The 142,568-nt window shown below is 44.7% G+C and overlaps 10 protein-coding genes across 15 annotated transcripts in view; 4 read left to right on the forward strand and 6 right to left on the reverse strand.

The window, feature by feature from the left end:
- LOC307077604 (uncharacterized protein) overlaps positions 1–5,159 on the forward strand; it is a gene marked incomplete at its 5' end in the record, with an annotated part of 18,966 nt that extends 13,807 nt beyond the window's left edge. Inside the window, 6 exons of the mRNA XM_079739034.1 lie at positions 149–371; positions 1,137–1,411; positions 1,592–1,658; positions 2,066–2,331; positions 2,514–2,577; positions 2,999–5,159. Coding sequence (XP_079595160.1) covers positions 149–371; positions 1,137–1,411; positions 1,592–1,658; positions 2,066–2,331; positions 2,514–2,577; positions 2,999–4,227 — 2,124 coding nt within the window. The 3' untranslated portion in view covers positions 4,228–5,159. The remainder of the gene's footprint in view (positions 1–148; positions 372–1,136; positions 1,412–1,591; positions 1,659–2,065; positions 2,332–2,513; positions 2,578–2,998) is intronic.
- A 933-nt stretch (positions 5,160–6,092) lies between these two features.
- Positions 6,093–12,495, forward strand: LOC307077028 (uncharacterized protein). Of its 2 annotated transcripts, none has more exons than XM_079738276.1 (4): positions 6,093–6,886; positions 7,577–7,854; positions 8,035–8,101; positions 10,360–12,495. In XM_079738276.1, the coding sequence occupies exons 1-4, from the start codon at positions 6,580–6,582 to the stop codon at positions 11,502–11,504; spliced, it is 1,797 nt and encodes a 598-aa protein (XP_079594402.1). In that variant the 5' UTR covers positions 6,093–6,579; the 3' UTR covers positions 11,505–12,495. The 2 variants fall into 2 exon arrangements, with proteins under 2 accessions (XP_079594402.1, XP_079594403.1); XM_079738277.1 differs by having other exon boundaries at positions 8,038–8,101.
- Positions 12,496–18,420: 5,925 nt separating this feature from the next.
- Positions 18,421–35,769, reverse strand: acss2 (acyl-CoA synthetase short chain family member 2). Of its 3 annotated transcripts, none has more exons than XM_079738332.1 (19): positions 35,013–35,769; positions 34,326–34,521; positions 30,714–30,805; positions 30,280–30,383; positions 30,101–30,173; positions 29,354–29,429; positions 28,701–28,812; positions 28,381–28,425; positions 26,549–26,686; positions 26,048–26,218; positions 25,503–25,636; positions 24,445–24,577; positions 23,651–23,707; positions 22,436–22,516; positions 22,046–22,154; positions 21,749–21,817; positions 20,947–21,123; positions 20,361–20,435; positions 18,421–19,795 (listed from the first exon to the last, which is right to left on the reverse strand). In XM_079738332.1, exons 1-19 carry the CDS (start codon positions 35,137–35,139, stop codon positions 19,674–19,676), a joined length of 2,091 nt encoding a protein of 696 aa, XP_079594458.1. In that variant the 5' UTR covers positions 35,140–35,769; the 3' UTR covers positions 18,421–19,673. The 3 variants fall into 3 exon arrangements, with proteins under 3 accessions (XP_079594458.1, XP_079594457.1, XP_079594459.1); XM_079738331.1 differs by having other exon boundaries at positions 28,381–28,428; XM_079738333.1 differs by lacking the exon at positions 28,381–28,425.
- A 3,172-nt stretch (positions 35,770–38,941) lies between these two features.
- Positions 38,942–42,723, reverse strand: LOC307076556 (uncharacterized protein). Its single transcript, XM_079737596.1, has 4 exons — positions 41,912–42,723; positions 40,900–41,159; positions 40,653–40,716; positions 38,942–40,343 (listed from the first exon to the last, which is right to left on the reverse strand). The coding sequence occupies exons 1-4, from the start codon at positions 42,216–42,218 to the stop codon at positions 39,535–39,537; spliced, it is 1,440 nt and encodes a 479-aa protein (XP_079593722.1). The 5' UTR covers positions 42,219–42,723; the 3' UTR covers positions 38,942–39,534.
- Positions 42,724–51,883: 9,160 nt separating this feature from the next.
- LOC307077519 (uncharacterized protein) lies at positions 51,884–55,768 on the reverse strand. The gene is made up of 4 exons (XM_079738951.1): positions 55,267–55,768; positions 54,382–54,641; positions 54,138–54,201; positions 51,884–53,731 (listed from the first exon to the last, which is right to left on the reverse strand). The coding sequence occupies exons 1-4, from the start codon at positions 55,571–55,573 to the stop codon at positions 52,671–52,673; spliced, it is 1,692 nt and encodes a 563-aa protein (XP_079595077.1). The 5' UTR covers positions 55,574–55,768; the 3' UTR covers positions 51,884–52,670.
- A 7,927-nt stretch (positions 55,769–63,695) lies between these two features.
- Positions 63,696–72,393, reverse strand: mapre1b (microtubule-associated protein, RP/EB family, member 1b). Its single transcript, XM_079738498.1, has 7 exons — positions 72,252–72,393; positions 70,662–70,792; positions 69,378–69,523; positions 68,476–68,674; positions 67,698–67,807; positions 67,398–67,550; positions 63,696–65,361 (listed from the first exon to the last, which is right to left on the reverse strand). Exons 2-7 carry the CDS (start codon positions 70,780–70,782, stop codon positions 65,299–65,301), a joined length of 792 nt encoding a protein of 263 aa, XP_079594624.1. The 5' UTR covers positions 70,783–70,792; positions 72,252–72,393; the 3' UTR covers positions 63,696–65,298.
- Positions 72,394–73,237: 844 nt separating this feature from the next.
- Positions 73,238–84,023, reverse strand: LOC307077605 (DNA (cytosine-5)-methyltransferase 3C-like; the record flags this gene model as incomplete). Its single annotated transcript, XM_079739035.1, has 21 exons — positions 73,238–74,288; positions 74,521–74,639; positions 75,313–75,382; positions 75,760–75,845; positions 76,019–76,167; positions 76,438–76,528; positions 77,063–77,208; positions 77,670–77,754; positions 78,174–78,357; positions 78,452–78,564; positions 78,711–78,790; positions 78,944–78,988; positions 79,194–79,472; positions 79,885–80,023; positions 80,626–80,733; positions 81,717–81,869; positions 82,088–82,221; positions 82,460–82,525; positions 82,618–82,680; positions 82,766–82,940; positions 83,721–84,023. The coding sequence occupies 21 exons, from the start codon at positions 84,021–84,023 to the stop codon at positions 74,099–74,101; spliced, it is 2,778 nt and encodes a 925-aa protein (XP_079595161.1). The 3' UTR covers positions 73,238–74,098.
- A 7,254-nt stretch (positions 84,024–91,277) lies between these two features.
- Positions 91,278–112,790, reverse strand: LOC307077217 (DNA (cytosine-5)-methyltransferase 3B-like). Of its 3 annotated transcripts, XM_079738557.1 has the most exons (24): positions 112,740–112,790; positions 112,350–112,386; positions 110,847–110,934; positions 108,510–108,615; positions 104,026–104,176; positions 103,559–103,641; positions 103,191–103,349; positions 102,790–102,927; positions 101,628–101,786; positions 100,889–100,996; positions 100,476–100,617; positions 100,038–100,160; positions 99,801–99,845; positions 99,564–99,643; positions 99,248–99,360; positions 98,482–98,665; positions 97,651–97,735; positions 96,957–97,102; positions 95,167–95,257; positions 94,891–95,039; positions 94,334–94,419; positions 93,985–94,054; positions 93,536–93,654; positions 91,278–93,112 (listed from the first exon to the last, which is right to left on the reverse strand). In XM_079738557.1, exons 4-24 carry the CDS (start codon positions 108,564–108,566, stop codon positions 92,971–92,973), a joined length of 2,430 nt encoding a protein of 809 aa, XP_079594683.1. In that variant the 5' UTR covers positions 108,567–108,615; positions 110,847–110,934; positions 112,350–112,386; positions 112,740–112,790; the 3' UTR covers positions 91,278–92,970. The 3 variants fall into 3 exon arrangements, with proteins under 3 accessions (XP_079594683.1, XP_079594682.1, XP_079594684.1); XM_079738556.1 differs by lacking the exons at positions 112,350–112,386; positions 112,740–112,790 and adding an exon at positions 112,139–112,341; XM_079738558.1 differs by lacking the exons at positions 110,847–110,934; positions 112,350–112,386; positions 112,740–112,790 and adding an exon at positions 112,139–112,341.
- Positions 112,791–112,846: 56 nt separating this feature from the next.
- On the forward strand, positions 112,847–117,993 carry commd7 (COMM domain containing 7). Its single transcript, XM_079737789.1, has 9 exons — positions 112,847–112,980; positions 113,347–113,400; positions 113,512–113,614; positions 114,384–114,440; positions 115,138–115,175; positions 115,489–115,579; positions 116,936–116,985; positions 117,169–117,217; positions 117,727–117,993. Exons 1-9 carry the CDS (start codon positions 112,897–112,899, stop codon positions 117,801–117,803), a joined length of 603 nt encoding a protein of 200 aa, XP_079593915.1. The 5' UTR covers positions 112,847–112,896; the 3' UTR covers positions 117,804–117,993.
- A 21,889-nt stretch (positions 117,994–139,882) lies between these two features.
- Positions 139,883–142,568, forward strand: part of LOC307076575 (nucleolar protein 4-like) — a 62,582-nt gene continuing 59,896 nt past the window's right edge. Inside the window, 1 exon segment of the mRNA XM_079737617.1 lies at positions 139,883–140,715. Coding sequence (XP_079593743.1) covers positions 140,329–140,715 — 387 coding nt within the window. The 5' untranslated portion in view covers positions 139,883–140,328.

Genomic DNA, 142,568 nt, shown 5'->3' on the forward strand with positions numbered 1-142,568 from the left:
TATTTTGTTTTGTTTTGTTTTGTTTGTTTTTTCTCTGAATTTATTTTTATGATTGAAAGTATCATTTGCCAACGTCCTTGTTACACACCCCTGTGAAGTAGTCCAGTAGGTGGCGGTAAATAGTGAAAAACTATGATCCGCCATTAAGGAGAAGGAGAAGAAGAAGGAGAAGAAGAAGGAGAAGAAGAAGGAGAAGAAGAAGGAGAAGGAGAAGAAGGAGAAGAAGAAGAACAAGAAGAAGAAGAAGAAGAAGATTAGTAAGCAGTTTTCTTTGCGGCTTCAAACGAGATCAAATGCTTCGTGTGCGGCAAGACGTTTTGCCCTGGCTCGAGCCAACATCTGCAAACCACAGACTAATCCACAGGGAGACGGTGAGTTGTGTCCCGGCTGTGATAGGCGGAAAACAAGACGGTTCAAGTTTTCAGGCCAGGGTCACTATTAGTTGTTACATTGGAGTAATTAAAAAATGTTGTATTAATAATCATGATTCAAAATGAACAATGAATAATGACGTTAATCCCATTTCCCGCCCTTTGAATGGTCTTGGATGTAATGTATTCCTCATCATCGTCATCGGGTCTAAAGCACAGGGTGGTTGGAGATTCCACTCGTCTTACAGCACCCATAGATTCTGGGCTGACTGCTAGATTTTGCCTGGTACACTTTTGAAAAGCATCAAGACCAAAGCGTTGATGAAACACGAGTCAAACTTGGTAGTTGCATTTCAAAGATGGAAACAGTCAAGAGCCCAAAATGGTTTCCAGACAGATGCCACATGAGCTGGTTTATAATCTCAAACATCAATTCATTCAAAACGTATAAATGTTAGCTGATCAGCTTACAGGGAATGACACGTTGTCGCTTGTTATTGCCAGAATAGAATAATTGTGCTTGTCTTGCATGTTGTGCTCATATCATTTTGCGCTGGTGTTCGTTCAGTGTCCTCAACCTGGTCAACCGCTTGACCTTTTAGTTGACGGAGGGGGGGTTCCAATCTCTAAATCTGTGTCTACACTATTACACATTTTTAACCCTCTGCATCAATGTTACATACATACATTTAAATAGTTTCTTTCACGTGTACAAATGCACACTGTCTGTTTTTATGCAAACGATCACTTTGTCTTTTTTTCCAGACTGCGATGACTTTGGAGATTGCAGCACACAGCGCGACGCCACCTCAGAGAGTCTTTACGCCCCTGGCTCTTCCCACATGTCCAGTCACAGCCAGGAGCTGAGGATTCTGAGCGTCTATGGAAAAGGGGAGGGACCACTGGTGCTGGACGGCCATGACACACTCTTCACGGCGTCCAAACGGGAGGCCTTGAACTCGCTGTCTGCAGACCACAGCGTGGCCAAGAGCCTGGAGTGCGGCGAGCGGCTGGCCCCCAGCGAGGAGCTAACTGTGCAGGTTGGAAATCATCTTCTCATTCACCATCCAAAAGAGAGGCTTCCTCTGCTACAACTCTAGCACACACCCATAGAAAGCACACACCTTCATGATTCAATGTGTCGTTAGCGGGGATTGACGAACTATTTTGTGCTAATGAAAGATTATGTCTTGTGTGTGTTTCCTTCTTTGTGTGGAAAGCAGCAGACCCCAGACACCATTTTAATCAAGGAAGAAGAGGATATTGGTGGAGGAATGGCTGCTGTAGGTTAGTAATACACATTGCATGCAAGAAAGCAAGAAAACAACCTGGATCAACTGAGAATGTACTCGATTCAACCTGCACTAAAAAGCCTTGTCCTCTTTTGAAAGCGCATCATGACCATGCTAAAACACAAAGACCACTTATACAGTTTATAGTAGAATGATTGACAACTTCTTCATGGCAGACAGGTGTCAGGAATGTTGAGATCAGCTCTGATTCCCAATATAACTACAGTATTGGTAAAACAGGTGATAGGAAACAACGGATAGCCTGGGTTGTGTCTTTATGACCTCCCCACATCTTTAAAAGGGGGAGACGTAGCAGTGGTATGTCTCAAAGGGATACATACTGTATCCCTTTATGCAAATAATGAATTAACACAATTACATTATCTTTTTTTCCCTCTGCAGAAGACTGCGATTACTTTGGAGACCACAGCACACAATACGGCGCCACCTTGGATAGTCTGCATGGGGACGCTCCTGGCTCCTCCCACATGTCCAGTCACAACAGGGAGCTGCGGATCCTGAGCGTCTATGGAAAAGGGGAGGGCCCACTGGCGCTGCACGGCCATGACGCCCTCTTCACTGCGTCCAAACAGGAGGCGCTGAACTCACTGTCTGCAGACCACAGCGTGGTCAAGAGCCTGGAGCGCGGTGAGCAGCTGACTGTGCAGGTTGGAAATCATCTTCTCATTCACCATCCAAAAGAGAGGCTTCCTCTGCTACAACTCCAGCACACACCCATAGAAAGCACACACCTTTGTGATTCAATGTGTCATTAGCGGGGATTGACAACTATTCTTTCCAAATGAAAGAATATGTCTTGTGTGTGTTTCCTTCTTTATGTGGAAAGCAGCAGACCCCAGACACCATTTTAATCAAGGCTGAAAAGGATATTGATGGAGGCATGCCCGCTGTAGGTTAGTAATACACATTGCATGTAAGAAAGCAGGAAAACGACCTGGATCAACTGGGAATGTTCTCGATTCTACCTGCGCTAAAAAGCCTGGTCCTCTTTTAAAAGCGCATCATGACCAGAGCCCTGCTAAAACACAAGGACTACTTACACAGTTATACAGTTTATAGTAGAATGATTAACATCTTCCTCATGACATGCAGGTGTCAGGAATGCTCAGATCAGCTCTGATTCCCAATATAACTACAGTATTGGTAAAACAGGTGATAGGAAATGACAGATCGCCTGGGTTGGGTCTTTATGACTTCCCTATATCTTTAAAAGGGGGAGACGTAGCAGTGGTATGTCTCAAAGTGATACATACTGTATCCCTTTTATGCAAATAATGAATTAACACAATTACATTATCTTTTTTCCCTCTGCAGAGGACTGCGATTACTTTGGAGACTGCAGTACACAGCATAGCGCCACCTTGGATAGGCTGCATGCGGACGCTCCTGGCTCCTCCCACATGTCAATTCACAACGGGGAGCTGCGGATCCTGAGGGTCTATGGAAATGGGGAGGGCCCACTGGCGGTGGATGGCCATGACAACCTCTTCACCGTGTTCAAACCTGAGGCTCTGAGCTCGCTGTCCACGGAACACAGCGTGGCAAAGAACCTGGAGCGCGGCGAGCAGCTGGTCCACCGTGAGGAGCTGACTGGGCATCGGGGCGGCGGCAAGGACCAGCCCGGTGTGTTGTCTGGCGAGGGTTTTCCCGAAAATACCAATACGACCAACCACATGCGTACCCACACCGGCGAGAAGCCGTACGGGTGCGACCAATGCCAGAAGAGCTTCAGTATGAGCACCAACCTGAAGGTCCATATGAGGACTCACTCCGGGGAGAAGCCCTACAGGTGTGATCAATGCGTGAAGCGCTTCAGTTATAGCTCCTCCCTGAAGATCCACATGAGGACTCACTCCGGGGAGAAGCCCTACAGGTGTGACCAATGCGTGAAGCGCTTCAATAAGAGCTCCGACCTGAAGGTCCATATGAGGACTCACTCCGGGGAGAAGCCCTACAAGTGTGAACAATGCATGAAGTGCTTCGGACAGAGCGGTCACCTGAAGAGCCACATGAAGACTCACTCCGGGGAGAAGCCCTACAGGTGTAACCAATGCATGAAGTGCTTCAGTTATAGCTCCCTCTTGAAGATCCACATGACGACTCACTCCGGGGAGAAGCCCTACAGGTGTGACCAATGCGTGAAAAGCTTCAGTCATAGCTCCGACCTGAAAGTCCACATGAATACTCACTCTGGGGAGAAGCCCTACAGGTGTGACCAATGCATGAAGTGCTTCGGACAGAGCAGTCAACTGAAGAGCCACATGACGACTCACTCCGGGGTGAAGCCCTACAGGTGTGACCAATGCGTGAAGCGGTTCAGTTACAGCTCTCAACTGAAGATCCACATGATAACTCATTCCGGGGAGAAGCCCTACAGGTGTAACCAATGCATGAAGTGCTTCGGACAGAGCGCTCACCTGAAGATCCACATGAGGATTCACTCCGGAGAGAAGCCCTACAAGTGTAATCAATGCGTGAAGCGCTTCGGACGGAGCGCTCACCTGAAGAGCCACATGAGGATTCACTCCGGGGATAAGCCCTGAAGGTGCAACGCCAGCCTCAGTGACCCTAGCAAATTGCGTTGGCACCTGCTCAAGCACAGAGGCAATGGGGTGCTATGACACGTGCAACGGGACGTTTTTATTGACACCTCTATCCTGTATTCGTTGAAAAGTCTGCTGTAGGTTTTTTTTCTTCATGATTTACGCTTTCCAACTTTTCATTTGTTTTCTGTATTTATTGTTGTAAATAATGGATGTCTGTGTGATGAATCACTTACTTTTTGGACACAACCAAATATTTTATTTACATTTGGAGCATGATCATTGGAAAATACAGGCATCAAAGATTGTTACCGAGCATACATTCAATGAGACAATGGGTGTACATGATTCTTATAGGCAATTTTGCATCGTGGGTTAATACAAATGATACAAAAGTGAGGGGGAGTGACCATTGTGGAGATTTTAGGATTGGCCAGAGGAGAGACCAAGTTAAATTGCAAAACACGGTGGGTGAAGTGGACTTGGCTGCAAGACAGTTAAAGGAACCTACACAACAAAGAAGTCAGTCGATTGGCGTCAGTATCAGACTTGGTGGCTACAGTTGCAATGCAAATGCAAACTATAACACTTTTCAATAAGAGTGGACGGGAGGTATCTCTAGGTCCAAAGAGAATGTATAGAAACCCCTTTTAATTGTCTACATACAGTATACAATTGTATATTATAGTTAGGTCATGCATGCAACGCTCAACCTTTGTCTTTCTTAAGTTTTATTCTTTATTATCCTCCACAAACTTTGGGATCCTGCTCCTTCCACAATTTTTCCCTGAGACTACATTCCAATTTTAAAATCTTAAGATTAGCTTGGAATCGCACGCTTTTATTCAGATTGTTCTTCTCTGACACTTCAATTACTTCAGACTTCGTCACTTGGACAATTTTAACTGTTAATATTCGGTCAACCATTGAACAAATTAATACCCTTGTATCTTCAAAAATATATGAACAATACAATAATAAAAAATATATATAAAGAAATATATGATTTATCCGTTTTTCGGAATCACGGTTTAACAGTTCAATTTCATACAAATCTCGTATATTTTCAGTTGGTCTCATTTGACTTCCATTGAGGCTCGAGCTTGAGGAAGCTAGATGACACTCGAGCCAAAGGTTACTGTCATAAAAGCTAACTATTGTGGACATCGTAGAGCCTTAACAATATCAATATTTAACCTAGAATCACAAGGTCAAGCTTAAACGGTTACGTTATTTCTTGTTAAACTGGCACTAAACTGATTGATTGGAGATAGGATGGTTATTTATCGGGTGTGTGTCTGGGGAACGCCTTTCATTCAGACATCGCGCCACTCCGACATTGACGTCTAATTGTCGTAGTGGCTGCACTTCCATTGTTTTCAAACGTCCCACCACTCCGACAATTTCTGTTTCCATTGTCCGAGTGGCGGTAGGGGAGACCGGGTATGCTAATCTTAAATCGCACTGTGGTGTGGCAGGTCGGCTTTTTTGGGCTTTTTTCAACGTTTTGCGTAACAGTCGCCCCCTAGCTGCCCCAGTCGAGTTTTCAACGTTAATATTTCTTGTTAAATTTCAATAAGATAATAATTAAACGAATTAAAAAATATGTTTTTCAACGGGTTTTTTTGTGATAATTTGTATATACATTATTATACATATATACATTACATTATTATTATTCCTGTTCCCCACTTGTATTGGAGTGAACAGAGTTAACTACTTCTGGGCCGCTTGAATCGAGGGACCCGTCCACAGCCCGCTTAAACAGCTGCAATAGCAGGCTTGGCCGCTGAGCACTGGTGGATTGCGGAAGTATGCACTGTTCCCGGGGGTTGGGTTTACCGGATGACGCGCTGAAACAAAGATGGCTAAGCCCGTAGTAAATGAGTTGAGTTGTATTTTGTTTGCATTGGTACCACATTGGTCGTTAATGTCGATAACCCTAACCCTTTAAATGCTCCTAAACACTTAATTACATTTCTGCTTTAATCCGGTCACCAATTTATGCATTGCATGGTAGTGTTGGGCATGCAACTCAATGTAAATGTTTGTTTTCAAGCCGGTTTGCTAAAGAGGCTAATGTAGCAAACAAGAAATGACAGCCTGCTCCTGCCCTTCGTGGCACGGGAAAAACAGCACTTTTTGAAATAGGCGAAAATAGCAAAATATTATTTAAATGTAAACGGAGTTACTATAAAAGTTGATAACTGATGGATGTTCAGGAGTTCTTTGCAAACCATTTCAGGTTTCGTTCTTACCTTATGCAAGTGGTAATAAAGCCTTAATCGTTCAAACCTAGTCCTTCTCGGCCTCTCGTATTTTGTTGTGGTTTTATCCACAACAGAGTAAAGTATGTTAATAAATATGTCATCGTGCGGACCAACTTTGGAAGAACAGCTTTCGTCCATAATGGACGTACTTGCGAAAGCTGCCGTATCTGAAATAAGCCAACTGTTCTTGGAAGGCTCGGCAACCCTTCGATTACAAATAACTCAGAGCCTGAAAGAAAACCAAGCGCTGAGGATGAGGATGAAGGTGATGAGGAGTGAGCTGTTTTCTTTGCGGCTTCAAACGAGATCAAATGCATCGTGTGCGGCAAGTCGTTTTACCCTGGCTCGAGCCAACATCTGCAAACCACAGACTAAACCACTGGGAGATGGTGAGTTGTGTCTCGGCTTTGTTGGGTGGTTAACTAGAGGGCTGTGTTCAGGGGGCACTATTAGTTGTTACATTTGATGTCATTGGAAAAAGTTGATGATTAGAAAAATGAACAATGAATAATGACGTTAATCCCATTTCCTGCTCTTTGAATGGTCTTGGATGTGATTCTAGGCTGAATGCTAGATTCTACCTGGTGCTCTTTTGAAAAGCATCAAGAACAGAGCCTTTATGAAACACGAGTCAAACTTGGTAGTTGCATTTCAAAGATGGAAACAGTCCAGCCCAGAATGGTTTCCAGACAGATGCCACATGAGCTGGTTTATAATCTCAAACATCAATTCTTTCAAAACGTATAAATGTTAGCTGATCATCTTACAGGGAATGACACGTTGTCACTTGTTATTGCCAGAATAGAACAATTGTGCTTGTCTTGCATGTTGAGCTCATATCATTTTGTGCTGGTGTTCGTTCAGCGTCCTCAAACTGGTCAACCGCTTGAGCTTTTACCCGAGGGAGGGGGGCTCCCAAACTCTGAATCTGTGTCTGCACTAGTACACATTTTGAACACTAGTACACATTGACACCCTGTGTCAATGTTACATACATTTACATAGTTTCTTTCTTGTCTCCTTTTCTGCAAAAATCTATCAAAACAGTCACTTTCTGTCATTTTTTCCCCTCTCTGCAGAACACTGCGATGTCTTTGGAGACCGCAGCACACAGCGCGACACCACCTCAGAGAGTCTTTACACCCCTGGCTCCTCCCACATGTCCAGTCACAGCGAGGAGCTGAGGATCCTGAGCGTCTATGGAAAAGGGGAGGGCCCACTGGCGCTGGACGGCCATGACACACTCTCCACAGCGTCCAAACGGGAGGCCTTGAACTCGCTGTCTGCAGACCACAGCGTGGTCAAGAGCCTGGAGCGCGGTGAGCAGCTGGTCCGCCGCGAGGAGCTGACTGTGCAGGTTGGAAATCATCTTCTCATTCACCATCCAAAAGAGAGGCTTCCTCTGCTACAGCTCCAGCACACACCCATAGAAAGCACACACCTTTATGATTCAATGTGTCGTTAGCGGGGATTGACAAACTTTTCTGTGCTAATGAAAGATTATGTCTTGTGTGTGTTTCCTTCTTTATGTGAAAAGCAGCAGAACCCAGACACCATTTTAATCAAGAATGAAGAGGATATTGGTGGAGGCATCCCCACTGTAGGTTAGTAATACATATTGCATTTATGCAAACAAGCAAGAAAACGACCTGGATCAACTGAGAATGTACTCGTGTCTACCTGCGCTAAAAAGCCTTGTCCTCTTTTGAAAGCGCATCATGACCAGATCCCTGCTAAAACAAAAGGAGTACTTATATAGTTTATAGTAGAATGATTGACATGGGTGTAACGATACATGTATTCGTATTGAACCAGAATCGCATTTCCGTGAGACGGGGATAATAATCAAACACATTATCCGCAAGGTATTTCTGGACAACAGCGAAAGCTTTGTTTATTGAAGAAAATGTCGCACAAAAGTTTACCATCCTCCTTGGGCGTCCTACATTGTTGATCTTTGTTCATTGTGCGCTTTCTTCTTTTTCCTTGGATTTATTAGCAGGCTACACTGTGTCGGGCAGCTATGAGGTCACAATGCTAACATAGTTGCCGCGGCTACGTTAGCATTGTGACCTCATAGCTGCCCCCCCCCCCCTACAATAAGGGTACTGTCGGCGGTGGAAACGCGAGCCGTAACCGAGCTGCGAAGAAGCTACTCCACCAAGCCGCACCGAACCGACCCACAACCCCCGGTGGAAATGCGCAAATTCTGTGTACTTTGCACCTTCATGAATAAGACTGAATAAGAATTTTCCGATTTTATAACTGAATGTGTTATTTTTTTTACAAGTTACGGATGGAGTCTGGAGGTGATGTGGGGTACTTATTGTTTACTTTTTACATCTTAGTTTACACAGTTCATGCTGTTGCAGCTAGCTCAGGGGAGAGACTGTATGACACTAGGGGCCCTATTTTAACGGTCTATGGCAATGTTGCTATTTTACCGGCGCATAAATGACTCTTGCACCCGGCGCGAATCTGAAAAGGGTTGGTCTGATGTAGCCAAATTACCCATAGGTGTGGTTTGGGCGTAACGTGCAATAAACCAAGGAGAGTGCCATCTCTCATCCCCTTTAAGAGCCATGAGCGTATTTGAATCTGATGAGTTGATATTTTGACAGCGCGTTTGCAGTCTCCGATGAGACAGAATCATTACCACATGAATTTCAAACTTCAAATGGCTCAGTTTATGGCCAAAGAATATGGCCTAATTCACACATGGAATAGCGTTTTCTTCCACAACTTCAGAAACACTGAGTCCTCAAATAACTTTGGCAAAGTATGAGCTAACTGTGGTTCTATTTAATGATGTACGCAATACATTAACAAACATCGTTTCTTACCAGTATTGTATGCATTATCGTTATCGACTTGTGTTCCTAATATGCATGTGTCCCCCCCGTTAATATACATTGCCATGGACTGTATTATGCGTTACGTGTTTAGTTTGTGTGTGTTTAAACAGATGGACGCACACACGTGCGCCCGCTTTCCTTATTTCTTTTACACATACACACACGTGCCCACAATCCTAAAAGCTATGGGCTTGTACACGATGACTGTGTCAAGAAAATATGTGTTTGCTGTACGGTGTTTGCAGATGCATTGATTTAAAAGTACTACTTATTACCGCTGTATCAGCTGTTCTTTCCCAAATAATTTTCCAAGAATGTGTGGCTAGGTAGATGAGAGAAGCAAAGTGTATGCACGAGGTGCACAAGCAACATTATGCATGCGCCCTTAAAATAGCATCTGAACCACGCGCCACTGACTTCAAACCAGGTATTTCCTGGTTTGTGGCGCAATTGTTTTCTGAAACTGCAAAATAGCACCAGGGAACGTTTGCGCCAGAACACGCATCCTCCTTTCGCCGAACCGCCCCTTGGGGCACAAGATCATTCCCTAATTTACAGGTGCGTGGCGGTGGAGGGAAAAGAATGCTCTGTTGCCAGTTGCAAACTAGCAACGACACATGCGTCAGTGTAGAAAGTCAATTGCGCTGGATGCAAGATAGGGCCCTAGGTGGTACAACCTGAGACAATGAAAAAGAATTGCCTTCTGCATTTTTGTTTTTTCTGTTCCCTTCATTGTACCGAACTCGTACCGAACCGTGATGTCTGAACCGAGGTATGAACCGAACCGTGAATACAGTGTACCGTTACACTCCTAATTCCCAATATAACTACAGTTTTGATAAAACTGGTGATAGAAAAACAGATAGCATGGGTTATGTCTTTATGACCTCCCCACATCTTTAAAAGCGGGAGACGTAGCAGTGCTATGTCTCAAAGGGATACATACTGTATCCTTTTGTGCAAATAATGAATTAACACAATTACATTGTCTTTTTTTCCCTCTGCAGAAGACTGCGATGACTTTGCAGACTGCAGCACACAACATGACGCCACCTTGGATAATCTGCATGTGGACGCCCCTGGCTCTTCCCACATGTCAAGTCACAACAGGGAGCTGCGGATCCTGAGCGTCTATGGAAAAGGGGAGGACCCACTGGCGGTTGATGGCCATGACAACCTCTTCACAGCATTCGAACCGGAGGCTCTGAGCTCGCTGTCCACAGAACACAGCGTGGCAAAGAGCCTGGAGCGCGGAGAGCAGCTGGTCCACCGTGAGGAGCTGACTGGGCATCGGGGAGGCGGAAAGGACCGGCCGGGTGTGTTGTCTGGAGAGGGTTTTACAGAAAATACCAATATGACCAACCATATGCGTGCCCACACCGGCGAGAAGCCGTACGGGTGCGATCAATGCATGAAGCGCTTCCAACTGAAAGGCAGCCTGAAGATACACATGAGGACTCACTCCGGGGAGAAGCCCTACAGTTGTGACCAATGCGTGAAGCGCTTCAGTCAGAGCTCCGACCTGAAGGTTCACATGTGGACTCACTCCAGGGAGAAGCCCTACAGGTGTGACCAATGCGTGAAGAGCTTCACTAAGAGCTCCAACCTGAAGATCCACATGAGGACTCACTCCGGGGAGAAGCCCTACAGGTGTGACCAATGCATGAAGAGCTTCGGGAGGTGCTCCAGCCTGAAGAGCCACATGAGGACTCACTCAAGGGAGAAGCCCTACAGGTGTGACCATTGCGTGAAGCGCTTCAGTCATAGCTCCGACCTGAAGATCCACATGAGGACTCACTCCGGGAAGAAGCCCTACAAGTGTGACCAATGCATGAAGTGCTTCGGACAGAGCTCTCACCTGAAGAACCACATGAGGATACACTCCGGGGAGAAGCCTTACAGGTGTGACCAATGCGTGAAGAGCTTCACTCAGAGCTCCAGCCTGAAGAGCCACATGAGGACTCACTCCGGGGAGAAGCCCTACAGGTGTAACCAATGCGTGAAGCGCTTCAGTCATAGCTCCGACCTGAAGATCCACATGAGGACTCACTCCGGGGAGAAGCCCTACAGGTGTGTCCAGTGCATGAAGTGCTTCGGACAGAGCTCTCACCTGAAGAGCCACATGAGGACTCACTCCGGTGAGAAGCCCTGAAGGTGCAACGCCAGCCTCAGCGACCCTAGAAATTTGCGTTGGCACATGCTGAAGCACAGAGGCAATGGGTTGCTTCGACACGGGCAACGGGACGTTTTAAATCACACTTCTATCCTGTATTCTTTGAAATTACTGTTTTCTTTTTCTTCATAATTCTAGACAACGCTTTCCAACTTTTCATTCTGTTACTGTTTTTATTGTTGTAAATAATTGATATCTGTGTGATGAAGAATCACTTCTTTTTTGGACACTTCGGACAACCAAATACTGAATATAAATTTAAAGCATAAAGATCATGGGAAGATACAGACAGCAAAGTTACAGAGCATACATTCAATGAGACAATGGGTTTGCATGATTCTTATAGGAAATTTCACATTGTGGGTTAATACGAAGGAAACAAAGTTGAGGGGGAGTGAACATCATGGAGATTTATAGGATTGTCCAGAGGAGAGACCAACTTAAATTGCAATAAACTGTAGGTGAAGTGGACTTGGCTGCAAGACAATTAATGGAATCTACAGTACACAACAAAGAAGTCAGTCGATTGGTCTCAGTATCAGACTTTGTGGCTACAGTTTCATTGCAAATTCGAACTATAACAACACCTTTCAATTAGAGAAGACGTGGGGTATCTCTAGGTCCAAGGATAATGTATAGAAATCCCTTTCAATTGGCTACATACAATATACAATTGTATATTATAGTTAGGTCATGCATACAACGCTCAACCGTTGTCTTTCTTAAGTTTTGTTCTTTCTTTCTTATTCTCCACAAACTTTGGGATCCTGCTCCTTCCACAATTGTTCCCTGAGAGACTACATTCCAGTTTTAAAATGTTAAGATTAGCTTGGAATCGCACGCTTCTATTCAGATTGTTCTTCTCTGACACTTCAACTACTTCAGACTTCGTAACTTGGTCAATTTAAACCGTTCATCTTTGTTCAACCATTGAACAAATGAACACACTTGTATCTTCAAAAATATACAATACAATAATAAATATTATATAACATTTTTATATAATTTATACGTTTTTCAGAATCAATCAACAGTTTAATTTCATACCAGCCTAATAAATTTTCAGTTGGTCTCATTGATTTCCGTTGTGGCTCGAGTTTGAGGACGCTAGATCAGTGGTTCCCAATCTGAGGGGGCGTGAAGCCTCTGAAGGCTAGAGGCAAATTGACATGTGAAAAAAAAAGTTTGTCTCAATTTCAGAATGTAGCAAATGCACCAGCAGTGCGCCCGCTCGATTAAAAATAGACCTGTCGCTAAGTCACGCCCCCCGTCGTTACCATGACGAACTCGGACAAACAAACCAGACTCGATAACAAACATGGAAAAATGTCAGCTGACAGGATATCAAAACAGGTTTTGGAGAGGTTTTGGGCGAAAAAGGATTTAATTTCTTCCAGGATCAATCGAAAGGGACTACATTACGCTATGGAGGGGTATACTCCAAACTTTTAAACAAACGCGATTAACTATTTACATGTTGAGTTCAAAGCGTGAGCTGCTTTTACTCCTTCGCCACCTAGAGTTTATGTACGATCATTGAAAAACCCCATGTGATTTCCCATAGACATTTGACCATGGAACCAGGAGCCTCGGAGGCGGGACTTATTCTTCAGAGGTCTATATTTTTCAGCAGAAGAGGTGTGATCAACTAACCTGACTGTCTCACCCGATGAATTTCGTTCCACCTAGCTCCACTCATCCACCTGGGATCAATCAATAGACCTCTGAAGAATAAGTCCCGCCTCCGAGGCTCTTGGCTCCATGTTTAAATGTCTATCGAAAATAACATGGGGGGTTTGAATGATCGTACGTGACAAACTCTGTAGGTGGTAAAAGCTGCTCACGTTTTGAACTACACTTTTTCCATCTAGATTCCACTTGGGTTTTGGATTGTCGGGGCCATTAAAGTAGTTAACTATTATGAAGAACCATTATGCTGTAGTGGACATTATGGAAACAATTCCCCATACTGTGTGTTACATTTATTTCCCTTGATATATATTCCCTTATTATCCTTGTTATGCTTATCATCAGTCGTGCGTTCTGCACGACATGTTATTGTGTTCCAATATAAGGGACGCTGTCTCTTTAAGGAAGCGGACCTGTTTTGGTTGTGATGACAACGGCGCGGTTTGTTTATTCCGGTTTGGTGAGCAACAATAAATGACACGCCGTTGCGTTGTCAACGTGAGAAATCGCTTCTTTTATCAAATCACGATTTCCACACTGGTGACCCCGACGTTTGTCTGCTGGACGCATTCCAGTGACACACCGAACAACTATGTCGACGAATGCTGTTTCATTGAAACTCCCGGAGTTCTGGGAGTCGTCGGCTTCTGCTTGGTTCGCGCAGACTGAGGCACGGTTCGCGTTGCGTGAAATTACCGCGGACATCACCAAATACTACTATGTAGTGTCGGCCCTCGGCAGTTCAACAGCAACAAGAGTGGTTAGTCTCCTGAAACATCCCCCTGCAGAGAATAAGTATACAGCACTCAAGGCTCACCTGCTGAAGACTTTTGAACTTTCTGATGCTGAGAGGGCTAGCCGGCTATTTTCTCTGCAAGGCTTGGGCGACAGCAAACCGTCTGAACTTATGGACAGGATGTTGGATCTGCTTGGAGAGCACAGGCCTGATTTCCTCTTCGTCCAGCTCTTCCTGCGTCAACTCCCGTCTCAGGTACGGGCTGCTTTGGCCAACACTGCCATCACTGATTGCCGCGCGCTGGCAGAGGAGGCTGACAGGTTTTTTCTGGCTGTTCAACACCCTGGCATGACTGCTGCTGCGCTCCATCCTGCGTACGCCATTGCAACCAACTCGGCCCAAGTCCATCACACCGCCGCCCCGCTCCCTGGTGACTCAGCGCTCACTGCAGTGGCTACAGTTTCGCACCGGCAACGTTCTGACACAAGCCTGTGTTTTTACCACGCTAAATTCGGCTCCAGGGCCAAGAAATGCCTACCACCTTGCAGCTTCAGGGGGACGGGAAACGCCAGGGCCGGCGCTCAGTAGTGGCTTTGAGTGTCGGCCGCACTGGCAGGCTGCTGTTCATCCAGGACACCATCTCCGGGCGCCGTTTCCTGTGTGACACCGGCGCACAGAGGAGCATTCTGCCTGCATTACCACTGGACATCCTGGCGGATGGATTTGGCCCCCCCCTGGAGGCTGCTAATGGTAGCCCCATACGCACTTATGGCACTCGACACGTTGCACTATGTTTTGGCGGTCAGCGGTTTAGCTGGGACTTTATCACAGCCAAAGTGGCTGTCCCCCTCCTGGGTGCGGACTTTCTATGCGCTTATGGGCTGCTGGTGGATGTCAAAAACCGTCGTTTGATTGACGCTACCACGTTTTTCTTCATACACCTGCGCTCTCAGTGGTTTGGACTCCATCAGACTGTCTAGCGTGCTCTCGCAGGCCGACGAGTTTCATCGCCTGCTCGCAGAGTTTCCAGTGCTCACACAGCCCACCTTTTCTTCATCTACGGCCAAGCATGGAGTGGAGCACCACATCGCCACTAATGGCCCGCCTGTCTACGCCCGGGCACGACGACTAGACCCAGCCAAGCTGGCCATTGCCAGGGCTGAGTTTGACAGCATGGAACGCCTTGGCATCATCCGCCGCTCCAGCAGCCCGTGGGCTTCGCCTCTCCACATGGTTCCAAAGCCCGCCGGCGGGTGGCGCCCCTGCGGCGATTACCGCAGGCTTAACGACGCTACAACGCCAGATCGCTATCCAGTGCCTCATATCCAGGATTTTTCAGCACACCTGGCTGGCAAAGTTCTTTTTTCGAAGGTGGACCTCGTCCGTGGATACCACCAGGTTCCTGTCCAACAGCTCGATGTGCCCAAAACAGCAGTGATCACCCCTTTTGGACTGTTTGAGTTCTTGAGGATGCCTTTCGGCCTGAAAAACGCCGCCCAGTCATTCCAGCGCCTCATGGACTCTGTACTACGTGATCTGCCTTTCCTGTTTGTGTACCTGGACGACATCCTCGTGGCCAGTACCTCCAAAACCGAACACCTGGCCCACCTGCGGATCCTCTTCGAGCGTCTCAGCCAGCACGGACTTATCATCAACCCAGCTAAGTGCCAGTTTGGGTTGACCACCATCGACTTCCTGGGACATCGAGTCACCAAGGGCGGGGCCGTGCCACTCCCATCTAAGGTTGACGCGATCTCGAACTTCCCACGGCCCGTCACAGTGAGGTCCCTGCAGGAGTTCCTGGGAATGGTGAACTTTTACCACCGCTTCATTCCCAGAGCTGCTGCAATCATGTGCCCCCTGCATGAGGCCTTGAGGGGGAAAATACCAAAACATCTGGTGGATTGGTCCTCGGAGAGAGACAAAGCGTTCATGGATGCAAAGGCCGCGTTGGCCAAAGCGACGATGCTGGCACACCCATCACCTGATGCGCCCATTGCCATCACAACAGACGCTTCGGACTATGCAGTGGGCGGTGTGCACGAGCAGTGGGTGGATGGTGCCTGGCAACCGCTTGCTTTCTTTAGCCGCCAGCTACGCCCGCCTGAACGCAAGTACAGCACGTTTGACCGGGAGCTGCTTGCACTTCACCTTGCCATCCGACATTTCCGTTCACTGCTAGAGGGTCGACAGTTTACAGCTTTTGTCGACCACAAACCCCTAACGTTCGCCATGGCTAAGGTGTCTGAGCCGTGGTCTGCCCGCCAACAGCGACAACTCTCTTACATCTCAGAGTTCACCACAGACGTTCAACACGTTGCAGGCAAAGCCAACCTTGTCGCAGACTGCCTCTCTCGCACCGTTGTGGGGGCCGTCCACCTGGGGCTTGACTACGCCCACATGGCAGCCGATCAGGCCACGGACCTGGATGTACAGGCACTCAAGACTGCTGCCACTGGACTGCAGTTGTCGGAGATCGCTTTTGGCAATGGCGGCACCATGCTGCTTTGTGACGTCTCCACTGGACAGCCACGGCCCGTCGTTCCCTCGGCATGGAGACGACGTGTTTTTGACGCTGTGCACAGCCTTTCCCACCCGGGTAGGAAACCATCTCAGAGGTTGGTGGCGGCCAAGTTTGTCTGGCATGGCCTCAAGAAGGATGTGCGTGACTGGGCAGACTCTTGTGTGGAGTGTCAGCGATCAAAAATTCACCGCCACACCAAGGCTCCGCTGGCGCATTTCCCGGTGCCGGAGCGAAGATTCGACCACGTCAACGTGGATCTCGTGGGTCCTCTTCCTTCCTCCCTGGGTTTCACTTACCTCCTCACCATGGTGGATAGGACCACTCGATGGCCGGAGGCTGTCCCATTGACATCAGGGACGACTGCTGAGATGGCGCGGGCGTTCATCGGTACCTGGGTTGCCCGGTTTGGCACCCCATCTGACTTGTCTTCGGACCGGGGCTCACAGTTTACCTCTGAGCTCTGGAACGCCATTGCGGACAGCCTGGGTGTGAAACTTCACCGCACCACTGCATATCACCCCCAGGCTAACGGACTTTGCGAGCGTTTTCATCGTGCTATGAAGGCCTCTCTTCGAGCCAGCCTCAAGGACAGTGGCTGGGTTGACAGGCTCCCTTGGGTCATGCTGGGCCTGAGGACTGCCCCTAAGGAGGACCTACAGTCCTCATCAGCGGAGCTGGTGTATGGCCAGCCATTGCGGGTTCCAGGGGATTTCGTTCCTGACTCTACAATTCCCTGGTCCTCAGCCCATCAGCGGACAGTGCTTCAGGATAGGGCTAGGCTTTTCGCGCCTGTGCCTACTTCACGCCACAGCCTCCCACAATCCTACACGCCCCCACGTCTTTCGTCAGCGGAGTACGTCTTCATCCGTCATGACGCACACCGGGGGCCGCTGCAGCCTCCTTACGACGGCCCGTTCCGTGTTTTGGAGACGGGGGTAAAGCACTTTGTGGTGGACATTGGCGGTAGGGCAGAGCGCATTTCTGTGGACCGCCTTAAGCCAGCTCATCTGGATGTGGACAAGCCTGTTGGGCTTGCCCAGCCTCCAAAGCGTGGGCGCCCTCCGGTGCGGCCCAAGTCCCTGAGGGTGGAGCCTAGGTTTTCCTCACACCGCCATTCTCCCTCCCGCCCCAATGCCTCAGAGGCGCCGCCGCCGTGCGCAGGGGCCTCGACCCACGCCCAAGTGCAGAGGAGTCGTTGTGGCCGAATTGTTCGCCCTCCTCCTCGCTGACTTTGGATTGTTTTTGTTATGGTGAATTCTTGGGGGACGTATGTAGTGGACATTATGGAAACAATTCCCCATACTGTGTGTTACATTTATTTCCCTTGATATATATTCCCTTATTATCCTTGTTATGCTTATCATCAGTCGTGCGTTCTGCACGACATGTTATTGTGTTCCAATATAAGGGACGCTGTCTCTTTAAGGAAGCGGACCTGTTTTGGTTGTGATGACAACGGCGCGGTTTGTTTATTCCGGTTTGGTGAGCAACAATAAATGACACGCCGTTGCGTTGTCAACGTGAGAAATCGCTTCTTTTATCAAATCACGATTTCCACAATGCTAACGCGGAATGGGCTGGGGGTACCCAGTCTACTTCTCTTCCATGTTGGTCAGAACCTTGCAGATTTTGCCTTCTCTCCATTTCTAGTTCCATGTTGATATCGCTGCATTGTCTCTGTTGTAGTCAACTCGCGAGATCCTCGGGTTCCCACGCTGTTTAAAACTCCTTTCACTTCAATATCCCTCTCCATCAGTTCGGAGAACACTGTCCTCTGGTGGAGGTTTATTAGTATTGTAGGGCTGTTTTTATTCATAAAGCAGGTTTAGTTGTATCTGTGTAGATGTGAATAATCCTTAATTTCCCCTATTCGTAAAATATCAGACAACAGATATTACCGACCTACAATCGGTATTCTTATTAAGAAAATAATGCATTCATATATCAGCAGTCGTATACATTTACTGTTGCATACACATCGACATTAAGAACACACATACCACAAACAATTGTTTAGTCAAGCTCCTGATTTCTCTCATACAAACATAAATGTGCCTTTTGAATAGCAGTAGTACAATTGACACACCAGACAAAAAAATACACACACACACTGCCCTGTTCTATAGCTGCATCCGTTGGCACTTTTAGACACATATACAAAGCAAACAAACGTTAAATGATATAGCTCTACACGGTTCTAAATCTGGTTCATCAACAATCAATGACTGTACAATCTATTCTCCCGTAGCCTGTACAAATCATGGATCCAGGGTAGCCCAACGCGTGAGGCTAGAGAGTTTCAGACCCCTTCCCCTTCAGCACAGCTCTGCGTCGGCGCCGGTTGAAGTTCTTTTGAGGTTGTGGACCGGCCGAGTCGGCGAGGCACACCAGGGGAGAGAAGCTCCACTTTGTGAAATAGGATACGGCTAGGAAAAGGAAGTGTATTTTTTGTTTTCTTTCTTTTTTCCTTGCAGAACAGATTCCGTTTCACTGCTCATCCTTTGCCCCCTTGAACACATTGAGCAAGTTAAAAATGGATAGTGTTTACGGTGAACAAACCAATGTAATAAACTGAGATACTGGGTGAGTATTTGGTAAAAGTATGGCAGGAAATGGACTCGCTTAGTTCTTAGCTTTCAGTGAACAAACATATTAAGTCAGTGATGGAAATAAAACCAAACATCCTACGTCAAAGTAAAATCCCCTTATATCCACAAAGCCCACAACAAAAAGCATTTGAAAAAATGAGAAGTGTTTCAGTGAAATGGACAAAAAAAAAAAAGAGCAAAAAGCCTATAGCCCTCTCTGAGGGCTATAGGAGCAAGATGACCTGGAAGAAGGCATACCGTTTTCATGACAGTTAGGTTCATCCGGCCTGTTGAAGGAGCAAGGGAACAGTCCACACCTTAACGGAGCAATCAATCCCCCGTTTCATGAGATTTACATAAAGAAGTCGAAAGTGGAAACCCCTGTAAGCGACCCAAGAGTACTCAAAAACACTGCGGAGGTGCTACTGGAAACACAAGAATTTGTCTAGGAGCTAATTCTACTCTAGAAGCGGCCAATGGTGGAATTCCTCTTCCATCGTCCTCCCCTTTGGTTCCTGCCCTGATGACTTGTGCCCTCGATGGCCGGGCTGAGGGTCGGGGCTGCCTGGAGGACCCTGGAGGCTCATGGGTGCCCCCTGGAGGACAGGAGGTCAGACGCTGCAGCGGTTGTCAAAAAGCTGCTCCACGACGGAGGAGTCGGCCAGGGTGGAGATGTCGCCCAGGTCTCGCTCGTTGCAGGCGATCTTACGGAGCACCCTCCTCATTATCTTCCCTGGGGAGGGAGGGAGAGAGAGAGGGAGGGAGAGAGAGAGATGCATATTTACACTTTTGTACGACGCAGAGTGAATTTGTGTTCCATGTCATTGAAGCACTTTGAATCGAGAGAGTATAGCGGGACGATGAAAGGAAAGAGAAAGAACGAGAGGAAGGTAGAAGATAGACCAGGGATGTAGTCAACCATCTCATCTGTCTCCCTGCAGTGATTGTGGACCACCTATAGCCCTCTTATCATGTGCACAGTTATGTCCACGCCAATACAGAGGAAACCATATTTGTTCGGACATTTAACAATGGCTTCACCATGTTTTGGTTATCAATATTCATGTGAAACGGGCAATATCAGGATAATTTCAAGTATTATATAATCCCATCGTTGTAACACTCCTTACAGCCATATAACCTGAGTGTTACTTGATTGACTACGTGTAGTACAGAATGTAGGAGTCCTTGTCGTACATCCCTCATCCATCTAGCTCATTATAATAAAAGCAGTCCAACCATCACCACCATATCTATTAGCATCACACTCGTGTTAAGGATCATTGCTGTTGTGTTACCAGATCTGGTCTTGGGGAGACCTGGAGCGTTCTGAATGAAGTCTGGAGTGGCGATCGCTCCTATCTTGTCCCGAACTGTTGAGAGAGACCCAAAGAATATTCAAATTGGGTTACCTATCGTTGATTTACTGGGATAACATGATATAGATCTAAAATAATATAAATCTTTTTTTTTTGGGGTATTTTCCGTAAATTTGTGCTTACTTCAGGTATACAGCTGTATTATGTAGTTATGACACATGCCTGCATTGGTGATAAAACTGACGCCTTTTTCAGCTGATTACATTGCATCATCTTCAACTGTAACTCAAAGCATGGTGATTGATAGCTAGCTTTGGCTTTTGATGGTTTATCGCGGCAAAGCTGTACCCTGGCCTGCGCGATAAAACCCGCCCCCTTTTTGAAGAGCTATGTCCCGCCCCTACCTCTGGTTTTATGCTAACGCCTCACGAACGATCTTACACACACACACACACACACACACACACACACACACACACACACACACACACACACACACACACACACACACACACACACACACACACACACACACACACACACACACACACACACACACACACACCTTGCTTCCTGAGCTGGGCCTCCAGCGCGGCGTTGTACGTCACCCCCTGGTTGAGTGTCACAAAGCAGTACAGGCTCTCTCCCTTGACGGGGTGGGGGCGCCCCACCACGGCAGCCTCCGCCACCGCCTCGTGCTCCACCAGGGAGGACTCCACCTCAGCCGTGCTCAGCAGGTGACCTGGGGACAGGAAGGCACGTCGAGGGGGTTCACGAGGTCTGATTTACGTTCCACGGTGAAGAGCCGTCGTTGGGAGTGTTCAATCGTTAGACATGGCCGTCCTTCAGCTCATGGGGAGTGAAATGCCCCGTTAATAATACAAGTAAGGTACACTCTTCAGGGTGAAGGTTCTGGAGAACAATTTTGCTTTGTCAATCCCATACGCGCACACACCGAGATAATAGTCCACCACAGGATGTGTGTCAATGTCCTGGTATCTTATAATCCTGTTTGCTTTCCGGTAGCTATAAACGATATGACAAAATTTCATATGGATAAACTTGTTGTGTACGACCTCTGTGACCCATTCAACATTTCCGATAAGGACAGAAGAATGCTGTCGGACCAACAGTTGAATCTGTATTGTTATTCTGTTCGTATATCTTTTTTTTGTTGCAAAAAATGCTTAATAAAAACAAAAAACAAAAACAAAAGATAATAGTCCACCACAGGTGAATGAAGGAGGGAGCAGAGAGGGTGGATTTTTTTTTTGGGTTGTTCATTTTCTTAATTGCCCTTTCCTACTTCTCCCAAATTTAACATCTTACCTACAGTAGCTTTGCGATCAAACACACAACACACTAACCTGAGACATTTAACATGTCGTCTATTCGCCCAGTGATCCAGTAGTAGCCATCCTTGTCTCTACGGCAACCTACAGGACAAAACAAAGCCACATCACAATACTGTTCACCATGTGCTTCAACCGTCCCGAACGTCAGAACATAGTTGTCACATGATCACCTGGACCCTCTCTATACTGACATGCCTCTCTATTGATAAGATTGTTTATGTTAAAAAGAGTGTGTGTTTGAGTTTGTAGACAAGCGCTATATAAATCAAAACGTATGAATGAGATCTAGTCAGTTTATTGTTGTCCTACCGTCTCCGGTGACATAGTACCCGGGGAACTTGTTGAAGTAGATGCTTTCAAAGCGCTGGTGGTTGCCGTAGACGGTCCTCATCAAACCTGGCCAGGGCTGCTTGAAAACCTGGAAGGGGGACACAGTCCACGGTCACCAGGCTGAAATCGTCCCTTTCGTTTACATGAACTGACATTTGAATACCAGGTTAACAAAATAACTAAATGTTTTCAGGACTTGATCCAACTTTGTTCATATTATGTTATCTTGTACATTTTTCTGGGAAGATTGTTTGATTCTTAACATATAGAATCCAAGAGGATTTCAAGTCTGCATGAAACGGCTAGCTGCCAGGACTTTTAATTTGAAAAGTGAACAGTATAAACATTTATTTTGAAAGGCCGGCTGACCAGGTATCCTTCGCTGGGGCCCTCCAGTTCCTCTCCGGACTCGTTCAAAACGGCCGGCACCACGCCGAAGAACGGAAAAGTCTGGTGGAGACACAACAACACAGACCCTTCAGACATACTACCTGTGCTTATGTGTCAAAGTGATATTGATCTTTCTTAAACGGCCTATATTCCTATACGAATTGTATCATTAAAACACAGATCCCGAAACGTATGATTAAAAAATGTGGGTCAATCCATCACGTCTAGTGGGATTCCCAGCCCTGAACCCGTCCCCACTGGAAATCAGAAACAACGGGCGGTATTCAGTGGGTGTTCCTTTCCGGCCACTCTCTCCATGTTCATCGTTCTTTCTGGATGAGCGATGTATGCTTTCTTATTTTCGGTAGCGACACAACGATGGGACTACGGAGAAACCCGGCAGGTGTCGGATTCCAAGTTTCCACTGTCTTAAATATTCCCCAATGAACCCTTTAAGGAAAAGTCGTAATTGTACACTGGCGCCCCTCTCAGTGGTATTAACAGGGATGCAAACACATGTATGACAAAAAAAGAGAGCGCTACCCAAAGTCAGAAAAAATATGACGGCGTAATATCCTATTAACATGAGAAGGCCTATGCTATATGCTTTAATAAATAGGAAATTCAATTTAGTATACACTGCTTCATAAGAGACAGACGGACAGACAGCACCAGCTAATCTTAAGCAAAAAGATTGTGTCTTAACTTTATTTATGTGGCAGTGATCTCATCCCGTGGTTTAGCCTACCACATCCACTTAGTTAAACAAGTTATCGAAGTTATCTGAAAACTAGTAGGTACTTGTCCACAGCGTCCCCAGTGAACCGACTCCTACGGGAGACCCTGTCGGAGACCCTCTCCGTAGCTCTACGTGCGCATGCACATCCAATATTTAACTATCTGTCGATGCGACGGCAAGGGCTGTGATTGGTCCCCTAACAAAATCATTTCCGGAATCACTTTTCTTTACTTAGAAGGCTCGAGGGGTCTCAGTCAGATTACGGATTATTGACACCTGCACGCGCGCACCGATCGACGCGCACACGCCCCCCCTCAAAAAAAACTCTTCGGATCTGCACGAACCACACAGGTCCCCAAAATCAATGATAAAAAAGCGACTCGCGCCAAAAAGCACGCCGTTTGCATGTCTGTATTAAAGGCATGTGGAGGAGAGGCGGTGTGAGTTGTACTTACGGCTGAGCCAGGTTTCATGGGTGTGGCAGCAGGCAGAGGAGTCAACACATGTCCACCCTAAGAGACGATCACACCACATGGTTTATAGATCGTTAAAGTACACTGAACACAAAAGACTAGACGACATGGCTTGAGAAGTTACATTTGTTTGACCAACAGCTGTCCAGATACTTCATTACTAGAAAAGGATCTAGGCAAGTCTCAGGCTGCATCTGAATACTCATACTTGACTGCTATACAGTAGGCTTTTTTGTAGTACGTCACAGCGCATCGGAATGCTCAGCACACATTGTGTAGTAGGGAAAAAGCTTCCGAATGCATACTACCACCACAGTATACAACGGTAGGTCGCTACGCTATGCCACAATTCAGCCGGAGTCTGGTAACCGAAGAAGAAGAATGCCGGGGTGAAAAATAATTTTTAAAAAAATCGGTAAATTATCGCAGGTGACTTTAATTTTGCCGGCATAAACCTCCAAACGTCCGGTGGCTTTTCGGTGGTGTTCGGAAGTGGTCAGAAGCGTTCTACGCATAGCTGTAGAACGTACTACATCAACGGTCAAGTAGTAGACGCTGCACAGAAATAGTATATACTTAGTGTTCGGACGCATCCTTAGTCTGCCAGGACCGGATCTATGTATAGTAATACTGCAGTACGAACAGTAGAGTACTGCAGTACTAACAGTAGACTACTGCAGTAATACCACCGTCTCCGTCTGCCAGAAGGTGATCTTTATATAGTATAGTATAGTTATACTGCAGTACTAACAGTAGACTACTGCAGTAGTACCCACCGTCTCTGTCTGCCAGAAGGTGTCCACGATGGGGCATCTCTTCTCCCCTACCACGGTGTAGTACCACTGCCAGGCCTCCGGGTTGATGGGCTCTCCAACCGTCCCCAGGACCTTCAGGGACGCACGGCTGCGCCTGCGCGCGCACACACACACACACACACACACACACACACACAATGCTTAGAGAGCTCCTGCACACACACATTATGGTTAGAGAGCGCCTGTACGCCAAAACACACACACAGTATGGTTAGAGAGCGCCTGTACACACCAACACACACACACAGTATGGTTAGAGAGCGCCTGTACACACCAACACACACACACACAGAGTATGGTTAGAGAGCGTCTGTACACACACACACACACACAGTATGGTTATAGAGTGTGTGTACAAGCGCGTGCACGCACACACACACACACACACACACACACACACACAATAGCCCTTGTACCTGGACATAGAGGCCCTCGTTACCCAGGAGAAATAGGAAATATAACCATTGTACGACCGTATTTGGATTTCGAATGTTTCCTTTTACATGAAAGGCACAACGCACTCAGCAGTCTGAATGCTAACACGTATTGGACGTTTGCGAGGGATCCCTGCTTGATATGTACACCAACTGATTCAGGTTACAGGTTTGTACCACAGCCATGTTCTTCACAACCTTTTGTGATGGATCACGTTCAATAATAGAAAGGCAGAGTTGTCTACATTTCTTATGCAACCCTTCCTCCTCGTTGAGACAGCGGAAATTGTGTCCTGGACACATACAGTGAGACTAAGAGCAGTCTGGTTGTAAAGCACTTGGTCACAGGGACAGTATTGCAAAGGTTTTATAATACAATACAATGCATCAATACAATTGATACTTTAGCCAAGAGATATTTCACTAATAATAACAATCGTGTTCGGATAAACCTGAAGTGGCCACTGTGGTGCTTTGGTGTGGTTACACTTTAAGACCTGAATAACTGAACACCAGCTCAGAACTCCAGACAGACAGACACTCAGAGACAGGCAGGCAGACAGACAGACAGGTGAAGAGACGTACTCCTGCACCGGTTCGCTGCCGTACTTCATCAGCAGGCGGATGGCGGTGGGGGCGGTGTAGAACTTGCTCACGTGATACTTGTCCACGATGTCCCACATGCGGCCCACGTCAGGATAGGTGGGCAGGCCCTCAAACTGACACACACACACACACACACACACACACACACACACACACACACACACACACACACACACACAGTTAGGGTCGGTCAGAAGTTTCATCGCAGTCTGGATTATACGATTCATAAAAAACATAAAAAATATAAAAATCTGCATATCCTCAGCAGCAGGTTAGGTTTGAATTCCAACAAGTTAATATCGATTATCTATATAATATTCTTTACTTATGAATTCAATTGACCCAATATATTGTCAACAATACAACTGAGGGTATTCAGTGTACGTGATGTATGGTAACGGACTATCCCTAGTTCATATTATACATTTTCCCATTGTAATCCACGTCGACTACCAAACACCTCCACTGGACGAATCCAACCCGAGGGCACTCAGACGGTCAACAGCGCCGCCGCCATGACTCACCAGAACACTGGTGGCCCCGTTGGCCAGCGGCCCGTAGGTGATGTAGGAGTGACCCGTGATCCAGCCGATGTCGGCGGTGCACCAGTAGACGTCGTCGGGCTGGTAGTCAAACACCAGCTTGAAGGTGGTGGCGGCGTACAGCATGTACCCGCCCACCGTGTGGAGGACACCCTGCAGTGGGCAGAGGGGTCGGGGGGGGAGCGCAGTGGTGGGATGGAGACGCCTCATGCAACGTGGCGTGCTTCGAGTGCCACGCAAGGCTCCTCAAAGTGTCTTTGTGGTGGTCTTTGTTGGGGTAGTGTGTTTGTGTGTGTATGGCTGTGTCTTTGTGTGTGTGTGTGTGTGTGTGTGTGTGTGTGTGTGTGTGTGTGTGTGTGTGTGTGTGTGTGTGTGTGTGTGTGTGTGTCTTTGCTTGTTTTTTGTTTTGCACTTGCGTTCGTGTGTCTTTCCGCGTGTGTGTGCGCCTTTGCGTGTTTTGCCCGTGCGTGTGAGTGCACGTACCTTTGGTTTGCCCGTGGAGCCGCTGGTGTAGAGGATGAAGAGGGGGTCCTCCGAGTCGCACCACTCTGGTTCACACTCGTCAGACGCGCCGCGCAGCAGAGCGTGCCAACACGCATCCACATCCGGGTTCCAGGGAACCTGGGACGAGACACACAGAGCCGGACACACAGGGACACACACACACGCAGAGACACACAAAAGCAGGCACATACAGAGACACACACATCCAGAGACACACACGCAGACACGTACCCAATCACACATGCAGAAAAACACAGACACACGAGCAGAAACACACGTAAACACAAATGAATGCAGAAAACCATACGCACACACAACAATGATCAATCATTGTTAATCAGTTGCAGAGCATATAAAGCAGCACTGAAGAGTCAAACACTTCCACGTCCTTGAACAAACAGAGGAGAGTTAGTTCAGCACAGACGATGTTATCAAAGCTAGCTAGAAGGACACAAGGGCACAAACAGTGTTCAGAACAAGGGGAGGCGGTATGATGATGGTGGTGAGCGGTGGACGACAGATGAAACGTTACAGATGGGATGCGACCCTGTGTGTGACCTGATCAGCACTGGGCGAGGATTTAAAGAATAGCAAGGGTATCAAAGAACGAAAACATATATATGGGTAATCCACACATAGCCTAGTTAGAATGATGAGCTATCCAATAGAGGACAAGGTCCATTTCTGACTGTGAAAAGGTGATAATGTCCCAGGATTATTGTCACTCACATCTAAGACCAACAGGTAGATTCCAGGCCAATGCAGTTCTCCACAATAGTGGCATAAGGGTACAAACAACCTGTATCCTTATACAAGTCCATCTACCAATTTGAAGACGGCATTTATTTTCGGTCAGCATTGTTTAGAAATGGATATCGGCATTGTGAGAACCAGCCGCTAGTTACAGCTGTGAGTAGCTACGTCCCGGAGCTGTCTCGTATGTTAATACACACTAGAGATATGCACCACCAACATTACAACACCAGCCTGCTATCTTCTTGTGGTGAACATGACGAGAATCAGTGTTCCCAGCGTTTGTTAACTCAAGAGAAAATAACAGATTAAGATTTGATTTTAAACGTAGCTAATGTGTATTTATCATACAAGGACGCAGTGTGCTGTTGTAGCTACAGCACAACAGTCCGCAATTCTACTCCAGTGACAGCATGTGAGGCTACGTCTTTGAACGTGTGTGTGGCTGTGCATGCGCAAACACACCATCTCAAGCACGTAGTGCACGTGGAAGGGCCTATATTGGATCATGAATCTCAAGCACCTATGAGGTGCTTGAACTCCCTGGCCGGGACTTTAGAGAGACAGCGACGTGTTAAGAAAGACCACACGCATAGTGAACAGCTGGGACACGTGTGGAACTGAAGACAGGAAGACAAGCACGCACACGCGCGCACACACACACACACACACACACACACACACACACACACACACACACAGATACATCTGCCGTGCTCCTGCACTTTGACAAGAGAACGACCATAATCAAATGTGAAATTGTACCCCTCCCCTTCACACAAAATCCCCAGGTTATTTTCGTTCTATGGATTACTGTCAAAATGTACAGTTTTTATTGTTGAGCAGGCAATTATTTAGTATTAGCTCCATTCATATCTTACTCTTTATTGTGAATTAGGAGCGGTATACTGATAGATTGAATCCTATAACCTATATGCCCTTAAACCCTGAGGTTGAGCTGCTGAGGGCGAACCTCAGGGCCCTGAGGATTCAGTCAAGAGGTACAATCTGCCATGCAGGAGCGTCGGAGGGGGAGGGCGCGGTGGTGTATAAAATACCTGGGGCACGGGGCGCGTTTTCCTAACTTTGTCTGTCTGTTTGTTCTGCTGGAGAGGAGATGGGAGAGGGGGGGGGGGGGGGGGGGGTTACGATGGAGAAGGGTTACAAAAAGGAAAGAATAAAAACATATGCACAATAAAACGGTACAACTGAAGCCCAAGAGACCCAAGAGGACACAGAGTTACATGAGAGTTAAGAGGCAGGTAAATAATACAGGATGTGCAGGCAGAACTGGTGGACGGTAATCTTAGCGCACTGAATGATTGTCCTTCAAGGAAGTCACCCACTCACTCACTCACTCTTTCTCTCTCTCTCTCACCTGTAGGTCAGGACAGGGGCGTTTGGCGGGGGGAGACTGGCAGCCCGGCGGCGCCTGCTCTGTCTCTTTGGACAGGTGCTTCAGCGTGATACACCTGCGAACAGGGAACTCCCTGCGGGGACACAAGCAAACAGGGCCAGGGTTATCATGGCCCCCTCGTCCAACGCTTCCACACAGCCACACTGAAGATGTCCCCTTCATTTAGACGGGTTAGGGCAAGTTTAGAAGGGATAGGGTTAGTATGGGTTAGTAATAGATGAGTTAGGGTTAGTTTACAAGGGATAGGGTTGGGTTAGTACAGATGAGATAGGGTTAGTTTAGAAGGGTCAGGGTGTGTATAGATGGGTAAGTGTTAGTATAGATGAGTTAGGGTTAGTTTAGAAGGGTTGGGGTAGGTATAGATGTATGGGTTAGTACAGATGAGTAAGGGTTAGTATAGATGGGTTAGTGCTAGTATAGATGAGACAGGGTTAGTGAAGATGAGCTAGGGTTAGCTTATATGGATTAGGGTTAATATGGATGGGTTAGGACTAGTAAAGATGGGTTAGCTGTACCGCACTATTTCAATTAAAGTTCTTATCATTATGTAGCGCGCAGTAAGCTATAGACGTGTTGTCCTATATTCTGTGTGTGCGAGTGCAGGCTGAGCTTACTTGTCTCTGCATTTCTGTAGCGCTTCGTCAGCAATGAGCTTGAGGTTGATCAGCTTATCTCCCCGGTAGAAGCCGTCTGAGAGCCAGGGAGAGAACAATGGTAATTATTTATGAAGTTGGGGAGATACTTCCTGCTGCGACCATGTGTGCATACAGTATACAATTCAAGTAGACTCCTGCAGTATCTGATGGCTATAGCGCAGGACAACAGTCCACAGATAAACAGGTCGGCGTCACTGAAGTCCTACCAGCGGGGAATAGAGGCCGTTCCGACTTTGATGCGTCTATGTATTACACGACAATTAAACAGCCTTTATGGGTTCCCAACAACACTAATAAAACTATCATCATGAGTTGAAAAAAAAACCAAACCAAGTGACGTTGCAGTCTGGAGAGATAAAATGTGTATGTGGACATTTGTGCATTATGTTTGTGTACAGTTAACCGGTGAAGCATAGAGGGGTATTTGGGTGATTGTTTGTGCGCGTGGGTGTGTGTGTGTGCGTGCGTGTATGTCCAGCCTAGACATCCATCCATTGTAATCCATCCTGTTCAGCTAAACAATATGAATGGTTCAGTTTCTACCTTCTACATTGGTAGAACAAAGCTAATTTCAATGAGCAAACTCTTGACCTCTTGAACAATCTTGCAGTACCTTTCTGAAAGTGAACTCCCAACGGTAGCCGTACAAATGGGTGTGTTTTTAATTATTATTTTTGTCGTGCACCACTCTACCACTCTACTCACCGGCGGTTATAAGCAACGAACACTGGGAATCAAGGATCCTCTCACACAGCGCATCCGCCGAGAAACCAGCAAACTGCAGAACACACGCAACATGAGTAAAAGGCAGAAGACCACCGGCGGGAGCCCATATCACTACTGGGGCAGTGTTCAGTGTCCACCTAGTCGCGCAGAACACTCACAACGATGGAATGCACCGCTCCGATGCGGACACAAGCCAACATGGCCACCACCAGCTCCACCACCATGGGCATGTAAATGGAGACCCGGTCACCCTTCTTCACACCTTGAGTTGACAATAAAGAAGAGCCATCATCATCAACCATCCAGATGATCAATATATAGAGACATGAAATAGGCATTAAGCGGGTTCATTTTGTGAATAGTAATCGAATCATGTTTCACGTGTAATGATCATTCTTGGGTGGCGTTCTGATTTACAGCACTCGTCATCGCCACCTACTGGCCTGGAATGCCGACGTGAGAGCTGACATGAAAGCATTTTTGTGTTTTGTGTGGATGATCAGAGGCTATCTAGAACTCTTTGGGCGTGGAGGGTCATTGTCATGTAAACAGCGGGGGGGGGCTTTCCGGACATGGCCTCACCGCGACCCACCTTGTGACTTGAGGACGTTGGAGAAGCGGCAGACCCTCTGGAGCAGCTCTCGGTAGGTCACCGTCATCTCATCCCCGGGCTCATTGCCTTCCCTGGAACCGACAACCACAAACAAACCTCGGAATGAGCACAACAAACAACGGCTTCACAATGCCATTGCTTGCCCTGTTCACCTCAGATTACCGTACTTGGGGGAGAGAGACACGCACACACACACACACACACACACACACACACACACACACACACACACACACACACACACACACACACACACACACACACACACACACACACACACACACACGGGGTCCAGTGTCACCGTTCAACTAACTTTCAGATGAGGAATGCTATGTGGCCATTTTCACCACAGAAGTCTTCCTCGGGTTTGTCATGTTGTGGCCCTGCAGCGATGGTGACCCTTTAGTCCTGGTGCACACAGCGGCTCCGGTTATAGACTGGGCCGACCCCCAACGTCTAAAGAGCAGCTTGTGCGATAGCTTCTGACAACGGTGCCATGTTACATTAATACATACAGCTGAGTTCTAAGCCTGCCTGGCTCTGAGCTGAGCTACTTTAGTACAGAGAGACGAGGGAGAGGACAAAAGGAGTGGACATGTTCTAAATGGCGGTATGACCTCATTGGCAACGGGAGCCAGTTTAGATAACATAGACGACTTGGAGGATATTAAGACTGTAAAAGAAGCAGTTCAGATTAGATGGTACTTTGTGCAACTTAGATTTTTTGACACTTTTGTACGACAGAAAGAAAGCAACAAAATTGTCTATAGGGCAGAGAAGTTAGTGTAAGTATAGATGGGTTAGGGTTATTATAGACGGGATAGGGTTAGTTTAAAATGGTGAGGGTTAGTATGGATGGTTAAGAGTTGGTTTAGATGGGTTGCACTTGGTTCAGATGGGTTAGTACATATGAGTTAGGGTTAGTACAGATGAGTTACAGTTTGTATAGTGGGGGGTTGTTTAGATGGTTTAGGACTAGTAAAGATGAGTTAGGGTTAGTATAGATGAGTTAGAACTACTAGAGATGAGTTAGAGTTAGGGTAAGGGGGTTTGCGCATGAAAGGGAAATGGCTTGGTGTGATGCAGAGACCGTACAATACATGACCTCATTGCTTGTCTGCTTACATACTCCTTTCACTATGACCCAAGCCCTGGAGTGTCAGCACGTCTGTCTGTCTGTTCTATGCCAGTCGCTCTCCCAACCTCCTCCTTCTTTCCATGTCCTCAAAGTCCCCCTACCACTGTGGTAATAGTAAGCCATCAAACCTTTTGATACTATTCAATTCAATTTTATTTGTAAAGCCCTTAATCACCATTACAGTCACAACGGGCTCAATAGGTCAAATATTTATGACACCCCCCTTTACCCAAGGAAAAATCGAATAAGTCAGCAAGGAAGAAATCTTGAGAAGAAACACACGCATAGTAGGGGATCCCTTCTTCCATCCCTGGAAGAAGGGATCTCCTACTATGCATTTCTTCAAGATTTCTTCCTTGCTGATTCTCAAATCAACCATTACAATGCAATCAATATGGCGATGCTTTTCTTCCGAGCATCTCACAGTCAGTGCAGACATAGGTTACGCTGGTGGAAGAAGGGATGAGGTAAACCAATGGCCTGGCCTATAAACCGTCCGGCCTCCTGTCTGTGGCCAAACAGTAGTGTTACAAGACTGACTATACAAATGAGCTTGCCAGGCACGCTCGCATGCACACAGACACACAAGACATTCAAATAAGTGGCAGGCCGGTACATTGCATTTTTTGAGTTGAACACGTTTGCTTCCCCCGGGACCAGCAGAGGAGCAGCTACTCACAAAAGGAGAAGTGAAGTAAAGTAAGAAGTGAGTTACATAACACGCTCAGGCCCTATGTAAACTACGCTCTTCACTGTTGAACCAAGGTAGAAATATGACTAATTTAAAGATGCATATTGACTCTTAAAAGAGAGTAAATTAGAGTGAAATATTCCAACTACCACCAAGAGCATCCAAACTATTTCCGTCTGCCTATTCGACTGGTTCAAGTCACTCACAGCAAGACGGACAGGTTGTTTAGAACAATGCATGCATTGATCATCCTTTTCTTTGGCAGCTTTCAATCCTAGTGTGCACACACACACACACACACACACACACACACACACAGACTTTGTGGATTACAGAGAAATCTCAATGACAGAAATCTATGGAGATTGACACACTGAGAGCAGAGCCATGTAGTACAACAATGTACCATTGTTGTAACTTAATTCTGTAGCCACCACTGGAGAGATACTTAAGGTTTAAGGTTACAACAATGCAACATGTTTTATAACAATGCAACGTGTTGTCACCTTATTCTGTATCAACCAAGGTGATTGATACTAATGGTTTAAGTTTACAACAATGCAACATGCTTTATAACAAGGAGGTTAACTGAAGGGGACATTTCTAAAACTGACCCATGGGCTTGCGGCGTGCTGGGTTCAGGCATAAAATCATACCTCTAAACGCACACGCAAGCACACATATGAAATAGACCATACACACACATGACCGGCCCAAAGTCGCAACAGGCATACTAAACTGGTGGCCCCGGGGCCAATTCTTTTATGAAAATAAATGCTCTGAATCAATATTCTCTGAATAAAAAGCTCATTCTGAAGAATGAGAGTCAGTTCAATTTCATCAATTAGAACACCGTTTTATCAGATTTGTCCCGTCCATGACCTTTTGAGAGGTATCGCGTTGTCCACATTGTAAAGGCCAGAGCTACACAATGAAAATTTAAAAAATGTCATTGAGCCAACAATTGAATGAGTCGTGGACTGTGAAATATATATTGGGTAAAGTGGGACCGAAGCCCATGGGTCATCGGGCAATCGCTGTAAACAACAAACACACTCTGAGAAGACGGACGCTGTACGGCGCATCACAAGACTGTGGATGAGTCAACAGACCGCAGTGATGGAACAGAGTTCGTGCCCTGCTGCTGTAATAGAATAACTCATACGTGGGTTCTATCTAATCATTTAAGCCTGGTTTTCTATTCCTTGTATTATCTAACCATACCATTGTTTAACTAGTGTTATAAAGCCCCTTTTTGGATTAACCTTTGCCTGAGGCAAACTGGTCAAAAGAAAACAGTGACCTCTCATAAAGATATCTGCTTGGCGGGAACGCAGGGTGCAGAGATAGATCCCCCCTTGATTAACGGAGAAAATGACAGAAAGCTTTACACAGCCTTACAGAGCGAAAGGCTCTGTAAAACTGTGTTTGAGGCTGCTAGAGAGGAGACTATTGACAATAGTCCTAGACGCAATATCTCACAAAGAAACTGCCATGACACTGCACAATGAGAATAACACCAATTCCAATACAATTTTACTTTTCAACTCGTACCTACATGGAAGCTGCAGTGTAGAATCTCAAGGGACCCGTTACGCTGATATAACCATCACGTCTCAGTCTGAGATGCGCACTCTCCATCCAATGAGCTAATTAAAAAATGTTCTACATAAAGTCAACAGTGTTTTGTGATTGGATAGGTACGACTCTAATTCATATTGCACTAGAGGTATATGGTTCAGCCCTTCAGATGCCTACTGACCAATAGAAGGCGACCTTGTTGCCGAGCTTGCGATGGTGCACGTTGCGGTCCAGTAGGTTGTAGCAGATGTTGGTGGAGGCGCCTTCCATGCATTTGATGAAGATTTTCCCTTTGGTCACATCAAAGTTGTAGTCCATGAAGGGGCCCGTATGCTTGGTCTTCCAGAAGAAGTCTTTGGAAATATCTCCCCAGAACTCTGGAGGACAACAAGGGAGATACATGAAGAGGTATTACAGAGCTAAATCAACCGTAGGAAATAAAACACATCAATGATGTTCATCTAAACCGATATCAAACCGGACCAATCTAAATAGAGCTATTTTACGTTAAACATATACAACTAAATAAAAGGAAGAGAAAAATTGAATTAGAGTGTTGCGGTAGATGAGATGTAAAGCCTTCATTGCCTATCAATGGAATCACAGAAAGATGTGTGAATCTTCTGGCAGGTGTTCTTGGCAGGTGTATGGTGGTGTACTTAATGCCTCGTATTTATGCCTTTGTATAATTGACAGGTAAGTGCTTGATCATTGAAACACGTTGAATAGTCTGCAAGGTTATATCTTATATAATTGGGTTTCATCCATACATTTTCCCTGTCGTCTTCACTTTTCCCCTGTATTTATTTTCCTCCCCCAATGCATTGGTGGTGGTGGTGGTGGACATGTCAAAAGCACCCCTGCTTACCATCTGGGTTCTCTATGGATTTCTCATAGAGCTCCTTGTATTTCTCGAAGCTCGGGACGTGAGCCTTCTCCTTCAGATCCTCCGCTGCATGGAAGACATCGTCCTTCGGAGCTTTGTCGGGAATCATTTTTTTTTAAACTTTACACTAGCCACTACGGTAATTGTGGTACACTGAGCCGTTTACTATTCAAGCTTGGACGGCCCAAGTATCGATACAATGCACTCACAACCTATTAAATTGGGGGCTGGGCTGAACGACCACCTCAGCTGCAGCCACAATATACAAATTGCAATAGCTATTCGGCTAGCTAATAGCTAGCTAATAAGGAAGCTATAGAGTTAATCAAGACTTCCTTGTTCTAACTCGTTTCCATGTACCCTCTTAAAAAGGTAGAATTTATGCAAAAAAGTCGCGCTTGGAAAGTCCTTCTGCAGTAGCGCTTGCAAAGCAATGCACGATTTCTGTTCGCCCCAATTCGACTCTATTCCCAAGTATGAGTAGTGGTCTTGAAGCGTACCAGCACCGTTTAAAAAGCGTGCTGGCTAAAAGCTAGCTCATCCAGTAGTAGAGGAATAAGTCGAGCTGGATTCAGTTGCGCAATGATATGAGGCCGCTAAGGTACAACGTCTGCGGCCCGCATTCAATAGAATCGCTTCTTTTCACTCAGAAAGTCGCATTAATTCCGCAAAGAACATGCCAAGAAATCCACTTGTCCCCAGCGGTGACATTCAGAGAAGATCTCCTCTATTGCTTTCTTGTGTGTGGTGGAGAGGGTACGAGACGAGCTGATGATGGGGGCGGAGCTTGATCTCTGGCTGTCTACCGGCCAATCACAGCTCAGCAAGTCGTCGACGTCATCCACGAGGACAACTTGACAACAGCAAGTTCCAAAACAAGCGGACTGGCCCACAAACTCTGAAGAGGTTTTTAAAAATAGTGCTGGGATCCGGCTGATGGAGTTTTTAAATCTCGTTTTGACATGCTTAAATTGGTTGGTGGAAAATCATTTTTGACATCTGCATGCCTCTAAATATATATTAGTGTAGAAACCAAATTAGCGAGGGGCAGCTACCTGGGAGCGGTGTGTCAAGGAGTAAAATGCTGTCTATTTAGTAGGTTGGCTGTTTGTGTAACACATTTGGCGAGAATGTCCCAACCGCTCACCAGGCAGGAGTGACAGCCACTCACCACCTGGGGGAGACAGTGGATCAGGTAGAGAGGATTGTCATGGTGTCCTATCAGAAGTAGAACAATGACCCTACAAGTAGTTATTGTCCTTCAACGCCGGCGATTCCTCATAACATTTCTATGATGGGTTTTGCTGTACAAATCAGGTCATGCTGTATCGTCCAATACTTAAACAACAGCCTTTTCCTCGGTTTTTTTTTTTTTATCTTCAAACAAAGTGAAACTTTAAACAGTGGATATTACTTACGCTGTATTATATTTAACCATAGGGTGCCACCTGTTCAAGTTTGGCTTGTGAAGAGCAGCACACAGAGGCATCTCATGGGGGATGTTTGGACTGTGGACAACATAATCCACATAGACATGAAGATGGGCAGACAGACAAACAAGCAAAAAGAAAGGGAGGCCGACATACAGGAAGACAGACAGGCAGATAAGGCAGGCTTTTTCTGACGTAGACAGGCATACAGGAAGGCTAACAGACAAGACAGATTTATATCAGCTAGACGGAAAATGGTCTGGATCCTTCGGAGCGGTTCACTCTGGGCCTCGATGGGCCTTCCTAGTCCCGTCTGCAAGCTCCTGCATTCAAATCAAACGCACCCAAGCCACCCCCTGTCTGCAGGTTGATGAGTGCATTCCTGGACCCCACACTGAGTTGCCTAAAGGAAAGAGTCTTTTATATGTTGACTGCTTCCAATGTTGTGTTGGCCATACTACAGAATGATTTATTGCTTGTTTAGTGAATAATACAGAACATGAGAAAATTTTAAAAGAAAAAAATCACAATCGCAATATTATAATATATATTATATATTATGAACGTATAAATGATTATAAAAATGTATATATTATTTATTATTGTATTGTTTATATATTTTTGAAGTTACAAATGTGTTAATTTGTTCAATGTTTGAAAGAAGATTAACAGTTAAAATTGACCAAGTTATCAAGTCTGAAGAAGTTGAAGCGTCAGAGAAGAATAATCTGAATAGACGCGCGCGATTCCAAGTGGATTTTACCATTTAAAAATTGGAATGTAATCTCTCAGGGAAAAATTGTAGAAGGAGCTGGATCCCAAAATTTGTGGAGAATAAGTAAGAAAGAATAAAACTTAGAAAGACAAACACAAACTATAATATACAATTATATATTGTATGTAGACAATTGAAGGGGATTTCTATACATTCTCCTTGGACCTAGAGATACCTCCCGTCCTCTCTAATTGAAAGGCCTTGTTATAGTTTTCATTTGCATTGCAACTGTAGCCACAAAGTCTGATACTGACGCCAATCAACTGACTCCTGTGTTGTGTAGATTCCTTTAACTGTCTTGCAGCCAAGTCCACTTCACCCACAGTGTATTGCAATTTAACTTGGTCTCTCCTCTGGCCAATCCTAAAATCTCCACGATGGTCACCCTCCCTCACCTGTTTCCTTTGTATTAATCCACAATGTGAAATTGCCGATAAGAATCATGTACACCCATTGTCTCGTTGAATGTATGCTTAACTTCCAAAGCAAAGTTACAAAAATGTAACTTTGCTTCCTGTATCTTCCCATGATCATGCTCTTAATTTAACTCAGATTTGGTAGTATTTGGTAGTCCGAAGTGTCCAAAAAACAAGTGACTCTGCATCACACATACATAATTTATTTAAAACAATAAAAACAGAAGCCGAATGAAAAGTTGGAAAGAGTCTTTAAAGGTCCCATGGCATGAAAATGTCACTTTATGAGGTTTTCTAACATTAATATAAGTTCCGCTAGCCTGCCTATGGTCCCCCAGTAGCTAGAAATGGCGTTAGGTGTAAAACAAGGACTAGCTATCCTGCTCTGCCTTTGAAAAAAGACGCGCCAGTTTGGAATTTTCCTCCCCTTTCTCTGCTTTGCCCGCCAAGAGAATTTGGCCCGCCAATGACACAATGAGCTACGACCATGCGAGCACCACGTGTGTGTGTGTGTGTGTGTGTGTGTGTGTGTGTGTGTGTGTGTGTGTGTGTGTGTGTGTGTGTGTGTGTGTGTGTGTGTGAATACACACACTGTAACGCAAGTGTTGTACACTTCTTTGTTATTTGGATAATCGTTCTACTCCTGTTGTTATGGCACATAACACGTCTGGTTCTCTGACGTCTCTGGTATTAAGTCTCGTAGTGGGGGTTATATCATCCATGGTTGAGAAGGAATTGGGGGAAAGGAACTTTGGCTTTGACTCCCAGAAGAACATAAATCGCGACATGGAGGAGAAAAGGATTGTTGCCCGAGATTGTCTCCCGCCGGAGCCCCACTGCCCACTACTTGCAACCGAGGCACCACGCCTCGCGTTGCCCGCTGCCAAGGCGGTGGTGCCTCGGCAGCGGGGCTCCGGCGGGAGTCAATCGCGGGCAACAATCCCTTTCTCCTCCATGTCACGGTTCAGTCTACTTCAGATTGATGTGGAAGAACCAGAGACGTCAGAGAACCCGACACAGCCGTTTGAGATTCATAATATCGTATGGAGGCGCACACAGCTTTTGTCCGTGATAATATATATTATATGATAGATATCTATGTATAATGTATTATCTAGATATAGAGCTCCAGGACTCCCGCCGGAGTACCCGGAGTGTTTTAGAATATTTACAGGACACGAACAAAAGCTGTGTGCGCCTCGCAATTGCGATACATCCACTGTAAACACATCACTTTTTCCCTCTTGGCACACTATTGGCCTTGGGGTGCTCGTGTCTGATGGTCCAGCACTCCCATTAGTTCATTTCTCTTCATCAAAGTTCTTCGTATTTGTAATATGTCCATACCGAATATCCTTTCTAGTTTTTTACGGATGGTATTGGGCAATCTCCGATCAAATAGCACCATTTTGTTTTGTAAATTTAAGTTTTCTAGACAACATACGTGCCCCGTGTATTTGAGCTGTTGTATGTAACAAAAATCACGCATTGGACGGGTCTTAGTGAGGTTACGTAGTCTCTGGTTTGAGAGCTTGTAACTCCAGTCCACGAGAGCATGGTAGCGTGGCCACTAGCTGCTCAGGGCCACACCCCCGGTCTCCACCTTGACCTACCTCTAAGAAACGGCACGTTTGTGGAAAGCAAATTGTGGGACTGCCTCGTAGTGGCTGTTATTCTGCACAAAGGCTGAATTTCTTGAACGTCTTCAAGTTCTTTATTAGGGGCCCACTAACAACTATACAAAAGCATCCATAAAGTAACATGCCATGGTAGTACCTTTAATAAAGCAAAAAAATAATGGTGACGATCAAAGCGTCCCGTTGCCCCGGGTCGAAGCTCCCAATTGCCTCTTTGTTTGGGATGCTGAAGCTGGCGTTGCACCTTCAGGGCTTCTCCCCGGAGTGAGTCCTCATGTGGTACTTCAGAGTGGAGCTCTGACTGAAGCGCCTCGAGCATTGGTCACAACTGTAGGGCTTCTCCCCGGAGTGAGTCCTCATGTGGCTCTTCAGAGTGGAAAGCCGTCCGAAGCTCTTCATGCATTGAACACACCTGTAGGGCTTCTCCCCAGAGTGAGTCCTCATGTGGATCTTCATGTTGGAGCTCTTACTGAAGCCTTTACCGCATTGGTCACACCTGTAGGGCTTCTCCCCGGAGTGAGTCCACATGTGAACCTTCAGGTCGGAGCTCTGACTGAAGCGCTTCACGCATTGGTCACAACTGTAGGGCTTCTCCCCGGAGTGAGTCATCATGTGGATCCTCAGGCTGCCTTTCAGTTGGAAGCGCTTCGTGCATTGGTCGCACCCGTACGGCTTCTCGCCGTTGTGGGTACGCATGTGGGTGGTCATATTGATATTTTCGTGAAAACCCTCTCCAGACAACACACAAGGCCGGCCATTGCCGCCGCCCCGATGCCCAGTCAGCTCCTCACGGTGGACCAGCTGCCCTCCGCGCTCCAGGCTCTTTGCCACGTTGTGTTCCGCGGACAACGAGCTCAGAGCCTCCGGTTCAAACGCGGTGAAGAGGTTGTCATGGTTGCCCACCGCCAGTGGGTCCTCCCCTTTTCCATAGACGTTCAGGATCCGCAGCTCCCCGTTGTGACTTGACATGTGGGAGGAGCCAGAATCGTCCACACGCAGACAATCCATGGAGGCGCCATGTTGTGTGCTGCAGTCTCCAAATTCATCGCAGTCTTCTGTAGAGGGAAAAATAGTGTTAATTTATTATTTGCACAAAGGGATACAGTATGTATCCCTTTACAGTATGTATCTGTGCTATGTCTCAAAGGGATACAGTATGTATCCCTTTGAGACATAGCACTGCTACGTCTCCCCCTTTTAAAGATGTGGGGAGGTCATAACGACACAACCCATGCAATGTGTTGTTTCCTATCACCTGTTTTACCAATACTATAGCTTTTCAGCACAGGTAGAATCGAGTACATTCTCAGTTGATCCAGGTCATTTTATTGCTTGCTTGCATTTATGCAATGTGTATTACTAACCTACAGTGGGCATGCTTCCACCAATATCCTCTTCATCTTTGATCAAAATGGTGTCTGGGGCCTGCTGCTTTCCACACAAAGAAGGAAACACACGCAAGACATATTCTTTCATTAGCACAGAATAGTTGTCAATCCCCGCTAACGTCACATTGAATCACAAACGTGTGTGCTTTCTTATGGGTGTGTGCTGGAGTTGTAGCAGAGGAAGCTTCTCTTTTGGATGGTGAATGAGAAGATGATTTCCAACCTGCACAGTCAGCTCCTCGACGCACTCCAGGCTCTTGACCACTCTGTGGTCTGCAGACAGCGAGTTCAGGGCCTCCAGTTCGGACACGGTGAAGAGTGTGTCATGGCCGTCCAGCGCCAGTGGGCCCTCCCCTTTTCCGTGGACGCTCAGGATCCTCAGCTCTTCGCTGTGACTGGACATGTGGGAGGAGCAAGGGGCGTAAAGACTCTCTGAGATGGCGTCGCGCTGTGTGCTGCGGTCTCCAAAGTCATCACAGTCTTCTGCAGAGAGGGAAAAAAAGGAAAGGAAGTTATTGTTTCGATACATTATTTGCACAAAAGGAGACAGTGTGCATTTGTACAGGTGAAAGAAACTTTCAAAATGTTTGTATATGTAACATTGACGCAGAGGTTTCAAAATGTGTACTAGTGCAGACACGGATTCAGAGTTTTGGAGCCCTCGACTCAAAGCTCAAGAGGTTGACCAGGTTGAGGACACAAAACGAAAACCAGCGCAAAATGATGTGAGCACAACATGACATGGAAGTCAAGCGCAATTATTCTATTTTTGAAATAACAAGCAACAAGGTGTCGTTCCCTGTGAGCTGATCAGCTAACATTTATGAATAACATTAACATTAATGAATTTAGGTTTGAGAATGATAAACCAGCTCATGTGGCATCTGTCTTGAAACCATTCTGGGCACTTGACTGTTTCCATCTTTGAAATGCAACTACCAAGTTTGACTGAAATGCAACTACAAAGTTTGACTCATCTTACAGCACCAAGTTTGGTGCTGTAAGATGAGTGGAATTTCCAACCGCCTTGTGCTTTAGGGTTGATGACGATGATGAGAAATACATTACACCCAAGACCATTCAAAGAGCAGGAAATGGGATTAACGTCATTATTCATTGTTTATTTTGAGTCATGATTATTATTAAAACTTTTTCCAATTACTACAAATGTAACAACTAATAGTGCCCCCTGAACCGTCTTGTTTTCCACCCACCACAGCCGGGACACAACTCACCATCTCCCTGTGGATTAGTCTGTGGTTTGCAGATGTTGGCTCGAGCCAGGGCCAAACGACTTGCCGCACACGATGCATTTGATCTCGTTTGAAGCCGCAAAGAAAACAGCTCACTCCTCATCACCTTCATCCTCATCCTCAGCGCTTGGTTTTCTTTCAGGCTCCGAGTTATTTGTAAGCGAAGAGTAGCCGAACCTTCCGAGAACAGTTGGCTAATTTCAGATACAGCAGCTTTCGCAAGTACGTCCATTATGGACGAAAGCTGTTCTTCCAAAGTTGGGCCGCACAGTGACATAGTTGTTAACATATTTTACTCTATTGTCGATAAAAACCCAGAATCGAATATTCGAAAAAAAAAAGGTCGAGAAAGTCTAGGTTTGAAAGATTAAGGCTTTATAACCACTTGCATAAGGTAACAAAACCTGAAATGGTTTGCAAAGATTTCCTGAACATTCATCAGGTATCAACTTAACACTTCAAGTAACTCCGATCACTTATAAATAATATTTAGCTATTTTCGCCTATTTCAATTCCAAAAAGTGTTTTCGAAAAAAGTGCTTTCGCTGTTTCTCTGAGGCAGGAAGGGCAGTACCAGGCTGTAAATATTGTTTGCTACATTAGCCTTTATAGCAAACCGGCTTGAAAACAAACATTTACATTGAATTGCATGCCCAACAAGACCGTGCAATGCATAGTTCGGTGACCGGATTAAAGCAGAAATGCATTCAAGTGTATAAGAGCATTTCAAATCGACATTAAAATAAACAACGTGGTATAAATGCTGAGAAAATAAATCTCAACTCAATCACTATGGGCGCAGCCATCTTTGTTTATCGCGTCATCCGGTAAACCTCACTGCACTCAATCTACTCATCCTAAACATTTATTTCATCATGGGCGAAAATACTAGCATAGCCATTTGCATTAAGATTTTTATCGTTAGAAAGCCAGTCATATTTTTGAATGGTCTTGCATCATTCCCTCATTTTCCCCTGAGACGGGAGTGATCAGTATCTACTGGTGCGTTCCTGAGTCCTCGGACGCCAGCCTTCCGAGTTTCATTTCATTCACTTCCGGTCTCGGAGCATTTATAGCGTTCCCGTTCGACTTTGTGATTGTGTTATGGAATTGGCTAGTCATTGTTTTTGTTAGCTACATTAGCCTCTTTAGCAAACCAGCTCGAAAACAAACAACCCAACTTTACATTGTATTGCACGCACAGCAAGACCGTGCAATGCCTAAATTGGTGACCGGAATAAAGTAGCAATGTATTCAGATGTGTAAGAGCATTTAAAAACGACATTAAAATTACCAACGTGGCACAAATACAAAGAAAATAAAACTTCAAGGGCGCAGCCATTTTTTTGACAGCGTCATCAATGCTCTCGGTCTACTCTCAGAATTCCAAGAGGTGAAGACAAAAAGGGGGCGTGCCTCCAAAAAATGCTGCAAGAAAGCTGGGAGATTTCCGACTCCGAAGGCTGACGTCTGAGGATTCAGGAACACACCATACTTACCTCTAACACTTCCTGCTTTAAATTGCGTCATTTAAAGCAGGAAGTGTAGTTCGAGGATTTAGGAACACATCATTATAGTGTGTTCCTGAATCCTCGGACGCCAGCCTTCCGAGTCGAAAGTCTGGAGATCTCCCAGCTTTCTTGAGGCATTTCTTGGAGGCACGCCCCCTTTTTGTCTTCATCTCACGGAATTCTGAGAGTAGACCAAGCCCCCAGGAACAGTGCACACTTCCGCAATCCACCAGTGCTCAGCGGCCAAGCCTGGTATTGGTAGCTGTTTAAGCGGGGTGTTGACGGGTCCCTCGATTCAAGGGGCCCAGATACAGGGTTCGAGTTAGGTGGGAGCCAGTGGGAGCTGAGCTCCCATAGAGAAAGGCTTCAATACAAATAAAGCTATTTTCCCTTCCACATACAGAGTAATATTGACGTTAAGCAAGGGATAATGTATAGAACGCTGGTCATTATCCGGAAAATAAGCCGCAGGGTAAACCGGACTCCGACGCTTTGCAGAGGTGTCTTGCTTCGACCAGAAGCATTATCCCGCTTATTACAGCTACTTGCCAAAACGAAATAATAACTTCACATATTGTGTCTTTTTACAATTTATTTGTTACCAGGGGTAGTGTTGATCAGCAGAGAAATAGTCCGCCAAAGACGTGGACGTCGCTTAGCAACCGAATACGCTGGTGTTGATTGGTTACCGGGCTGCTTGCCGAGTGATTCAGTGGCGGGCTGGGTGGTCCTGCGTTCTGACGGTCGCCGGGGGGCCGTGGGCTCTCGTGGGCCGCTTGAGCCGGCCGGCCAATTATAGAGAAAATATCAGTATTTATACCAGAGATATGGGCTTCTATATCACAGTCATGGTTACCCTCAACTTTTACATTGGTCTACATGGTTTTTTAACCAAATTTCTTATACAGATGTTAAAAAATTTGCATGGTTTGAAAGAAAACAAATCTACCTGTATTTTCTTTATTTGATTATTTGTTTGCAAAAGTTTAAATGAAGCAATGACTTCTGGGAATTTGACCACCGAATTGAGTAGGCTAGACCGCGTCTGCGTGTTTGGGGTTGTTGGAAGTTGGAAGTTGGAAGCTATACTGTGGAATTTGGAAGCTATACTCTGTCGCCATCAGTGAGAGCGACAGAGAAAGAGGTCCTTATGAACTTGGATTCGGATGACAGGGTTGCGGAGAAGAGCAAGCTCCTTTGTAGGCTACTTTGTTAACTGGACGACGGTAAGACATGTTTGTATTATGGAGCGGATGGCTCTGATGATCTATCGTTTTTTTATTAATAAATCTTTTTATTGGAGGATCAAGCATATTACATTCTACAGGAAGTAAGAAAGTTCTCCATTTTCATTTTCTCTTAACCAAATAAAAACCATTTCAAAAGAAAAAAAAAGTAGCAAAAAGAACATTACTTAGTAATATCCCCCCTCCCAACAAAAGTATCCCACCCTTCCAACCCCCCATATTTTGACAAAATTCTGGGAAAACAGCTTTTTTTCCCACTCCGTTTGTTACACAGTTCGTCAACGGTTTAAGGATATACACACTGAAAACAAGCACACATCTGCATGCCAACATTTCTACACAAATGGTTTACAAGGCTTTAAACTCACGTTTTCACAATTGTCAGTCAGGCTACTCAGTTTCCACTGCAATATGGTAGATGATCATTTATTTGAATAAAAATACATAGAAAAATAAACAAAGGCAACAGAGAATAGAAGGGAGAATATAAAAGTGTCTCATTCTTCAGGCATTACTTTAAGAATCTCAAAATATGTCACAAAAGGTTGCCATCTTAAGTAAAATTTTTGGACTGAGCCTTTCACCGTGAATTTAGTTTTTTCTAGTTTAAGAAAAAATAAAACATCTCTTAACCATGCACCCACCGCTGGGGGAGTAGGGGAAGTCCAGACCAATAAGATTCTTTGACGGGCAAGAAGTGATGTAAAAGCAATAATGTCCGATTGGTTCCGGGTTAAGGTTAAACTCTCGCTTGGAATACCGAATATTGCATCAACGGGCAGGGCTGAATTTTAATTTTTTTTTTTTTTCAGATAAAGTTTGAAAAACGGATGACCAATATTGATTCAAACAGGGGCACAACCAAAACGTGTGTGTTAAATCAGCTGGAGAGAGGGAGAATCTCATACAGCTGCTGTCTGTTCCTGGATATATATCTGCTAACCTAGCCCTTCTGAAATGAGCCCTGTGCACTACTTTGAACTGAATGAGCCCCAAGCGTGCACATGATGAGGATGAGTTAATCCTTCGTAAAGCATCCTCCCAATGTCTGTCCAACAACTCAAACATCAACTCCCCCTCGCACCTGGTCCTAATTTTCGAGAGGTCATGGTTTTCTAGAGACATTAGTTGCAAATATAACAATGATATCAGTCCTTTTTTTGGACAGAGGAGGGTCATTTCTTCCCATGCTGCCTCAGTAGGGAGGACAGGGAAAGAAGGGAACAGTGTTTTGACACAGTGGCACATTTGGAGATACCTAAAAAAATTACTGCGTGATAGATCATATTTCTGGCATATATCTTCAAAACTATCGAACCCTTCTTTACAGTACAAGCTTTTAAAACATGAAAGCTGCTTCCTGCCCCACTGAGTAAATGTTAAGTCGAGAGAGGAGACTGGATATAAATGATTCTTACAAATAGGACTTAGAGGGGAGGGAGAGGTGAATTTATAATGATTTCGGAACTGGGCCCAGATTCTAAGGGTGGACAGTACTACGGGATTGGAGGTAAACCTGGACCACCTTCTGGGCAGGGAAGAGTACAGTAATGCAGGGAGGGATGACGAGTGGCAAGAGTGTGCCTCAAGTGTACACCAATCGGCGTCTGGCACCTGGAGCCAGATTAACATTTTCTGCAAATTGGCTGCCCAAAAGTAGTGAATAAAACTGGGGAGAGCTAGTCTCCCCACATCGCGTCCCCGCTGAAGTAAGCCTTTATTAACTCTTGGGACTTTATTATTCCAGATGAAGGAGGTAATGGATGTGTTAACTGATTGAAAAAAATATTTTGTCAGGAATAACGGTAGGCATTGGATCAAATACAAATACTTTGGGAGTACGTTCATCTTTGTACCCTTGTACCCTCCCTGCAATAGTCAGAGGAAGACTGCTCCACCTTTGAAAGTCAGCTTTCATTTGATTATTTAGGGGTGTAAAATTAGCTCCAAGAAGAGAGGTGAAGGAACGTGTAATGTTTATTCCAAGATATTTGAATCCAGAATGTGTTAAGTGGAAGGGGAATGACTCTTGTTTGATTTGCATTGCCAAATCATTAATGGGGAAGCATTCGCTTTTCTGATAATTAAGTCTGTAGCCAGAAAAAGACCCAAAATTGTTCAATAGTGATACAATTACAGGGGTGCTAGCTCCTGGATTGCTTACATAGATCAAGAGATCGTCCGTATACAGAGAGACGCGATGTTCCTCACTCCCACGACCCACCCTCGTAGCAACAACGATAACCTCAATGCAATTGAAAGAGGCTCAATTGCCTCTGCAAACAGGAGCGGGATGAAGGACATCCTTGACGTGTCCCACGTGACAGGGGGAAAAATTTGGAATGAGATTGATTGGTTTGAATACATGCTTGTGGGGACGAATAGAGCAGACGAATCTATGCCAGAAATATGTCACCAAACCCAAACCTTTCCAATACGGCAAATAAGTATTTCCACTCCACCCAATCAAAGGCCTTTTCCGCATCTAGAGAGATAACGGCTTCTGCAGTCGAGGAGGGACCGGGGGAGTAGATCACATTAGCAAGTCGGCGGATATTTGAAAAAGAGTGGCGACCCTTTATAAAGCCAGTCTGGTCCTCAGACATTACTTTAGGGAGAACGGATTCCAAACGATGTGCCATCACCTTGGCTAAAATTTTTATATCAACATTTAGGAGGGAGATAGGACGGTAAGAGCCACAGTTAGTAGGGTCCTTGTCCTTTTTGAGGCGTAGTGGGATCGTAGCTTGTGTGAGGGTTGGGGGCAAAGAACCCTTTCTCAATGATTCGTTAAATACTTCTAGCATAATGGGTGCAAGTTTATCTTTAACTCTTAAAAAATTCAGGGGGGTAACCGTCAGGTCCTGGAGATTTACCAGTTCGCACATCCCCGATGGCTGCAGTGATCTCTGACTGTGTAAGAGGCCGGTCTAACCCTACCCTGTCTCCAGGCTCAAGAGCAGGTATTTCCAAATTATCGAAGAAACGGTTCATATTTGTATCATCTGATGGGAATTCAGAAGCGTAAAGTGTAGAGTAAAATGTTGCAAAAGTATTATTAATTTCCTTTGGGTTGGTGACTATATTTTGATCCTGATCTCTCACTTGGGGTATGAGCCTTGACACAGCCTGACGTTTCAGCTGGTGAGCCAGCAATCTACTAGCTTTTTCTCCTTACTCATAATAAGTGCTCCGGGTCTGCAGTAACAAGTACTCAGCCTGGTTGGTGGATAGAAGATTAAGCTTAGACTGTAAAGCTATCCGTTCTTTATATAATTCTGGGGAGGGGCTTTCAGAGTAGCTGCGGTCTAAATTAAAAACTAAATCCGTCAAGTCTTGTATTTGTTTACGCCGTTCCTTATTGACATCTGCTACATAGGAGATAATTTGTCCTCTTAAGTACGCTTTTAGGGTTTCCCAAAGTAGGGAATATGATATACCTTCCTTCTTGTTTACTTCCAGAAAAGTATCTATATTAGTAGTCACATGTTCGCAAAATTTCTCATTTGAAAGGAGCAAAGAATTAAGTCTCCAGAAGGATTGCTCTCTAAGGTTCAAAGTAAAAGAAAGGTCTAAGATGAGTGGTGCATGATCTGAAATGATGATGGCCACATATTCAACAGATTCCAATGCAGGGATGAAAGAGCTATCTATAAAAAAGTAATCTATCCTTGAGAAAGAATGGTGAACATAAGAAAAGAAAGAAAATTGTTTGGAGGTCGGATTTTGAAACCTCCATGGGTCTACACAGCCATTTTGTCTAATAAAATCCGAGAAGACCCTTGACGTTACAGATGGTGAGGCAGATTTAGGGCTAGATTTATCGAGCAAAGGGTCAATTGTACAATTCAGATCTCCTGCAAGGATTAATCTAGGTGTATCTAAATTAGGGAGGGATGACAGAAGCTTATTGGCAAATTCAGCATCGCCCCAATTAGAGGCATACACGTTCACCAACAGAACAGGTGTTTGAAATAGGAGGCCCGAGACAATCATATCGACCACTGGGGTCTGCAATTATAGCAGTTAGTGAGAATTGAGTTTGTTTATTAATCAAAATTGCCTCCCCTCGTGATCTGTTATTAAATTTGGAATGAAAGATATGATTGACCCATGCTTTCCGAAGTCTGGTGTGATCGTCTAACCGTAAATGTGTCTCCTGTAAAAATAAAACATCAGTTTTCAATTGTTTAAGATGAGAAAAAATCCTAGACCGTTTCACAGGACTGTTCATCCCCTTTACATTCCAGGACACAAACCTAACTGCAACTCCCCCTATTGGGCTTGTACCGCCTGCATTATTTATCATAGCAGACATCCAAAATGGGTATGATTAGCCTGAACCACATGGTGTATAAGTGCATTTATGGTCATAAGTGATGTCCAGTTGTGTAGAAGTAAAACAAAAAAGTACCAATGATAAATACGTTTTACCAGAGCTGTGTGCATCCTTAGAAGATAAAGTGTTGCCATATGAATAAAATGTTCCCCAGTTTTCATGAAACTTAAGTTGGAAAACAAAAAATAAATAAACCCATTGAACACCCAAAACCTAGATCTTCTTCCTCAAACGAAGAAAACCGCAGGAATTCCCAGATGAAAGACTTCCAAGACATCCAGCATTGTCTAAAACTCCTATCCTAACCTGAGGGTGGCTCCCCTCTCAGTAAATGATTTATGTTCTACCTATATAAAATTATCTATCTAGCTCACCTTGAGAAAAAAGAAAAGACAGACCACCAGTGCTCACTATACAATTACAAAGGGCACGATTAGACTGGTAATGGTATTTCAAATAAATCAGAGTTGCTGTCCTGGTTAAAATAAAATGTATTCAGCCCTTTCAGGACAGATAATATCACTTATTTTACCCTCCTAAAATTGGCCATAGTCTATAAAATGGCCATATGCAGAGTTATGTGTGAAAGCCAAAACCAACTAAAACATAACTGTGCCATGCTAGAGAATACAACATAACTGTTGCATATTTAAATCACAGAGGCCCCAGCATTGTTATTATACCATAAACGTGTATGAACCACATTAGACCACAATAATGTCACGCTACGTCCTGCTACGCGGTCCAACACCCCCATCTAGTGGCCGCTGGTGGCTTCTGGTCCTCATCCCCTCGACGCACCTGCCGGTAATATGCTAAACACCGTACCCTACTTCAGTCGGGGATTTCCAGTCTGCCGGCGCCAGTTCGTCGTTTACTGCTACAAGTTAGTATCGCCCTACCAGCTCTGTTCCAGTCTTGCCCCGATTCCTTGCTCCCTTAGTAATCCCCTCTCCCCCTCTCTAGTTCTCCTTCTGCCTGCCTGCCTACCCGTTATCGGACCTTCGCCTGCCTGACTACCCATCCATCGTCGAGCCCTTGCCTATCCAATCGCCCGCCCGGCACCAGACCCCCCGCCTGCCTGTCTACCCGCCTTGCTTGTGTCAATAAATCCCGTATCCTTCGCCCTGTCTCCGCCTCCCTGTGTCCAGCACTTGGGTCACCGCGTTCTGTTCCTTAACAATTAACTTAAATATAATCGTGTCAGTAAGCATGTAGCTTAGTTGAACGTTTGTTTTTTTTGTTTTTTTACAATATATTAACCAAGCCATATAGCAAACAGTCCCAAAGAATCAAAGTGTCTAAGCCGAAAGCTAGGCTTAATTTCACCTTTTCAAAGATTGTTTCTGCTCCAGCATCGTTTACGCTCCCAAATGACGCTCGTAGAATGCCCTGGCCTTCTCCGGTGTCTCGAAGAACAGCGTCTGTCCGTCGTGAAGGACGCGGAGCCGGGCAGGATAAATAAGAGCGAACCTGACGCTCTTCTTGTACAGGAGGGATTTCACTTCTTTAAAGGCAGCTTGTTTCTTGCCGAGGTCCGCGCTGACATCCTCGTGGAAAAATACCTTGTGTCCCCTGAAGAACAGCTGCTCTCGTTTCCTAGTTATTATGCGGTGTTTGTTTTGGAAGGAGTGGAAAAGAACGAGGAATATCCTCGGCCGTTTGGGTCTGGGGCCGGAGTCGGCGGTCAGCTTGTCCAGTAGTCGGCGGTCCAAGTCCTCCACTTTGTTTTTCAGCCTCTCGTTCTCAGCTTGAAGTGCGGCGCATGCTGTTTCGATAGCCTCGATCCTGTCGCTGTGGTCGTTTAGCCCTTCTTCCATGTCATGGATGCGTTCTTCGTGGGAGTCGAGACGATTTTACCAGCTCCAGGGATGATCACTTCGTCCATTTCGGCAGTTTTTTGCCCTCGGCCGTGTTTCTTTGGACTCATTTAGTCGCGCAAAGATATTTCTTAAAGCACACGGAATCCAATCAAACCTCGCCAAACTTTATGCCGAAAAAATCAGGTAGAAAATAAAAAGTAATTCGGGAGCCACTTCTCATATGTCTGCTCGCTACATGCTCAAACCGGAAGCCCCATCTATCGTTTTTTTATTCATTGGGATTGTGCATTGATATGTCCATGTTTTGGTGCAGTTTTTTAACGCAATTAAGTTTAAGTTCACCATCACTGGGGCTATCAAATGTGCAGGTTTTTTCCGTGCGTGGAAAGTTGTAGGCTATCTACGAGTTGCGCGAGCGGGCACGCGCGCGGTCATTATATGCTTAGCATTGCTAAGCATATAATGACCGCTGTCAAGGAATGTGGATTTTTTTTGCCTCTGATTCACATCTTTCGTATCCCGTGACGGACTGGGATCAAAAAACGGCCCTGGCATTTGCACCCACCAGCGGCCCACGGGGCGCGCCCGTGCCCGCTCGCTCAACTCGCAGATAGCCTACAACTTTTCACGCACGGAAAAAACCCGCACATTTGATAGCCCCAGTGATGGTGAACTTTAACTTCATGGACATATCAATGCACAACCCCAATGCATAGAAAATCGATCAGAGCCAGCCGCTCCATAATACAAACATGTCTTACCGTCATGCAGTTAACAAAGTAGCCTACAAAGGAGCTTGCTCTTCTCCGCAACCCTGTCATCCGAATCCAAGTTCATAAGTACTTCTTTCTAGCCTACTCGATTCGGTGGTCAAATTCCCAAAAGTCAGTGCTTCATTTAAACTTTTGCAAACAAACAATCAAATAAAGAAAATACAGGTAGATTTGTTTTATTTCAAACCATGCCAATTTTTAAACATCTGAATAAGAAATTTGGCTAAAAAACAATGTAGACCAATGTTAAAGTTGAGGGTAACCATGACTGTAATATAGAGGCCCATATCTCTGGTATGAATACTGATATTTTCTCTCTAATTGGCCGGCCGGCTCATACGGCCCACGAGAGCCCACTGCCCCCCGGCGACCGCCAGAACGCAGGACCGCCCAGCCCGCCACTGAATCACTCGGCATGCAGCCCGGTAACCAATCAACAACAGCGTATTCGGTTGCTAAGCGACGACCACGTCTTTGGCGGACTATTTCTCTGCTGAACAACACTACCCCTGGTAACAAATAAATTGTAAAAAGACACAACGTGTGAAGTTATTTTTTCGTTTAGGCAAGTAGCTGTAATAAGCGGGATAATGATTCTGGTCGAAGCAAGACACCTCTGCTTCGCGTCGGTGTCCGGTTCACCCTGCGGCTTATTTTCCCGATAATGACCAGGGTTCTATACATTATCCCTTGCTTAACGTAAGCTTTATTTGTAATTAAAATATTATGCTGCTGTATTTTCAGAGACCCCACAGATATTTGAGTTTGCTGCTTTCATGGGAGCCAGGCCTCTCTCTATGGGAGCTCAGCTCCCACTGGCTCCCACCTAACTCAAACCCTACGTAGAAGCCATGAGACAAACCCCCCACCTCGGATAATTTCAGAGAATCAGTCATTTCAAAGAAGTCATTTTCAGTCATTTCAAAGAATACAGGATAGAGGTGTGAATCAAAACATCCCGTTGCCCGTGTCAAAGCAACCCATTGCCTATGTTCTTGAGCAGGTGCCAACGCAAATTGCTAGGGTCGCTGATGCTGGCGTTGCACCTTCAGGGCTTCTCCCCGGAGTGAATCCTCATGTGGCTCTTCAGGGTGGAGCTCTGACTGAAGCACTTCACACATTGGTCACACCTGTAGGGCTTCTCCCCAGAGTGAGTCCTCAGGTGGATCTTCAGGATTGAGCTCTGACTGAAGCACTTCATGCATTGGTCACACCTGTAGGGCTTCTCCCCGGAGTGAGTCCTCATGTGGATCTTCAGGACGGAGCTATGACTGAAGCGCTTCTCGCATTGGTCACACCTGTAGGGCTTCTCCTCGGAGTGAGTCCTCATGTGGCTCTTCAGGTAGGAGCTATGACTGAAGTGCTTCCCGCATTGGTCACAACTGTAGGGCTTTTCCCCGGAGTGAATCCTCATGTGGCTCTTCAGGATGGAGCTCCGTCTGAAGCGCTTCACGCATTGGTCACACCTGTAGGGCTTCTCCCCAGAGTGAGTACTCATGTGGTTCTTCAGGTGAGAGCTCTGTCCGAAGCACTTCATGCATTGGTCACACCTGTAGGGCTTCTCCCCGGAGTGAGTCCTCATGTGGACCTTCAGGTCGAAGCTATGACTGAAGCGCTTCAAGCATTGGTCACACCTGTAGGGCTTCTCCCCGGAGTGAGTCCTCATGTGGATCTTCAGGGTGCCTTTCTGTTCGAAGCGCTTCTTGCATTGGTTGCAGCCGTACGGCTTTTCACCGGTGTGGGTACGCATGTGGTTGGTCATATTGGTTTTGTCGGGAAAACCCTCTCCAGACAACCCACCGGGCCAGTCCTTTCCGCCGCCCCGATGCCCAGTCAGCTCCTCCCGGTGGACCAGCTGCTCGCCGCGCTCCAGGCTCTTTGCCACGCTGTGTTCCGCAGACAGCGAGCTCAGAGCCTCCGGTTTGAACACGGTGAAGTGGTTGTCATGGCCGCAAACCGCCAGTGGGTCCTCCCCCTTTCCGTGGACGCTCAGGATCCGCAGCTCCCCGTTGTGATTTGACACGTGGGAGGAGCCAGGAGCGTCCACATGCAGATTATCCAAGGTGGCGTCATGTTGTGTGCTGCAGTCTCCAAAGTCATCGCAGTCTTCTGCAGAGGGAAAAAAAGACGGAAAGTAATTATGTTAATTCATTATTTGCACAAAGGGATACAGTATGTATCCTTTTGAGATATAGCACCTCTACGTCTACGCCTTTTAAAGATGTAGGGAGGTCATAAAGACAAAACCCAGACTATCTGTTGTTTCCTATCCCATGTTTTACCAATACTTTAGTTATATTTGGAATCAGAGCTGATCATTCCTGACACCTCTCTGCCATTAAGAAGATGTAAATCAATCTACTATAAACTGTATAAGTAGTCCTTGTGTTTCAGCAGGGCTCTGGTAATGATGCACTTTCTAAAGAGGACCAGGCTGTTTAGCACAGTTAGAATTGAGTACGTTCTCATTTGATCCAGGTTGTTTTCTTGCATATATGCAATGTGTATTACTAACCTGCAGCGGGCATGCCTCCATCAATATCCTCTTCATCCTTGATTAAAATGGTGTCTGGGGTCTGCTGCTTTCCACATAAAGAAGGGAACACAAACAGACATATTCTTTCATTAACACAGAATAGTTGTCAATCCCCGCTAACGACACATGAATCATAAAGGTGTGTGTTTTCTTTGGATGTGTGCTGGAGTTGTAGCAGAGGAAGCCTCTCTTTTGGATGGTGAATGGGAAGATGATTTCCAACCTGCACAGTCAGCACCTCGCGGCAGACCAGTTCCTCGCCGCGCTCCAGGCTCTTGACCGCGCTGAGGTCTGCGGACAGCGAGTCCAAGGCCTCCAGTTCGGATTCGGTGAAGAGTGTGTCATGGCCGTCCAGCGCCAGTGGTCCCTCCCCTTTTCCGTGGACGCTCAGGATCCTCAGCTCCTCGCTGTGACTGGACATGTGGGAGGAGCCAGGGGCGTCCACATGCAGACTATCTGAGCTGGCGTCGCATTCATCACAGTCTGCAGAGAGGGAAAAAAAAGACAGAAAGTGAGAGTTTTCGATACATTATTTGCACAAAATGAGACAGAAAATAAGAAATTGTTTAAATGTATTTAACATTGACACAGAGGGTTCAATATGTGTACTAGTGTAGACACAGATTCAGAGTTTTGGAGCCCTCCTCCCTCGACTCAAAGCTCAAGCGGTTGACCAGGTTGAGGACACTGAACGATCAACAGCGCAAAATGATATGAGCACAACGTGACATGAGAGACAAGCGCAATTATTCTATTCTGGCAATAACAAGCGACAGCGTGTCATTCCCTGTAAGATGATCAAGTATCATGCATACGTTCTGAACGAATTGATGTTTGAGAATGATAAACCAGTAGATGTGGCATCTGGCTGGAAACCATTCTGGGCTCTTGACGGTTACCATCTTTGAAATGCAAGTACCAATGTGTTTGATCAGGGTTCTGATCACGATGCTTTTAAAAAGAGCATCAGGATTTTTGTCATTATTCATTTTGAATCATAATTATTAGTATAACTTTTTCCAATTACTTCAAATTTAAAAACTAAACGTGCCCCCTGATTACTTGGAACGTCCTGTTTTTCACCTTTCACAGCCGGGACACAACTCACCATTTCCCGGTGTTTTTTTCCGTGGTTTGGAGATGTTGGCTCGAGCCAGGGCACAACCAGTTGCCGCACACGATGCATTTGATCTCGTTTGAAGCCGCAAAGAAAACAGCTCACTCCTCATCACCTTCATCCTCATCCTCAGCGCTTGGTTTTCTTTCAGGCTCTGAGTTATTTGTAAGCGAAGGGTAGCCGAGCCTTCCGAGAACAGTTGGTTAATTTCAGATACGGCAGCTCTCGCCAGTACGTCCATTATGGAAGAAAGCTGTTTTTCCAAATTTGGGCCGCACGGTGACATGTTGATTGACATATTTTACTCTGTTGTTGATAAGAACCCACAATCGAATTCTCGAAAAAATACGAGAGGTCGAGAAGAACTGGGTTCGAAAGATTAAGGTTTAATTACCACTTGATTAAGGTAACAACAAAACTTTAAATGGTTTTCAAAGAACTCCTGAACCAGGTATTATGGTGACATCAATTTGTATGGTACGCCTGCTCGTCCGACCTGCTCTAGCGAGAACGTGATGTAATTTCCTGATCTCAACTATAAGTAATGGTGCCTTCAAAACAGTCTGAGTTGTCAGGAATTTCGGGGATTGGGATCGGAGGAAATCGCCTTGAACACTCAGTTAGGTCGGAGATTTCCCTCGGAACTTCTTGCGGAAGTAGAGCAACCCGAGCCTCCGAGTTGATGTCACAATAATGGCTGCCCATTTCATTGATAGACTAAAGTGAACTTGCAGCAAGCACTAAGAGGCGAACTTAACACCCATCCTAACATTTGCATTACTATACATTATAGATTACAATTGTAAACATCACCTGATAAATTCTCGCTCATGTTCAACCATCGTTAGCAGTTCTTATAACTGATTCATCTGATTCAGCAAAGAGGGCCCTGTGGGCATCCATACTTGTTGTTGTTATGAAGTCTAGTCTCACTAACTATTTTTCCGGTTTTATGTCACAGCCTGAGAACGTTTGATGAACACTTTTACTTCGGAAGAAGGGAAGGTTTACGTAAAGACACGTAAGAGCTTCCGAACCTCCGATCTGCTTTGAAGGCAGCATTATGCCGCCTTCAAAGCAGATCGGAGGTTTGGAAGCTCTTACGTGACTTTACCTAAACTTTCCCGAGTGTTCAGTTCAGGAAACGCCCCTTAGAATTTCGAAGGCTATGACATAAAACCGGAAAACAGCTGTTTCTGAAGACAAGACTTCATAACAACTACAAGTACGGATGCCCGCAGGGACCTCTTTGCGCTTCTTTGCAGAATCAGATGATTAGAAATGTATTAGAAATGCTTGCGATGGTTAGACATGAGCGAGAAGTTATCAGGTGATGTTTATAATTGTAAGCTATAATGTATCGTAATGCAAACGTTAGAATGGGTGTTAAGTTCGCCTCTAGTGCTTGCTGCAAGTTCACTTTAGTCTATCAAGGAAATTGTTGTGACGCCTTGCTCACACGCACTTGCGTCTGTCGATGGATGACCGAGGGCATGTCTGACGTATAGAGTGGCGAAGTCACGCCCCTTCCGGTGGATCCCATGGGACCTATGAGATCGAAAAATATGAATGGGTTTCAATGGAGAGAAAGTATTTATTCTCTGCTCCCAGTATTTATATGCCCTGGATTACACATATGTTGTTTGTGGATTTAAATGATAATTTTTCATGCAAAGAAAACTAAAAGATTTCTCGAAGAAGTTTGATAATGTTAGGTTTTGTGTGAGGCCGCTTTGTCAACTACAGCTCTTCGCAGCTCTCGACGCGAATGATATACGTCACCACCCACACTTGGAACTCCGGTACAGACATGGCAATCTCTCTGCTCCACTTCACCGCTTTTTTCCGAGGGGAGGGTAAAAGCATTGAAAGAGGTGAAAACCATTATAAGTCGGGGCATGTGGAGAGTTTCAGTTATGCCGATGGGGGGGATTGTCTGTCTTGTCCACGCCAGTCGCAGAGAGCGTGACGTCACATACGAGACATGTAGTCTTTCTCATTGCGTTTTCTCTACAGCCTAACACTAACTGAACAATTGTACAATGAACGGTGAAACTCTTGACATGAAAAATTATAATTTAAATCGACAAACAACATATGTGTAATCCGGGTCATATAAAGACTGGGACCAGAAAATAATTACTTTCTCTCCATTGAAACCCATTCATATATTTTTTTAAAGGGTGTGACTTTGCCACTCTATACGGGACTAGTCTTTGTAGACGCATACTGCAGCCAATCAAATCGCTTCCCGCTACAAAGCCGATTTGTGGATATAAATACAAAAGATGACACAAACAGGTGACTAAAAACAATCCTATCATTCCACATTTCTTAAAAAATATATAACGACCGGATTTTCCCTGCTTCTTCCTGCTTGTTATTGCAAAATGGATCCAGTAGACACGTGGAGTGTATTTGCATACCGGACTCCGGTAGCTTTATGCCGCCTTCAAAGCAGATCTGAGGTCCGGAAGCTCTTACGTGTCTTTACGTAAGCCTTCCCCCGAAATAAGAATGTTCAGGAAACGGTCGTAGGCTATGACATAAAACCGGAAAAACAGATTGTTCGTGAGACTAGACTTCATAACAACAACCAGTATGGATGCCCACAGCAGGGACCTCTTTGCGCTTCTTTGCTGAATCAGTTCTTAGAACTCTTTGTGATCGTTAAACATGAGCGAGAATTTATCAGGTGATGTTTATTATTGTAATCTATAATGTATGGTAATGCAAATGTTAGAATGGGTGTTAAGTTCGCCTCTTAGTGCTTGCTGCAAGTTCACCTTAGTCTATCAATGAAATGCGCAGCCATCGTTGTGACGTCACCTCGGAGTTCCGCACTTCCGCACGAAGTTTCGAGGGAAATCTCAGACTTAACAGAGTGTTCAAGGCGATTTCCTCGATCTGAAGCTCCCAACCTCCGAAATTCCCGGAAACTCTTTTTGAATGGGAAGCATTTATAGCGTTCCTATTCGTCTTTGTGATTGTGTCATGAAATTGTCTAGTCGTTGTTTATTGTTAGCTACATTAGCCTCTTTAGCAAACCACAGCAAGACCTTGCAATGCATAAATTTGTGACCGGAATAAAGTAGCAATGTAATCAAGTGTGTAAGAGCAACATTAAAATGACCAACGTGGTACAAATGCAAAGAACATAAATATCTTCAGGGGCGCAGCCATTTTGTTGAGAGCGTCATCACCGCTCTCGGTCTACTCTCAGATTTCCGATGATGAAGATGAAGACCAAAAGCGGCCGTGGCTCCGAGAAATGCCGCAAGAAAGCTGGGAGCTCTTCGACTTTCGAGTCGGACACACCATAACGCTACCCAAACCCGAGTTCTCCGAGATCATGTCACAACAATGGCTGCCCATTTCATTGATAGACTAAAGTAAACTTGCAGCAAGCACTAAGAGGGGAACTTAACCACCATTCTAATATTTGCATTATGATACATTATAGCTTCCAATTTTAAACATAACCTGATACATTCTCGCTCATGTTCAACCATCGGAAGCAGTTCTAATAAATGATTCATCTGATTCAGCAAAGAAGCACAAAGAGGACCCTGCGGGCATCCATACTTGTTGTTATGAAGTCTACTTTCAAGAACAATCGTTTTTTTCTGGTTTTATGTCATAGCCTACGAATATCTGAACACTCTTATTTCGGAAGAAGGGAAGGTTTCGCGAAGTCACGTAAGAACTTCCGAACCTCCGAGCCGCTTTGAAGGCGGCATAAACTCGCTCTACTTTCAGAATAGCGAGTGGGACCGACCAAAAGGGGGCGTTCCTCCGTGAAGTGCCGCAAGAAAGCTGGAAGATTTAGAGTTTACGACTAGCACGTACCATACAAATGGATAGCGCCATTATATCCCCCATTGTGTGGCTTCCCCCAACATGCACTTGGCCAATCACAACGCTCTAAAACAGGCCTTGAAAGTGGACACATCTGTGTTCGAAATCGTTCCCTATTCACTCACTCACTATTCCCTATATAGTGTTCATGATATAGTGCACTATATAGGGAACGAACAAACGAGAATTCGGACACTACGCTGAACTTCTAAACGTCATTTGCGTCAGTAAATGCGCCGGGTATTTGTGTGACGCAGACGGATGCGCCCACATCATGTAAACAAACCGGGCACCCACGAGGAAAACTGGAGGTTGTATTGATGTTGAATGTTACATTTCCTTGATCACGACTTTTTGAATGTTACATTTTCTATGTTAAATCCCAAATAAATTGTTGACATTTCTAAACGAAAGCCGGAGACTCCATGATTAAATGTATTAGTTTTAGCTGTTATTCAGTTTCTTCTTCTCCGGAAAAACACGACCGCATTGCATTGTGGTATACGGGAGTAACCACAATGTAGGGAACATCGTATGTACACTCACATTTTGGGTATTTTAAATCCACTATACAGTGCATGAAATTAACCACTGAGAATTCGAACACCAGTACAAAATGGCGAGTACCCTATATAGTGCACTATATCCGTGATAGGGAACGATTTCGAACACAGCTCTTGTGTCTTCCACTCCCGTTCTGCATACACTTATCTTCCAGCCCTGTATTCCCAGTATATTACAATGAACAAACATATCAACATTACAGTCAAAACAAGTTACATCTTAAATCATGACATTGTGAAGAAGTTACATCTTAAACCTTACAGTTATATCCTATGTGCGGTCTTTGATTAAAGTCCACTCATCACCTTGTTCATTAACCTGATATTATACCGACATGATTTACCACATTTGTTTAAGGGATGAGCCTTGTATTACAAATTCGGTTTAAACTGAAAGATAAATCAGCTCATGTGGGATTTATCTTGAATCCTTCTGGGCTCTTGACTGTTTCCATCTTCGAAATGCAACTCCCAAGTTTGACTTGTGTTTCATCAGGGCTCTGGTCATGTTTTGGAAAAGAGCATCAGGCTTTTTAGTGCAGGTAGTATCTAGCAGTCAGCCTATAATCTATGCTGCCTAGAATCTATTGATTTAAAATGAGGGGAATTTCCAACCGCCTTGTGCTTAAGGCCTGATGACGATGAAGAATACATAACATCCAGTGCAGGAAATGTGCAATACATAACATCCAGTGCAGGAAATGCCTAATATAGGCAACACATGCCTATATTAGGCATGTGTTGTGAGGTAGCCTGCTTATCCACTACGAATCATTATTCAGAGTTAATTTTGAATCGTGATTATTATTAAAACACAATTACTACAAATGTTAACTAATAGTGCAACATCAACCCTTGGACCTTCCTGTTTCCACCTATCTAATAGTACACCAAACCTAGGACTAATGTCTTCAGTCAAAATGTACAGATTAAACTTGGTTCAATAAGGACCATTAACCTCAACTGTTGCTTTCTGTAAATATTTAACCCTGTTGGTACTGATGACATACAGTAAGTACGGAATCTTAAGTAGTTTGTCAACTATTTGCAATAAAAATGAATTAGTTGAATAATGAAATGAAAACAAGACCTGTCGACATGGAAATACAGCTTTATTCTTTGTAAGAAACTTAGCTTCAGTAGTTAATGAAAGAATGTATCAGAACATATGAAGCTGACCCGATTTAAACAAAGGTACCTAGACACACAGACAGTGAAAAGATCTGTACAAGAGATCAGTCATTGTTAGGATATCATGTGTAGAATATAATATACATCATGTGTATGATATATTATACACGTGCATAAACACAGATAGTTGAACAGCAGTATGAAAGCGGTGTTCAAAAGCAACATTCCCTTTTGAACCTAGTTCTTTCACCACTTCAGGATGAGCACACATTTTAAATATACACCCCTGTCATTACTGATAGTATAAAACCTGATTTGCTCTAGAACTATTAGAATCAGCCGAAACACCATCTGTAACTCTTGGCCTCTGGTACAACACTAGGCGGCTGTAGACAGTCCAGCAAATGACCGTTGAGTTATTTCAGTCCCCTTTTTTAAATATTTATTTTAACAAGTAATTGTTGGACATTGTGGAAAGACCTTGTTCATGCAGCTTTCAAAAACCCACGGGAGTAAAAGGTAGCAGACGTTCCTTCATGTCCTCCACAGATAAGATCGATACCAACAGCAGTTCTCAGGAAGAAGCCTGCGTCTCCACTAGGTGGGCCAAGAGAAGGAGTGTGATCGTAAGGGCGTGGGGAACCTAACCGTATCCCCTGACAACCAGGTGGAGCATTCTCATGGACCACCGAGTTCTACCAAGTTCTATCTGGTTCTGGTTCACATCAAGAGGCCTTACCGTAGAACTATATAAGAGAAGCACTCAATACTAACAAGTCACACGTATTCTGAAAAAATTGCAGAGTAGCATTGATATTCTCCTGATGTGGATTTATTACAAGGCAACTTACGCATTATAGAACCTTAATAAAAATTGTTCAGGTGTAATGTTCAGGTTTAACATTCAGGCAATCTGCTGAGACAGTAGAGCTATTAAGGGTCAGCGGTCGGCCGTTAAATCTGATCTAAAATCAGTCATGTATTAAAACATTCTACAGTGCTGCCTAGGATTTCGTTTCAAGAGAGTAGGGTCTACTACCTTACTCGGTGCAGACTAACTTCCTAGTCGCTAGGAGACCAGCGTATACAATGTAGTCGATTAAGGGAATGTGCAGCAATCTCTTTGACGAAGATGGCTAACCACCTAGTAGTCAGGCTTTATAGATTTGTCTGTTTTTCTTACTTGATATTGGTTTGTCATCTGAACAGTTAAAGAAAGACTAACGGGGCTTGGCTCAATTGGCTGAGAGACCTATAAAGACCTACTTTCACTACACAATTAATAGGTTGTGTTGGATTTTGGATTGGAATTTGAATTGTTCTTAAGATGCTGTTGTAGCCTGGCTCCACCCGCCTAAGTACTTCCGCTCAATTTGAATTTCCCTTCTGTACTAGGTCTGGGTCTGTGGTTTTCTCCGTCTAAATTTTCTGCATCCATTCAGCGAACAGAGGGAGTGGCTGAGATCAATGACGTTAAAGTCAGCTCTCGTTGACGGACATCTTCACGCACGGTGCTTGGTTTGTTTACAGCCTGCGCGCAACGTGATTCCCGGCCAAATGTTAGCGATTGGTTATGGCAGATCCAGAGTGGCACTGGGCAGATCCAATAGTTTTAAACTTCAGACACCCGCCTTCAAGTGAGTTAACGTTTGTCAATTGAGTAGGTCCAGACTCTCTGTACAAATGAAATGAAGTACGTGAGTCTGGTAGGAACAGTCTAATGCTGTTGGGCCATTGACCATAAATACAGTGTCCCCCAATATACCATAAATACAAGTACAAAGAAACACCAGTGAACGATTGCTCTGGGGGATTTCATGGAAGACATAATGTTGTCTCATCTCTCCAGACATCCCAGCATTTGTTTTGGAGAACCCCAGAATAGGACAGTTACAAAAGGCAAAAAAAAAGTAAACCAACGACAAGAAATACACCTTTGCACAAACACAGACAGAACGTGTCATCTTTTTTTCTATATTTTCATTTATAAGGCAAAAGATCAAAATACAAAGTCTAAAGTTAAAAAAAAAAGTTGACCCTGGTTTGCTCGTGTCAGTCGATCCTTGGTCAGGAAGTCCAGAAACGACCGTTCAACAAACCATAGGGGTTACAATATACCTGTGACATCATAGGTTCATTAGGTTATACAGCGCTGGATGAAACTGAAGTGTTGCCTTCATCAGCCATGGAATGGCTCAAATAACAAACATTTTAAACAGGGCGACCAACCACAGAGCAGGGCTGAGAAGAGACCGCCACAGTTTGCCCCTCCAAGGCAGGAACCAGTTCAAATGCCTTGGCCTCGGCAGGAAGTGAGATACTCAGAAGATTCAATTTCACGCCACTTCGTTTAGGAAATTGTTTTAATAATATCCGCGAAGGAATCACACCATTTCATGTTAATCTGGAAGGTTGAAGGAACAGTTTGTGTTACCTAGGATATAAACTGCCAAACAGGCTGCATACGTTTCATGAACTTGCCTGTATTGTGAACTAAGCAATCACACTTTGGTGACTCTAGTCAATCTCCAGTAGTCAGTATTGGCTAGTGGGGGCCGATCAAGAGTCACTGGTGGGAACAGTGGAATTACAGAAAAACAGGATTTCCAAAAGCACAATAAAAACATACCAGATCTGACGAAAACTAGAGTCAAATATCAAGGGCAGTACAGCCAGCCTGAGAGCCTATATGAGCCAGTCAAAAGAAATTCAGCAATAGATTGTGACCGTGCCTGTAGTTATTGTAATTGTAATAATTGGATAGTCTATGAGAAGTCCCCGACTTAATAAAGCATGTCAAGCTAAGGCTTCATGGGGAGATAATGAGACAATCTGCTCTGATGGTGAACAACTGCCAGACACTTCGGATATCCAATACCCTTTCTTCTTTAATGGAATCAGCAAAACAAGTTTCTCCACACAATTGAACAAATGATGACCATTGAAGACGAGCAAGATACACTCACTCAAAGTAGACACACCGGAAGGTGAATGTTAAACAAGAAAACAAACAGGTGAATATGTTCTGATCAGGACATCCCCATAGAACATTTAATTACAGAGCAGACCAAGAAGGCGCAAAACAAAAAGAAAGAAATGGAACCAGGAAATAGAACCAGCATCAAAGCATCTAGGTTTGTTTGTCTTTTTGTTACGCCAACATTGGCCCAATACCAAGACGGTTTTGTTGGCATGTTTGGCTCTTGAAGCACCATAAAGGGGCACTCACCGGCCTAAAGAGGAGGTGTGGCCAGACGCCTGGTCCTAGACTAAACCCTCACAGACCTGCTAGCCTAGGAACTACAGCTGACTGTCTCGCACTCTCGCAGTGCCGTCAAGGAACTGCCAGCACATTAATTTATTTTTAAAACCGTGGTCAAGTCCACATCGAGATAAGCCGTCCGAAAATGAGCATAGGAAAGTTCATTTATGGGTTTGCTGACAAACTATTGTCAGCAAACCCATAATTGTTTGACTCTAAATAAATTATCTTGGTTTGGCAGTGGATGTCTACCTAGCTGTTGTTCGTGCCCTGGAGTACAGTCGCCCATGTACTGTGTCCGTTTAAAAACAACCCAAAAGAACATTCTAAAAAAGGCTTGTATGAGGGGCACAGAACGGCCGGCACAGTGGCGCTTCATCGGGAGAACGAGGGGGGGGGGGGGGGGGGTTTAGTAGTTTAGTCTGGGACTGACTTGCAAACAGGAGGGGCATCCCAAGGAGGCTCTTCCTTCTCGATTCGTTTCAACATGATATTTTTGTTAACATGTACACACACACACACACACACACACACACACACACACACACACACACACACACACACACACACACACACACACACACACACACACACACACACACACACACACACGATATTGTTGCTCATACTGAAGTCTGTTGGATCTCCAGGTATGTCTTGGTGTTGACAGTCTGGTTGTTGGGGGGGGGGGGTGGGGTGGGGGGCAGGACAGGAGGAAGAGGCACCGCAAGAGACTCACCAATCATTCTCTCCAACGGACTAACACATAGACGGTCGTCATGGGGGGGGGGAGCGTCCATTTACTGATAGGAATGGAAGCCATGGGCATGGGGGGAGGGGTGGGATGGCTTCAGGACCAAAGGAGAGCAGTAGGGGGAAGAGGAGGGGCGTTCTAGGTAAGGCGGTGGTGGTGGGTGTGATGAGGGAGGGGGGGGCAACTTGTGTAATCATCCACAATCACAGTGAATGAATGAACATAAAATAACCTAAAAAAAAAAAGGCGTTTTGGCCCGGCCTCGAGGTGGGAGGAGGAGGAGGAGGAGGTGGGCCTCGGGCCGCGGCCGGCGTAGGGCGCGGACGTCGTGGTGGGTCGAGGGTTAAAGTGGCTACAGAGGCTAGAGGCGGGGCTACGGAGGCTGGCGCTGGGCAGAGTGGACCGGCCCCGGCCGCGTGGAAGGGGGGAGGGGGGGACGCCTCCCGGCTCGGCTCCTAGAACTCCTCCTGCTCCTGCTCCTGCTCCTCGGACTCTGCGTCGGGGATCACGAAGCCCTCCTGGAAGGAGTAGAGGAGGAGGAGGAGGAGGAAGAAGGGGAGAACCGTGGGGTTAAGGCACGGTGCATATCGGGTCGCACTCAACGCAAAAGAATTAAGTACGACATCAGAGTGTTGGACCTCGTCCCTGATTATAACAGGCCTTTAAAAAGGTGACATATAAGACCACCAGGTGTGCGTGGGATTAGCCGTTACGAGCCGTTTTGAAAATAAACCTCTAACATCACAAGTGGGCGGGTCCACCTAGATGGATGATGGATAGATGAGCAACGTTTGCTACAGTCCACTGGGTAGGCTGGTAGATTGATCTATCCAAAATACACCTAGGTGGACACGCCCACTTATGAAATAATAATAATAGCTAATCACACTCACACACGGTGGTACAATATGTCATTTTTAAGGCTCGGAATTACATAGATGTTTAAAGGTCCCATGGCATGAAAATCTCACTTTATGAGGTTTTCTAACATAAATATGAGTTCCCCTAACCTGCCTATGGTCCCCCAGTGTCGACTTGCGGTGTAAAACGAGCACTAGGTGTTCTGCTCGCCTTTGAAAAAACGGAGGCTCACGCGCGCTGATGTGGAATGTGGTCCCATATGTCTTCATAAAGGATCTAAACTCCAACCACGCGGCAGCAGGCAGCGCGCGGTTCAGTCTACTTCAGATATATGTGGAAGTGGAAGAACCAGAGACGTCGGAGAACCCGACGAAGTTGTTTGTGATTCATAATATCGTCTGGAGGCGCACACAGCTTGGCCGTGATAATATGTATTATATGATATAGATATCTATGTATTATACGATATTATTAAGATACAGAGCTCCAGGACTGTAACACGTGTGTCGTACACACGCGTACACACAAAGTGTTGTACACGCTGTTGGTGTTATGGCGATTAACACGTCAGACTCTCGTCTCTGGTATTTCCACAACGAGACTCGTAGTGGGGGTTATCTCAGCCATGGTTGAGAATTATTTGGGGGCAAGGAACTTTGGCTTTGACTCCCTGAAGTACATGAACCACGACATGGAGGAGAAAGGGATTGTTGGCCTCGAATGTCTCCCGCTTGAGCCCTGCTTCCCGCTGCCGAGGGACCACTGCCTCGGTGCTGCAGGAGGCGGTGGTGCCTAAGCGCTGACCGCTGCCGAGGCGGTGGTCCCTCGGCAGCAAGGCTCCGGGGGGAGACAACCGCGGTCAACAATCCCTTTCTCCTCCATGTCGTGGTTCAGTCTACATCAGATTGATGTGGACGTGGAAGAACAAGAGACGTCGGAGAACCCTACACGGTCGTTTGAGATTCATAATATCGTCTGGAGGCTCACACAGCTTTTGGCCGTGATAATATATATTATACGATATAAATATCCATGTATAATATGATATCATTTAGATATGGAGCTCCAGGACTCCCGTGTGTTCTAGAATATCAACAGAACATGGCTAAAGGCTGTGTGCGCCTCGCCATTCACCACTGTAAACAGAGCGCATGGTACCGTGGCTGCAAAGTGCTCAGGGCCACACCCCCACCCTCCTCCTTGACCCCAAAACAGCACATTTGGGGGAAGCTCAATGTGCGACTGGCTCGGAGTGGCTGTAACTCTGCACCACGTTCGAATTTTGGGAACGTCTTTAAATACTGTGTTAGTGGCCCACTAATACCTATATTAAAGCATCCAGAAAATAGCATGTCATGGGACCTTTAAGTAAAACCATGCGGTAAAAGGATGTAAATGTGAGAGTTCACATCATGATCAACCTCCGCTGATAGCACGCTGAAACGTGTTCACTATGAGGTCATCCCTTCCGGGCAACACAACAGGAGCGTCACACTGTTGCCTAGAGAGTTCCTCTACATTCCTGCAGAGCACCGTTAGATAATAAGCATCAGCAGGCCTCAAGGGAGACCGGTTAAACGCTGGGCAACCGGCATGAGGTAGTAGTTACTGCGCTTCTAGGACTCAAAGTGGGAGCAATACAAATCTGTTCTACTTGTGGCTCGTTGGAACGGGAGACATGAACCGAACTCACGTCTGTGGCGTAGAGAATCTCGATTATCCGTTGCAGTGTGGGGTCGCCCTCCCCCTCCTTCTCTTGGCATATCAGTTCGATGTTCCGCAGCTTGCCAAAGTAAAAGTCCCTCTCCTTCTCCATGTCTTGGATGGTCGTCTTTAGAACGTCCACCTAAATAACATTGGGAGGACAGGCCCCAAAAGTAATCTTGGTGAGTACAGAAGTGCAGCATTTTCCCCTCATTAGAAGCACATTCCTTCATCATTAAATTTTGATTTGTGGATTCCATGGATTTAGGTCAGTGGGCGAGGGGCTGACCTCCTGATGAAGCTCTGCTTTCTCCTCGTCTCCACCACCCATCATTGTTCTTCTTGTGTTGGTCGGCGCCATCTTGGGTGCTACCTTGGCAACGGCTGCTCTCTGGGGAGCTGTGGGGGAAACAGGAAGAGATCAGCGATGGCATTTCTGATTACGCATGGCTACGCAAAGCCAGTTGGGGCTTCAGTAGCACAGAAGAAACGTTTAAGTTTCTTGTTAAAATGACAATGAATATACAGTTCCGTCTTTTGTGGAAGACAATAGTGACAATGAACACTAACCCCACAATGTTAGATAGCTATAAAAATGAATGGACCGGAGTTTTTGAGGAATAATCGTAGCTCAAAAGTTACAACCCAGCACCAATGTGACTCTCTGTCCAAGAGGACACAGGTTGTATTCCACGAGACTTCCATGGGGTCTGCCATGGGCCTGAGGATAGGCCCAGGTTTAGAGCTGCTAGTGGGGGGGTTATACTGGTAGAGCCGCTAGTGGGGGGGTTATACTGGTAGAGCTGCTAGTGGGGGGGTTATACTGGTAGAGCTGCTAGTGGGGGGGTTATACTGGTAGAGCCGCTAGTGGGGGGGTTATACTGGTAGAGCCGCTAGTGGGGGGGTTATACTGGTAGAGCCGCTAGTGGGGGGGTTATACCGGTAGAGCCGCTAGGTGGGGGGGGGGGGGGGGGGGGGGGGGGGGGAGGTTATACTGGTAGAGCCGCTAGTGGGGGTGGTTGAACTGGTAGAGCTGGTATCGGGGGGGTTGGAGAGGGGAAGCTGACCTGGGTTGAGGATCTTCTTGGGGGGCCTGCTGAGGGCCGAGGTGGCGGGGGTTAGAGACGTGGCGTCCTGTCCCTGGCGGGCCTCCAGGGGGTCGTAGTCCTGCCCGTCGTAGTTGGCGTCAAAGAACTTCTTGAACCACTGGACGAACTCAAAGTTGTCCTGGAACTTCCCCTTCACCAGCTTGTCCACTGGAATGATCTGAAAGGGTCGAGGGATTATATGATTATGGTTGTGCATTATGCACACAAGCTGAATCGGGTAAGTGCATTCCTGTTGGCACACACCCAGGTCCAGAAGAATAGGCATCAGCCAGCCATCATTATCGGACGATAAATCCTCTAAATGGGTGACCTGAGCATCTGAACCACATGTCAAATGATAAGCCAATCACAGTGCGTAAAATGACGTTTTCTTCTGTTCAGTTCTGCACGATTTCAGAGACGATTAATTCCCGCGATAGGCAAGGCTGTAGGAAAATGTTATCCCACATCCCTCCCGAGTTACATGCATCCCAGCAGGAAGCATACAAAACATCCTAGTAGGGTTGGTTTGGCTACATTTAAAAATAAAACATTGGATAAGTCATCGGCCGTCGTAAGATAGTCTCACTCAGTCAACACTCTGGACAGTAAGACATGAAGTCATAAGGAAGCAGCCGTTAAAGGCCGCCTCAATTCATGTCTTAAAAAAATGGGTTGCTGCTGTTAAAAGAAATGTTGCTAGGTCTTGTTATCTTATTGTAACTTATGATTAAAGGGGCAGCACTTTGCCCAGGAGGAGCTGGGAGGGGCCATATCCATGGGCACAGTGCCACAGTGGTTAGCACTTGCCTCACAGCAAGGTCCTTGGTTCAAACCCTGGGCGGGGTTCATTGATCAAAAAAGTAGAAAAAAATGCCTACCTTGTCGACGCCCATCTTCTTGAAGGAGGCCTGTAGAAGTTTAAAGTTGTGGATGTATTCGTGCTCTAGCTTGGCAGCAAACTTGACTTTCTTCAGAGGCACAGAGTTACGGAACAGCATGTCCATGAACTGGCAGTAGGCCCCACCTATACAGACAGACACACACTATGAGCTCACATCTACATATCTAATATATGTTAAATAGAATTATCAAGAAGGTTGTTTTCCACTGCTTTCCCAAAGGCAGCAATGGCTTTAGGGTTGAATACTAAGTCTGCAGAATAAAGGATTAGATCAGCTGTGCACTGTGTTCAGGCCTCCACTGCCCAGGTCCTGACACGCCCTGCTCTTTAAAGATATGACACAGCAGCTGGGATGCTAGAATGCAATGCAGTCACAAGAACAGACTCCAGATATCTGCAATGTGAAAATAATTATGTACATTAGGCCATTGTGGATTATGAAGTCCAAGTTACCCAATGACTTTACAGTAATGCTAAACCTTTTGTTAACATCATATCAAATGAGATAGATTTGATTTTTTTTTATATATAATTTGTATCAAACTTTTTATATAAAAATAAATAAACAAATATTAAATGTATTTGTCAAGAACAAATGCAAACTACGGATCGGAGGACTGACCTCAGATACCATTATACCAGATCAGCCATAGGCCTTTAAGCACTCAGTTGTTTGAAACATGATCTCATCCCATTTGCCACGACTCGGAGCCAAAAATCAGGGCTGTTCTCTTAGGTCAGCTTGCTACATCATGACAATGCAATCTGGTCCCCTGTGGATGAGCACAACCCTCTCATTATGTTTCAGTAGCCTGGTTTCACATGGGGAAGCTAATCTATATACCAAGAGTTTATATAGTAGCACTGAGACCCAACGCTCATACACGTTGGCCAATGGTTTCCTACAGCTGGTCTTGAAAATAGCTTTCCCTAAAGCACATCTTTGGAATACATGCATCACTGGCTCTTCCTTTAAAGTTCTCTTAAAAAAAACATGGTAACATTCATACAATCCCAAAAATTGCTTTATACGATTGGTTTATACCACTCAAGAAATTATAAGCAGTGATATGTATTCGGGACAGCCACAAGGGTCTACACTTCAACGCACATTTGCTATGCATATTAATGTTGAGACGGTGCAATACCATGATGGAATGTTCCGATTCCTTGGGATCACTTCAGTGCTACTACTGTGCAGAGGGATTACAAGAAAGAAGGATTTTGACTTGACAAAGTTTGCCTCAGTCTCGCTGCTTACCTGAGCACAGCATCTCTATCTTCGAGAGGTTAATCTGGAGAGACTCGTTGATCCAGGCCAGCATGTCATGCCGACTCAGGTTCTCACTGGTCACAGAGGTGGAGTACACATTCACAGCCATCTTCGGTCAACTGCAGACACAAACCAGACGGATTCAAGACAACCCGGGGAATATTGATTGATTTGAGTGAGAGACATGCAGGAGGTGACAACGTTCAGATTCTATTTTACCTATTTTTTCAGTTCCTTATCTACCTTTGACTACCAAGGGGCTTAATACAAGTATGATACTAACGGTTTGGTGAGGTGGGAATTAGCATTGAATGGAAAATTGTACCCAGCTGATTGGAAGAGTACTGGGAATGTATGCATGCCCTCTAGCAGGAAAGAAGGAGATTTTTGTGGAAGTAACTTCTAACCGTGTTGTTTTTCATTTGACACCAAGTTATAAAGCTTTACACAGGTGACATAATCCTTACACATAGTTAAAAGCATATATTTTTTTATACAAAATAAAACATATTCTGGCAGATTTATAGCAGCAATGAAAAAGGGGAGACACTGGTTGAATAATTAGCTGGTTTACGAGTCCATTGAACCTCTTCTAAAGCTAATTGGGGACAAAGATAAATACACCTAGTGTTCTAAACTACAAACACTTTCACGAAGCCATGCATAATTTAGACCAGAGGGGTGGTGATCACAACTCCACAACTGCAATATCTTGAGGGAAAGTTATATGGTGTGCGCCTCATGGACACATGCTGTGTTTAATGCACATTATAGTACGCATACATTTCGTTTCATTAATACATTAGACGGGTGACAAAAATTAGCTTCTTGTCCAGATTATGTGGTACATCCAGGTTCCCAGTTCGCCTGTCACAGTCAACGTGTGTTTTAGGTTGAATGGTGACTGCAGCATACGTAGGGCTCTCCAAATGGAATTCGGTCAGCTGCATGGTTATGTCCACCCATAATTACCGCTGATAACGTTGAATAATGAAATTATTTCCAGGTTGTAAACAGCTCCAATGACACGGAGCGTGTGAAAATAGCTCCTCTAAGAATGCCGAAAATAAGATATCGGGAGAAGTGTAACATTAGTTCCGTCTGTCTCACGTCAAGAATCAGAATTCGAAAACAAAAAAAAATAGGCAATCAAAATATCAGATTGATTTTCGGCATCAGAAATAACGCACCGGGCAGATGACAGTGCGTCGGCGCTGGCCGTGGAAACATCTTTGTCACCAGGTCCAGGCTAACGCTAGCTAGACCCGCCACAGAAGACACTTCCCCGCCCTAAAGTACCACACGATGTTCCACCAGAGCCGACACGGGTCTGTTTGGGGAGACACCAACTCTAGTGCATGTAAGCTCTGGTCTCTTGTCTCTCAAGATTGAATGCAGAGCTAAAAAAGAACATCGAAAACCCCACCCCGATCTGCCTTTAGGAAGGGGACGTCCGCATGCCCGGTTATGCTATGCGCCCTTTTCCTAGCTTATCATCAGTGCTGAACAAGCGATCAATGCTAATATAGCTAGTACCGGCAAACCAATGCTATTTAGAAAGACCACAACCACACCTACCGTGTAACACTTGAATTTCGCAATTCTTCAAATTAAGAATGTATTATCGCTGGAACAATTCTGACAGCGTTTTTTTTTTTTGTACAAAATATTTGTCACACACTGCTCTGTTCTTCGCTTCCTTTGGCAGTCTCTCAGTCCACTACCGGCAGCGGAAGTATAGCCTCACTGGCGCTATGACGTAAGACGTAACGGGGTTACGTTGATGGTTACATGTTCACCCTTTTTGAACAGCTCTGGTTCCGGAAGTAGATTTCCCATTCATTTTCTCCATTGCCTCTTTAGAAAATCGTAATGTACTGAGTTTAAGTCTGGGACCAAGCCAATCATCCGTCAGGTTAGTCGTGACTATAAAACATTTGATTCGGGGCAAAAAATAATTGTCTTAACGGAAGAAAAGGCTGTACAAGACTGTGTACATTATTTTGTGAACAGCTGAAGGAACTACTCATCCCACAATCCATTGTAGACTTTATTACAACCCAATAGTTGCGGTTGTAACAAACAACCGTAACAAAAGATGCGTTTCTTGCATCTTATAACCTTTTTCATTATCTTATCGTTTTAAAAGTTGTCATATATTGAATGTGTGTTTGTATAGTGTTTCATTTATAGTGTTTTTAATGACATTTATTGGATTTTTTGGTATGTACAAATACAGACATCTTGAGTCTTCCAGGTCAACATATCAGATACAAAAAATATAAAATAAACACAAATGTCCATCATCACTTTGAGCCTTATTGAATGCTCCATATCAGCAGTACAAAAGTTGTTTGATAGCCTTTCTCTCATCAAGGTGTACAATTGGATGTTATTATGCAAATTTCAATATTCGAATGGGATTGTACATTTTTTTTCATTTGGATTCATCTTAAGAAGCGGTCTCAAACTCACGGCCCGTGGGATGATATTTTGTGTCCCCCTACTTGACAAAGTTTAGTATTAGTGTGGCCCACGCGTTGTTGTCAAACGCACCTTTTTGCTGAGTGGCTTGCCACGCTTTTTTATCACTTGTGATAGGGTGACCAGATGTCCCGGTTTTGCCGGGACATTCCCAATTTTGAGTTGCGTGTCCTGAGTCCCGACAAAAGCCAAAGGACGCTAGAATGTCCCGGTTTCCACCAACCACTATGAAGTGTCCCCTGTTGTCAGCGATTACATAGCCAACGTGATCTAATTATAGCCCGATCATTAACTTAGATTGGGTCAGTTGTGCTCCTTTTTTCTGTGGAATACTTGATGCGGCCCCGCCTGACCCAGACTCTACCCCCGGCGGCCCCAGGTGAGTTTGAGGCCCCTGATCTAAAGTGTCAGTGAAAGCTCAAAATAGAACATGTCAATTCCATTTTAATCATAACTAAAGCAGTCAAGGAAAAAAATATACATGGAATTATATTTCAATGCTACGAAGTAGATAATAAATCCTTCCATGATTAAAAATGTGAAATTCCTACAAAAAAACCTTGATAAAAAAGTCCTTCCACATCAGAGAGTTGCAGCACGCTGCCTCCCGTTATCTATACCATGGCAACGGGTCCTGTTGGCTGGGCAACATATTGCCATCCACTATAGATACTTTGGCAACGGGTTCTGTTAGAGATGCAGCTTGTTGCCACCTGTCATTGATTGCATGGTCCGGTAGGGCGGCGCGGTAGAAGTGACCACTTCAACCGTTTAACCTCTCTATATTGTTCAAAGACATATAAACAGGTGGATACACTACAGTTCCCTTAATCAAATCTGTGCAAAATCTTCCAATGCCCAACTTGAGCATGGAAAGGTGTAAAATTCCATCTGCTCAATGAGAGAGTAGGAAGGAGAAAGAGGTAGCAGTGTCCCCTGGATCAGTGACTGCCGTCGGGGGGGCCTGAGGAGGGAGAGGAGCTGTTCATCTCCTCGCAGGCAAAGTAGTCCTTCAACGGAGCGAAGAGGTGCCGGATCACGGGCACGCTCCAGGACTTCCCCAGGACCTTCTGCCGCTCCTTGCGGTTCATGTTCCTGACGTCTGTGTAGTGCTTGGGGAAGCCAAAGATTCTGGATGGGTAGGGGAGACGATGGAGCTCATTCACTCATTCAGGATCGGATATACAAGATCATTTTGTTTAGACATCCAGAGAGAGACCAACAGATTAATAGGGGGATGCTATCCATACAAATCTAAACCGGCTGGTAGAATAAAGACCAGACAGGCCTATGGGGGACCAGATCAAAACATATGAAAGGGTCTAACCACACTGTCGGTGGGAAACGCCGCTCAGACACTTACGTCTCGATCTCTGTGATCCAGAGGTTGTCGTCCTTGCCATTTTCAATGACAGGACATATAGGGACCTTCCCCTGCTTCAGAGAGTTGGGCTGGGTGGTGATCGTCTTCACCTTAGTAAACTGCAGGGACACACACAAAATATTGTTAAAAATCGAATACTGTCGGAGACTGGCAGGCCTGGTGGTGAGGTAGGATGGAGGAGACTAGGGGGCCTGGTGGTGAGGTAGGATGGAGGGTACAGTAGGAGACTAGGGGGTGTGGTGGGGAGGTAGGATGGAGGAGGTACAGTAGGAGACTAGGTGGCTAGGTGGTGAGGTAGGATGGAGGGTACAGTAGGAGACTAGGGGGTGTGGTGGGGAGGTAGGATGGAGGAGGTACAGTAGGAGACTAGGGGGCCTGGTGGTGAGGTAGGATGGAGGGTACAGTAGGAGACTAGGGGGCTAGGTGGTCAGGTAGGATGGAGGAGGTACAGTAGGAGACTAGGGGGCCTGGTGGTGAGGTAGGATGGAGGGTACAGTAGGAGACTAGGGGGCTAGGTGGTCAAGTAGGATGGAGGAGGTACAGTAGGAGACTAGGGGGCTAGGTGGTGAGGTAGGATGGAGGGTACAGTAGGAGACTAGGGGTCCTGGTGGTGAGGTAGGATGGAGGAGACTAGGGGGCTAGGTGGTGAGGTAGGATGGAGGGTACAGTAGGAGACTAGGGGTCCTGGTGGTGAGGTAGGATGGAGGAGACTAGGGGGCTAGGTGGTGAGGTAGGATGGAGGGTACACTGCAGGGTTTAACAGGAGCCTACCCGGGCCTCTCTTCCTGTCTCCAGACACTGCTGAAGGTCCAGCTTGTCTTTCTGGGAGGGAGTCATTGGTCTGTGGGGACAAACAATTATAATTCCATTTTTTAACTGTATATTCACTGTTATATTTTGTGACATTCCTTATGTTAATTCCACAGTTAAAGTTTAGGTCACAAACACTCAGAATTATGCAAAGTAAACGGTAGATAAAGGAAAGGATCGCTAATAAATACTGAACGTATACAATTCAATGGCCTCAACGCTATAGTTTTGGTGTGAATGAGGGGTTGGTTCGATAACCCTGTAGGTGCCAACAGCACTAACCTATAATAAATGAGACTGTGAGTAAGACCGCATTTCTATAAGATGATTATCAGGAGCAGTCGTTTAGGGTTTGTAGTCTTGCTGAATGACACAGATCCACAGCCTGATGGACTCTGGTTTGTGTACCTGTTCATTCCCGGGATGTTACCCCAGAAGTATCGCGCTCTATGGGCCGGACTCACTTTCACCGCGTCCACCATCACTGGGTTACACTGTCGTCCAATCAGATTGCATGGTTAGATTACTGTTACAATAGATGCACCACTTTCAGCGTCATAAGACATGACATTACATTTATTACAGACAATAAACATGAGAGGAGATGAAACGTAGGTACTTATACGTTATACAACTGTAACGACCCAGTAGCCTGGAAGGTTCTCACCTCCAGGAAGCGGCAGATGTTGTGTTTGTCGTGCGTGTTCATGCACACTACATTCTCAAACATCCAAAAGAAGGGCCTAGGGTCGTCTTCCCTGGGTTTGAGCAGGTGGAGGATGCGGTAGTACTCGAAGAACAGTCTGCCACTGCCCTCTGTTGGCAAGAGAGAGCATTACACCAGGAGGCTCACACTCGTCCCCATAGAGACTAATGAATAATAAGTGACCGATGTACTTTTTACACCTTTGATTGTTTTAACATTTAGAAAGTTGTAAAAGCAAAATAGAAATTACATATTGTGGTTACGATCAGGAAAACCTAGAGAATATCTTCAGGTTTTGCTGGAAATAAATCATACAAGTCTGATTTTATATATTGTGAGAGAACTGGTGCATTCAGACACATTTTCACATGTTAACATACCATAGATACCCTTTCTATACGGGTTGACAATGGAAAGGTCATTGCAGGGACTTCCACCAATCAGCAAGTCAAACGGCCCCCATTTTGTTAGCTGTATTGGATGAGACCAACTGTCAATAACATGGGGCATTGTGAGCATCATACAGGGAAACAGCTTTACAATCAAACATAAGAGTCTTGAAATGTTAAAAGTCATTACAAAGATACATTTAATGAGAACAAAAAACATTTCAGATTATGAGAAACGCTGCAATGGGAAGCTCAGATGTTAGGTTACATACTGGTGTTACTTACCAGTAATCATACTGGTGAGGATTATTTGAAATCTATCAGGGACCGAATAAATCTTATGGTCGATAAACACTTTTGTCATGCATTGTTTCTAATGTTATCAATCAATAAATATGCAGCCATAAGCAGAACAACACTTTTATTCTAATGTTTTGTAATCCGGATTTTGGGGAAAATAATGACTCACTTACTAAACCACTGTGGTGGATGCATGGTACACAAGCCCAGCTGAGGTTTATCAACAACCACCTCATTAACTACATTCAATGAAACCCCCTTTGGGACCAGCCCTGGGGGAGCGACCCCTTAAGGACAATAGAGAACGGAGATCCACCTGTTCTTTAGTGATGAACCGCACATCGTCCACGTGCGTGATCTTGGTCTCATGGTTGATACGCGTCACTGCCAGGGAATCCTCGCAGATCTCTGAAGCAACATACTTGTCCACTTTAAAACCAAGGTCCTTCAGCACTAGATAACCTGAAGAGAAGCACAATGACACACGCATCACGTTGAGCCCTGACTGGCCTCTTGGCCCCGCCCATCTCTACTTACCCATTCCTCTTAGCATCGCCGATCTCTACTAACCCGTTCCTCTTAGCATCGCCGATCTCTACTAACCCGTTCCTCTTAGCACCGCCCATCTCTACTAACCCGTTCCTCTTAGCACCGCCCATCTCTACTAACCCATTCCTCTTAGCACTGCCCATCTCTACTAACCCGTCCTCTTAGCACCGCCCATCCCTACAAACCTGTTCCTCTTAGCCACGCCCATCTCTGCTAACATCTTAGCCCCGCCCATCTCTAACCTGTTCCTCTTAGCCCCGCCCATCTCTACTAACCGATTCCTCTTTGCCCCACCCATCTCTACTAACTGGTTCCTCTTAGCCCCGCCCATTTCTACTAACCGGTTCCTCTTAGCCCCGCCCATCTCTAGTCACCTGTTCCGATGCCATCAAACAGCGACAGAACTCGGAGTGGTCGCCGTCGATTTGCAGGAATGGACGGGTAGACGCGATGAGGATCCTGCCAATGTTCACAAATCACAGCAGTGTTAAACCAGAAACAGAAGTCTGAATAGCTCAATATAGGTTTGGCTGACTTCCAGACAACAAACCCTAGAGAAAGGATTAAACTTAAATTGATTTCGGCCCGAATTCAATTATTGGATGACTGGTCTGTCTACCTACCTAACCATCCACCTGCGCACATTCTCCCTGTGCACTCATTGCACATGGCTTTCACAAGGCTACACAGACCTATTCCTAAAGCTAGCAAGCTAGTTTTGAAGTTCATGTGTTTTGGGGGACTGGCTTTGGAGGAAGACGTGGGAAACTTTTGTTTGGATCCTTACAAACTGTAGCTTTCTCTGGCTGGTTTCTCCAAAATCGCTCTAGCTTTAGTAAGGAAGGAACTGGGACCTGCTGTCACAGAGAACAACTCACGAATTCCATGGCACTGTTATTGGCGAAGAACTCCTGGACACGGACGCTCCAGTCCTTCCTGGGCTTCAGGGCACCGTGAGCGGCCAGGGGCTGACACAGGTAGCAGATCCACGGGTCTGTCTCCTTCAGAGAGTCAAAGGTGCCCGGGCCCACCAGGATGTCCAGGCAGTTCAAGCAGAAAGACCTGGAAAGAGGCGGTGAGTTGTGGATGAGCTGATGGGAATCTCTAGCAAATCAGGCAGAAGAACACAGCAGAGATGTGGTCCAGACAGACGGACCTGCAGCAGCTGTCGTTCCCGCACATTATGACCTCCATCCCGTAACAGCAGATGGTGCAGTAGGACTGGTAGCCGTCCTCATCGTAGTGGAACAGAGTCTCTGTGAAGTTATCCTGTGCAAGAGGGCAGGGGACCTTCATAAGACTCGCCGTCTGGCCGACAGAGTTACGTTGCACGTTTCCATTTCTCCATGTAGAGTGGCGGTTAGCTCTTTGCTCAGAAGAGATGACGGCATGTGACTTTTCTGTTTTTTACGGACCTTACACCTTTGACAGAGGCCTCCTCTGACCAGGGGGTGGGAGGTCTCAATGTCGGTGGTGCCGCAGCACAGACAGAAGGCTGCACAGAGAGGAAAGGTGTCAAGACGGGAGCACAACGCACGACAAAGGTACCTTGTGGGCAGAGCGACGCTAGGTCTGTTCATGCTTAAGGAACACATTCACACATGTGGAGATTTTGTGAATGCATAAAAAAAAACTGTTCAAGACTCACCTTCAATGTCCAGTCCCTGCTCTTTGATGCTGCAAATGGCGGTCTCTAGAAAAGGTTCAAACATACGAGGAAACATTCAGTCAAGACAAGGCAAATGGCGAGGGACCGCATTCACTTACGACCCAGCATCCCATCCCACGCACGAGAGCTCCTATATAATAAAAGCTCTTATGCAAGTATGATTTATTATTGTCGGCCTTTGTGCCGAGTCATGTTTGGACACACGGTGGGCCAAGGTAGTTCACCGTACCTCTGTCGTTCTGGTCTGGTTGGATGTAGTCCCCAGCCGCCTCCTCGATTTTGTGGCTTGTCCTCGGCTTGTGGGTGGGCACGTCCACCCAGCCGTCCTTCCTCCTCTCCGACCCTCCTCCGGAACCTTCCCCTTTCTCCTGTCCCCAACGCCTCCTCTTCACCTTGCCGGGCGTTGTGGGCGCGGCCTCTGGGGGGTTGCTGCCGGACGGCTCGTCCGGCCTGCCGGACACCGGCTGTCTCCTCCTCTTAATCTTTAGCGGATTGGTTTTGGTTTCGTCTGGACGGATATATATGGACTTAACATTAGGTTGGTTCAACTTCATTGATTCAAAGGTTTTTTAACTTTTCATTTGTCACGTACACATGCAGGGTATGCAGTGAAATGTCTGTGTGACATACTCGGTGTTATCTGTGCTTAAAAAATTATGAAATACAATATAAGTTTTAACAGAAAAGAAGAATATTTTAAATATATGTACAATTAAAACTGGATAGACAGGGAGATGTACAAAATGTATTGTGCAATATGGCCAGGGTCAAAGTGTCCTTGCGGCCTTACTCGAAGCAGGGACACAACTTAAAATGTATCGATTCGAAAATCCTACAGACACACAATGCAAAGGATATTACAAACTCAGATCTTGTGTTTTGACATCTGTGTTGAGGTCACGTGAGTGAGGCGTGAGTACCGTTTGGGGGGGCTGGCGACTTGGAGCCCATCAGTATGCCGGAGGGGAGGGCCCACTCGAAGGCCCAGTCCAACTTGAGCACCAGGAGCTCCTTGGGGTCCTTCGGGGAGAACTGCTTGCCACAGCGCCTGGCCGCCTCCTACAACACCACCACAGGACTCATGGTTATCACACACACACGTCCCAGGGTCTCTCCTACTAATCGGACCCAGTGCCACTGTATCACACATCAGCCACTGGAGTAGCCCCGCCCATTCTGCCGGCGATTTGAGTTCGCCCTGCAGAAGGGTCTGGAGAAGAGCAATACATTTCTTTCGGTTTCCGATACGTTTTTTGCGGAAGCCAATCACCTAGCTGGCTTTTCCCCCTGGCGCGCTATTGTCTGGTTTAACACAATGACGACAGGGAAGCGACGGCAAGCAGCCAATTGAGTACAGAGTCGTTTGAACTAGGCCCGTTGATCACGCCTCTTGTGCTGAAGAAAATTAGGCAGCTTCCCCAGACCCAACGTGCAATCTACGATTGAGCTTGGTCTGGCAATAGCCAGGCTACCACTGGAATAGAGTCAACCCCTCTCTGCCTGGGGCCAGGAGAAAGGATAGACAAAGATCACACACACACACACACACACACACACACACACACACACACACACACACACACACACACACACACACACACACACACACACACACACACACACACACACACACACACACACACACACACACACACACACACCTGTAGAAATCTGAATACTGCGGTCCTGTATTTAGACGTGGTGGCAAATGTGTTGTCGCAGTAACACTGCTTGAAGTCAGCGCCGGGCTGCAAACTCTGGAAAGGGACCTGAGATAAGAAGCACCGCAACATTAATAATAACAATGATGGCAATCGTAATAACATCAGCTCATGATCCTAGCAACTGATCTGGCACCAATGAGGGTACATCCTTCAACCATTAATTATCATTAGTTAATACAGTAATGATCGTTCACTAACATTAAATCAAGGTTCAACTACTTACCTAGTGCGGTGGCAATTTCCTTTAACAGATTTTGCGTCTAGTAAAGATGAGATTTCTAAATGCAAAAAGCCAACACTTGTAGAACAAATATAGCCTAGGTTTAATGCATGCATACATTAGACTCCTCTCTAGTAGAGTGAGTCCAGAATACAGAGCTTTTTATACAGTTTCAGATCCTCCCCACATTGCAGATGTCAATAATCAAAATCAGGTAATGCTTACTCAAGACACAGAGTTACCCGTGTTCTCATCAAACAGAAGAGTGCACAAGAGGATGTCCTATCCCTTGTGACCGTTTTACCCAAGTACGAAGGTTAACATCACGATTGATTCTGAGGAAGGCAGGCCGGTTACAATAGAAAAGGGTTTACATTTACATGCCAAGGTTAACATTTTGATTGACTCTGAGGAAGGTAGGACAGCTGACCAGAGCACAAGGAAGGGTTATCATTTTGATGACATCACTCACTCCAGCGGTGAGGTGGCTGAACCAAGCAATACATAGTTGGCCCTGAGGAAAAGCAGGGTGACAAGACAATACACGGAATGGAAAACAAAGCCTATATGACTAAAAGGTAGCAACATATGAATTTTTCCATCACATTAGTAATTATTTACAAATTATTTACTGTTGATGTTAACTATGGTATTCATTGATAAATTATTTTAGGGTTGCTAGGCCTAACCCCTATGCTAATGCTATATAATAATGCTTATAACTGCATTAACTAATGTTAATTAAGGGTTGACTAATATCGTAAAGTGTTTCCATCATATCCAATGTGAAGGGTTCCAGTAGGCCTACCTCAGAGTACTGCTCCTCGTCTCCGTACCACCCCACCAGGCAGACCCGCGGGACGGTGGAGGCTCTGCCCCGGGCCTTGATGATGGCGGGCCACAGAGAGTGGCCTGGTCTGGGGGCCCACACCAGCCCGCCCACCCAGGGACCCACATCCTCCTGTAGGAAGATAGACTCATGTTGTGTGAAACACACACACACACACACACATTTTTGTTTATTAAGGTCTTAGCTCTCTTTACTGAAGAATTTCATTGCCCACGACTGCTTCTGTTTTCTGCATGACAACAAAGCACCTTGAACACACACACACACACAGTTTCAGCAGCTATGGAGTGGTTTTGTGTAGTTTACAGATGTGGTTGCCATGGTAGTACCTCAGGGGGTGGCGTCTCTGTCTCGATTGTGATGTCTTCCGAGATTGTCTGGTCTACCAGGATGGACGTCATATCTACTTCCTCCACATCACTGTCCATGATGCTTATATATACCACGGATGGAGAGGCACTCACTAGAGGTCACAAGAAAATGGGGCCATTTCATAAATCCACCACCTCACTGCATTTCATCAAGGCCAAAATCCAATGTATTTGAATATTTCCCAGCACTCAGCATGTCATGCTTGTAAAAAAAAACATATTCATCATGGAACTGGAAGTACCATCTCCTTATCCAAGTCACTCTTATCTGCAGATTAACTGTCCTCCAACGATTGATCTGTAGATGTGTTCATCCTAACTGTTTCTTACTCGTGCTTGATGTATTTGGGGAGCCTGTCATCGAACAAGAGGCTACCCTTGCATGCACATGCCTTCCTAGAGAAGAAACAGAAAACAGACGTGAGCATGTCTTGATACAAAGGATTTTGTTTACTAACAAATTAGATTTTATTCCATATTTTTCATACGTTTTGTTCGCGGTCCAAGGCCACTGGGGATGTCAAAGTCCTTGCTGATATCCGACCCACTATCTGATGAAAACAAACCAATCCAGGATCAATGCTTCACCTGTGTTAATGCAAAACATTAAGTTCAGTCTATTGGCATGACATTTACCAGAGGAGTGGTCGGTCGCCTCAGACACTTCTTCCTCGTCCGCCTCTGCTGCTTCCTCTTCCTCTTCCTCTTCTTCCTCCTCCTCCTCCTCCTCCTCATCTATGCCTGAGTGTTTACGCTTCTCGGGGGAATGGCGTCTGGGAATGGGAGCTGCGGACACGCTGCTCCTGAAAACCTGGAGTTGGACATAAACCGCCACGTACAAAACACAAGCAGAGCAGCATACAGATATCAGCATTAGGATGAACAAGAGGAGGTAAAATGGGATCTGTGCTACGCGAGTCAATGTGGATGGGTCTTTGTAGAAACCTTGTAGAAACATAGATGCAGACACTTGTATGTTCCATCCAAAGCAAATTGTTACGAAGCAGGTAGGGGTTTAGAGTATCAGACGCCGAAGGGGGCCTATCCTTCACTGTCTTGACACCTTCTCTGTGGAAAAGAAAAACATTGTCCCTCCAATACTGTCTTTTCTTTCTGTTGAGGGTTTTAAAAAGGTTTTAAAACCCCACTTGTTCAGACAGGATTTGTATTTGTGTTCTTTTTTCTCTCCACATGTTTTTACCTCTGTATGTATATGCCGGTTCCTGTTCTTTGATCATTGTATGGTATGGTTTTATGTATCAGGATTTGGGTAGTTTGTTTAGGTTCATTCCTTCCTGTCAAGCACTTTGGGACTTTTTGTTTGAGGTGCTAAATAAATAACGCCCAGCTTACTCCAGGTAGACTCACACACTCAGATGCAGGTAAGCACGCCTCCATCTCGCTGCTCCCCCCCCGGTCTGGGGAGTCGCAGTAGAACACGGCGAGTTTGTTCAGGGAAAGGCCAAAGTGGATCAGAATCTGAATCAGGCGGTTGGAGTCCAGTGCGCCCCGGTTCGTCGTCGAAAGGGACGGCCTGGCGTCGAGCAGCTTCAACACGGCCGCCCCCTAAACTCTGGTCATAGTAGCCCACCAACAGGACGGTAGCTTCGAGGCCGTCCCCCAACTCCACACCGCTGTACAGGTAGAGGCAGTAAGGTGTGTGTGAACAGACCAGGGCAAGGTCCCTGGTGTAGTCTGGAGACAGGATGTGAGACATGGCAAGCTCAGCCTCCGCTTTCGACGTGAGGATGTATTTTTTGATCAGGTTCTGTAAACTCTCTGTGCAGGGAGCGATTATTTCTTCTTTTCGCTCCCTGTGCTTTCCACCACCTGCATCTGTTTTCACCGCCGCTCCATTTGTGTTTCTCACACTCACCTCCGCTTTCTCGGTCATACCGTCGTCGTCGTCGTCGTCGTCGTCAGATAACGTGACGACTATCTCTCCGATCTGGCTGGGAATCTCCTTTGTCTGCCTCTCTCTCCCTTCTGGTGTTTTGCTCTTTGTTTTCACCATCGTCCTCCTCCGCCTCTTAAGTCTGCCCGGCGCTTCTCCCGAAGATTCCTCCAACTCCTTCTCGCCGTTCACTGACCACTTCTTCGTGATAGAAGACGTCTTCTTTGTTCTCTCAGACATCTTCATGGTTTTCCAAGAGACCTTCTTCGTTGTCTTTGGTCGGCCATGCACTTTGTCAGTCGTTTTTCCCAGCCTCTTCGTCAGTGCCTTTGGTTGGTCCTGTGCTTTGTCGTCCGTTATCACAGTTGTAGTTTCTTCTACAAAAAAAAAAATCAGAACAAAATGGAAATTACATTTGTACAATATTGTTTTGGCCCAGACAGAACAGCAGGTGGCCAGGACATTCTATATTCTAACTATTGTCTTCATCGACCATTTCTACATTTCCAATTCAGTCAATCTGTTATTGTTTTTTGGTTGATTTCTTTAATGTCGGTCCTGAGCCATTGCTGGATGCATGTAGGAGAACCACTGCAGTACAGTTGAATTCCATGCAGGGCTACTATCGTAGCATATTGGTTATGTAAAGCAACCGCCTGTATTAAACACACTTCTGGTGGACATTGCAACACTGATGAGTGGCAGGGATCAGCTGCAGCATCTGTACCGCAGATGACCCATGCCGCTGTTTGCTGGCAAGGTAAGGAGACAGAGGCAAACGGATCCACAAAACATTGGTGGTAAAGCACCACCACTAGAGTTTAATTGAATGAGTAAATACCTGGGGCAACAGGCCCTATGCTGCGTCCTTTCCTGCCCTTCAGAGCGTTGTACGTCCTGCCCGCGGTTTGCCTATCAAAGAAGGCCTTGAAGGACTGCAGGAACTTCAGACAGGCAGGAACATCCCTTCTCAGTAATGCCTCCACAGGCACGGACTAGAAGGGCAGAGACAAGAGCACAAGGGATATCTTTTATAACCTTTAGGAATGGATTTTTTATGAATGTAAATAATGTAAAGTATCAAATAAAAACATCCAACAATCATATCCTCTCCTTGTTGAACACATTTATTTTAGGTCATGTGGATACACACAAACACACACATACACACACTACCTGTGCACTTCGGGTCCACCTAAGTGAAACAGGTCCTTAGGGATTTATTGAGCCAGGCCAGCAGCTAAATGCCGTTCAAATCCTCCGATAACAGACTATCAACGCTCACAGACATCACGCAGCTCCAAGCACCTACATAGTCAAGAGAAGCATCATCTCATGAAAGCAGATACAAATTTCCCCTGGGGATCAATAAAGTATATATCTATATATCTATCTATCGATCTCTATATTGAAGTAGAATGCATACAGGTTTAAAACTCATATAAACATTTAAGATAATAAAGTGATAAACAAAATGACACCATTTTTATATGACATTTCGCCAAATCATGTTGTTATTTGACCCTTTAAAATAAATATTATATAGAATACAGATATAATTTATATCTGTTTGGTTCTCACTCGCACAGCTAAGCTGAAAGGTTTTGGAGTATTAGTCACTTATTTGCTGATATGTAAAACATCAAGTTTCAGGTCTAATTTGATGTATACAACATTCCTTTCTGATGAGCAAACAAAGCCATGCTTATACGACCAGAGGCGCTCTTAACCAATCAGAGAGGATTCTAAACTTCTGTCGCTTCCAGTCGGTTTCCTGGTCCGTCTTTATTATGCCTCCCGTGTTACTGACCCATGCGAAAACAGATTGTTAAACCGAGAGCGTATAACGCGAAAGCTGATCAGTTTAATGTACGTTCTGCACATAATTTCAGATCATCACTGCACAACGACTGCCCATGCTCTCTTTAGTTCAAGTTGTGTCTGTCGGACACCGAAAAGGTCTTATCAACACATTATCCTAGATATACAAACCAACCTCAACCATTTCTAATCAATGAATTGCACAGTATTCAACCGATTTGATTGTTTTATTAAGGACAGTTGGCCAAATCCTTACATGCATATTACATGGACATATTTAGGGATACGTACCTGGAATATAAATATTTTGTCATTGTCATTTGTCAGAAGCGTGTTCATTGATTTTCTCCTACTAGACGCCTCACAACACTCAAACTTCGTACTGAGCCTAGCGTACATTAAACAAAAGTAACGAAAATTAACAATGTCCTGAATGGTTAACTGTAGACGTGTTGTTTAGCTCAATGATAGGCTGTTGTAAATCGCGAATATTGGTAATAAAGAGCCCAAATCATACCCAACACTTACCTCCACGGCAGCGCTGGGCGTTTAAATCCCGTATCAGGATGCCAACATGCGGAGAACTTCCTCCCGACGCCCGGGAGATTCTGACCAATGGCGTGAGAGCTGCGTGCTGAGACGCTCTAGGAGCTTTCCCGCTGTTCAGAGGAACAACGTCTTTGCATAAATCTAAATGGCGTGCTGTCGTAAACATAAAATGATACAAATCAAGCTGCCGTACTATATCCTAGAATAGCGTATTTATGTATGGCCTTATAGCTCGTAGACGGAATGTAAATGTTTAATCTGATAATGTTGGTCGGGGTTTAACGGTTGAGGGAGCGGAGCGTGACGTTATCGCGCTTTATTTAATGTCGTAACCAGAGCCATAGAGAGAGAACAGTTGCGACACTCTGTGATCTCAACGGCGGGGTGGTCACGTGGTTCATGTTAGCCTGTATAGTTCCAAACACGCTGTCACACCAAAATTATACCGGGGGCGAAAATTGTACTCAACATTACGTCATTGTCCGTTGCCAAGCAGGTTTCAAAAAACATTCGCGCTCATGTTGCCAAAGACGAAATAACACAATACAGATAACTTGTTTTTATTTTATATTTGTATTGTATTGAATTTAGTTAGTAAACTGAGTGAAAGTGTATCATAGTCTAGCTAGCTTGTGTTAATACACTCAGTTTACTAGCTAAATGCGATTAAACAATTAAATACAATACAAATATAAATTTAGCAACGCTAATAAATGTAATTTGTAAAATAAGTGTTATCTGTTAATGTTATTTCGTCTAGTAACGCTCAATTAATGAGCGCGAATGTTCATGAACCTTCCTACGTCATTGCTCGACGCAATCGTCCGTTGCCAGGCAGGTTTGGAATTTTCGAAGGTAGGCGGTACAATTTTCGCCCCCGGTACAATTTTGGTGTGACAACGCCGCGCTGCCATGTTCTTCTATGGGACTGACAGCAACAGTCCATTTAGCATTTAGTTTCCAGGCAACTTCTTCTGATGAGGCAGGAGCTGACCACACAACCATGATACTTTTAAGACTAAGTCATACACAAAATATCAAATATATTAAAGAATAACAAATCATTATGCTTGGATGAATGAAATAGTATTTTTTTTTTATTAAACAATGAGTGAGACAACAAGCGTGTGTGTGTGTGTATCCAACTGGAAAAACAAGAACAAAGTGAAGGAACAGGGATGAATATTGTATGTATGTATGTATGTCTGTATGTATATATATATATTGTGGCAACCCGGTCCTGACACAGCGGCCATGGAAGCCTAGGGGACAGGTGGTGCAGGGGGTCTACCACCCTTCTCCCCCAGAGGGCGCCGGGGACCGCATCGTTGCGGCCCCACTCAAGGAAAAGGGGAAACACCTGCGAGGCAGAGGGACCAGACGCAGGTGAGACAGATAAAGGGCAGTAGAGACGGGCTAATGGGGGAACGTGTGGGTCCAGTATAGGATCGCGGACCGGATCGAGATTCGCTTCCCGGACGGACCACGGCACGAGAGACCAGGACTCGAGGAGGCCGACGGGCCACACAGACGGATCGCCGCCTCCCACGAACGGGACAAGATCGAGGGAGAGTGATCGAGAGAGGACCGGAATGTCCACAGAGGCTCAGGGAGCCCAGACTTTGATTTCTAGTTCTGCCGGGACGGGAGATTCCCCCTTTGTATAAATGAACTTGAATAAATGCGCCGTTACCGGCTGCTTTCGCAACAGAGACGTGTATTGATTGGGGGGAGGCGGGGCACGACGGAACCGGGCTACAACTATATATATATATATATATATATATATATATATATATATATATATATATAGGACAACTGGTTATAAAACCCTCCAGCAAATGCAGATTGCACTGCCTAACATCTGCACACTGCAAAGGAGGATGCAGCATGTAAAGCTGGAGCCAGGAGTTAAAAGTGTTTGAGATGCTGAGTGTTTAGAAAAAAAATCCTCTCCACATATATCAGGCTGAGGTTTGTGGAACCAAAAACAAGGGGGAACAAGTATGACTAAGAACAACGAAACAAACATACAGTAAGTGTGAACAAGAACAGCAAAGTAGAGCCAGGGGTATCAATAAATAAAGCAAAGTTAGTCATGTGTGGAACAAGAACAACAAATGTGTAAACAGGTGTGCGTGTATACTAACTTGGAAAAACAAGAACAAAGTGAAGGAACAGGGAGGAATATTATAAGTTAATAATAAACAAACAAAATACTCCCCAGACATCAGGCTGAGGTCAAGGATAGCAAAGTGCATCAGGTCGAAAGGAAGGATAACAATCGGCAGCCAGCAGCCGTCGCCACCACCAACAGCCGTCGCCAGCACAAGTCGCCAGCACAAGCCTCCACCACTAGCAGCAGAAGTCGACACCACCATCCTTAGCCAGCTCAAGCAGCCATCGCCTCAAGCAGCAGCCACCTGCAGCAGCAGTGTTTGCCTGGACCAGCCAGCTCAAGCCACCAGCAACCGCTAGCAGCATCCACCGCCAGCAGCATCCACCGCCAGCAGCATCCACCATCAGCAGCATCCACCAGCACCAGCCGCCGCCACCTGCAGGAGAATAAAAATAATCAGACAAGACCTTGAATAGCCTGTAGGTCAATGAGTTTCCCCACACATGACCAAATTGCTGCAAAGTTGGGGAAGGGGTGGACAGAAGCTTACTTAATGAAAAAAAGAATGACACTACGGTCTGTGTAATAACATTTGAAAGCTCATTATGGCTTATATTTTTTGTGTGGAACAATTTCTATTCATATATGTAATCCAACAGCCTTTTCAAGGGTATAATTAATCTAACGCATCAGACACACAATACTCAGCTGACTAGCTAACACCGTCAGGTTCAGCAGATTAAACCTAAATAAAACCCGTTGTTAATCAACCTTAATGATCCTTGTAATCCTACATCAATAACTAACTAAATAAAAGTTGTCAGAGATTCACTAGTGAACTTCTGGTGTAGTGATACCTTCACAGCTGGCGAAATCGAGCTGACTAACAAGCAGGAATGACTGAAAATCGGTCGTCTACCAAGATAAAAATATATATAATTACACTGTGCACATACAAATAAAGATCAGTATATGTATCATAAAGGCCCTCTGATACAATATAGAGAGTTGACAATTCAAAAGAGGTAGCTATTTATCCCTCGAGATACCTTCACAGCTTGCAAAGTCGAGCTAACAAACTAGCAGTCAACCGGTCGTTTACTAAGATAAAAATATACATAATTATGCTGTGCACATACAAATACATTTGAGGTTATGAATCATAAAGGGCCTCTGATAAAATATAGACAGTTGAAAATTCAAAAGAGGTAGCTATTTAATCAAATTACCTCAGAAGTTACTTGGCGGCCAGCAATGGAATTGAATGATGTCCAACGCCGTAGAATGGATGTTTGGAACTATGCGAGGCTCCATACCCCGGAAGTAGGCGTTACAACGGAGTCCAATGGAAGTGTAGCCACTCTGTTATATCTATCACTCTGGTCGTAATTGAAACCAATGGTTTAACCTGTCGAAGAGAAACGGCAACGGGTTGAAAATTATATTCGGTAATTGTCTCCTACACACATCTGATCGGGAAGGTATGATTTGCAGTCAGGAGCTTAAAGAAAAGTATGTAAATCAGACACAAACCAACATGGCCACCTACTTCGTTATTTTCCGGCTCCTTCCGCTACCGATCTACATACCACGATGAGTTGTGTTCATAGAAAAAAAAACTAAGTAAAAAACTTTACTTAACGAATATTATTTTGCTAATACTTAGGTCTACGAGTTGCAAACATTTTTGTATTTTGCAACACATTGCTTTTTCTCGCTGAAACGTATCGTAGTGCGTTTTATTATCCATCCGTCTCGGAGGTCCGAAGACGTTGCCTACCGATACGCATGAACACGCCCCTTTTCCTCGGACGGCGAACTTGCTTGCTCGGATGAACTCAGAGGAGGCCGAGCAAGTATTAAGAGACATAATTCAAGATGGCTGCGCTCAGTGTGGTTGAAGTATGAACTGCTTTAATTGTGTTTGGACCGCTTTGGTGGTTTAAATGGCAATTTCAATCACTCGTATTACTGCAATACCTTACTGCGTCCGTATCTCTGCCTATGGCCTATAGCCTACTTCTTTTGGAGCGCCTGGTACTCTGCCAATGCTACCGCGACAATAGCACACCGGGTGGCGTCCATGTTTTTCTCCAACGACCGAGCGAAACATAATAAAATGCTTGAAGTGTGGGCGTGACGTCACATCCGAGGTCCGAGTCGGTTCGCAGAGAATACTAGAACGCACCAGGGCCACTCACTGCAGTGAGGACGACTTTGACAAAAAAATGAGTTATTAAGGATTGTGAGTGTATTCATCAGTTTTAGCAATAGCCTACTGCGGATTCCCTCCCTCAAACTGTCTCAAATACGGATCGTTTCCGCTGCTTGATAAAAAAAAATCTCCAGCAGTGGCGGAGCCCGCTTCATAACTGTAAAAATAAGTGATTTGAAAATTCTCACTTTCATGTGGAGTAAATTGTCCCATAAGTCTTTTCAATATTTGTCAAAATATAATATACTATAGGCTAATTGTCCTTGCCATTGTTTAGGGCTTATTTATTTTTTCTTTTCCCATTTTTTCTAACTTTTTCATAACCATAAACCACCAGTGGTTTAAATCTTTTTACTTTTTGTTGTTGTAAATGTGTAGTTGTGATTTTGCATTGGAAATCAATCATCAATCACAATCATGAAATGAATTGGTAGGCCTGTGACATCATATACACTTTTGCAAAATAAAGATAAAGACCAACTTATCAGCAAGCTGTGTTTTATTGACTAGAACAAACATATATATATATATATATATATATAGAGGCCAATAAAAGTATCAACAAATACAAAACTAAACAAACATGTTTGTAACAAATCAGGGGAAGTACAAAAATAGCACAATGTGTTCTTTAAAACTAATTTGCACTCAAAATGTATAGTAAATAGAAACATAACAAAAACTGTCATATAAAAAGGAGGCACAAAAACAATGGCACAAGTCCTTTTTCCGAAATCACATCAATCACAAAGCAACACATAAACATGTGTTCTATATCTACCCAATAACAACACAGAAAGCATATACAACTATTGATTAAAAATGCATATTATATAACTATAAAGAACTAGCTCTCTGATCATAAAAATATTCTGGCAAGGCAGATTGAGACCTCCAGCACACTCAAAACATACAGTAGTATGGTCAAAATGTAAACAGTATTTTTAGTTTGGTTATAATAAAGAGAATATTAGAATCACACATTAAAAGGAGCTATACCATAATTTCAGTCACTTGATCATTGAGGAACTTGCAATGAGTGGCTTTTTTAAGGTATTTTTGAGCACCAAAAAAAAAGTGGCATTCAAGTATAAGATATGCCCTGGTAATGATTCAGTAGGCCTATGACAAAAAGAAAAACTAAAATCGCTATTGCTATTTGCATTACGAATAGTTGTGCACCTTGTATTAGAAAAGTCTAGTTATTGAAAATATTCTAGTTTAAAGACTTGTAGACACTCGTGTCTATACAGTACGTTTAAGGAACAAACAAAGATGTCCTGGTAACAAAATAAAAAACGATATATACAAAAATGTGATGTTTTAGATTCACAAAGATTCTTGGCAATATGGTGAGTAGGAATCATTGTGCTGAGGTATTGCCCATTTGGTTTTGTTGAAAGCTAATAGAATGAATATCTTGCCTAAGGGGTATATGACGTAGGAAATTGTCAGCTACAGGTCATAAAATGATATAAATGTAATGTAAATATAACTTCTCTACTGCAAATATTAAAAAAATGCCCATGAACAGTGTTGACAACAAGAGATGTAATAAAATGGCAAATATTGCTTGTAACTATCGTAGGAAAAATATTAAAGCGCTTTAGTCGAAATATGCCATCAATGTCTTTTTCCAGTTTTTTTGGTTATTTTTCACTCGAACAATCAAACATATTAAATATATAAGTACTTAAATCTACACACTTTCTTTGTAATCTATTTTTCTTTGAATTAACTATTTTAAGCACTCAGAGTAACACGATTCTTTGAATGAAACCCTCTAAAAACAAAAAAGGCTTTGGTTAAACTTCAAGAACAATCTGTATGTTTTGGTTGAGAATCAGCCACAAACTTGAGCTATTTTCATGTTTGCTAAATGTAAAGACAGTATAAAATTGTATAATTCTAGCTGCAAAAGGTTAAAGATTGCCATCATGTGATCATGATCCACCTTATATAACTCAAGAGACGGAAGGAGAAGCCAACGAGAAGGCCGGACAAAAGTGTCGTTGGTATTACTCCAAAGGAGATTTAGCACTCTTCTTCCTCCCTTCCTCAAACAATTCTCTTTTCAGTTTAAATTCAGCCGCTCTGCTGAGCTTAACAGTACTTGACTCAGTACTCTTCTAGTATTTATTACCGTGCTGTGTAGTGATGGGAATAGTGTAGTCATGTGTGGGTGGGAATGTGTCTGCTGGTATATGTGTTTGCTTAGAGAACCGCTTGGGGCTCAGTTTGGTCTATTCACAGGCAAAATAGTCTTTGAGGGGTGCAAACAGGTGCCTGATGACCGGCACACTCCAGGACCGGCCAAGTAGCTTCTGCCGTGCGCTGCGGCCCATGTTAGACACGTCGGTGTAGTGGACGGGGAACCCGAAGATCCTAAAGGAGGGAGCATAAGACAGAGGTCAAGCACCACACAGGGCCAGTAAGGACAAAAATACAAGGAGCCCCAACACTAGGGACTCAATGTTACGGTCATGATACTTAGTATGGTAAAAACACAATGTGCGATAATGTAGTGGCTGGGGTGGTCGATCCCAACTGTCGGCTTTAATTTAATTTAAGTCATATGCGATAGAAAAGCATCTGTTTAATAAATAAATATGTGTGCGGTTGTGTGTGTGTGTGTGTGTGTGTCAGATATTATTGTGTGTGTGTGCCTGTGTTTGCGTGTGTGGGTCAGACATTACCTCACTAGCTCGGTGCACCACAGGATGTGTGTGTGTGTATGTGTGTGCCGGTGTCTGTGTATGTGTGTGCCTGTGTGCATTTGTGTGTGCGTGTGTGAGGGTCAGACATTACCTCTCTAGCTCGGTGCACCAGAGGATGTCCTCCTTTCCATTCATCATGACTGGGAAGTGCTGGTCCTTCCCCTGCTTGATGGAGTTAGACCGGGTCGTGATAGTACGAACCTTCCCAAACTACATACATACACGCACGCACACATACAAACAGTTTAGCAAATACCATACCAGAACCATAACATACAAGAACGTTTCTCATCACAAGCAGCAATGTGCTACTGATGTTGTTTAATATTCATCAGGACACTAACAGAATATGTTCTTAGGCAGAAATAGACAAATTAATTTCTAACAGATTATATTGGTAACGGATGTTTTAGTGAAGCCAGCAGAGGGCGTAAGCTTGGTTGAATTACCCAAACCAGTATGGTAATTTAATGTAGGTTTAGCATGTGTTGAGTGCTGCAGTGTAATGCTAATGTCCGTGGGTAATAGTTAATGTCCCACCTTGGCCACCCTGCCGTGTTCAAGACAGTCCTGCAGCTCCAACTTGTCCATCCCAGACGCACAGAGGGGCCTGAGGCGAGGGGAGGACGGAAATGTCCGATGACATGGCATAAAGGAAACGAAAATTGTATCGTAAGTACCTTGGTTTATACGATACAAGGGATAAAAAAAAAATACTGAACTGTAATGCCATTATTTTCCATCTTAATGTCTGTGATTATATCATTATTTATTTCACAATATATATGAATATTTTGCCTGCCCACGTCCTGCATGTAAGGCATTATAAAGACATAACCCGGGGGGCAGGGATTACACTTGGCACCAGCGTTCGTGTCTCTGACTGTACCTGTTCATACACGGCAGATTCCCCCAGAAGTAGCGAGCTCGGTGGGCGGCAGAAACATCGATAGCATCGATCATGACTGGGTTACACTGAAGTACAAACACACACACACAGATTATGAATGCTCATTAATATAATTCAAACAGATGCCACGGTCAATATGGGCTTTGAGTATTAGCACATCTCGAATCAACAGAAAGATCCTATGTTGAAAAGAGCAGGCCGACAAAGAACAGCGTAGATCTATATTGGATAGAGTAGAAGTTCAACCTATATATTTACAAGAGTAGAACTATAATGAATGAGTAGAAGGATATTTAATAGAGTGGAACTGTATTGGACAGAGAAGAACCGTATGAAGTTGGTAGAACCGTATTAAATAGAGTTGTATTGAAAAGAGAAGAACTATATTGATCAAGGCAAAACTATTGAATAGAGTGCAACTGTACGTAATAGAAATGTATTGAATAGAGTAGAGCTGTTTTGAACGGCGTGGACAGTAAGAACAGAACGGTCCAACGATATTGAAAAGAATGCAGTTGCGCAGGACTGTAGCTGACCTCCAGGAAGCGTGAAATGTCCCTCTTGTCGTTCACTCCCATGGCAACAACGTTCTCAAACATCCAGAAGAAGGGGCGGTTCTCGCCCTCCTTCGGTCGGGCCTCACTCAACAGGCGGTAGAACTCGAAGAACAGTCGCCCCGTTCCTTCTACAAAGGGGAAAGAGTAGGGAGGGGGGGAAATTGACTGACTCATTCATTTTACATACACTCTCCCCAGCATACCATTGTTTGTTCAGCATGTGCGTGTGTGCCCGTGCGCGTGCGCGTCCCTCACCGTAGAGTCCCTTCCTGGCCGGGTTGACGATTGACAGGTCGTTACAGGGGCTTCCCCCGATCACCAGGTCAAACGGCCCCCACTCTTCAATCTGTGGAGACAAGGGCCACACCCACTTTTAGCCATCATGTGTGTTTACTCGGCAAGCCCACAATGCCATGATGTCATGACAGCATGTGCCAAGTACATCATGTGCTCGCAGAAGAGCTGGCAGTTGGATGGATTTAAGAAGGGGGGCATAAAAAGCATGATTATTTGCTTTTCGTATCACTGATTGATGACGAGGAAGCAAGACTGAGCGAGAGTAGACAGGGGGGCAGGTGGAACCGCACAAGAAGTGGAGACAGACGGGCCATTTGGTTGGTTGTTAAATACACAGAATCAGATTGATGGATGTGGGGAGAAGGAGGAACAAAGAGAGGGCGGGAGAAAAAGAGGGAGGAGGTGTAGGAACGGGTTGAAGTGGGATAATTATCCTTCAGCGTTGGCTATTTTTCGGAGACCATGAAGGGGTGCGCTTGATTTATCAACCCCTGACGTGTTAAGTCAGGAGGGAAGTAATATCCCAGGTATGTCAGACACTAATCGTGTATGCAGCAGTCCTACTATTACATAGCAGAACATCTGTGCAGAGACAACATAGAGCCTGGGCCTGAAACCAGAACAGCCCTGTTTCTTGTTTCGTTTCAGAAATATATTTAAGGAAGCTCAGCATGGTGTTGTATTGAAACCTTAACAGACACTTATCCATTTACTACTGCTGGCCGAGTTTGTGCTTGCTGTTTATAGCAGATGACAACCTTACATAGCACGACCCCAGGCCACAAATATGAAGCGAAAGGAAATGAAACTCCCCTAGTTTGAGCAAGATACATATGAAGCTGAATTATGAGACTACTTTGAGACTGATTCTGCTCTGTCTCTATGCCTTATCAAAACATTTAAAACTCCCTCACTTGCCTTGTTGATGACTATAGTATTCTATCCTACACCTACACATACACACACTTTCACAAACACACACACACACACACACACACACACACACACACACACACACGGTTGTGTTTCAGCAGCATGTCTCAACCTGCCAAGTGTTTGAGTAGGTTTTTAAAACAAACCCCTGTTCACTCTAACTGGAGCACAGGGGGCACAAATATATTTTAAAGACACCAAGACACACACACACACACACACACACACACTGTCTCTTTGTTCTTCAGCAGTTTATGGGCTATTCGTAACCTGTCTTGTCAGATGGTTTGTTACAGAGAACAATCAGGGTAGCCATCCTTGGAAACAGTTTCGGTAGGAGCAGGCACTTTCCAAAAACAACTTTGCAGGTTAATATTTATATGGCAGGTGTATCTGTCTGTCACGGTCTATCAAGTAGCCCACGTAGTTCCTCATAGGACGCTGCTCATACACAAACGCTGAAATCACTGAAACAAGGGAGGAGGAGGAACTCTTGCGGTATTGTAGTCTCCGGGTCAAGCTGCCTGCCGTGTTTAGGCAATTCGCTGCTACTATGCAAACAGTCATATCTATGGTTTACTGTGAACAGGTGTAAGTCTCCTGGCTCGGGAACTCCCTGAGCCAAGGAACGCTGACCCACTCTCCAGCTGCAAGCAACAGGTCAAAACAAACACACCGCTTTTCAGTGGCACTTTTGTGCCCCCCCCCCACACACACACACAACTCTTAACCTTTTGCACTGTGTCCTTTGGTACCTTGAAAGGTCCAAACTATCAGACCCCCTAACACTGGTTTTGTTAGTGCAGCGCGCTTACATTTTTCCGTGTGATGTTGCGGACATCGTGGACGTACTGGATCTTTCCTTCATGCCTCACCACGCCCACTGAGATGGAGTCTTCGCACACCTCCGACGCCACGTACTGGTCCACCTTGAAGCCCAGATCTCTCAGGACCAGGTAGCCTGCAGCACAACAGAGAGCCGTTGGAAACACCGTCGGACCCCCTGGGACTCACGGGCTGATCGTGGCCTTCGCCAATCGTTGCGGATCGTACCAAGGTATGGCTATGCCTCTTGTAATGGGATGTTATGTAGGCCTACGTGTCTCTGCGGTTGTGAGATTGTGTGCGTGGTGGAACAGCACATGTTCCTTATCTTATCAGTTCATATCAACATGACATTTCCTATCGTACTTTGATATGCATTTGATTCTTGTATTGAAGGTGCAATATCCAAGCGTTGGGTACACTACAGACGTACTTTTGGTTTATACATGCATAATTTACTATATTTCACATTTCTAATGTGATTTAACATTTAACAGTTAACATTATGACTCATGCTTATTTCTATTATCCACTGTTTCATAACATTTTCCAAATGTGTTATTTTCCATCTCGAGCAGTGCAATTGTGACAGTAACAATAGCGTACTTTTGAGTCAGAATGAACCACAGCCACACACAGACAGTACATTGAGTCAGAATGAACCCACACACAGTCAGTACGTACCGGTGGCGATGCCGTCAAACAGAGACAGTACTTTGATGGGCCGCCTCTGCTCTGCGGGGACAGCAGCGTAGATCTGCGGCTTCTCCTGGGAGACACAAGAGAGGGACGCAGTGAGTGGGAGACACCAGAGGGCTGGTGGGTGGTCGATCCCCCCCACTCCCCCGATGCAGCAATGGCGCCTCTCATGGCCCTTCTATCCCTCAAAGGGACACTGAAACCAGCCGGCTGTGGTTGGATTACACAGCTTTGCTTATGAAATAATGGATGAATGGATCGGAGTTTGACAGATCTGTTTTTGCAGATCTGTGATAAGCCTTCCCAAGGGGGGGCTTTCACGTTGAAGTGCATGCTACATTCTTGTGTTTATTTTTCCTAAACCGCGTTGGTTCGGAAGGGTTATGAAAATAAAACAGTTGTCAAGACTTGCGGAATGATCGCGGAAAGGAAAGAAATCGTACACTGACGTATGACAAAAGCCGACCCCAAATGTTGACGGAGCATTGTGCAATGATGATGAAACAAAGGGAATGTTTGAGGAATATGTTAAGACAGTTCTGCTTAGATCTAGATATAATGTTACACAATAGATCAGTGGGCGGACCAGTCGGGGTCTCTCTCTCTCTCTCTGTCTCTGTCTCTGTCTCTGTCTCTCTCTCTCTCTCTCCATAGGTGTGGATACATTGTGTGTGGGTACAGTGCGTCATGGGGGAGTCTTCCTGACCCATAGGTGTTGTGACGGTGTTGTGACGGTGTTGTGTGGTGTCGGTGCATAATGCCGGGGGGGGGGGGGGGGGGGGGGGGGGGGGGGGGGGGGGGGGGGGGGGTACGTACGAACTCCTGGCCGTTGTCGTTGATGAAGAACTCCTGCAGCTTGAGGTTCCAGTCGTGCCTCCTCTTCAGCACGCCGTAGCTGAAGAGTGGCTGACACATGTAGCAGCGCCACGGGTCCAGGTAGCGGGCGCTGTTGGACACACCAGGCCCCACCAGGATGTCCAGACAGTCCACACAGAAACACCTAGACGGACAGGAGGACGGGTTTAGACACACAGAGAGGAGGACGGGTTAAGAGACACTGAAGCAAGACACATACAGAGAGAGATGAGGACAGAGTAGGGTTACGATAAATAGAACTACAAAAAAAGAGTGCGAGAGAGAGAGAGAGAGAGAGAGAGAGAGAGAGAGAGAGAGAGAGAGAGAGAGAGAGAGGGAGGGACGGAACACAGTTACGATTAATAGAACTACAAAGAAAGAGAGAGAGAGAAAGCAAAGAGAGAGGGACAGAGAGAGAAGAGAGAGAGGGACAGAGACAGAGAGAGAGACAGAGAGAGAGAGGGAAAGGGACGGAACACAGTTACGATTAATAGAACTACAAAGAAAGAGAGAGAGAGAGAGAGAAAGCAAAGAGAGAGGGACAGAGAGAGAAGAGAGAGAGGGAGAGACAGAGAGAGAGAGAGAAAGGGACGGAACACAGTTACAATTAATAGAACTACAAAGAAAGAGAGAGAGAGAGAGAGAGAGAGAGGGACAGAGACAGAGAGAGACACGTGAATGTTCCAGGGTGGTTGGAATGGCTTTGGGGACGTGTGTGCTTGTGTACCTGCAGCAGTTTGCGTTTCCACAGAGCAGCACTTCTCTCCCTCCGCAGCAGATGGTGCAGTAGGACTGGTAGCCGTCGTCATCATACATGTAGGAGATCTCCAAATACACGTCCTGCACACACACAACCACACACACACACACACACACACACACACACACACACACACACACACACACACACAAACACACACATACAGACAGACAGAAGGTTGGTCATAGGCAGTGTCATGACGGACGAGCAGAGAGAGAGGTTAATAAACCCTTATTATATAATGTGAATATAGTCACAGTCAAACCCTTCGAGAGGAACATACCTTGCAAGCCTGGCAGAGGCCGCCTTCAAACAGAGGGTGAAAGGTCACCGCCTTCGTTTTCCCGCAAGAAAGACAGAACTCTGTAAAACAAAGTCAAGTCACCCGAGAGGAAGCGTTTAAATCAAAAAGGCCTTCAGGCTACAACTGTCAGAAAAAAGAGCGAACATAAAAGCACACTTAAAAACACACAGAAACACACACACACACACACACACACACACACAATTCAGCACTTACCTTCAATACTTTGTTTATTCTTCAGGACTTCATTCACCATATTTTCTGAGGAAGAGAAAGCGAGAGAGAGTGAGAGAGAGAGAGAGAGAGAGAGAGAGAGAGAGAGAGAGAGAGAGAGACAGACAGACCATGAGAGAGTCAGGACAACATAAGACTGGAGCGGGACAGTCTCCGGGGAGAGTGTTGTGTGATGATCTGAGCATGGGGGGGTTGGGTGATCTCTGCGGTGGGTCGTACCTCTGCTGAAGACCTCCTCGGGGGCGCTCTTGGTCTTCAGCAGACTCATCCTGGGCTTCTTAGTGCTGGGGAAACACTCGGGTACGGACACGTCCAGAACCTGGTGGTCCAACAGCTTGCTCTCTGCACGCACCAACACAAACACACACACATACAGGGTCATATACAGACATGATATTGGCTCTTTATGTACTCATACATACTTATGTATGTGTTCTCCTCCAATTTTGTTGTTCCCTGCTAAGAGTTCACACTTGGCCCAGACCAGACACACACACACACACACACACACACACACACAAAAACACAAGCAAGCATGTATATACACCTACTCCATACAAATCTGTTTCCGACAACCAGTAAAGGTGGCCATGCCTGAACAGGTGTGTGTGTGACTGTGTCTGAAACAAATTGACGACGTGAAGTGGCTTTGCTCACCCGCGTTGTGTGTGGGTTTGAGACCGTCCTCGCCCTTGGGCAGGAACCCTCCGGTGGCCCACTCTAGCATGGGTCTCACCTGGTCCTCTGGGTTATCTGAGGTACACACCGGAAAGGCCTGTTCTGCCCGGATACTGGCCATCTATAGTGGTGGTGGGGAGGGGGGGGAGAGAGAGAGAGAGAGAGAGAGAGAGACAGAGAGAGAGAGAGAGAGAGAGAGAGAGAGAGAGAGAGAAGAGAGAGAGAGAGAGAGAGAGAGAGAGAGAGAGAGAGAGAGAGAGAGAGAGAGAGACTTAATTGTGGTTTAGACTCGAGTAGCATAAATACTGCGGTTGGAAGCCAGACAAGGCTAGCAGGTATCTCGGCTGTGTGAGTGTACAGCGGTGGACCCCCTGAGGAGCATGAAGCCGTACCTCCAGCGCCTGGAAGATGGCCCTCCTGTAGGAAGCCAGCTTGGTGTAAGACGACGGGTTGAAGAACTTGGGGAAGGCCGTGATGGAGTCCAGTTTATCAGCTGAGACCTGGAGCGCCGCGAAGGGGACGCGGAGAGAAAGTGAGACAGAGCGGGGGAGACGGAGGGCAGAGGGATCACAGATGTTAACCAGCATCCCATGACCACACGCAACTCTATATTTTAGTTAAGCAGAGAAGGGTGAAAATAAGCTCTAAGCTTTCCTGTGACCCGTCTTCAAGGTAAGTTCAAAGTACATATGATGTAGTAATTAAGAATAATAACATAGCATATAGGAATTCTACCACCATCCGGCAGGCATCCATGAGCTGAGATGACTTAACTACAACAACTTAAGTCAACTTAACTGCAACTATATCTTAACTGCATTACTATATCTGCTTCTAAATGACACCTCTATTCAACTCACAAGTTGCTTTGGATAAAAGTGTCTTCACTACTTCTACTTACTAAATAGTAAGTAGAAGTAGAAGTAAAAGCAGTAAGTAGAAGTAAAAGCAGAAGTAGCAGTAGTAGTAGTAGTAGTGGAACGCGATCAGTCAACGTTACTCAATCCGCCACTACAGCCCCCCACACACACACACACACACACACACACACACACACACACACACACACACACACACACACACACACACACACACACACACACACCCTCTCCGTTCCGATTCGCCTCTCACCTCTGAGAACTTGCCGTCTCCGAACCACTGCAGCCAGCGCATCCCGTGGGTGGCCTGCCGCTTGCTGGTGGCACGCCACGTCACCACCATGCCCGGCCACCAGGAGAAGCCCTTGATCTTCCCCCACACCAGCTCTCCGATGCCGAAGCCCTTGTTGTCCTGACAACCAGGAGGGAGGAAGTATTTCAGTACAGTCATTATAGCATTATTATTGTTAATTGTATCATGTGGTTATTATTGTCATATTACTACGATCTTGTTTGGATTAATACTATCATTTTGATATTGTTATTATTATTTTAATATTATATATTATTATTATGTTAATAGTTTATAGCCCAGGTTAACCTAGCCTGGGGCTAGCCCAGCCTGGGCTTACGTTAGCCCTGGGCTAAGGAGTACTTCTATGAAGCGTGAGTTGCTTGTTCTTCAAATGAGTGAATTGTATGTTTGTGTGTGAGTGATGCCATTAGAAAGACGAGACCCTAACAAACATCCCTGCTTTGAAATTTGACTTTCTCCTTTCATTCTAGAATGTTTTGTGAGGGCTTCTTTCCACTTCTATCTTTCGTTTATAACTTTTGTAATCATAGATGCATGTAAGTAGCTGAAGTAAGAGCAGGTAGACCCTTCCTTGTTCTGAGCTGCACTGGTTTATCTCTGTGGTTTAGACCCGCGAGGAAGCTAGAGGAAGCCCCTAGGCTCTGATAGTGGGCGTCTGTATAAGCCAAAGGTTGCTGCGCTCTACTCGACAGTTGTGTCAAGATTGTGCAAGCGTGCACAGAAATGTAAACACTTGCACAGTCCAACGAGCAAATCCACAACTATGCAAACAAAACCATATTCCCCGGAGCCTGAACACGCAGAAGACACAAGATCACGGTGATGCTCAAGGTTTCCATCACTCCTGACGGCTGTTTTCATAACTGTCATCGGTAAACAAATACAGTGAAATAAACGTATATAAACGGGATTAGGTGGAGTGTGGGCTGAGTGATTTTGACAACGCTTGACGACGCCCTTGGACTGACTTTGAGTGCACCGATAAGAAACCTAATAAGGCGGGACGTTGTTTGATTATGAGGTTTGTGCACCGTGCTGCGTGATGTGCTTGCGCTTTGTTTGCGTGTGTTGCGCGAAAAAGGGCTTCAACCGCTCCAACCTTGTACTCGGCCTGGGGTTCCTGGCTGCTGCTGCTGGTGGTGGTGGTACTCTGGGCTGAGTCCTTCGAGTCAGCCTCCATCAGCTCCGGGTTTGGGGCCTCAGGGATGGGCATACACACCGTGACTAGACCCCGCCCCTGGGAGAGAGACGGAGAGACGCAGAGGAGGAGACAGAGAGTGTGAGAGTGGGTCTCAAGAGTGTGTGAGAGCTTTGTGTGTGTGTTGTTTTGTGGCAGGGATACCTGTGCCTGTCTGTGTGTGTGTGTGTGTGTGTGTGTGCGTGCGTGTGTGCGTGTGTGTGTGTGTGTGTGGGTGTGTGTGTGTGTGGTTTTGTCTGTGTGTCTGTGTGTGTGTGGGGGGGGTGGTGGGTTGTATGTGTGTCTTGGGGGTGTGGTGTTACCTGAGGTGTGTGTATGTGTGATTTGGGGTGCTGTTTGCGGGTCTTGTTGGGGGTCCCGGCAGTGAGGCCGGCCTGGTAGATGGTCCTGGGACGAGGGGTCTGTCTGAGACTCAACGGAGGACCTGACGGAGGACCGGCAGCCACCTCTGGGGTCTTATCCTGGTGAACACAGAATGGGAAAAAAGGAACATTAAAATGTGATAACGTGTCTGTGTGAGCGTGTAGCTTTATGTGTGTTTGTGTGTGTGTGTGTTTGTGTGGTGTGTGTGTGTATTTGTGTGTGTGCTTGTGTGTGTGTGTGTGTGTGTGTGTGTGTGTGTGTGTGTGTGTGTGTGTGTGTGTGTGTGTTTGTTTGTGTGTCTGTGTACCTGGCTGTAGGAGGAGTCCCAGCTATTCTCGGCCTCTGCGCTCTTCCTCTTCCTCTTCCGGCCTCCTCCTGGACACTGGTTATCTAGAGAGAAAGAGAAAGAGAGAGAGAGGGAGAGAGACAACGTAAAGCAGTGCTTCCCATAGAGGGAGAATACATAGAGCAGTGCTTCCCATAGACAGAGAGACAACTCAAAGCAGTGTTTCCTAGAGAGAGAGAGACAATGTAAAGCAGTGTTTACTAGAGCCTATAGGTAATTGATATGATAAAAGCTGAAGTCTACTTCTTAACTTTATTGATTTATTTTCAACAAATCTTCATATTTTATGTTGTAATGTGTTGTAGGTCTAACAAACTAAATGTTTAGACATTCTAGATGATTCTAGTTGTTAAATGAGTTTGATTTGTCTTATGTTCTTCCACAGAAAGTAAATGCTGTGATAAATTGATACACGTGCGACTCCTTACCTTGCGGTGAGGCGGCATCTCCGTTGTGTTTGGGACTGAAGGGGGAGGGCGGTTCCGCGGCCGCCAGAGGGCTGTTCTCATTGGTTAGCTTCACATGGCAGTCATTCTCTGACAGGATGTCGGAGGTCGCTGTGTCAGCATTCACTGCCGCCTGATGAAAATAAGAGGCATACCAAGATAATGACTTGAAGAAAAAAAAAGTGTTAAAAGAGAGGATTTAAAAAAGGTTCTTCTGTCACTTTTTGTCTAGCGCTGAGACGGCCCGAGGGCAAAGCCTGCTGACGATAGATTGGCAGGGAGGGGAGACCTTAATGTGTGTCAGTGAACAGTCATACTTGAAGCAAGGCATGTCCTTACGAGTTCGGATGAATTAGGCACGAAGAAAGGTGTTGCCTTGGGCAACAGCAGCTCCAGATCATTGACTACAACAATGCTTCCCCCGACGCCGACAGCAAGCAACAGCAGGGGAGTGGATGAGAAGGTATGTGGGGTAATGGCATTGGTGCAAAACTAAATTATTAGCCAAGAGACCAAATAACATCAAAGTCAAGTAGTATAGGGTTACAACCGTGACGTAGATGTGAAAGACTTGCAGTCCTCCCTGCGCCACACCAGGGTATTTAGAGTATTACAACAACATGTGCCGCCAGACCTAAGACACCCTAAGACTCCACAAGCAAAGACAATTCAGGCCTATTTATATCCCTTTTTACATACTTTTAACTTGAAACGCCTTACATCATTAAAGATGCAACGTGTACAATTTTGCCCACTGTCCAATGATTCCTCCACAAAATAGGGAGTGGCATATAACGAGAAAGTAATGATCCACTTTCCCTCCCTTACCAAAGGCCATCCACTGAATATCGAGTTACGCTTACTGTTTACTGTGTACAGTGAATCTGTGCTATGGCTTGGTCAAGATCCCAATGTTCTGTTGTTCAGGTTGGTTTGAGCCAGTGTAACATGTCCCAGTGTACTTTTGACCAGAGTGACCAGAGGTAAGAGAGGTCCTGCCCTCTCATGGACTGAGGGCAGCCTGGCCACTGCAGGGACGGGGATCTCTAGAGGTAAGAAGCGGTATTACGAAAAATAAATATGCAACGCAATTCATAGATGTCGCTGACATAACTTCAAAACTGCTGTTTCTTCACATTCTTTAATAATCGCTGATTCTTTTTTTATGTTTTAAACTAATAAACATACTGCACCATTAATCTGATGCTACTTCTCAAGTCACACAGCAATTGCAACGGTATCTAGACGACTGAGAAGGTGTTGAGAGGATGGATTTTGAGATATGGATCAGACAAAGAAGTTGAACAAAGATTAACTTGTCGTCGCCCAAGTGAAATTATTTTCTGCCCCACAAATGGACATCTGCCCAATAGCCTATCATCAAACCTAATCCATTCAATCAACAGTGGGAATCCACAAACGGAGCCGCAAAGCAGAGCAAGAGGCAGTTGTTTGGCAGACAAGTGATGGGCAGTGTATCAATATGAAGAGATTCCCCTTCCGTATATTTTAGAACCAATTTTGTCTTGCAAATCAACACGGTTCAACGAAGGACGTCCGATTTAACAGATGGATGCAGTTGTTGGCGGACGTTACGACCACATCATGTGTGCAACGCCAATAAAGATTTGCCAGAGAATGAGTGAAAGAGCAGCCGTCACACACATGTTACACAATTATGCCTCTTACAAGCTTTCCGTGATGCCATCATTAACTGGCATTAAACTAGGAATGTGTGCGTGGTTGTGTGTGGCAATGTGTTTTCCTTTTCAGACACATGCCCTAGTTCTCACAGACAGAGGACTCAGAGATCTGGAAGACGATGAAATGGTGAAGACACGACTGAGCGGAAGAGAGGGCTAGAAAAACTATGGGACATTGACAAAAAGAAAATGAAAGATAGTTAAGAATGACAGAAAACAAGCATAATGGAGAGAAAGAAACTACGATTAAGAGAGATGACAGTGTTAAGAGAGGGTCTCTCCAGTGTTTCCCCTATATGCATTCAGCAGCAGCGCACCGCCACTGCAAATAAAGAAAAAAGTGCAAAAAAAAGAAAAAAGAAAAATTGTTTCTGCCAAGTTCAAGGCACATTTGCACAATGATCTGGTCTCAGCAGATACCTTGACTCTGTTGTTTGTTATGTCATGTTCGGAAGCTCAATCTGTACATTTTTCCCCAAAAAATCTCACCAGAAGAAACCATTTAAATGGTTATTTATCAAACATTTATTCCCGGACCCCCCTGGCGTTGCTAGGTTACCATCTCACTGCACCACTGCTATAAAAAAATCTAGGGGAAACACTGGTCTCTCCCTTTCGTTCCTTTTAGGACATTAATGAGAGAAAGTGCTTAGGCAGACCCTACGTGTGTTTACCAGATGTGTTCATCAGTATAACCTCCACTTGGAAACAAATCTTACTTTTGAATTCTACAGCCTGGCTGTCAGGATGACATATGCACTGTTTCCTTGTGCCGATCGGCATCTCAAGCTAGCGCTCTGAGGATCGACAAAATAATAAACCTGTAATGTGTTTGAAATGGTTGCCGGGAAAGAGCTGTTTGGAGAAGACGGGGGGATGCGGTGGTTGGGAATGTTGATCCCATCACAGCAGCTGTCTCTGTGCCTCGCCTACCCGCCAGATCTCCCCAATCACCTTCATTACATCTCGTCACATCAAAAGGTACAGAGGCCTCCACAACACAGTAGTTTTTTTGCTAAGACTTGGAAGCTACCACCAACACAAGCAAAGCATCAGGGTTGCACAAGTTCTTCCAAGTATATTATTTTTGAATGAGGCTTGAAAGTGCTTAACGGTCTAGCGCCTTTCTATTATCATCCTGTCTATTGCTCACTTCCTCCCCCCTCTGCGGCTTTCAGTAGCCGATAATCTGCCACTCAACTGCTGTGTAAACATGACTGCTGTGAAAGACACAGTTGTAACTGTGTGAAATACACAGTTGTAACTGTGTTTTTCAGAAGTGAGAAAAAGAAAATTTCAAAAAAATGTTAGTTAGTGTTAGTTTGTAAAAGTGTCCAAACTCCTCAGATCATAAAGCTTTACAGTGACCCAATTTAAAATCACAGCGGCTATGTCATAGGCAATATAGTATTAAATACAATATTACATGAACGGTGAATAACAACAGTAACTCAACACTTTCCGATAAACACAACAAGGACGTTTATAGGACTCCAGCGTACATATCCCACCTACGTTTGAGCAGGTCGCACTTACTAACAACTATTCCAAAACAAAAGTAAAATATGCCACAATTGCCCCCCCCCCCCCCCCCTGCCTCCATCTGTTTATCCCCCCTCCATCTCGCCCTCTCCGTCTGTCTTTCCATTCTTCTGTCCATCTCCATCTGCCTATCTCTCCATCTGTCCCCCTCATTTTTTAGAAAGCGAAAATATTTGGACAACTTGGGAACGAAGCTTTGCATACGTATGTGTGTGTGTGTGTTCGGGATGGCGAAAGTGTAAAATATTCTTGACCGGCCACCGAGCCTCATTAACCGGTTAATGCCGTTTAACCGATCAGATTAGAATGTGCTATTTGAAATAAGAGCCATTTCGAGCCGCGCCAGCCGCCTGCTATTTCGAAACTCTGCTTATCTCTCTCCCGTTTGGCCTCCGACTCACACACACACACTCTCCGAGTGAGAGGAAGTGGCTCCAACCGCGGCACGACCTGTGTTTGAATTGAAACACGAGGCGTGCTTACTGCAAGTTGACCGTGTGTAGAGAGCGGGCTCCTGAGACCCTTGGCCCCTGGATTCGCCAGGGGCCAATCGGAAGAGGGCAGCGTTAGGAGCTCATTTGAAACATTGCCGCGGCTCATTTAAGAAAATGACATCTCTGAAGAGACGCCGCTTGTTTAGTTTGGAGGCGACAGAAAAATTTAGGGTGAGGGATAATTTTTTTATCCCTCACAAAAATATCTTGGAATGAGATGGCTAACTGTAGTCTTATAGCGTTTAGTCTGCTGTCCATAATAATTTAGAGATCATATTCTCCGCCGCTTGCATGCGGGAATAATCAAGACTTGAGGAGAAATTAAAAAGTGGGCTAGAGACGCGGTGTCCGTCCAACTTCCAAAAGTCACCTCATCTGATCATCTTTTTTTTTTTTTTTTTACCAGCAAGCGACAATTTTGATCAGTTAACGTTGATACGGTCAACCATTGGTCAAACGATCATCTGTTACCATCCCTAGTGTGTGTGTGTCTGTGTGTGTGTGTGTACGTCTGTTTGTTTCCCGGTCCGTGGTTGAGTGGCTGTGTATGCGTTCTGTGTTTTTTTTTTGTGTGTGTGTTTGTGTGTGTGTGTGTGTGTGTACGTCTGTTTGTTTCCCGGTCCGTGGTTGAGTGGCTGTGTATGCGTTCTGTGTATGTTTTTGTGTGTGTGTGTGTGTGTGTGTGTGTGTGTGTGTGTGTGTGTGTGTGTGTGTGTGTGTGTCTCACAGTGGCCGCCATGTCGTTGCCCTCCTCCGTGATAGTCGCGTACTTGTTGGACGGCATCGCGGTCACAGTGGACTGGTCTGCTGTCTGCCCTGATTCCTAGTCAAACCTGAAACACAGAAACAAGACAAAATGGGTTGTACAGGCTGCAAAATACTGTGTTTGCAATTTAGAAGGGTATCCAGCAGAACATTTGGATGAAGGACAATTGGCGGTCAGGAACCCTTTAAGTCTCGCGAGTGGTAAGGGAATGCCAATCAAAGTGACCACTGAATTTAATTGTAAATACCAGTCTCAAGTATCTAGTGTTATTATCTGGATACAAGATACCAGCTCAGCTTAAGTGGGGATTCCCAGCGACCTTGTTTCTTAAAAAACAAAAGTAATATAGTGATCCCTCATCCTTTCCATCTAGTGAGAGTGACACTCACACTAGAAACCAGTATCTAGTACAACCTCCTAGCTTGTGCCTCTCACTTCTCTGGAGGCACAAGCTAGGAGTAGTTTTATGATATGAAAGTGATGACATATACAAGAACTGTCTTGTGTGCATGTATGTGCGTGTGTGCATACTATGTGTGTGTATGCACTGTATGTGTGTGCTTGTGCTTGCTATTTCTTGTTATGTTATATTGATATCCAATTGTATCAGACCATTTCTGTTGCAATCCACCAGAGCACTACTGGAATCGGTGATCACACTAAAATCTCTGTACACTCGCTCACATCAGCCCTGCCCACACACACATCAGCCCTGCCCACACACACATCAGCGCCTAGCACACAAACATGCGCGCGGAGCTCCTCACACATGGAGCTACTAGCTAGGGAGATACTGGTTTGTTGTGTGTGTGTGTGTGTGTGTGTGTGTGTGTGTGTGTGTGTGTGTGTGTGTGTGTGTGTGTGTGTGTCTTGGGTTTCAGAATGACCTAATGGCAGGTCAGATAGTCAAACAAGCCCATACAGACCAGAGTGTACTGGGGAGGACCTGCCTACCCAGGCATTAACGATGGGTCAACGGTGAACATTTGTGATTTGGTAACGCTTTGCAGCACAGCATGCAGACAGCAGTGGCATCATCGTCCTCGAATATGCAAATCAAAACATTGATCATGTTCGCTATATACAGAACACAGCTTACACTAGTTAATTACTTTGTAAGCTTTCTCTTGCCGAATGCAAAAAAAAAAAGGGATGAATGCCCTTGAGTTGCACAAAATGATTTGGCCTATGTTAGGGAAGGATGGGACTGTGACCTCATGCTTGTGTGCACACACACACACACACACACACACACACACACACACACACACACACACACACACACACTCACTCACCAGGTGCTTCCTGGGGCTGAGAGGGGACAGTCCCTAACCTAACAGCTTCCCAAACAGGAGACGCCCACCCTCTAAGCCAAGCCAATGGGAACTAGGTTGAGTAAAAACGAAAATGCTCAGTAGCCAATCACATGCAACCATAAACATCCCTTTAATTTATAATTAAAAATATGAAATAGGCTGAAGAACATTACAATACACAGGCCTTTAAAGGAAAATAATAACACTGCCTCTCTTCACGGTCATCATTTCACAATAGTGCTAGTATCTTCTCTTAGCCAAAATATCAGGATAAACAAGATTGTGTTAACATACAAGGAAATGGTTAAGAGGGAGAGAGAAAGAGAGAGAGGGGGGAGAGAGAGAGACAGAAATGGGGAAGGAACCGTATGAATGAGAGGCCCCTGAACAGGGGACTTGGGGGGGGGGGGGCATCAAAGTTGTGTCTGGTAGCTGGAGATTAGGGACCACATTGCAAGAGGGGATTTTCCTTCAGTGTGTGTGTGGGGGTGTGTGAGTGTGTGTTTCTGGTGTGAGTGCCTGTGTGCATGAGTGTGTATGTGTGTGTGTGTGTGTGTGGTTGTGTGTGTGAGTGTGTGTTTCTGGTGTGAGTGCCTGTGTGTGCACGTGTGTGTGTGTGTGTGTGTTTGTGTGTTTGCATGGCTGTGTGTGTGTCTGGATTTGGCGCGTGTGTGTGTGTGTGTCTGTGCATGTGTTTCAGAGCTCTGTGTGTCTACATTCCTGGTCCAATATGTTCAGTGGAAACACAAGCCAACTGTAGCAGGCCTATTGAGCATGTCTACTGCAGTGAATACAGCATGCAGTGGACCACGTGTGGCCTACTGTACACAACACATGTAGGTGTTGTTATTACATCTATCATAAATGTACAAGTTATCAACTTTTTGCAATTGAATGGTTGTCTGATTTGTTGTTTTTTGTGCAAGTGTACATTTTCATTGTGTATTCAATAATAAATTAAATGTAATACTATATGAAATACCTTTCAGTTTTCTGTCTCCCTGCAAGGGGTTCCTATTGCAATAGCTAAGGAAGCTCTGCTTCCAAGGATGCAAATGAATCGATGCACACTGAAAGTAGATACAAGGTGATGAGCTGTTAACAGGATTTGCAAGACGGTAAATTGTGAATAATATGGACATAACATCATGTTCAGCTACATCGAAAGGAATATCATCCTAAACGCTGATGGCTCGGCAAAAAAAACAAATGTGCAGATTAATCATTAAATGTAAGCGTTTTGATCTCGCCTTTAACGCATGCCAACCACTAGATTACACAAATAGATAGGCCTTGGTCTATATTTACTCAGGTCGATTGGATATAATTCTCAAATTGATTTCAGTGCATTATTTAAACAGTGATACATTGAAAGGAACGGTGTTCTAGGGCCAGATGTATGCGTAATAGCCATTTGTAGGTCGATAGGCCTCAACTTGAACTCAAGTTTCGGTGATTAGAATTTAGTTGTCGAAATCCCAAATAAAATGCAACACCGGTAGCCTGAGACATGTGTCCGACTTTACAAATCACAGACACACCAACACACAAAAACGATGATTAAATTAATGTTATACACATGCGTGTATAACATTAATTTAATCATCGTTTTTGAGGCCTAATACACATTCAAGATAAATGACTTAAAGTCAGTCGATTTTTTCTAGTATCACTGGAGCCAGTCACTATTTATCAAGGCTTCAACTCATTTTATTGACCAACAATATGTAATAAAAGTCAATCTCGCATTTTGAGCCGCACTTAAATAGTCGTTGTGTTTAGCAGAGGCCTCCTAATAAACTCAACCCCTATCCTTTAACTCGATCGCACTCAGCTATCCACGTGTTGACAACCATCACTTAACCGCAACTATCTTTTTTTTAATGCAAGAAATGGCCATTATATAGACATCCCATGCACTGGCACGAAACTTAAAAAGTATCGGATCATAAAATGAATAACCTAAGTTTCGAGGCGCCCTCGAAGTTGCGGTGTGTCGTGACGCTGTGGATCATATCGGCTTCATGCTTTAATGCGTTAGATCAAGTTCGTGCACCGCAGCGGCCGACATGCGGCTGGGTCAACACGTAACATGCATCTCAGATACTTTTGCTTTAAACCAACGAACAAACAAACCAAACTAAAGCAACTTGTGCATTTGCATGATGAATTAAAAGGACCCGAGGACCGTGTCTTAACATGTATTTATATTCCCCTTTAACATGGCGAGGTCGTCTGCCCACCGGCCGCCCTCCTGCTACAGAGGAAACTTACGAAATCTTCCACGTTCGTCTCTCGCATCCAGCTCAACCGCTGCAATTGGTTCCTTCGCTCGCTCCGAGCTTCACAGACAATATTGAAACTTCTTCAAAAACTTTCTAGGAGTAAATCTGGTCCTCGGGGAGAACCTGTCCGAGCATGCTGTGATTCGCAGTACGTCGCCGAGCCGTGCTGGTATATTGGGTGTTTTTGAAGAGCAGCTTACCTGTTGCAGTCCGGACTGGATATATAGGAGGGGCTGCCTGCGGGATGGAGGGATATACACTCATTGGTTGCCACCGGCCGCGTATAAAAGACCCACCCACCCCCGTTCTTGGCAAAGCTTGACGCGCACTTAATACCTACCATAGGCAGGTCATAAACATTACCCTTAACTGTTGAAATAATGCATATGTCGGAACAGAATAGAATAGAATAGGCTTTATGGAGGCGTGACGTGAAAAGTTGCACTGTTGCAAACCATAGCATGCAATGCGGCTCTAAAGGGGTTTTAAATGAAATATAGAAGCCTAGACATTCGTGGGGTGTTTTGTGTTGCTATATTAAGAACTAAATGTGAGACCATAGCCATATTATGCGGAACGTTATAACTTACTTATTAATGGTGAGAGTGGATTCCGCATCCATGAGCGGATTTCATCTATCGCGTGGTTGGCTGTCTGACGCATGCGTACTGGCGAACCAGGAACTTGTCTCTGGCAGATCGCTGGTCCTCAACTGTTATTGTTCTGTGTGCCACTGTTATTGCAACAATGTTAACGTTACATTTCACGAAAGACATTTTACCAGACTCTGTCAACAACGACTTTCAAAATATCAACAAATTCAACGAACCGGTAAGTCATTATATTTGCACATTCGCTTGTTAAGCCTACTATTCCATCTTGAATCAGGGTTTGTAGTGTAGAACAATGCGTACTTGATTTGTAGGATTGTGATATTGTTTATTTAGTGGTTCGTTGTGTCGATAATAAGGGTGTCATGTGTTATTGTGCCATTTTCAAACGTTGTTGAAAAGGGATCGGTGTGTTGAGACTTCACGTGACCACTAACTGCAGCAACGAGATATACAACTATAGACTCGTAAAGAGTGTGTGACAGCTCCGAATCATTTATTCCGCCTACTTGTTTGGTGCATATGAATTCAAACATACTGATTTACTTACTTTCAATTAACAAGCCACAATTTGTATCTTTCACAGCAATTCATGAACTTGATAGAGATTATTTTTCAATTTCTACTAGAGCCTAAAGAGGTAAGGCCCCAGACCTTTTGTTTGTGTTTTTCTTCATCTTCATAATTAATAATTAGTTTATTTTCTACACAGAAAAGGTTAATTTGATGTCATCTGCTTGTGTGTTTCCAGACCGAACGGTTCATGCAACAGCTGAGTGCATTTGCAGGGGAACATGGAATGAGTCCTGGACCGCTAAAGAACCTGATGAAAAGTGTCCTAATGGTGCCACAAGGTACACACACACACACACACACACACACACACACACACACACACACACACACACACACTGTATCCCTCAAACATTACACAACATGCACCCTCTGCACACAATCATTTATTGATTATTCAAATTATGAGATACACTTTTGAAAGCAAATGATAACAATTTTAAATTCAAACCTCAGTGAAGTTCCTTATTTATAAGCAAAATCCACTGCAACCGCAATGGCTGCCATTAAACTTTGAAAGACTTATGTCTTCTTTTACGGGGGAGTGGTCACAAGCAGGACTCAGCAATGGTGTGATCCAGATGCCTTGGGCACCAGCCTTCCGAGTTGCACTTTTGACTTTCCGGTCTCAGAGCACTTATAGCATTCCCGTTCGTCTTTGTGATTGGGTAATGAAAATGGCTAGTCATTACTGTTAGTCACATTATCCTCTTTAGCAAACCAGCTCGAAAACAAACAATGCAACTTTACATTGTATTGCACGCACAGCCAGATCGCGCATGCATAAATTGGTGACCGGAATAAAGTAGCAATGTAATCGAGTGTGTGAGAGTGTTTAAAATCGATATTAAAATGACCAATGTGGTACAAATACAAAGAAAATAAATGTCTTTACGGGCGCAGCCATTTTTGTTGAGAGCGCCATCACTGAACTCGGTATACTCTCAGAATTCTTTGCAACTCGGAAGGCTGGTGCCCGAGGCATCTGGAACACAGCACAAGTCCGGGCTTCTCTGTTTCCATGGTGACAGTGCTCTTCTTTGTTCCCAGGGGCCCTGAAGAAGTCTCTGACAGCCCAGCAGGTAAAAGAGGACCTCCTGACCTTAGGTAAGAACCCATGTGACCCCAGCTGACCAATCAAAGGGTTTCTGTTAACATGGAATTAGCTGTGTCCGTGCAGGCCTATTTTAACGTTGTTCCCAGGCTTTCTCCTCTAACGACGGAGTGTCTGGAACAGGGTTCTCCAAACAGACTTTATTTTGTTCTTCTTGTCACGCTGTTCTCACTCTCAATGATGGCTATATATGAATTGAACAAATAGATATTTATATTAATATAAATATTTTTTCCCCCAAAATAAATCCATTTGAGTTCTTTGAAAAGCATATGATAAAATTGATTATTTATTATGATTATTATTAATGTATTATTATTAGTGTCCATTAAGATTGAGCAGGCATTAAAATTGCATTTTAACTTGTTTATTTAGATCTCACATACATCCTACATGAAGACAAACATGACTAAAACAAACATGGAGGCGGTACTGATTACAATTCTGTAACCATGGGCGTAGCTGCCCACAGCACTATCCCCCGGCCTTTCGTTTCCCCCTGCAGCACTAACATAAGCAAGGCTTAACTATGCTGTCCATTGCCTAGCCCCACCCATAATCCAAACCAAGACTCTGTAACGATTAACATTACGTATGTTTGTATGTAATTGGGGGGGGGAGGTGTAGTCTTTCCCGGTAATTGTAGACGATATTATGATATGAATATATGTGGTGTTCTGATTCCCTCAGGACTGAATGAAGACAAGGCAGCACACTTTTCTAAACAGGTAAACCTCCTGCAATGCACACATTAATTGGAAAAAGAAAAGGAAAGAAGAGGGAAATTAGAAGGAAAATATTTATTAAAAGGTAAAACTGATAACCAATACTAAAACTGTAAACAAATAGATGGCAGCCATGCAAACACTTTCATTGAATTGCATCTGATGAATATTTATTGAAACGTGAGGAGCTTAAAAACCAGATCATAGTGTAGGGACCCAGCCCTCATTAAACCGTTACGTACTGCTGTGTACAACAACTCTACAGCAACCTTAAGGCCTTCGTTCAGTTCTTGCCGTACGTCTCGTCTCTTTCCAGTGGGGCGATCGCAGTGCTGTTCTTTCCAGACGCGCTATCGGACAAACTCTGATGGTGAACCAGCTAGTGGACATGGAATGGAAGTTTGGAGGTAGGAGAAACATGGCCAGATAATCTTAACATCTGGGTGGTGTGGAAAGTGGATGTAATGGATGTCGGTATAGAAACACAGCCATGGGAAGCTGCATGTCAAGTTTAGGATACAATAAATCAAGGTTGTAAGGAAAGTGCCGGAATCCATGATTTTGGTGTTCAGATACATGCCTAGACCTGTGTGTGTGTGTGTGTGTGTGTGTGTGTGTGTCATGGGAGTGTCATGGGAAAAGAGAGAAAATTAAGACTATTGGCAGTAGAATGTTTCCATGGCCATGCTGTGTAATTATATATTTTGTGATTTGATTGGCATTTCTCTTAACCTGATGCTAACCCAAATAACATAAGGTTGACAATCAGAGATTCAATTAAACTAATGAGCAGTAATACATCATATAAATAGAAAATCCACAAGAAACTCCCCAAAAATAAATTCTGAGGATATTTATGGAAATGTGAAACTGGGGGCTTTCTTGAATTAGCATGGCAAATGTCTACTTTTCTGATTCATCTCGAAAGTATTTTTTTTTAAGTTGACTACAATTGTTGAATATTGCCCCAATGACCCTGACACACCATTCCGACTGCCGATCATCGGCAGAAAAGGCTGTCGGACCGATTTGGCCATGGCCGATTCAACATTTGCAAATCGGCGGAAAAGATCCCAGAGTGGCTTGAAAAGATCATCGACGGCTTGGATGACGGCCGATCGCACAGCATACACCGAACAGACTCAGGTCATCGAGTTCGCCAGACTATCAGACTACCGACAGTCTGGTTGGTGTTTCAGGGTCTTAATGAGTGCATCGCTAATGACCCTGTTTGAGGGCTGCTCTGCAGTAGACATGCTAATGTCAATAGGCCGCATCGTCTTAAGCTATTGTTCAGGTTGTTGAGCTGTTGTCCCAGCATTTATTTGACATGCCTCTCCTGGCATCTTCTCAGCATGCTCCAGACAGGGTGGCTCACTTGTTCAATGACGACATTCAGTTGGGGGCATTCATATGCAAACGGCGGTTATGGTACACAAGACTGTTCACGCCTCGCATTCTAATGGCCTCAGAGAAGCCATCAGTGGTCACCGTAGACGTAGCTTGAGACACGTGTCTGAACCCAAGCGGCCAGGTCTGAACGGAGCCGTGAACCCCCGGCTCCCAGGTTCTATTGGAACTATGTGCTGAGTAACCAAAATGTGGTTATATAGTGTGGAAGGACTAGTGAACATGCAGTGAACTTTGAGAGGAACGTTGGTTGATACAATACTTGAATACAACTTGGGCAATGATTGAAACGTTCAAAAACACACACTGGTTTAGTTGTCTGGGTCTTGATCTACTCTTACGTATTTTCACAGTGACTGTGGGGACCAGTGAAATTCAGAAAGTAGGCAACATCTCGCTACAGGTAAACCCACCCACACACTCAAGAAAACGTTTACACTCTGTGGTTTCCATCTACGTGGTAATCCGCACACACACACACACACACACACACACACACACACACACACACACACACACACACACACACACACACACACACACACACACACAGGGGTAAACTAACACTTTTCATATCCGGCTGTAGCTGAAGTTGGTGATCCGGAAAGGAAGTTCCACTGAGAACGTCTACATGGGTGAGTGGGTGTGTCAGGCTGTTGGGCTACGTATGATTCTACAGTTGGTAGACCACTTGAATGATTCATGGGGCTCTACAATGCAACTGCACTCAACAATGATTCATGTGTATCAGTCCATCAATGGAGAATAGGCTGCCGGTTGATTCATAGCCCTTGCAATGTCAATGGAATTGTTAATTGTATTATTATTCATTACTGGGTGCTACATGAATCCTATAATTAAGAGTTTGTTTCAAGAACATTTGGCACTGGTTTTTCTTAATAGAAAACAAAAAACTGGTCATTACACTGTATATTTCATCAAGTTATTCAGTTGCTACATAAAGCACGACATAGGAATTTAAATATTTTGGAATGATTACAATTCTAATTGGACATAAAAGTTGTACTTTTTCTGATAATACATGGAAATCGTACACGTCATCCATGCTTCTAAACCTACTGGTTTTGCAGTACAATATTTCAGTATAACCAAAGCATGGTGTTATTTTTGCTTTTCTTTCCAGAGTTGACACTTCCTCAGTTTTATAACTTCCTGCATGAGCTGGAGAGAGCAAAGACCAGCATGGACTGCTTCAGCTGAAGTGTGTCTGTGTGTGTTTGTGGGTGTTAGGGTGCGTGTGCGTCTGTGGTGGGTGAGAATGTGTGTGTGAAGATAAATCTATGTTGAATTTGAGATAGTATACAGCATTCCTTCCCTTTTCATGATGTTCATTGTTGAATATTTGTTTACAATACGTTGTCTTGAAAAATATTAAATTAACTTGATCAGAGTTGTCATTGTTATTGTTCTAAATGTGAGCAGATCTGACGAATTTGGACCGGTTGGACCGGACTTAAGTCTGTCTTTCCTTACCTGAAGCTGCTCGACCACACAGCGATCATAGTCCCCAACCGACCTAAAGATGAAGCAGGAATTAAAATATTTAGAAATAGACTGCATGTATGTCCTATCATTTCCAATGTTATGAACTCTCTGTTGCACAATATAAGATTTAAGTTATTAAAAAATACTAAATGTTAGTGTGTGAACGAAGCAGAGAAGAAAGTTATAGTCAATTAGAAAACGGCTCTAAATGTTACTGTTACCGAAGGTTACTGAAGTAAGGAAGAGATGTGAGGCGTTGATCTTTTATATATTTCCTTATGCTTAACTATTTTGCCTCAAGGACCAATACAGTTCATCAAAATGGTTTCTGCTCTTTAATTTCTTTAAATATGTGTGTCCCTGAGTATACCAATCCCCCCCACCCCCCATCTGGGGGGCTTGAAGGACATTTGGAGAGTCTCTTTTCATACGGGAATCAGGGTAAAGCAGATATAATTTAAAAGATAAATCAAGTATGTGACTAATAAGTCATCTTATTTCAGTTAATTGTTGGCCATGCTGAGTCTATAAAGATTAAATGTGTTATATCGTTATAAAACAATTTTGGTATGCGTTCAAGTGGCCGCTCATTCATTTCCGTTTAGTTCTCTATGGCAGTATTATGAACGTTACAAGCCCAGCTAGTCACGTTCACAGTACTGCAAATGCAAGGGCTTTTGTGTCACCATCGTGTTTCCTCATCTGGCCATAGACTGACTTAAAATACATTTATTCACATGAAAACCTATCACTTTAAACCCGGTCATTTCAATTAACATCCCGTTTATCATGTAAAAAGGATTAACCTCATTGGGTGATAATAGCCCTGTGCACAGCTTGCTATGGTCCATCGATGCCATGGGTGACCCTCCATCTCTGGATATTTTCTAGGCCTCCACGTCAGCCTACCTGCCAATACTTAATTTAAGAAAGAAGTGGTGGTTCATGAAGGGTTGAATTCAGCTGAAGCTGCGGTGTGGTTAGGGTAATAGATCAGGGGTACGCCATCAGAATGAGAAGGTAGCCTACCTGCATGCCCATGATGTGTAATGAGCTTAGTGAGATGTGTTAGGGGCGGAGGTTCACCCCCTAGCTTATTGTCAGTATCGAGTATCTAATTTGGGTTTTTTTGTACCAAAACCACCTACTTTGAAGTTCCCCAGAGTTTTCCCCACCGGTTCATGTCTTTCTAACAGTTGACCCTCTCTCCACCTCTCTCTCTCTCTCTCTCTCTCTCTCTCTCTCTCTCTCTCTTCCCATTTCCATCTCTCCCTCCCACTACCCCTCTCATTCTATCCTTCTCTCATCTGGCAGACAAGTCTCTGCATGCGCTCCTCTGTTGTCTCTGGACAGAAAGAGACGTTTAAGGTTGTACTGGTCTTCATCTTCCTTTCCTGACGTTATTAGGTGAGAGCAGAAAGCAGCACTCAACGATTGTTATTCTTAGGCTTTGTTCTTTATTTCTTTATTATTCTCTACAATTCTTGGAACCCTACTTCTTCCTCAATTTTGGACCTAGAATGTTCACTCCATTCCACTTTTAAAATGTTCATATTAGCCTGGAATCACACATACCATTAACATTTTCAAAATATTTTAAACTTTTTAAAATATTATACTTTTAAAACATAAATTTTATAATGGAAGTCACTGGCATTTCAACTAATTCAGACTTAACAACTTGGTCCATTTTGAACCTTTGTTAACGGTTCCACTTTTCCTTGATACAAAGTAAAGACCCCCCCACACACACTTGACTAAAACTGACTAAATTAAACCATTTCAAACTTCATCAGCTCGGTTATTTTATCTCAAATGTATTCAAACCTTATCACTTAGCTATTTGTTTAACTCTTCAATTTATTTGTTTCAGACCATTTTAAATTATTTCTTTGACACTAATTAAAACTTATTTTCAACCTCACTTTGCACTACAGCACTGCAGGAAATGCATTTTCTAAGGTTACTTTGTCAGCTGTCATTGTTCCTTCTTGTTTTAGAGGGAAATGCTCGTTGTCATGAAGTAGACATGTAAGCAAGACACGCAAAACGGAAAAACACACTGAGCTGTCCCATGAAAAACCACGAACTGGCACAAGTGTGTTATACCTTGCTCTGCCATAAATCACTAAGAGTACGTTTATGAGTGACATAAATCTCATGAATGACTGTCTAGCACGGCAGTATCACACCAACAGCTTTGTTGCTTATGAGCCTGAAGCGCTTCGTTCAGAATAGCTCCCCATCATTAACAATACGGAGCTGCCATGGTGAGCTAATGCATTCCATACAAACTGAATTACCCAAATGTTCTTCTTAAACGAGAATCTGGACATCAAAGTTATTGGCCAAATGCGAAATAGTGCATTGGAATTGTGCAAAAAAGTTAAAAAAGTGCAAATTCCAAACAATAAATATTAACTGATTAGATATAATAAATAGGAATAGGGATAATAATGAATAAATGACATCAACGACAATTGAAACAATTGTTAGTGCTTGACACTTGGTGCTATGAACATCCTTTCAGTTTCCGTACCGACAGCGATATATTGTTTCTCTTTCTTCTGACAATTGTGCTTATTGTATGTCGCTTTGGATAAAAGCGTTATTTAGGGCAAAATGCCCTTACTGTAAATGTAAATTGAAAAGTTATTTTTATTATTTTTATTATTTTTTTTCATTTCATATTCTTTTATTGATGTGTATTATTTGTTATTCATTCATATGTATGTATTAAATGCACAATGTGGGGATACTCACTTCGGGTTTGGGGTAGAGAAAACACGCAAACATTACAACGTATAACAGGCTATGCAACATTGATATCTCAAATTGTTAGTTCCCCTGGTACTGTCTAGACAGCTTATCAGTCGCTGTAACCAGGACAGGTTCCCTGGGACAGATGGTGACCCCGCGTCAGAAACAGCGGTTTACCTCAGCTGTGATTGGGTAAGTGAGGGGGGCATGAAGTAAACGTATAGACGTAAACGTATATCATAAACGTAGAAACAAGATCACAAAAATGATTCTATATGAATATGAACACATAAACATAGAACATCAACATACTATATAGCAACTGGGGATTGAGGAAGTTAGTGAATTAAAATGATGGTGTTTTCTGAAATAGGCATGAAAGAAGAGGTCAAAGGAGAACTGTTAAAAGTACCAAATAAAGAAGTACTTCAACAGAACTTTTTAGGGCCTTACATGGCCAGGAAATCCCTCTAGTTTAAGGGAACTCCAACGGCTGTCTAGCTAATAATTTGGAGAAGAGTAAACAGTACAAATCAAGTTTTGTGTGTGTGTATGTGTGTGTGTGTGTGTGTGTGTGTGTTAACAAAGGAACTATAGGACCAACATGGCAAAGAGAGTCACTATATAGTGATACCATAAATTCACATCATATAACAATAATTTAACTTATAACAGGTATGTGTGCGTGCCTCGACGGCTCTATTTATTCATACATGTGTACGTGCATGTGTTTGTGTTTCACTGTGTGTGTCATTCCATCATCAATTTACATTTACATTTACATTTAGGGCATTTAGCAGACGCTTTTATCCAAAGCGACTTACAATAAGTGCATTTGTTACAATAAGTACATTTGTCATAAGAAGTGAAACAATATATCGCTGTCGGTACAGTAAAGATGTTCATAGAACCAAGTGCAAGGCTACAATCGCTAGGCTAACCCATTCCCCGTGTAAAGCAATGATAGCAATTAAGTACCTTGAATAAGTGCAATGTACAAGTGCCAGGACGTACAACATTCAATGGTGGCTGTGCATGGTTTCTATGCAGAGTCGAGGTGAACTCTGAACAGGTGAGTTTTGAGTCTTTTTACCAAATCAATTAATGTGGTATTTATGGTATTTACTTTGTGGGTTTCTATACATGTTCTGACTATGCTTAATGTGTATGCTTAGTCTGTGTGTATGGGAATGTATGTGTGTGTGTGTGTGTGTGTGTGTGTGTGTGTGTGTGTGTGTGTGTGTGTGTGTGTGTGTGTGTGTGTGTGTGTGTGTGTGTGTGTCCCACCACACAAGGTGTGCAACCACCACTGGCGAACGTTGTGTGTTTCCACCCCGTGCTCAAAGGGCGAACATCTCCCTCGAGAAGGGATCTATGTGTGAGAAGAGTATAAGTATAACGTATTCCGTTTAGGAGAGAAGAACTTAATGTTGTGCAGCATTTCAAATATTTGGGCGGTCATATTGATGCCAATTGGTCCTTTAAAGAAATAGCAAGTTGAAAAGGTCTGAAACAATGTCAGAATCCACCTGAATTACTCTTAATGCATCAGACACAAGCTACCTTCATATGCTGCAAATCGTTTACGCATACTTTCTTTTTTTTTCTCATTTGTCGTATTGCATTTCAAGTTGGTCCAAGGCAGGAGGTTAACTTCAGCATATTTATACCCTTTATAAACCCGTAATATAACCCCTTTACAAACAATCATAGAAAACCCTTGATAAGACACAGAGGGACTATCATCACTGCAGTATTATACACAAATATAGACAACTTTTGATCATTGTATATTTTGTTCCGACTCTCACCTCATGTTTAAAATTGTAAACTATCTTGGCCCACATCCTTCACAACATGTCTGTTCTCGCACCGATAAAGAACCAGATAGACCAGAGAGGTGAGTTTGTGGCTCATTTTAGCAGGACAATCAGAGTTCTCCATCAAAGCAACACCAAAAGAAATTCAATCCCTATGGAAATCAGATACTCCACATCTCTGACCGTTATTGAAGGTCTGGTTTAGGAACTCTTGTAGAATGTCTTGTAGTCATCTGTAATTGCCTCTGTGTTGATTTTTTTTATTTTTTATTTGAATTAGGAACAGGGTCGTTTTTAGGTGTTAAAAATAAAATACCTGTCACTGAAGTGCATTTTCTGTATATTGTCTTGCATTAAATGTGTATGTTATGTCCTTGCATCCCTTCCAAGGCAACTAAGATGAAAACAAGAGTGAAGCTTTTCCTGGTTCAAAAATCGAATTTTGCATGTTCCCTGACAAATAAGCAAGGACTAAACTAAGCTCCCTGAATGAGTTGCTGCAGGAAAATTTTAAAATAACGCAAAAATATGGGAAAAACGAAACCAGAATTTATGTTAATCTTTGACTAGTATGCCATCTAGCAAAATGAACCAAAAAACAATCCACTCCCAAAGTGGATTGGCAACTTTTGATTTGATTTGATTTATTTGGAATAAAAGACATATCCAAGGGATATGAGAAAAACATGACAAAGTGCAAGCACTTATTTCCATCATGGTCCCTGATCTTACAAGACAGGACATATATCCACATTAAACAAAACATTAAACATCATAAAAAATAGACTATGAGAGGCTAAACATATAAAAGAATCTTCCCTAACCCTTACTTTCTGTATTAAAGTGCAGAGTGCATACATAGACAAACACCAACAGACAACAGCTCACATGGAGGAAGACATGTTAGTGTCACTAGGGAACTAACACCTGGGATCTTTGATAGAACCATAAAGCAATACAGACATGAAAGTGAGACACTTCAACTACTCTTTATTGGCTGTTGGCCACTACTTACTTTGGGCAATGCAGGTTTGTTTCATTTTGTGTCAGATCACACCCAATATCTTTTCAGCATTCACAGCTCTGCAGGGCTTTAAAGGCATTTCAACACAAGGCAGCATAAGAGAGCCATGAGTTGAAATCAATGCATCAATGCATTCATAAAATCATTGCTTTGTCATTCAAATTGCCGGTTTAAATGGTAACACATGTCTGGGCATGTATGCTAACCCTATTCCAGAAGTACTTACCCCAAGGAGCATGTAGGCTTACATCCTCCAGAAGCATGTACACCAACCCCATACAGGAGCATGTAGGCTCTCCTCCTCCAGAGGTATGCATCCTTACATCTTCCAGAATCATGTAGGATGACCCTCTCCAGAATCATGTACACCAACCCCATACAGGAGCATGTAGGCTCTCCTCCTCCAGAGGTATGTATCCTTACATCTTCCAGAATCATGTAGGATGACCCTCTCCAGAATCATGTAGGATTACCTTCTCCAGAATCATGTAGAATCACCTACTTCAGAGCATGTAGGATCACCTACTCCAGAATCATGTAGGATTACCTACTTCAGAGCATGTAGGTTTAAAGAATATAGAAGGAATCGTGGATTTAGCGGCGAACCGATCAGATCCTCAACAAACAGCTGCTTTTAAGCAATTTCCCCGTTCATTTCAAGGTTACCCCAAGGAAATTTCAGAAAACTTTCCAACTCTGTCAATAAAAATCTCAGGTCACAGTATTTGAATAAAAATCTCAGGTCACAGTATTTGGCTTTCTACAGCTTCCATCACTTTAAATGCAATGTTATAGTCATTGTGCAGTTTACATAAGTTACTTTTTAATATTTTATAAATGTTCCAATGTCCCAGCACCTTTATTAAATTACATGTATTTAATATTCTATGTAGATTTTCATTTGCATATCGTATTTGGAGTATATTTTTCTTTCTATTCTATATTTTCTACTACTCATATCTATCTTGAGCAGAGCCATATTGACCGTAACATTCTCCTACTGTTACGTATTTTAAACACATAAGCTGTAATTACTATACATAGCCACAGGGGGTAGAACACATAAGCTGTAATTACTATACATAGCCACAAGGGGCAGGACACATAAGCTGCAATAACTATTTCAGCCATAGAGGGCAGCAGTACACATACACGAGAATGCCACAAGGTTTCCGATGCACCCCCACCATCTTCAACGCCTGCCTCAAGGAGGACCTCATGGAATTGGACCTCCCTCCTGGGACAGTCCTCATTCAATACGTGGACGACCTCCTCTTGGCAGCTGAGACGAAGGAAGCTTGTCTACAAGCGACCGAGGTCTTACTGCAAACGATAGCGGTCAAAGGCTACAAGCTGAAGAAAGCCAAACTACAACTGGTAAAAGAAGAGATTACTTTCTTGGGGAAAGTAATAGGAGGGAATAGTAGAGAAATCAGCAAAGGACACAAAAGCGCAATCGGAAACTACCCAAAGCCAATCAGGGTCCAACAAATGCTAGCATTCCTAGGACTGACAGGATACAGCCGGACCTACATCCCTGATTACACCGGCGAAACAACCAAACTACGACAGCTCATCACCAAAGCAGGACACAGGAATCTGAAAGCCCCCTTGGAATGGAACCCTGAAGCAGAAGAAGCATTCACCAGACTAAAACAAAGCATGTACAGTGCCGCGGCCTTAGCTGCCCCAGACTACAAAGAACCCTTTCACCTGGATGTATCAGTAAGAGACTGCGTGGTCAACGGAATCCTGTGGCAGAAACACAGAGGACAACGAAAAATCCTGGCATACCACAGCTCTGCTCTAGAACCACCAGAAAAAGGACTCCCTGAGTGTGGAAAAGCTATATTGCGCCATCGCCAAAAGCCTGGACAAGACGGCCTACATATTAATGACACACCCCGTGGTGGTCCACACTATCCACGGGGTAAAAGCATACCTGGATAGTTCAGACTACACAATCACCACAGCAACCAGGAACGCTAAACTCCAGAGAATCTTGGGGAATCCAATGGTCACCTTCACCACCCAAGGTGTCAACATGACAGACACCATGCCCGGACCCAACGATGGAGAACCCCACGTATGCTCAGAAGAAATAAAAAAGGCAGTGAAGATCAGACCAGGATTGAAAGCAGAACCCCTACATCCAGTGGACGTGACCTTGTACACCGACGGATGCTGCTACAGAGCCGCAAATGGAGAAAATCTGGCGTCTTGGGCTGTAGTGGAACAAACCAAACAAGGAATATGCAGCACTCTGGCCAGTGGCATATTAGAACAACCCGCTTCAGCACAAAGAGCCGAGCTGTATGCCATGTGTGAAGGACTACGAATAGCCAAGGGGCGAACACTAAATCTATACACCGATTCCAACTATGCATACGAACTGGCCCACCTAAACGGACGACAGATGATGGACAGACAGATGACCACCAGTGCTAACACCAAAGCAAAACACACAGACTTGATCTTGTTGTTAGCCAAAACAGCCCAACTACCTCGAGAAGTCGCCATAATGCACTGTCGAGGACATCAGAAGACACAAACAGCAGAGGCAAGAGGAAACCACGCGGCGGATGAAGCAGCTAAGAAGGCAGGCAGATACGTCCCAGTAGAACATCTGAAGGAAGGAGGATACACCCCGGTGGTACACCTGATGATACTCAACGAGGAACCAACCCTGGACCCAAATGATCAAATGGTCAAAGAAATGCAAGAAGGAGCAGGACCTTATGAAAAATCGGCATGGAGAGGAAAAGGGGCCAGGGAGAGCCCGGATGGAATACACTACTCCTCCAATGGAAAGCCGGTTATCTCCTCCAAGGCCCTGTTGTTCCTCCTAAGAAAAGAACATGGATTGGCCCACGAAGGAAAAGCCAAGACCCGGGAAAGGATTGAAAAATACTGGTGGCATCCAGAGCTCAAAGCTGTGTGCGACCAGTATGTCCAAGACTGTCAGACGTGCCAAACCTGTAACCAAAGACGGGGATTCAAGATAAACCAAGGACAATTCCCCGTGCCCCAGCTCCCGTTCCAAGAAATCTACATAGATTTTACAGATATGGGACAAGAGAACAGAGTAGACGGAAAAAGGTTTATGTTAGTAGCCGTCGACAGGTTTTCTAGATGGGTAGAAGCAATTCCAGCTAAGAGGGAGGATGGAGACACAGTGATCAAATGGTTAACACAAGAACTGATTCCCCGATGGGGATATCCAAAGTTAATCTGCTCAGATAATGGAAGCCACTTCGCCAACGCCCACCTTCAGGAGGTAGAAACATACTTAGGACTAAAACACAGGTTCGGCTCAGTATATCACCCCCAATCACAAGGCCTGGTAGAACGTGCAAACCAGACAATTAAGAATCAGGTGACCAAAATACTCAAGAGTGACAGACAGAAGAAACTCAGAGACAGCACAGAGGAGGTAGAAACCCGAAACTTAGGTCACATGCAGGTGAATCTGTTGACAGGGAAAGTTAGAGAGAGGATAGTAGGAAAAAAGATGACCTGGGTGACAGCTCTGCCATTAGCATTAATGGCCATACGCTCCTCCCCCTCTAACACCACCCTTCTCAGCCCCCATGAACTAGTCACAGGACGTCCCATGCAAGGACCATACAGTCCACCATCCAAAGGACCCCCATCAGACAGGTTTGATGAAGTAATGCAAGAGTACCTACAAGCACTAACCCAAGCCTCGTTAAGATTGTACTCCCAGATCACAGACCAAAAGCAGTCCGACACAGAGGACCCCTCACCACCGTTGGTGACACCGGGCGAGTGGATCTGGGTGAAAAAGCTCCACCGAAAGAACCTAGAGGATCGGTGGGAAGGACCATACAAGGTACTCTTGGCAACACCTTTTTCTGTTTCTGTAGAGGACCGACGTGGGGCCCAGTGGCATCACCTAAGCCGGTGCCGCAAAGCAGATACCCCTGGCCGATCGTGGACAGAGACTTTGACCGACCTAGCTGCACTCCAAGCCAAGGACAAACACGTCCCACTCCAAGACGATGGGCCGGAATATGCACCTCGGGAAATACCTGGTGGGACTCATACTGATGGTCCTGTTCCAGGAGGGAGCAGGAGATAATCCCGCCCTACATGAGGACCCCGTCAGGTACCCACCGTACAAACCAAGAATACCAGGTCATGTCTTGCTAAAGTACTGTCGGGGGGTAGAAACTATCTTTGAATTAGATTTCTGTCAACTACTGCCCTGTGGGACCCGGACGGACCGGGTCTATTTGGCAGAAAAGTACATGTGTGTAGGAACCGGACCAGATGGAGACTTCCAAGGAAAATATGCCTGCCAGACGTGGTCACAGGCGTCGTGGCTTATTCACCCTGGGTACAAGGAGGGTTATTACCCTCTGACGACCAGCTACAAGATACTCCAAAAGGGAATCTCCCTGACCAGAAGGACATATGGATATAAGGAAACCTGGACCAGTGATGGTCTAGCAGTCAAGGGGGAGACAATATTCATAAGGTTAAAGGCAGAATTAATCGTTCCTGAGAACAAATCGCAAGAGAAAGACAAAGGCCTGGTCTTTCTAGTGTTAAGGGTGGATACAAGGGGAGAGGACCTAAAAATAATAATCCTTCTTTCTGGATATTCATGCGGGCCCAATAAATCACCACCTAAAGGAACGCATTATTTTTTAGAAACGTCACATCTCTCACCCACCCCGATATTACAACCTGACGAGGTGGCTCGAGAAGAATATTGGGAGGTACAGACGGGTGAGCTTAATCAGAACATGTGGTTGAAATGGATGAACTATACGGCCCGGGCTCCGGGCAAAACCAACTGTATTATTTGTGCCGCAGGACGTCCCACCTTAACCACAGCCCCCGCTAGGGTCACCCCTCTCAACTCACCACAAGGTTTTGCTTGTCTATTGGAGCTGTTCGTAGACGGCCACATCCCGGGGTGCTCGATTCCAATAAAAACCAGATTACAGATCATGTATCCTCAGACCCCGATTAGAGCTATTCCCCCCAGATTCGAAGTTAATCTAACTCCAGACTATCATTGTATCACAGGGAAGGGAACAGGGAGAAAGGTAGGATCCCTTCCCCCTGGGACATGTAATACCACTAGGGAAATAGAAGAGTTGTCCAATATGACCCATGCTCGTAGTGATATTTGGTGGTACTGTGGAGGACAGACCCTCTGGGGGGAGTTCTCCCCTTTAACTTCTTAGGCACATGCGCAATAACACAATTGGTAATGCCCATCTACATTTTACCCAATAGCAAGACTGTAATGGATCTCAAATTATCTAGGAGTGGTGATTTCCCGGATTTGACCCGTCGGAAACGGGAGCATGTAACCGTCCCGGGTAGTTTTGATAAAAACATATATATTGATTCAATAGGAGTACCCCGAGGAGTCCCAAACGAACATAAAGCCCGTAATCAAATAGCGGCAGGATTTGAAACGATTCTATTCTGGTGGTCTACTATTAATAAAAATGTTGACTGGATAAATTACATATACTATAATCAACAACGGTTTGTGAACTTTACAGAAGAGGCAGTCAAAGGACTGTCCGAACAATTAGATGCCACCTCTAGGATGACCTATCAGAATAGGCTAGCCTTAGACATGTTATTAGCAGAACGAGGAGGAGTGTGCGGAATGATAGGGACGACATGTTGTACTTTTATCCCAAATAACACAGCTCCTGATGGGTCAGTGGCCAGGGCATTGGCCGGACTACAATCCCTCAGGTTAGAATTGGCTGAGAACTCCGGTATCAGTGACCCTTTCACTGGATGGATGGAGAACCTGTTTGGTAGATGGAAGGACATGATCCAGTCAGTGCTCATCGCAGGAATAATGGCAGCTGCCGTGTTAATTGTGGTCGGCTGCTGTTGTATTCCCTGCGCACGAGGACTACTACATCGATTGATCACCACAGCAGTGGGCTCTACGGAAGGATCAAGTGCCATTCAGGCATACGTAGGAGTCAGATATGATTCGGTGAACATGGACGAGATATCACCTGAGGGGCCCGACCATATCCCACTGCAATAAGTAGAATAGTCAACACCAGTAGTAAAGTCTAATTCTAAGATAATTAATATCCCGAATATACTTGAATAACAAATTGTTAAAACAACCAATGCGGGATTTGTTTGTTATTGATAGTATTGTTTGGATGTGAGTGCAACCCGTTATTTCTGTATCACTGCACTGCCAATGGGACTGATGATTTTTTGAGTTAGTTGTTTAGAGGTTTCTTGCTGTTGACATGACCGAGTGGATGAATGAACGCCTGAAGGAGGCTCACATGATGTGCTAGTAACCTCTCTATGTGAGCCGCGCCCTTGACAAGGAGGGACAAACGTTGGGCACATGAACTACAAGTCCTGAGGACAACTAAGGAAGATCACCTGAGCCATTCACAATGTCCAAAACCCCCTCATGTACCAGCGCACCAATACATGAAGATCACCTGAGCCATTCACAATGTCCAAAACCCCCCACATGTACCAGCGCACCAATACATGAAGATCACCTGAGCCATTCACAATGTCCAAAACCCCCCACATGTACCAGCGCACCAATACATGAAGATCACCCGGGCCATTCAAATCTATGCAAGCCTACAGACATTTTTGAAATTTTAATTGACGTAATTTTACTTGTTTTTGTATGCTACTTGTTTTTGTATCTTTTACCTCTAATGTTTTTGCATGCTACTTGTTTTTGTATCTTTTACTTCTAATGTTTTTGTATGCTACTTGTTTTTGTATCTTTTACCTATAATGTTTTTTACATGCTGAAAATTTATATTACCAGGAAGTATTATTCCAAATTTCTATGAATGCATTTATCTATGTGTCTTTTGACCATATGATTGTATGATAACCAGGTTATATGCTTCCTATTGTGTTGTTGACAATAACCTGTATTTCCTATGAGACCCACCAAGGTAAATTCCGTTTCAGAATTAGGGGGACGCGAGGTGGTTTCTCTCCCCTCTGGAGTTTTTTCCACCTCGGTTGGTGGTATTGATGATTTTCCTACTTTGACTATGTTTTCGGTGTGGTAAATTATGTTTATGACTTAAAATATCGTATAGTATGGTCATCTGAGATGACCAAGGAGGGACTGTTACGTATTTTAAACACATAAGCTGTAATTACTATACATAGCCACAGGGGGTAGAACACATAAGCTGTAATTACTATACATAGTCACAAGGGGCAGGACACATAAGCTGCAATAACTATTTCAGCCATAGAGGGCAGCACCTTTAGAAAGGTGAGAATAGCGAAACCGGTGCGTTTTATAGGCCACGCATACTGAGTATAAAAGCAAGAATTGAAGCCCGAGGAAGGGGAGAAACATCCGGCAAGCCATAGAGAGAGATAGGTAGAGAGGATTGCTGTTTGTCGCTCCGCACGTGCGTAATACAATTCCCCTCCTTCTGCTTCGTAGTTACCATACCGAAATACTTAAGTAAATAAAGTGAGTTCAAAGCGATCCTGATTAGACTACTTTCCTTGAAGAAGAACGCAACACTACTCATAACGTATGTAGTCCTACTTGGAATATGAATCTAGGTAGACATGCATAATGAAGGATTCATCCCATCGTTATGCCACCAGCTTTATCTTGATAGAAACGAAAAGGATCTGGCCTTCTCCTCAGCTAACCCTAACCATAAGGGGTAAGACCACCTATGGGGCCAGAAACAAACAGAGAGGCCCCCTGGGGCCTTAAGGCTGAAACTTTGTAGTTGTTGTGGCGGATGGATGAATGACTTTTTTTTTCATGCATCTGATGACATCCACGAATGTGTCAAACCACATACAGAAAACCAATCAGTAAGCTACTCTGCCAACTGTTTGGTATATTCTAGTGATCATTGATGTAAACTTATACCAAGTGTTTACTTAAATATCAAACCATTGGAACTTGGACAAAAAATATCAGTCGTTAGATTAGACTGCTCTCTAGTGTTCAAGAGAGGAAGTGTGTCTGGGGTTAGCGGAGGGTATTGGAACCCTGTGGGCATATCGTGGAAAAACATGTGTATAGGGGATTTCACACACATGCAAAAATAACTGAAACAACACTCAATCAGCTTACAGTCAATCAAATACATGTGAAATGGAAACCATTTACAAACCTTAAAAGAGTTAAAAGTCATTATTATTGACAGTGTTAACTAGAGTTAGACCATATGTTTTTTGATACCTCATAATCAAGCTCACCCCTCCTTTCCTTTTCTGTTGTTTCAGTGCCAGTTACTTAGTTACCAGTTGACGCGGTTGCCTGGGCTTGGCCTGGCAACTCCACTCCACGGGCTAATCCTAAGGCTACTACCACACACACACACACACACACACACACACACACACACACACACACACACACACACACACACACACACACACACATGCAAACACAGTCACATGCACGTAAACGCATGCATGCACACACACGCACACTCACATGCATGCACACATTCACACATACACACATGCGCACATACACAAACACACACAAACACACACACATGCACACACACACACACACGCACGCACGCACGCACGCGCATGCACACACACACACACACACACACACACACATGCACGCCAACAGACATACATACCCACTTATACACACACAGGAAGGACAAAATGTATGTGCTGCATAGGAACATGCACTCCCTACACCCCTCTATACCTTACCCACCTTCTGAGATCCACTAATGAACAGTGTCTGGCTCTGCCTCTGCTGCATACTAATTTGCAGACCAGACTCATCATGTGGGGTACGTTGATGGTGGATTGAGCTCCCTAGCATTCTAGCTCCCTAGCTCTCTACCCCCAAAGCTCCCTAGGTCCCTAGGTCCATAGCTCGACATGATCTTTAGACACCCTCTTCATATTAAAAAGCAACCCAGGACCAATGCACTTTTGTTGTTTTAGCGTCTGTGGAATGCATATGTACTGTTCATCATACAGACAAGCAATATACATGCATTTACATGACAAATATTATGGATAGATTTTTATGCAAACACATAGGTATACTATAGGCAGTACTTTTGTGTGTTGTGGGTGTGGGTGAATAGTTGCATTGGTTTGTATGTGTGTGTGTGTGTGTGTCTCTGTGTATGTTTGTGAGAGTGTATATATGTGTATATGTGTGGGAGGATTGTAATTTTTTTTTTAATGTTTTTGTCTTTCTCTCGTCCCATGACCGGGCTTTACTGTGAACGCTGTATTTAAATGTGATTACATTTAAATCTGCTTGAATTAATTAATGGTTTCATTGAAATACTTAGTTGGAAAAAACACCAAAGGAACCTCAGAGAGGCAGTGCTTACTAAAACCAGATTGAATACATATTATGTTTTTATAGATTGAGTAATTTAACACTTAAATCAATACAGATAAGCAATAAAATAAAACAATAAAATGCACACAAACACATTAACGCACACACACACACACACAGACAGACACGCAGACATGCAAAACACACACTCACACGCGCAAAACACACACGCACGCACGCACACACACACACACACACACACACACACACACACACACACAGACACACACACTGAACCTAGTTCCTGCCCTGAGTGACTGGATTTCTTGGTTGTCATGGTGACAGTCAGTTGGAGGGACTATGAGTGGGTGTCAGGAAGAGGTCTTCAGCAGCAGACTGGGACACAAACACGCACGCACACGCACACGCACACGCACACGCACACACACACACACACACACACACACACACACACACACACACACACACACACGCACACACACACACACACACACAGACACACACACACACACACACACACGCATGAAAAAGCAAAGGGAAAGACACACTGTGACAAAAACATGGACAGGATATATGTTCTCAATGTTATTCATTTAAAAGCAACTGAAAAACACAACTGCCATGTAAACAGATAGCAGCTGAACATCCGTCCTCTGTGGGATTACCAAGGCTGGAGACCAACAGCTCTGAAGTGTATTGCTGTACTCATATTTATTTGTTCCTTAAATGTTTGCCATCATCCAAATGCCGCAAGCTCTCTCTCTCTCTCTCTCTCTCTCTCTCTCTCTCTCTCTCTCTCTCTCTCTCTCTCTCTCTCTCTCTCAAACACACCCCATACCATATATATATATTGTTATTTATGTATGTATGTATCGTTTGTGACTATATAGTTAGTTAATCTTTGTACTTGTACTGCATTCATACAATTATCATACATTTATCTAATATATTTGATTACTAGGACAAATAAACATTTTCATTTTATGTTTGGTAAATCAACCAAAGACAGGAAAATGATTTATTAAAAAAAATGAGTTTGGAGGAAACTAAAGAATCAGAGTGATGATGGAGTTACGGACAATATAGATCCTGGATGAAACCTAGTCTGACCTCTGACCTTGAGAGTGTGAGTGAATCGGTGATAACCTCATGTGTGAGTGAATCTAAATCATGTCTAAACAATGTTTCAGCCGATTGTTCCCGCTGAGAATCTAACCTGCGAACCACAGAGGTCAGCGCAGCCACAGGGTGCAGGGTGCTAACAAACACCACATAGAGAGAGAGATGAGGGGGAGAGGGATGAGGGGGAGAGGGATGAGGGGGAGAGGGATGGGGCCGGGAGAGATGGGGGGGGAGAGAGAGAGTGGGGAGAGGGATGGGGCCGGGAGAGATGGGGGGGGAGAGAGATGGGGGGGAGAGAGAGAGTGGGGAGAGGGATGGGGCCGGGAGAGATGGGGGGGGAGAGAGATGGGGGGGGGAGAGAGAGAGTGGGGAGAGAGATGGGGGGGAAGAGAGAGAGGGAAGAGGCAAAGGGGGGAAGAGAGAGAGATTGGGGGCAGGAGAGGCAGAGGGGGAGAGAGAGAGAGATTGGGGGGAGAGAGATGGGGGGGAGAGAGAGAGTGGGGAGAGAGAGAGGGAAGAGGCAAAGGGGGGAAGAGAGAGAGATTGGGGGCAGGAGAGGCAGAGGGGGAGAGAGAGAGAGATGGGGGGGGAGAGAGATGGATAACCCTAACCCTTAGCTAGTCCCCAACGCCCAGTCTACTGGTCGATGCAGGGTTAGTGTTAGTGGTTGAGGGGCTGAGGTGAGGTTAGTGTTACGGATAGGTTAACGTAGTTAACCTATCCGTCAAGAGGTAGAGCGGGTTGACGAGTAACCAGAAGGTCGAAGTGTCCCTGAGCAAGACCCCTTGAATGGTTGACTCAGCCGTCGGTGAGTGAATGTGTGTATGAACTGCTGTAAGTCGCTTTGGATAAAAGCGTCTGCTAAATGCGCTAAATGTAAATGTAAATGAGGTAGAGGTGGTTGAGGTAGGGTTATTGTTAGTGGTGGAGGTAGGGTTGGTGTGAAAGGCTGAGTAAGGGTTACTGTTAGGGGATTGATGTAGGGTTAGTGTCAGGGGTTGAGGTAGGGTTAGTGTTAGGGTTAGGGTTAGGGTTAGAGGTAAGCTGAGGTAGGGTTAGTGTTTGGGGAGGTTGATGTACGGTTAGTGTTTGGGCTAGGTTGATGTTGGTAGACATATTGTCACCATGGTGATTGGTAGACTAAACACAATTGGCCATGTGGCCGATCATTAAAACCGTTAGCACACACACGCACGCACACACACACGCACGCACGCACGCACGCACGCACGCACGCACACACACACACACACACACACACACACACACACACACACACACACACACACACACAGCAAGTAACCTAGCTGTCCTTCTGAGAATGAAGAAGTGAACAAAAACAACCTGTAATTCATCTCTTCAATATTCACTGGCCTTCCCAGGGACGTAGAGTCAGAGGACTCTGAATCTAGGGCTAGAGGGCTCTGAATATAGAGCCAGAGCACTCAGAATTTAGAGCTCTGAGACTCTAAATGTAGTGCCATAGCACTCAGAGTCTCGAGCTTGAGCCCTTTGAACCTTGAGGAAGAGCCCCCTGAGTCTAGAGCTAGAGCACTCTGAGTCTAGGGGCAGAGTACTCTGAATGGAGGTCCAGAGCCCTCTTATTCTAGAGTAAGACCACTCCGAGTCTCCGTCTCGAGCACTCTGAACCTTGAGAAAGAGCACCCTGAGTGTAGAGTCAGAGCCCTCTCAGTCTAGGGGCTGAACAGCGAGATCCTGACTCTGTGTATCAGGCTTTAGATTTGACCCACGTGAGACTTTGAGGAGGCAGTTGTTGTCCCATGAGCAGTCTGGCAGAGACTCTAGCACCGGAAGCAGCGGGGGATGAGCAGAGCGTTTTGAAACTCACTTTCACTTCCCGTAGTGCAGTTATTTTCACCCACACATGCACATACATGCATGCACAATAACGGGACAGTCCTGAGTGGTGTATCTTCTTATGCCAACAACAATTATATATGACTTACTTGTATCTTTAACATTACAGTTTTTTATTGACTTAATCAGCCAAAATTGTATGCTTTATAAACATATCTTTTTTAAGGTGGTTAATAGTTCTGTTGACTGTTGTTCAGAAATGTTGTCATCTAGTTTCTACAGATAGTAGGTGCAGTTGTTACCTAGTTTAACTGGTATCATTCAATGGAGTGGAAAAGCTAAAATGATATGGTGTCATTTTATTGTTAAAAGCTGCAATTATATGGTGCTATTTTGTTCTCTAAGAAGGCGGTCATGAGTCATCTTCACCACCAAATTAATATAAATGTAATTCTTCTAATTGTGGAAGAACTGTTTTGCTGTTGCCATGGCGACGGGTGGTTTAATTAAGTTGCTGCTAATTAAAGCTAAAGGTCACCCTGCACCTACTGTGCACAGTATTACAATGTCATTGTCTTTGTATTAATATATAAGTTTCACAAGAAGCATTCTTGATATGATGGCCTAATTGTGGCTCAAAAGTTAACAAAAACTGAATCTTTGTGGAAACTGAATTTGAGATATGATTTCCGTACGGAAATATTCATCTGTTAACCTGTAATGCATGTTTAGGATTCCATATTTCATGAATGAATTTGAATGAATTTACCATTCATCTATTTAAACTTCTGTCACTTGTTTTTACAATGTTTAGCCACTACGACACCAAGCTGTAGATCGTACCTGCTAAAAAATATGTGAGAAATATAAGAGAAATATAAGAACCCTGTGAGAAATATAAGAACCTTCTGAGAGCGGAAAAAAATGCTAAACCTTTGGTCTTTTTCTGATTACCTTGTTTTTATTTGTTCTGTCTCTCTGTTATACCTGAGGACTTCTCTGCTGGTTCAGAAAATCCAAAAGTTATGATGGGTAAAGCGTGACAGCAGCTGTTTATCTTTACAACAACGAACCACCTTAACCTGCAGTCTACATTTTACATTTTATCCAGATACACTTTGAACACATCTTAATCATGTAAGAAGAAATGTAAGAATAAATTATTAAAATAGAAATATTTAATATCTACATGCATCTCTTGTTACATGCATGACTTATAGTCTAGGAAAGATATTCAAACAAGGTCTTGAGTAGGTCGTTTTTTATCTTTGAAGAAAAACATTGATGTAGTATTGAGGTAGATTTGGTCAAATAAATCGACATAACGGGCAGTGTACTCAAAAATATATTTTTTAAGAACACGATTTTTGGCTTCCGAAAATAAGAACATGTATTCTATCAAAATAGGCCAGGTTGTCCCCTCTAGTGGTTAACTTACTTTGGGGGGAACTTTGACCAAAATGTCCCACACCTGTGGCCAACAGTAAAACCCAGAAACAGTGTCCAGGTCACAAAATACATGAAATGAAACTCTACAGAGGGGTTTTGCTACAGAGCGTGCAATAAACACCTATCTTGCATCTGTCCGCTGCCTCATTTGTCTGGGCCATGTAATCCCATGGAGAGGACTTCTTAATTGGAGCAAATGGCTGTAGTTTCAGCACAGGGGTACTGCACTTTTAAAGGAAACTCAAACCGATAAGACCGTGAACAGAGCTGAAAGAGTAATCAAGCACATAACCAAACTATGTCTGTGGATCTCAGACATGCAAGTGCAATTTGCGACTGGCTAAAAGTGATGTCAGACTTTAGGAATCAAGGCCAGTGATGTATATTTTTTATCGTCTTTTGGACTTGAACACACTTGATGGAAACACGGTAAAAGAAATGATGGACAGAAAGGATTCTGCATTAAATTTATCTTGTTGCCACACATTTATATCTTAATGTATTTGTAAACTATAGATGCATAAGATTCATTGACTTAGTGTAATTTGACATTCTCTGTGACCATAAACTCTCAGCTATGGTTAGGTGTCTTGGTGACACCATTAAGGGGATGAAATAGCAACCTTACAGTAACTAGTCAACCCGCTCTACCTCCTGAACTAAGCCCCAATTTCATGGAGAAAAAGAAAAAGAAATAAACTTTAATGAAACTGATTTCATGAAGCTGGTCTTCCTCGTGTCCAGGAGTTCAATGAAATCAAACCAAAGGTCTTCCTAGCAGCATAGCAACACATCTGGACCACTTTTGGTTGTAACAGCTCCTCCACTTCAAAGAAGTAGGCCTTCATGAAGTTAACTATACCAGTAGGCCTACATGGAGTATAGCTATACCAGTAGGCGTACATGAGGTGGCTATATCAGTAGGCCTACATATGGTGGCTATACCAGTAGGCTTACATTATGTATATCTATTCCAGTAGTTCTACATGAATTATATCTATACAAGTATACCTACATTAGGTGGCTATACCAGTAGGCTTACATTATGTATATCTATTCCAGTAGGTCTACATGAAGTATATCTATACCAGTAGAACTACATGATGTAGCCTATATCTAAACCAGCAGGCATACATGAGGTATGCTATACCAGTAGGTCTACATTAAGTATTCCTATACCAGTAGGCTTACATGAGGGGATATACCATAAGCCAACATGAGGTGTACAGCAATGCTTTGCAGAAGACACGGTCATATCTACCATAATGAAAAATGAACTGAAAGGTGTTAAAAGGCTCCTGTGACATAATGTACTAAAATAACATTATTCCCATTTAACCGCTATGATCGGTTGCTATGGCCAACAGCGGTGCTGTCCGAAAGTCGAGGCTTTCAAATGTTGTTGGAGCTTTCTATAGCTAGAACGGGTCCGTTTTAAGACCTACAGGGCTTTCGATGTCTCCGTGCTCTGCTGCACATGCTTCACACATCTGCCCACGGCATCAGTAAATAGTAGGCTAACCCACAGAGCTAAACATATATTGTTTTCCTGTTTAAATAGAAACCCGTACTAGCTGAACATTGGCTACAATGAAACATCAAGTGGTCCATAGGAAAATAATATTTAATTAAAATAATTTGATAGGTAGACCAAATATGTTTTAATAAAAGTGTGTTTTGCCCTCAACTTCAGGTCATATTGTTTCTCATTTATTTAGAGCAAGAGGTTTATTTGACAACTCGGTCCCGTCATAACAGAAACGTTTTTCTTTTTATTATAGGCTAATATTAGACTCTTCTGAGTATTATTTTCGGACTATTCGGTCCTGCTGTACAGTTCCTCCTCATGGGACGGCTATCCTAAATGACAATAGTTCATCAATGCAGAAAGGGGTGCGTTTCCAGCATTTTTTTGACACTTCCTGATTTTAGAGGGCTGCAGGGTGCGCGCAAACATGTCCCGTCTGCACGCTGTGTTCCGCTCGTTGTAAAAGGCGGTTCAGGGCCGGGCGAGAGGAACACAATAGCTACCACGGTGTCGATCAAACGACCCCCTTATCGTTAAACGATAGGTGGGAAATAAAGACCACAGTGGGTTCCACAGTGACCGTTCAGAGCAGGACAGAAGGCGGTGCTGGCTCTTTCGGGACGACGGGAGGGCTCTCGCGGCGTGTTGTTCGGATTCAAACAGGTGTCTCGTGCTCTCCCATCAGCAGCTGGTTGAGCAGCAGAGATCCGCCCGCGAGGAGGCACCACCTCAGGTTCCTTCTGATTTCGACGCATTCCTCGTTGGTGGATACATTTTGGGGATTTTTTGTTATTTATTTCTCCATTACCTAAGACTAACGGGATAAGGAACTCATAATTAGGACAAAAGCATCAGATTATCCAAGCGACATAGCATTTAACCACCCCCCAGCCAGCTACCCCGACAGGTGGGAAGAGAGCTTTGGGACATCCCCCCCCCCTCCCACTCCACTCGCTTCTTCTCTTTCCCCAGCGGAGGAGACGAGGCGGTAACTGACATCCCCACGGGACGGCCCGACAGACCATTCTGTTAACAGGTGTGTGCGTGTGTGAGGGGCACACCGCACACTACCTCCTACCACCGGCTCATTGTTCTTCATCGAGCCCTTTGGTAGTCCCGCTCACCCCGCCGGTGCGCGAGAGCAGTGATGGAGCAAGCGTTTCATTTGAATTTCATTTAAAAACACGGATGCAAAATTTAGAACGTTTGGGTAATTTTCGTTTTTTTTTTTTGGCTTTGCTTGACGAGGAGGATACGACCCGAGTTGGTTGAAGAGCTCAGGGATTTTGTATAGGCTAACGACCAACATTCAAACTGGTCTCATCTGGACTGACCAAACAAAGTAGACATTTGTTTAGGGTGGTTAGCTTTGAGCATTTATCATGACGACCAGGAGACCCGCCGTGGATCCGGCGGGGACCGCCGACAACCAGCAAAGCCAGAGTCCCAAAAACCCCAGCCCCGACAACGGTGTGTCTGTGTCTGATGCAGCCGGGGCAGGGGTCGAGATGTTCCAGGAATGGTGCCTCCGGACCTACGGCGACTCAGGCAAAACCAAGACCGTCACCCGCCGTAAATACAACAAAATCATCCAGACCCTGACGCACATCGAGGACGACCACCGAGGCTGGATCTTCCGCGAGAAGAGCAACATCAACGCCAAATTCAAATTCTGGGTCAAGTCGAAGGGCTTCCAAGTGGGGTCGCTGCAGGAGGGGGTCGGCGGCTCCCCGGACAGAGCCGTGCTCTTCGTGCCCATCAAGGCTACGGTTAGTGCGTCTTCCTCTTTCACTTTCACTGGACCACTGCGCGCTTTGTCTAAGTGGGTTCCGTTTAATGGAGTGTGTGCGCGTCTGTACCAGCCGGTTTGCCTAAGAACATGAGTGCGTGTGTGTGTCTGTGTAAAAGTGTTTGCCTATATTTTAAAGGCTAGAGTTACACCACTTTCCCTGGCTTCACACAATTCAAAACACCTGTTCTGCATCGCTCTTAATCAGTATGGCTCCAGCCTAGATTGAAACGACACTTCTGTTTTATTGTATTATTATATCAACTTTCTTAGCATATTCTAGGACTAGCCTACGTTTCCCGAGATGGACTATACACGAACAACGTAAAGCTAATTTTATTTTACTTGACATAGTCTTACACTATTATTCATAGGCCGACTGTTCACTTAGACATATTAACTTAGTTGTTTTATGGCAAAGTACAGGCAATCCCTCCGAGCCTATCCTCGAAAACACCATGTCAGTTATAATTTGGCAGTGTTATTATTTTTTATTTAACATATTACGACAGGGCTGAGGCTATATCCGATCACATTTTCACTGTAACTAAATGGTTAGGCCCATACCAGAAGTAGATGCTCCTTGTCATGGGAGGGAAGTGATGATAAAGATAATATATCCGTTGAACAAACCCTGACCTTGGTATAAGTTGACTTGGTTAAACAGAACCTTCTTAATCAGTGAAGCAGAGCAGTGGGAGGAAACTTTGAATTAAGTGATCAAAACAGTCTTCTGTGGTTGTTTTCTTACATGTTATAGAAGTACTTTCAGGTTATATTTCGTGGGAAGGCTAAAATGACATTAGCCAAAGGATAACACAGTAAGCTCATGAACGCTTTCAATAAATGATGATGCATGATGAAAGATGAGGCCACTGTGTGATTTGTCTAATTGCGTCCTGCTGATTTAAAATTAAATAACGTTTTAGACTTGTTTGAGACCTTCACAACTTTGTTGCACCTTATACGTTTCCCTTTACGTGATCAATCATTGCCAGATAATTATTTGGAATAGGTTTCCAACAGGTCTTTAATTTGACCTGATCTTAATTCAGGTGTCAAGACTTCCCTGAAGAGCCCTCTGTTTTAATGATGCAATCCATTAACTAAAAAGTGAAGGCTCTGTCCACTGTAGGCTGCCAACTCGGAGATTTGGACAGGCCGGTTAGACTTTATTTGAGCGTGTTGAATGCGGGCCTCCACATGAAAAAACCCCAAAACAAGATCTTATCATGGTAACATGTCGCCGTTGCTCCGTCGTTCTAGCTTGCAAAGAAAACTCCGGTTCTACACTATCAAAACAGCTGGGAGCTTGGATTCATGCATTTATGTCCCTACGAACATATATTCTGATATATTTTGAAGAATGAAAATGTAACAAAAATGTTAAGTCGTAGAGATTCAGTCCATATGGTCTCAAGGAGAGTCAAGAGCAGAAAATTCAACCCTCTCAACATGATCATCATTGGAGATAAACACTCCTTAAATGCACAACAATAATGGGCTCTCTCACTTAAAGTTGCAGAACCCGCTCAAAGGTACACTCTCAAGTTATGAGATTGTTTCGCCCTTAACGGTCACCAGCGTTGAACAGATATGGCCGGCTTCCCTCCAGGAGGAAGTGGTGAGTTGGTCCTAAAAATAGTGACGAACTAGACGCTGGTGTCAACTCCATGTGATAACTGCTTCCCCCCTCTGCCGTGTTAACTCCCAGCAGGCCGAGTGACACAGAGAAGAAGAAGAAGAAGCTCATTTGGCAGTTTGTAGTCTGTAGGCACATGGTCTGTCACACATACTGTCACATGCAGCTGATGCCAAAGAGAGAACTATTGG

This window comes from Pollachius pollachius, assembly GCF_949987615.1.
Source record: "Pollachius pollachius genome assembly, chromosome: 6".
NCBI classification, from domain to species: domain Eukaryota; kingdom Metazoa; phylum Chordata; class Actinopteri; order Gadiformes; family Gadidae; genus Pollachius; species Pollachius pollachius.

Coding starts and splice junctions, on each gene's coding strand:
- LOC307077519 (XM_079738951.1), bottom strand. CDS start 55,573: ATGTCAATCAACATGTCACCGTGCGGCCCAAATTTGGAAAAACAGCTT. Junction 54,202..54,381: donor GCGAGGTGCTGACTGTGCAG/GTTGGAAATCAT, acceptor TGTGGAAAGCAG/CAGACCCCAGACACCATTTT. Junction 53,732..54,137: donor TGGAGGCATGCCCGCTGCAG/GTTAGTAATACA, acceptor TTCCCTCTGCAG/AAGACTGCGATGACTTTGGA.
- LOC307076556 (XM_079737596.1), bottom strand. CDS start 42,218: ATGTTAACAACTATGTCACTGTGCGGCCCAACTTTGGAAGAACAGCTT. Junction 41,160..41,911: donor GACTAATCCACAGGGAGATG/GTGAGTTGTGTC, acceptor CCCTCTCTGCAG/AAGACTGTGATGACTTTGGA. Junction 40,344..40,652: donor TGGAAGCATGCCCACTGTAG/GTTAGTAATACA, acceptor TTCCCTCTACAG/AAGACTGCGATGAATTTGGA.
- LOC307077028 (XM_079738276.1), top strand. CDS start 6,580: ATGTTAATAAATATGTCATCGTGCGGACCAACTTTGGAAGAACAGCTT. Junction 7,855..8,034: donor GCGAGGAGCTGACTGTGCAG/GTTGGAAATCAT, acceptor TTATGTGAAAAG/CAGCAGAACCCAGACACCAT. Junction 8,102..10,359: donor TGGAGGCATCCCCACTGTAG/GTTAGTAATACA, acceptor TTCCCTCTGCAG/AAGACTGCGATGACTTTGCA.
- LOC307077217 (XM_079738557.1), bottom strand. CDS start 108,566: ATGCCGTCCAACAAGTACGCGACTATCACGGAGGAGGGCAACGACATG. Junction 104,177..108,509: donor GCAACGACATGGCGGCCACT/GTGAGACACACA, acceptor TATTTTCATCAG/GCGGCAGTGAATGCTGACAC. Junction 101,787..102,789: donor AACCCCAGGCCGAGTACAAG/GTTGGAGCGGTT, acceptor CCTGGTTGTCAG/GACAACAAGGGCTTCGGCAT.
- acss2 (XM_079738331.1), bottom strand. CDS start 35,139: ATGATTCCCGACAAAGCTCCGAAGGACGATGTCTTCCATGCAGCGGAG. Junction 28,813..29,353: donor CTACAGAAATGCAGAGACAA/GTAAGCTCAGCC, acceptor GTGTCCCCGCAG/GGAGTTCCCTGTTCGCAGGT. Junction 23,708..24,444: donor CCTTCTGGCAGACAGAGACG/GTGGGTACTACT, acceptor ATCGTCTCTTAG/GGTGGACATGTGTTGACTCC.
- mapre1b (XM_079738498.1), bottom strand. CDS start 70,782: ATGGCTGTGAATGTGTACTCCACCTCTGTGACCAGTGAGAACCTGAGT. Junction 68,675..69,377: donor AGAAGATGGGCGTCGACAAG/GTAGGCATTTTT, acceptor CGACCCTTTCAG/ATCATTCCAGTGGACAAGCT. Junction 67,808..68,475: donor CAAGAAGATCCTCAACCCAG/GTCAGCTTCCCC, acceptor TTTCCCCCACAG/CTCCCCAGAGAGCAGCCGTT.
- commd7 (XM_079737789.1), top strand. CDS start 112,897: ATGTTAACGTTACATTTCACGAAAGACATTTTACCAGACTCTGTCAAC. Junction 112,981..113,346: donor TCAACAAATTCAACGAACCG/GTAAGTCATTAT, acceptor TATCTTTCACAG/CAATTCATGAACTTGATAGA. Junction 113,401..113,511: donor TTCTACTAGAGCCTAAAGAG/GTAAGGCCCCAG, acceptor GTGTGTTTCCAG/ACCGAACGGTTCATGCAACA.